The sequence below is a fragment of the Strix uralensis genome, chromosome 1, assembly GCF_047716275.1.
Source record: "Strix uralensis isolate ZFMK-TIS-50842 chromosome 1, bStrUra1, whole genome shotgun sequence".
Taxonomy (NCBI): domain Eukaryota; kingdom Metazoa; phylum Chordata; class Aves; order Strigiformes; family Strigidae; genus Strix; species Strix uralensis.
In genome coordinates this window covers 164592014-164713909 of record NC_133972.1, presented here as the reverse complement: position 1 = coordinate 164713909, position 121896 = coordinate 164592014, and the positions used below count along the sequence as shown (strand labels likewise).

The 121896-nt window shown below is 40.8% G+C and overlaps 1 protein-coding gene across 1 annotated transcript; it reads left to right on the top strand.

Annotated features, from left to right (window-relative positions):
- Positions 1 to 652: 652 nt before the first annotated feature.
- On the top strand, positions 653 to 80691 carry CYRIB (CYFIP related Rac1 interactor B). Its single transcript, XM_074887911.1, is given in 19 exon segments — positions 653 to 862; positions 38805 to 38882; positions 51101 to 51137; positions 62723 to 62805; positions 63428 to 63535; positions 63537 to 63563; positions 63565 to 63642; positions 63645 to 63701; positions 63704 to 63717; positions 63833 to 63915; positions 69741 to 69862; positions 71532 to 71637; positions 72683 to 72819; positions 73461 to 73538; positions 73637 to 73753; positions 74853 to 74932; positions 76086 to 76212; positions 76995 to 77065; positions 79817 to 80691. Coding segments are annotated over 16 exon segments (1299 nt in total). The 5' UTR covers positions 653 to 862; positions 38805 to 38882; positions 51101 to 51137; positions 62723 to 62775; the 3' UTR covers positions 79881 to 80691.
- The last annotated feature ends 41205 nt before the right edge of the window (positions 80692 to 121896 follow it).

Below are 121896 nucleotides of genomic sequence, written 5' to 3'. Positions count from 1 at the left end.
GGGAGCTGGAGAGCAATATGGTACCGGCCGTTAGAGCAATGGGACATTCTTCCAGCGCCGGGCTCTGGCAGTGCAGAGCTCACCGAAATGTAACTTCCCTCTTTTTTTTTTTTTTTTTTGCTTAGATCTTACATGATCCACCTGGGAAGACATTTATGCACGACTTTCAGTCAACAACCCTGCTTTTCGCAAAGAAGCAGCCTTATTTTCTTCCCCATCACGGCTTTGCCAACTGCAAACATTTAAACCCCTAGGTCAGGCCTTAAAAAAATATCGAAGTCACACAACTGGCTTAAGCCACGATCCATAATGTTAAGTTAGGGGTTTAATGAGTTGTTAGTGGAGGCTGGGAAGCTGTCGGGGGCGTCTCGGCCCCGCACCCCGGGAACTGCGGGAAGATGGCTGCCCCCTCCCCGGGCCGCCCCGGCCGCCGGGCTGCGTGACGGCCCCTTTAAGGAGGTTGACCGACTCGCTGCCTCTCCTGCCCGCCCGCCTCTGTTTCTCTCCCCCGCCCCTGCCCGAGACACTCGGAGTCGAAGCAGGTGCATGCGCAGTGCGCTGGCAGCCTGGCGCGCCTGCGCAGTCACCTGCTGGCCGCCCCCCCCACCCCCTCCGCCGGTACATCCGGGTCACCGCACGCCCGCCCGCACGGCCGGTCCCCCGCGGTGCTGTGCAGCTCGCTCCCCCTCCCCCTCCTCCCCCCTCCCCCCCAGCGCGGGCGGCTCCGGCGCTGTCGCTATCCGCGCCCTCCCCTGCGCGGGGCTCCGGCCACGCTGCTGCTGGCGCTGCCTCCGGCCGAGCGGGGGGAGGCGGCGGCTCCGGCTCCCGCTCCTGTCCGCATCGCCGTCCGCGGGGCGGCTCGGTGAGTGTCAGCGGCGCGGAGGGCGGGGGGCCGGGCGCGGCGCCTCGCTTCATCCCCGCCGTTCCCTCAGCCCTGGCGGCGCGACCCCCGCCCCCTTCCCGCCGGGCCCGGCCTGCCCTGAGGGGACGGGGCTCCCCCCGCCCGCCCCCCGGCTCCCATCTGTTGCGCTCACCCCCCCCATCCCCGGCCCAAACCCGCCTCCCCTCGGCTCTCCGCAACTTCTCCGCGGCTCTGCCCTCCCCGTCCCGCCGCCGCTTCGCCCCTGCCGCGCTGTGCCCGCTCTGCCCGGGGCGCCCGGCAGGGCGAGGAGGGGGCTGCCCGCCCGCCGGGGCCTCGGGGCGGGGGGGCGGAGAAGCGGCGGCCGCTGCCCCCCTCGCCTGGGGAAACCACGCTAATTGCCAGGGACCTGCCCTGCGCTAAATAACCCTCCCCTGGGTTTCCCCCGCTCCCCAGCGGGGCTCCTTTCCCTCGCCGCGGCGGGTCGGAGGAGCCGGTTTGCTCCCTGGTGCAAGTGCCGGCAACTCCCCTGGCTCGGGTGGCTGGTGGCGGTGTCTGGTGGCTAGTGGCGGTGGCTAGTGGCGGCCTGAGGAGCGCGTCCCCTGCTTGGCGTGTGCAGCCCGGCGCTCCCAGCCCCGGCCGGGGGCAGGTGGTGCTTCGGGCCGCCGAGAAACGGAGTGACAGTGTTAATGGTTAACCAGGAGGAGGAAACCTCTTGCAGGGGCATCTGCACCCTTTCAGACTGTAGCTAAAACCTGCAACGAGTTCAGCAGAATAGAGAAATCGTTGCAAATTTGTCATAGTTAGGGTGTATCCTGCTGTGGGCAGTAGGTGTGATGCTGGGACTGTAATCACAGGTAGGGTTAAGGTGAATTCAGAAGCTGTAACAGGAGGGTGTTGTTTCTAACCTACTCATTAAATAGCTGATAAAATCAAATTTTAATTGGATTTTAATTTTTTCCTGTGTGTCTCAAAAATAAGGACATGTACAACTCAGTTCTATTTTCTTACTTTTTAATCTGGTATTGTATCTTATGTGGTAATAAAATGCAAGAAGTTTCTTCACAGAAACATTTCAGGAACCAAAAGGAATCCAGAGACTGTTATGAAGGTTCTTGAAGGGTTTTGCTTTTTTCTTTTCCTGTTCCATTGCATCAGCATCCTGGATCCAAATGTCAGTGACAGTATGACAGCTGTCTTTCTGCTGTAATAGTGGAGTCTTACTAACATTTAAAATCTGTCATTCTGAATTTCTGATAATGTGGTATGGAGATACAAGTGTTGATTAGCATGTATGTTAATCCTCAAACCGGTAAAACATTTTCTAGCTATATCTAATAATGTGTTTTTTCTTATTAGCATTTCAGTTCTTAAAAACTGCAAACTCTGTTTTGCTCGAACTTCCCCCTCCTTGACACAAGACAGTTTTCTTTCTTTGTGCTCTTGACTGCTTTGTACTTAAAAAATGGTCATTAACTTAAAGGTATATTTAATAGTAGGTTGTGGCAGATTGGGACACTGGACAGGAGGCATTTAGTAATTAGCCCGAGTTTACTATTGTCAAGGTTGGAACCTGAATCCAAACTTAAAGGTTCCACCTGACAAATATCTTTGTTTAGCAAGGTGTGTTGTTTTGCAAAACATATCTTCAGTTTTGTGTGACAAGTTTAACAGCAAAATCCTAAACAATGTGAATGAGATACTGCTGTTCCATGAAGTAGGAATGTTTTTTTTGTCTGGCATACAGAGAGTATTCCATTGTTGAAACAGAAGCTTTCAGTAGAAGAGTAGATAGCTTTTTATCCAACTGTCAGATTTCTTATAGCATGTATTAGCTGTTAGAGAGTAGAGACTGTAGATAGAAGTGAACCCAGAATCTGTTTTAAAATATCCCTGTCAAGAAGTACCGTGGCTGTACGAAAGTGAGGAAAGAATTTGATTCTGTCTGTTATACAACTTCCATTTGTCGTCAGGTGCTCTAGATTTTCTTCACTGTTTGCAGTTTAGCTGGGGCCGCCTGAGGTGAGGGATTATTGAAGAGATTGTCTTCTGAAATTCTCTGCCTCTTCATATGAAACCTTTCCTGCGGGAACCTCGCTGACTGTAGAGACGTCATGTTAGCCAGATCTGTTCTTGCACACATAACTGTCCTGTCCCCTTCTCTGAGTTTTACGGGAGTCTTAATGTCTGGATAAAGATAAAAATGAAACAATTTTTTATTGTGTCTTTCAGTATCTATATATCTTAGCAGAATAATTAATTTTTAAATTAATTGAATGCAATAGCTGAAGTAGTTTAGGGACAGTTATGCAGGAAACTTAATTCAAGGTGTCTGTCACCAGGCTGCTAACGGTGCGTATTAGACAATTGGAATTAATACTGTAAAGAGACAGAAGGGTGGGGAATATTTGTACTACAAACTACTGAATTATTGAGTATACAGCAACAGAAATTGGCTCTGTCATTTGGAAAAGCATATGTAGGGGCCACTTTGGATTTCTGTAGCTGGTTAGACATGGTAAACATAAACGCAGGGTGGTTTTGCCTCGCTGTGTATCTGGGAGAGTACAGATACACGAACAGCCTGCAGTACCCTTTTTGTTTGTTGTTGTTATTGCCTGCCAGCTGGGGGCATAGATGGAACTCATGCATACCCTGTAGTAGAGACAGGCAAAATTAAAGCTTATGTACAAGAAGTCAGATTTGGTTTTTAAGCAGTCAGGTTTGTGTGTGTTTGTGAATCAAGATTATCACCTTTGCCTGTCCTTCCTAAAACCTTGCACTCTCATAATTACACCAAGAGTTTTAGTTATTGATGTAGATGGGCTTAAGTTGAGAAGAACGACTCGTGTCTGTTAAGGTGATGTTAACTATCCCGAAGTATATTATAAAGCAATTTTATGAGACTTACTCATCGTAAGAATGTTTGAAAATACATCTTCAAAGCTGAAATATTTTGAGTGTTGTCAAATTGGATCTCACGGACTGTCAGCTGTCAAGCAAATGTGCTACAGGCGAGGTATGCAGCCCTAGTGAATATATGTGCTGAATCCACACAAGGTTTGAATGTCAGTGCCACACTCCTGTGCTTAGTACCAGGATGCAGAGTGTCATCCTGGTAGTCACTTTTGTTCAACTGAATCCCTCTAAGTCTATCAACGTGGCTTCAGAGGTGATGAGAACGAGGAGATCAGGAATATGAAGGGAGCTGTGTTTGGGTTGGAAAGAGTTAAGTTTTGGGGAACATGAGGCATGGCACTGCTTACTAGCTGTGGCACCTGAAATACCCACATCAGTTAGGCAGGGTAAGACTTACTTCAAGTGATTCTCCAGCTGTAAGTTCTGACCAGTTGTATGTATCTTTTGACATCTTTTCTATTCCCACTCATTTGCATGTATCAAGCACTTTTAAATAAAGATCCTCTTGCATACCTTGTAACTCTTCTTTTAATATTAATCTATGGACCTATAAACTCATGTATTAATATTTTCTTCCTTGTGATTGTGGAAAAATTAACACCTCTACCCAATGTGGAGAAGTTTGCCTTTCTCTTCATGTGTATGAAGACAGGGGCTTATTTGATTGCCTTTAATTTCAGGATCTCTTAAAAATTCACCTCAGTTTTCCCCCTTCTGTGATTCAGAAATGTTCTCTTGAGTGCCACAAGTTGGCTGCTGCAGCTGGCAGAGTGTTTCAAACAGTCTAAAATTTACTGAGAGTAATAGGCTCTCTTATATAGGCACTGTTTTACTTTTGCAATTCCAGTGCTTACTGGAGATATGTGTACTGCTGTTATATAAACAGCAGAGCTTAACAGAAACCAACAATAAACAATGGGCAGTTTTGGAATTGACTAGGTGAAGCTGAAAGTACTTTTAGTTACAGCACTTTCTCCTGTGTTCCCAGTCTCCTGTGGTTTTAATTGCATTCTCCTTTTTAGAAATGGCATTTGGTGTTCTCTGTCATGTGAAAGCCTGATGCACAGAGAATACCTTCATGAGCGAAGAAAATAATGAAACTAGTTACAGACAGAGCATATTGAAAGGGGCAAGTAAAACCTTTCACTCATGATAATTTGAATTTCCAGGTAGTTGTAAGACAGTTGCAGATGTGAAGTAAAGGCTGACAGTGTGCTGCTCACTGTGTGTGTATGTGGCTTATGGACTCACATGTGTTGTTGCAACCCTTGTAATCTGGTTATGCTACTGTCTTCATTTACTGTTGCTACTGAATCAGGAGGTGTTGGTGAAACGTTTAGTAATTTATTTCTGGTTAACTCTGGAAATGTTAATACTGGCCGTAAAATTGATTTGTAAAAGGACTTTTGGTACCAGACTTACTATTTTTGAGTGTTCTTTAACACTACTTTCTTAGAACCTAGCAAAAGAATTTTTACATTTCTAGTACCTAGGCAAGTATTGGCTTATTTGTGTGTATCAGGAATGATTAACTAACCTAAAGTTCCAGTATTGCATTTGAGGAATGATGTATGACTGACCAAACCCAGCATTTTTTTCTACTACATGAAGTCGTTGTGGACTGTAGGAAAAGTTGGACATTAAATATCTCTGAAACAAAGAGATTGTACTTATGTACAATCTATAAGTATGTAAAACTAGTTTCCTCTAATACTGTTTGTATGGGAGGTTTTATTTTTATTCTTCTACTCCCATTCAGTGGAAATGCTCTATGGTTTGTGGTCTTGTTTACTAAGTGTTTGGCTGTTTCTCTGGTTCATATCTATGGCACTTGGGATTCCCAGGTGGTCCCTGTGCAAATAGTATAATTGGGTCTGGGACAGTTTAGCTTGTGAGTGCATTCAATTTGGTGTGGCTGTAGCTTCAAAAATAGCATGGCTTGCAGAACAGGCCTTCTGTCTGCCACCCACACCAAAACCTAGGCTTGATCCTGTAGGCAGTTAATACGTTTGTCTGGAAGGCTGATTGTCATCAGCAAATGCTTTACCTGAATTGGTGACCACCAGGCAAAAAAAAGTTTTGTATCCGTAATCACTTTGTATATAAGAAAGCACAGCAGAACACTGTCCTAGATACATTTTTAAAAGCACTTTTTACTTCAGACTGCGGGGCTTAACTGTTCCCTGGTAGCAGGAGGCTGTTCTGTGAGTGAATTCTGTTTAACTGGCATAGTTCAAAAGACTCAAATTCAGCCACGAGGCAGTTCTGGTTCTCCTTCAGTACTAGATGATTAAATTAAATGGAGTGTTAGCGTGAGTAACTTTTTTTGCTGTACTGTACAAGGTAATAGATGAGTTCCTAGGAGCCCTGGTTGTAAATTAGCTGACTGGAAAGCCCTGTTTCTGTGACTGGTGGCTCTAGAAGTTGTCTAACTTCAAAAGTTAAATCTAATTGTGTATGCTTCCAGTCAGGTGTGGCACTGGATGGTGGCTGGTTCTCCTTTTTAGTATAGCAGTCTTCAGGGTAACATCTTCACGGGGAAAGGGAATTCTTGTCTTTGTGTTGGACAACAAAGGGGTTTGTTTCGGCTTCTGATGTACAAATCAGTTTGACCTTTATACTGGAAAAAAAAAAATAATTCTGAATTCTAGCATTGCTAGTCTGGGAAAAAAAAGCTGTAAGAATTAATAAGAAATATATTCATAGCTTTTATTTTTTTAAAACCTAAGCCTTCTTGTTTAGTGTCCCTGAAAGGGCAGCTTGTCAGGCAAAGTGCATTCTGGGCATGAAAAGTCAGTTCATTTCTTTTTGTTATATTTGCACCTTTTATGTGCTGAGACATACAGTTATTTGAAACTGTTCCTTCTTAATGTGGAAGTGAAATATGTAACCACTAGACTTCATGAGGCTTCACCTCAAAATTGCTGACCTTTTGTATAAATGAAGATCATACAGACAAGGCAGAGTGTTATGTAAGGATAGCTTATGGGTAGTAGTTAATTGATTTAGAGTTTAGATTTCCTGCTTGGCTATAGAAGTCTTATGCAGGGAAATGTGGATTTGTCAGCTGAACAGGCAACTGAATTGTAATGATAGTTTTGAAATTTTTTGCTGCAGATACTTCTTGTGAAAGATTACTTGCTGCTTCTTCCCACATGCAACTAGCTAAAGTCATATTCTCCCAAACGCTGAACGAGTACTTTAAATGCTTTAACTGTTCTTACCTTTGCATCTTAGAGTTCAGAGCTGAATTAATTTCTTAGCAGCAGTAAGAGTAACAGGACCTAGTTGATATCTCCTAGCTTGAAGTTTAGAGGATGATCTTAGAAGAGCTTTCAACTAGCCTAACAAAACCCAAGTTGTTTTCTTATATTTTCTGAAGTTTCTAGTTTTAGCAATGTTCAGAGTTGTTATAGAGAAACTATCTTAATTTTCTGTAACTATGGCTTCTTAATAAACATCGAGTAGATCAGTGTCTGGTGGGGAACTTAACTGTAGGTGGGACTGGCAGTAAAGTCTAGTAAACGGCACTGTCAGAGACTATTGATTAAGACCTAATACTTTGAGCAAATAATGTTATATAATGTTGATGTTAATATTGTGTCAGGTTTTTAAAGGAATTTCGGTCAAACTACTTCAGTAGCTGCCAAAAGTGAGACTTGGAAACAGATGTTGTAACTGTAGTCTTAAAATTTTTTGACAGCTCTTCAAATACCTGTAGTGAGTCTCAGCTTTACAGCGGAGTGTTTTTGCAGGACTTAGGCCTCTCGCTTTGCTTCTCTCCCTGTCCCTAGTCCAGAATGGGCCTCAATTTGACCCCGTTACAGTCCTGTGAAAACTCATGCTCTAATAAACATGTATCCAGCCAGGCAGCATGGGAGAGGAAACAGGTTTGGATGGAGATGACATCTGAGGTGAGGAGTGCTGGCAATTAACTAGGAGGAGGAGCACCTTACTTTGAGCTGAAAGCAGGGAAGAATATTAATTGGAATCTGTGACTGAGTTGGAGACAAGTTGTTCAAAAACCAGCAAAGAGGTTGGCTTGGGAGCTTGTTGGTTGTGTGGAGAGTATCAGTCATGTACAGAGGGAGTGTGTGGGAATGATGGTGCCTGTCACCGAGCATCAAAGGAAATGGGGACTTGCTGGACAAAGAAAATACGGAAGAGAGAGCTGATGGAGAGAAGCCTGGACAGGAGAAGTAAGAGTAGAAGCTGGGATTTTGTGAAGAAGGCAGATAGCTCTGTTGGACAAGGAACTCGGGATGATAAAAGTAGAGTCAGAAGAACTACAAGGAAGGTACTACAGTGGAATAAAACATACAGAGTTTTGTCCATTGCCATTAGTAGCCATCATGTCCTCACTGCTTTAGCTTAGTATGTATCTCTAAGTGGTAGAAATTGCTGTCATGAGCAAATGGTTCTGATTCTGATGATGTGCCATGTAGCTACAAGAATGAATTGTCCAGGCTCATCTTCTGCTTAAGAGTTTATACTTGGTCTTTTCTGTTAGGCTGCAAAGCAGTGCTCAAAAATAAAGAAACTGCAGAAAGCAGGCAGCCTTGCATACATAATTGTATGCCGTTTCTTCCATTAGGACCCTTGCTTTATTCCCAGGATGAAGTGGCTGGTGCTAGTTTAGTGAACAAGTGCTCAATAGTTTGTCTCCGTTGCTTTAATACCTTACCGTGCTCTTGCTAGATTGCTTCAGGGATGCACTTAATTTCCTCTTGGATAGTCTGGTACTGCTTTCTGTACAGTTACTTATCAGAATGGTCTAGTGACATGAGGAAGTGGTTTGCTTCCTATTTTACACATGAGGAGCAAAGGCACGAAGAAGAGAAGTTCAGCTAGTTTTGCGTGGTTAGAAATGACTGGAACCTGAGTCTTTTTAGACTAGTTTACATATTGCAGCCACATCCCCATCAAACTTGCTGCTTTTCTCTGCTATGATTACTTTTTAATACTGTATTCTAACTTCACAGTTGTTTCTTGTGTTGGTTTATAGTCTCTTTGGACATGTAGCTGCCATAACCAAATGGGAGAACAAGGCAGCGCTCAAGGTCATTCTGTTTATCACAGCAGAACATGGCCATTTCATTTTGTCAAAAAGGCAAAGTTGTTTCTAGTTTCTTCTTATGTAAATATGTTGCTCGTTCAGAGAAATGAAGAGGGATTAATTCTGGAATTGTGTGACTCAAGAACTCATACTCTGGTATTAGTAACTCCCACAAACTTTTGGGATTGATGCAGATTGATGTGTTCCTTAGCTGTACTGTGTTCACACAGCTTTGGGGCCAAACTGCCACGTGTTGTAAAAAGACACCTATTCTTAGTGTTTAAATGTTATGGAAAAGTCAAAGTGGTGGTGCAGCTTTATTAACAGAATTGTGGGCAATGAATTCCTTTCTCTTGTGGTGAAGGAAGGAGGAATGAGCTGATTTTTATTTCTCAGATGGGACTCTGAATCATCCACATTGCTCTACTTAGCTGTTTAATGTAACAGATAGTTCTGTCCTACTCTAGCCACTGGAAGGAGGAACCATAAGCTCTTTCTGTTTTGTAGAGCCTTGTGGCTTCTCAAGTTTCTCTTTAGAAGAGAAACTGTATCAACCAATGTAAGAAGTAAAAAGCTGCTGTTTCTCCTCTCATTAGAAGGAAGGGTAAAAAGCCTTTGCTACCCTATCAGGTTTTTTGAGAGTTCTGTTGGTATTTTGTTTTAATCCTCTTACTAGCTCATCACTCAAAGTTTTTCTCTGGCACTTCTTTTTTTTTTTTTTTTTTTTAAGAGAAATACTAGGAATGAGGCTTATGCTGGTTAAGAAACTCTATAGTATTTTAAAAAAAAAACAAACAAACAAAACAAAAAAACAAAAAAAACCCCGTGTTTACTCCTGGGTAAAGAAAAGAACAGCAGCCTCTGTTGATGGAGCTGTGGTTTTTTGCCTTTTCTTGCCAGGCCTACTGTGTTGGCTTATGTTCAGTTAATATTTGGCTGATCAGCTTTGCAGCTAGCAGGACGAGGAATGTTTTTGCTGTAGCTTAATTTTGGTGGAAACTTGCTTTCTCTTGAAAGCTTTGCATTCATGGGTAGCAAATCTCTTTTTGGGTCTTAAGGTAGAGATTTTTCTCCCCTGTTAGGGACCGAAATGGTCACAGGAGTGCTTTTGGTCTGAAACTGTACTTTGCGTTTCTTAGAAGCACAGCTGGCTTTTGATGTGATGTTGGGTATGTGACAAACATTAGTGTTCAAACTTGAGATACTTCCATGTGAAAAAGGACACAAAGTTTTTAAACAATGAGAGCCTCAGGTGCTGTTTTCTGGCCTTATGTAGGCTTGTTGTGTGTTTAGTTATGTGATTTGTCAGCTCTGCCCACCTTTACCTCTGGGTAGATTTATGCAATTTAAGTATCTTCAGTTCAAGTAAGAATTGTAGTGACGCTTTATAAAAGAACATGAAGTGCAACATGCTGAAGCATAGCTACATGTAGGTGAGTCAGGAGGGAGCAGCACTAAAAAAGAAAAGGAAGTACAGTCATGGTAAAACTTTGTTTAAAAAAGAAAAAAAAAACCAACCCAACAAACCAGCAACCATCTGTCTCCAGAGGATAGAAACGCAATAAGGTGATACTGTTCATATCTTACAGTTAATATCTGTGTGTATAGATTTTTATATGTGTGTGTGTAAGTATCTATAAAAATACACGTACACCCACATACTTACATGGGTGTCCACACACTGTTCAGTATAGTTAGTGATGTTATAACTCAATACAACACTCAGATAGGGCAGTTTGTATCCCAAGCAAATTTGAGCTGGTGTAGAACCCACATGCATTTTTAGAAAGCTAATATTTTAATTGCTGGCCAAAATACCTAAGTGATTTTCAAGCCTCTATTTTGGTATACCAGTGATACAGGCTTTGCTTATGCTCTTGGTCCATCTGTTGAAGGCAGATCCTCTCTGCCAGGGGACAAGCATGCATGCATTCACTCATCAGGGCACACTATGCGCTGCTGACAGTTGTCAGGAAATAAAAAATACTGAGTACAATATAGTTCAATTTTCACACTGTGTTGGCTTTACAGCACTGCCAGAATGATTCAGTGCTGCTTCATTTTGTGTTGTTGATATATGCAATAGCTTCAGAAAAAGAACTAAAAATCACTTACTAACTTCAAGCAATTTGTGTTTAGCTTCCACAATTATATAGCTTTAACTTCCTCGGAGAACATGTCATCTTTGGTCTTAGTATTTTTGCATGTTAAAAAAAAAAAAGCTAAATGCTTTCTTAAAAATGAAAAGCACAGTTGTTGTGCTTAGAATTGGTCTGTTTCCTGGTTCTGAATCAGTGTTAGAAAAAAACAACTAAATGTATTTACTTTAGTCCTGGTAAAATGCTGTTCTTGGCAAAAGGATTGGGTGTTTCATTTTATCATGTGTTGCAAATGAGCACAGATTTGATTTAACAGATCAAGATATTTCTTAATGACATAATCATAAGAAAAATAAGCTATTTTATGTGGGTACTTAAGTGTACCTTTTTCAAGGACAGTGTTCAATCTTAATTTGAGCTATCATTATAAATCATCTTTGGAAGTTCAGTGAAAGAAAAAAAAATTGAAGAGGGTGAGTGAAAGCCTTGTTAGATATGTCTGAATAGTCATCTTAGTATTTTATAAATACCCTAATTCTTTAAAGTACTTGCGCTCTTGTGTAGTTCTTTTTGTTTGATTTAAAACTGGTTTAGTTAAGGTATTCTTTTTTCCCCTTGCCTTGGGAGGTCCCAGAGTACAGATTTCTACACTTCATCTGCTGCCCTTCACTGAAGGAGGGCACCTCATTAAAGTGTTTTTTTCTCTTATCAACCACTTATTGTGTGTAACATCATCTCTTCCTTACTACTGTCAGCTGTGCTCTGCTTTGTAAATTGCTGAGACTGCTATTACAGGATAGGCTTGTAACGGAAACAAGAAGGCTGTGTCCTGCCTGTGAATGCTGTAACAGAAGTAACTGGAAGGTAGGGTTCATGCTCGTGTTTTATGTCTGATCAGACAGTTTCACTCTTACTGCTCTGTCCTTTCTAATCCTCTTTTATTTGGCATTTATGTAGAAAGCTCTTTTTGCTCGTACTTCAGGAAATATCTGACATAGGTAACATTTTTTGTGTTTTCTTTTGCTTTTACCAACCATACTTTTCTCTGCTTTATTCTCCCCTGAATACTTGTGAAAACAAAATGTTTGGAGTAACTGCTACTAGTACCATCTAATTCAGTAGTACAATAGCTGTGGCTGTTGTCTTAGGGCTTCTTTCATTTAGCATCATTAATACTTGTAATCATCTCTACAAAGTTGAGGCTAGAACCGGCTGAAAAGGACATTGTTTAAATTTTGTCTCTGAACTTTCCTTTTTTCTTTTTTTTCTTCCTCACCCCTCCTTCTGGCTGAGCAGGTTCAGGGATCCTGGAAGCATGCTCGTTAGGGTCTGGTTTTCAGCTCTGAATGTGTGGCCAGTCGGGCCAGAAGTCCAATCAGGTTTCATTTGACCTGTACTTTGGAATTGGGGATGGCATGTTGAAAAGGACATGGCTTCCCCCCCCACCCCCCTTTACACTGTGGTTTTCAGGGTTTCTCAGTACTTATAACGGGGGCAGACTGTGTGCCTGTAGTAGTCTGGTTTTGTGACAAATACTTCTTTTGGGTTCAAGTAAAGTTTATGGTGCAGAAGCAAACCCTTATTCTTTGTGAAGAGGTGTGAGCACTACTCATCCTTTCCAAAACAGTGCTTCCAGAAAAAAAGGATAAAATTCTCACTTTTGCAGTGAAACTGATCTTCAAGGTCAATATTTCAAGCTCTTCTAGTATCATTTGAGCAGAGGTAGTAAATTCAGCATTCCTGGTTTTTTTTGTTAAGTAGGATGAATAGCGTTTATTGTAGGCTGCAGATAATACCTGTTGAAAGATGCAACTCTCATTTATCGGTGTCTGTTATTGCCTGAGACTTTATAAGGGCATATGTTTCTTAGTTATAGGGGAGTAATTCTGAAAATCTGGCTGGGCTTTTATAGTTTGTCTTGAACAAGTTTGAAAAAGGTGATCTTCTCTCAGAGGGGTGGAGTCATCCCCGTCCCTGTCTGGCCCCCCCTGTGTCATCCTTTCCCCCCTGCCCCCCCATTTTGTAGGTTAATTATGAAAAGAAAACCTTTTGGGGAAGCTTGCCTCTGATACAGTAGCCATGTCCTCAGCCTGAAAACTTAGTGATTAGTTCCTCCTTTGCTGTAGCACCTGTGCCAAATATTTGACTCTACCTTGGAAAATGGTACTGATGATTTAATCTTTAAATATAAATAGTGTGGTCATGGTTTTTAAATATGCTACGTTGTTGTTTTAATACCTAGCTAGACTTCAAATAAATTACTTTAGAAAATACTTCTGAAAGCTACAGCCCTAGAACTGTCCCATACTCAGTGAGACTTGCACCTTTTACAATTTACTTACATGTATTATTTTTATCTAAAGCTGTGTTTACAGAAAACTACAGTACATATCAAGATTGAAACAGTATGTCAGGACCTTTAGCCTATCCAGAGCAGGAAGATGGAAATGTGTTGTCTAGTCTATTTGCCTGGTAACAGGGAATCAGTTCTGTCTGCTTATATTTATAAGAAAATTATTACATTTGCATTTGTCTCCTTGCCCAGCTTCTGACTCATTGGAAGGCATGGATAGTAATGCATAATCTAGTGTGTAATACATATAAACATACTATTTATAATATATCAATATAAAAATATATATTTAAACAAACGATATTAAATACTATGTGATATGTGAGTAATTGTTTGTTTCACAATCTAATAAGAGTATGCAGTTGAAAGTTGCACTGACAAAAACAACTGTACCAGCAGATCTGGGATGTTGTTTCATTGTCTTTGTTGACTGAGGTGCTCTAATCCCAATTGCTTAATTGTTCTGATCATACAAGTGTGTAATATAAATGATTTGAAACAGTCCATCCATTTCACTGTGAAATGAACTGTACTAGTATGTTACATAAATAGAAGTAGCTATCTAAAGCTTGAACTTATTTGTTTTAAGCTAACTGTTTTGCTTGCCCTGGCCTGTGTGCTGGTTGGGCTGCACAAAACAGACTTGGAAAACTGGTCCAGATTTCAAACAAACAACTTGTGGAGTTATAGTAGTTTTAACCAGGAAACGTACCCACGTTAAGCCAATGGTGTTAATGTTGGTACAATAGAGGAAATAAAGCAAGAAATGTTTCTTCTGCTGGCAGTCATGGCTTAAAATGTAATGGGATAAGAGCTTTATTTTATTTGAAGTTCTAGAGAGACCAAAGGAAACAAATACAGGTCTTAATTTTATACTGAACTTGATCTTTAGAAAGGCATTGTCTTTTAAAGGTAGTTGTTGAACTTTCTACTTTCTTCCCTCCCGTACGTGAGGTTGCTTGGGGTTTTTTCATAGAGTAATTTCAAGGAATTTGTTTGCACTAATTCTCTCCTCAAAAATGTTAAAGCCTTTCATTTATCTTTGAAATCCTTTGATGAAGTTCTGTGGCTGTGAAGAGCAGCAGATTTTGCTTCTAACAGGAAAGAAGGTGTGCAGTTCTCTTGCCTGTGTCACTGAAGAAAATGAGCCAAAGAATTGAACTGTGGCCTGTGTCAATGCTGTATGTTCTCTCGAATGCGAGGCTTCTCCATTAAAGTGTTTTTTTTCTTCTAGCATGGTTTGTTAGCTTTCTAAAAGGAGACGTAAGGATGTGACTCAACCTTGCAGAAGGAAGGAAACATGAAATGTAGGCTGTTCTCCTGTTCTGAACTCACAGCAAACCTTTGCAGAGGGCTCAGTATTGTTGCTAAATAAATGTAGAACCACTGTACTGTGCATAGAGAATAGGGAAAGCATAGCTATGTGTAAGTGTTCTTGGCTTTATGAAAAAGACATTGTGGTTAATGGCATCTTGCATGTAAGTAAAACAAAAAAGCAAGCTACCCCCTAATTTAAATAATTTCAAACAAGTGTGAAGTCCCGTTCTTCCTCTTGCCTTTTCTTAGAATGTGGGAACAAAACTCTATGTATCCTTGTTGGTATGAGATGGGAGTTTGGTGGATTCAGGTTTGCTGATGCTGGTGCGCACACAAGTGAAGCATGAACAGGAGGACAATAATACTTGTATTTCTTCATTTTTATAGATACTTGAATTGTTTTGTCACTTATAAGTCTGAATATGTTGATTCCTATCATCTGTACAAATTTAGAAGTCAGAGGGGTGAGCATCAATATTAAACTTGTTTTATGGTAGACTTTTTTTGTCTAAAAATACTGTGCTAGCTAAGGAATAGAAGATGCAGCAGTCAAACTGCTGCAAATTTTTGTCTTTCCATTTATTATATAGTTAGTGCTGAATGGGCTTTCCGTAGTCGTGGAATGACACCTTCTTCATGGTAATACTGTAAGGGTGGTTTTTCTTTCCCCCAGACTGGGGTATGGACAGTGCACTGAAGTACAGTTTTATAATAAGTAAAAAAACCAACAACAACAAACCCAAACAAATACCAAAACCCAACACCCACCCCGCAGATCACAACTGGTGGTCCCTCTGAGCCAGGGGAGAGGCTTGCACAATGTTCTCCTGGCATTTATTGCAGCTGAGGAGTGTGGAAATTCCCAGTACTTTGGGAGTAGGAACAAAAGGCTGTGATGTGATTGATGTGTGATCCAGGACTTCTGCACTATATGCTTACTTTTGATCTGTTGTGCTGCTTGATAAATCTACAATTTGAGTCATAGGGCAAGTGAAGAAAGGTACACCTTCAGGAAAGCAGAGGTGGGAGGAGAACAGGTGGCAGAAGATGGACTTTGTTAAAGGTGCAGTCCTGTTGGCTTGGTATCGGATTAATGATCTGTTCAGATGCCACTCTCAAAGAGTATAGTCATCCAGGGCACTAAACGTTTAACAAGGGATTAAAGAAAAACCATGAAGCTTCTGAAGAACAGCCTTGCTCTAATAAAGGCTGAGGAGTTAAAACCAGCCAAACAAAACCTCACTATATCATCATTGCCGCCTTCTGCTTGCTTGCAGAGCTTGACTCTGCATGGATTTCAGAAATGGTTGACCTAGTTTCTTGGCTAGTAAATTAATACACATGCCTGCTTTCTGTAAAATCTGGTTATAGACCAAACTAATGTTTGAGGTGATTGAAAATCTTAGAGTATAAAGATAGGATGCTAACTTAAACATCTTAGGCCTTGATTTTAAGGAAACTGAGAGGCCATGTGATAAAGGTATATGAAATAAATGTTACAGCACAGGCTGGTGAGGAATGAGTAGCTTTTCTTCATGGCACCTGAAGTTGGCACCCAGTTACCAGGCAGTAAGTGTAAAATAAATCTCCCCCCCCTCTCCCCCCCAGTACCTAATTGGACTGTGGCATTTGCTGTCAGTATTGGTTGAAGAGGCTGAAGATGTACATAGGTATCAAATGGGCAGAGATAACTTCTAGTTCAGGCATTCTTTGCACTACCTTTGAAGTGGTCCTGAGGATATTTCCCTAAATACCTGCTGTTGGACTAGGTGAGCATTAGGTGTGAATAATTTTGATTGTTCATTCCTTGCCAAAAAACACCCATCTGCATTCAGTAAGTCTGAGTGGAAAGGGTAATAGTCTCCGTTCAGTGTCAAGATTCTGTAATTTTTAAGAAGGTTCAAGGCTTTTGTTTGTCCTTGGATTTTAGCAAGTATAAAGAAAAAAAACATTCCAGGAAAAAAAGGCTTCTGTTACAAAGAGGATGTTCTGCTTTAAGTAACGCTTGAGTTTATAACTTCTGTAAAAATAGGAAGGAACATGTGTGTACTTATTCTTGTATCAGTGCTGAAAATCAATGTATTTAAAGTTAGTCGTAGTGCTGGATGTGATACTGATGGAGATTTTTTTTGACACCAAGAAATAGAGGATGAGGGAAGCTAGTCTCTGTATCTTGATACAGGCCGCTCGATATGAAATCCTGTACCTTGAGAGCTGCTTCTCAAGTAGACCTAAACCAGGATCTAATGTCCTTCCTATGGTAGTCTTTGTTATTAAAGATGCTGAATGATTATTCATTTATCATTCTTCTGCGTGGAAGGTGACTTTGTAAAGCTGCTGATGTGTGCTCTTAATCAACCTCCTCCATCATTTGCATGCTTGCATCAGTCCACTAGTTAACATCTCTTGCTCTGCAAATCCAAATTTTACTGAGTTAAGCTTCAGTCTCTTTTGCTACTGCGTGCAGCAGGAGAAATAGGTTAACCTGCTGAATGGAGAAGCAGCAAGTTCTCCCTCCTTTTGTTTGTGTGAAGCTAACAGTGCTAAAAGAGGGGGAGAGAAGGGCAGGAAGAATGTGTTTGCCAATTAACAGCTACTGTAGTTTTCAAACAGAGCTGCACTTAATGTTATTCAATGTTAGTCTTGTTTCGTATGGAATTGTACAATTCTGCATAAAGATAATGCTATACTTACTGTGTGGTATTGTACTTACTGTGCCAGTATTGTTTTTCTTCCGTTTATGAGAATGCTGTAAAAACTGGATTGTTGATACTGGTCTGCACAAAAATGAACTTGATGGGTTTTGCTGCTTGCAAGTGGGATTTTTCTGTTATCAGGTGTGACTCAGATTGTTTTTTAGTTATAGCGATTCCTGTTTGAATTGAAATATTGTGTAAACTGACTTTTTGTAGCTATTTTGGTGGCTTTACTTTTTCCTGACGTTAATAGCCAATGTGTAGATTAGCATGCTACATGAAAAAACAAGAGCAAAGGTGTCATTAAAGCTATTGTAACACCACCACTACTTCCTACACCCCCCACCCCAGCCCCCATCTCCATCGCATCCCTGCTGTGGGTTTAATCCCACCTTCCCACCCTAATGCTGGCTGGAGAGCCTGCACTTGCTGGGTGGGTTTGGAAAGGTGTTTTTCTGCTTTTCCCCTGCTTTTTCTGGCCTGCCAGGCAGGGGCGGTGGCAGGTCCATCCCTGCATCCCACCATGGCTCCTGGGGCCCCATCCCAATGGTGCTGAATTGCTGTAGGCTCAGGACTGCATTGGAGGTCTCGGGGATGCTGTAGTTGGGGGTGGGCAGCTCTGTGGGCAGTGAGAGCAAGCCGATGTCACTGTGGGGGATGGCTCTGCTGGTGCCACCAGGGTCCCCAGGCATGGGAATGCTTCTGGGACTGTCCTGGCGGACCAAGGACCAATCCAGTAACATCTCCTTGGGCAGGGGGATGGTTGCCTGCTGGGTCCCCAATGGCTTGGATGTGGGGGGGCAGCACAGTGGCTGAGGATGTCACTGCCCGGGGGGATGTTGGTGCCCCTATGGGGGTGACAGTGTCAGAGAGGCTGAGCCATGCAAACTGCTTCTCCATTTCCTGGTACCTGGGCAAGCACTTGAAGGGTGTGAAGTGTTGCGATTGGCCCTGGAGAGTCCCAGGGGCTGCCCAGGCTGGGGAGGGGTTATCCCACGACCCTGGGGGCCCCACAGGGCAGCACCTGGCGAAGGAGCAGCATGGTGGGCAAGCGTGGTGGTGGCTGGTGGAGGCAGGTTGGTGCTTATCTGTGGGATGCAAAAGACCCAGGGCTCAAAGAAGCAGCCACATGGAGCCATCTGCAGCCCTGTGTGGGTGAGAGGGAACCGTGCTGGGCCGGGGGGGACCAGGGGCACCAGCTGAGCCAACCCCTATCACCAGTGTCCCCTGGCTCTGCGCCAGGTGATGTGAGGAGCTTGTGGCCAGAGTCCTTCCTGTGGGGTGAGCTGCTGTGCCGGTGGGACAGGTTTGCAGACTGGGGAGGAGACTTGCTTATAGAATGTGAAACAGGAGAGATGGGCTCAGGTATTTGGGAAATTCTCTGTATATTCTGTTTACTGGGTGTGCATCACCCAGGCGAGGGCAGGGACGCTCGCAGAGAATTGCTGAACTCTCATGCCAAAAATGCTTGGAGGGACAGGGGTGCTGGGGATGCTGAAGGTGCGTGGGGTGCCATACCTGCTGGGGGTGCCCACAGTGCCAACCCTGCCGGGGGTGCCCAGGCTGTAGAGAAGGGCTGCCCTGCCTGGACAGTCAGCACAGGTTTGCTGGGCCTGAAAAGAGAGACAGGAGCGATCACCAGTGGTCACCTCTGTTCTTGCCCCCAAGAGTGTCCCCAGGCTGCAGGGGTTGGGGTTGGTCCCAGCCTCGGGGTAGAAGGCTTCAGGATGGACAAAAGGCTGAACCAGCCGGGGCATTGGGGGGCCTGGGGGCTGCGCAGTGGGAGCCGTAGTGCTGGCAGCACCACAGTCCCTTATAGCTGTTGACTGCTAAGGACTCTCTGGGGTTCCTGGCTCTGGCCTTCTGTTTGGGGGTCTCCCCATGTTCCACCCTGCCCCCAACAACCACCCCAGCACCTCAAGGGAAGGGAAAGGGTTAAGGTGTGCTGGGGTGCTCCCTGTCCCTACAAGGAGCTACTGGGAACTGTGGTTTCAAATGCCTTTAGCCAGAAGCCTTGGTCAGCTCCCAGAGCTGTGACACCATTGGTGGTAGTGAGACTTGGTGGAATGAGTCCCACAACCACCGCAGTGCTCGAATGGGGAGTTGTAGGCTGTTCAGGAGGGATAGGTGGGGCAGGCAAGGTGGAGGTGCTGCACTCTATGTAAGGGAGAGGTTTGATTGTACAGCCCTTACAGTCAGCGATGATGTGGTTTAGAGCCTCTGGATTGAGGATTAAGGGGATGGAAAACAAAGGAGATGTTGTAGTGGGTGTCTGCTACCAATTGCCCAGCCAGGATGCTAGCACTGAGGAGTTATTCTGTAGGCAATTAGGAGGAATCTGTGGATCGGTAGCCCTTGTCCTTATGGGAGATTTCAACTTCCCAGACATCAACTGGGAATATCATACTGCTGTGACAAGCAGGTTGGGGAAATACTTGAAGTTCATGGAAGATAACTTCTTGTCACAAGTATTTAGTGAGCCAACGAGGAAAGATGCCCTCCTAGACTTGCTGTTTGTGAATGGAGGATGCCAAAGTCCCCCACAACATCCTTCTCTCTAAATTAGAGAGCTGTGGATTTGATTGGTGTACTACTTGGTGAATAAGGAATTGCCTGGATGGTCACATCAAGAGAGTAGTGGTCAATGACTCAATATCCAGATGGAGATCAGTAAGTGGTGTCCCTCAGGGATCTGTACTGGGACTAGTACTGTTCAGTATCTGCAGCAGCAGTGGGATTGAGTGCACCGTCAGCAGATTTGCAGACAACATCAAGCAGAGTGGTGCAGCTGACACACCTGAGAGATGAGATGCCATCCAGAAGGACCTGGACAAGCTCGAGAAGTGGGGCCATTTGAACCTCATGAGGTTCAACAAGGCCAAGTGCAAGGTACTGCACGTGGGTCGGGTCAACCCCTGGTGCCAATACAGTCTGGGGGATGAAGGGATTGAGAGCAGCCCTATGGAGAAAGACTTGGGGGTACTGGTGGATGAGAAGCTGGACGTGACCCAGCAATATGCGATCACAGCCCAGCAAGCCAACTGTATCCTGGGCTGCATCACAAGAAGTGTGGCCAGCAGGTCGAGGGAGGGGATTCTCCCTCTCTATTCTGCTCCGGTGAGACCTCACTTGCAGTGCTGTGTCCAGCTCTGGAGTCTTCAACACAGGAAAGACATGGACCTGTTGGAACGGGTTTAAAGGAGGGCCGGATCTTCATGGTCCCTGTCAGAGGGCTGGAACACCTCTGCTGTGAGGACAGGATGAGAGGGTTGGGGTTGTTCAGCCTGGAGAAGAGAAGGCTCTAGAGAGACCTTACTGTGGCCGTTCAATACTTAAAGGAGGCTTATAAGAAAGATGGAGACAGACTTTTTAGAAGGCCCTGTTGCGATAGGGCAAGGGGCAATGGTTTTAAACTAAAAGGGTAGATTTAGACTCCGTATAAGGAAAAAGAAATTACAGTGTGGATGGTGAAACACTGCAACAAGTTGCCCAGAGAGGTGGTAGATACCCCATCCCTGGAAACATCCATGGTCAGGTTGGACGGGGCTCTGAGCAACCTGGTATAGTTGAAGATGTCCCTGCTCATTGCAGGGAGTTGGACATTGGACTAGATCACCTTTGAAGGTCCTTTCCAGCCCAAACCATTCTGTGATTCTCAGCAATAAGTGATGTGCTGGCAAAACCTGTTTTGAGACGTTTCTCTGATCGGGTGATTTGTGTTGGCTTTGCGTTACGTGTTCATGGCCTGTATTGCATGTTTCCATCTTCCTCTGTTAAAGATGAGTAGTTCATCAGAATCAAAAGAACAGCTTACATCAGATTAATTTTTGGACTTATGAGTGTTTTAATCACTTAGGCACTTTTTTAGCCTCCTTTAGTGTCAGTAAAGAAGGAAAGTTTCACAAACACATAGTTGAACCCGCTCAAACAGGAAAATTGAATTGAACTCTTTTCCTGGCTAAAAATTGTGAACAGTTTGTCCTAGTCTGAAGGTCTTCAAAAGGCAGCCAGTAACATGCTGTTGAGGAAATGTAGAATTTAACTCACCCTCTGACACTAATTATGCTTGTATTTTCTTGTGACATTGCTGCTAATTGAAAGTAGCCTGGGAAACTGTAGACATACGTACTGCTGGCAGTTAGTGGAATATCCTAAAGATCCAAGATGTTTCTAGTTTACGTTTCATGTTAAACACAGGCCCTACCAAAAATTTAAACAGCACGTTTTTTCAGGTTCAGTTTGCTTCAAACTAATGTTGCACTTCTGATCCTTTCAGAAATCTGTTCCAAATGTGACTTGTGGTCATTATTTAAGACCTAGTTTACTAACCTGTTGCCTCAAAGCAAACTTGAGACAAGTACTAGCCTCCCTAGGTAGTTCTGACAAACTGTTTTGTTCAAAGATAATTGGGAGGCTTATCTCAGTTGTGGCTTCATATTCACGAAGAAAACTGACATAAATTGTGGATTTAACTGAAAAAGTACTTTGGCAAAAGAAGTATTTGTTAGTGGTTTCTTTGGGGTTTTTTTTACAACTTAAAAGAATTTTGCTTGCTGAGCAGCAGCTTTTTGTGCATGTGTGTAAAGATGAGAAGGAAATGATTGCTGTTCCAACTGTACGGTGGATTATTGTGCTAGCTACTGTTAAAATAACTGGCATAGTGCTATAAATGCTGTCTGGGGAAATGACAAAAATTTTACATATTCCAGCAGATTCTTTTTGCTTTTATCTCTGTCTACAAAGTCTTTTTTTTTTTCTTTATATCTGGGTATTCATTAAGCAACATTTGATTAGATCTGACTTTAGATGGCTACATTGAAAACTGTCTCATGAGAGTGGACAGTATGTTTCTTCCCATGATAGCTGGAAGTTATGTTAGGTAGAAGGACTAGGCTCAGTTGTATGAAGAACAGGGTGGAAAATTTAAAAAAAAAAAAAAAAAAACAAAAAAAACCCCAAAACTCACTGATAATAAATCTCTGCTCTATAAACTCAGAAAATAAGATGCTCTTGCTGCTTAAGCATAGTGTTCATGGTGACAGAACTGAGTTCTCCGGGGAACTTCCAAGTACTGCACAATCTCAGTGCTGTTGCAGTATTCAAAGAGTAAGGCAAATGTGAGAGAACTCTTCGTTTATTCTTAGGAATTGCATTGAGTAAGCATGCAAAATAGAACTGAAATCTCTTTGAGTACGTAACAGTAATGTGTTGACTGACTCATGCGTTTTGTGTTGAGGGCAGTGTATTCTTGGGATTGGTGTTACTCTGAGGCATGGTTATTTAGAATAGAAAAAGGTTGATAAAAAGTCGCGGTTTTGACTCTAGCCTGTGAACAAGAAAGTTGAGATTGTTTTTAATGGTTAGATGGAGGAAAGCTGTACCTGTATACAGATACTAAATCCTGCAGGTGCTTGACAGGCAGGACTCCTTTGTCATAATACAGAAGTTGATGAAAGTGTGACTCCAGTAAAAAGACAGGCTGCTACATAACCTGTAACTACAGTTGCTTTATTGGAACCAGTTACAATTCTCATAACTGTGTTCCTGGCATGACAACCTTCCGACCTCCCAGTTTTTATAATTTTTTTTTTGTTTCCTGCTCTTTCTTGCAGCTAACCTTTCTGTGTTGTATAGCAATAAAATATGTGTCTTCCTATCTCCCCCGGGAGATAATGGGGAGAGGTGATAAAGTGGTTAATATTACCTCCTACCACTACCTCTGTCTACTAGTTCGTTCTCAGCTTAAATAAATTTGTAGCAGTTCTTGTCAATGTTTATAGTTCATTATGTTCATTTTCAATTTCAGGTTTTTAAGTCTGTGTATCTCAAGGCTTTTCTTCTGACGGTATCAGGCTTGTAAAGAAGTGGCAATAATTCTTACTAATCCAACTTCAATAAACTGCTGTCCCTGACAAGTTACTCATGGGAGACCTGAAAGGGTTATGTTGGTAGCTGTTGTATGAAATTTCAGCATTCTTCCTGCTTTAGATGGTTTCTAAGGAAAAAAAAAAAAAAAGCTGGTAATTCAGGCCAACTGATCTGTCTTTTGTTGGGAGGAGAAATGGGCTTTTTCAGGTCTGATAACAGAACAGATCTTTAAGCTAGGAACCACTTACTGTCTTGCAGATACCTTTTAAAGGATTTCCTCCCATTGAAGTTGTGAAGGCAAATGCTTTAAATAAGTTTGGAGATAAATGTAATCCTGTGATCTCTGTCACAAGCAATCTCCATTGTCAGTGTGAATTCAGAAGTAACATGGGATTGATTGGCTTGATGCCTGCCTTAGAATTCTCTACATTTGTGCCGGTTTATTTAGCATTAGTTTTGTATGTATTTTAGGATATAATGGGAGACTCTCTTCACCTGCAAGGAGGTATTTCATTCACCGTATTTCTTTGTTGATGCTTGTTCATATATGTACAACAAAATTGCTTTTACAGTTTTGTACACTATCTCAACATTGAAAGCACCCAGGAATGGCATTCCTTGATTTTATCTCCTTTCTGACACGGAAAGTAACAAACTGCCAAGGCTTCTCTGCCAATGAAGAATACTTTTCTGCATTTCTTTGTGAGTATAGCTATATAGAGACAGTGTAAATTAAAGAATGTTTTAAAACTAGGAGTACATTATTCTAGACTGACAGAGCAGATATTAGGTCTTGCTTTAACTTCACCTTTTAGTCAGGTAGGCTTGAAAGCCTGCCTGCACTTAACCTTAATACAGCTGTATACATTAATGTTTTGAATAGTCCTGAGTTGAGACCTATAAGAACAAGGCTGACAGCTGCAGATACTTCTTCATTCTCCCTAGCACCTCAAGTAAGGTCAAAGTTGACCTCATATTTGAATAATTTGTCCATGGTCTTGCTCCCATATGCAGAGATTCTCTCAGATTTGTATCATTTTGGCCTGGTCTTTTTTTCCTCAAATAATTGCAGGACAGTTTTTTATGTCTTTACTAACTAAGCTGAGCATCTGGAACTGCTTGCTGTCTGCCTTCAGAAATAGAAAAAAAATAATTATGCATGGTAACAGGTTTTGGTTTCTCTAACTTAGAATAGTGTCTGTTTTAGTCTCTGAGTATCTGTTTTGTGAATAGGGAAAAGTAGATTTGGTTAGAGTTCTTGAAAGCAGAAATGAAGTCTTAAAGGTCAGTCACTTCAGAAGTGCTCATTTTTTCTTAAAATATCCAGTTAGACATTTTTAAAGAGTGAGCAGGCCAGAAATAAGTTTTTATTCTTCAACATAGGGCTACAGGCTAAGGAAAAGCTTGAAAGCTACAAATTTGCATGCTGGGATTGGTGTGTTAAGTAGTTACTTTGAACTGTGTTGCAACACTTCTGAGTGTTTTTCTGATTTGATATTCCTGATAACAATGCTTGCACATCACAGAAGCATGTTGAGGATGAACAGGCATGCAGCTTGATGGCAGATGAAATTTGCTGGTGACAGACTGAAATTCATGAACAGTGACACAAATAGTATAACTTACTAACATGGTTAATTCTTAAGCTTTCAAAACATTGTTAAAAAAACTTCTGGGGAGCTCTGATTTCTGGTGAAATGCAGGTATAAATTCAGATTAAAACACTAAACTATGTTGTCCTCTTGTAGAACATGTTCCTGACTGTCAGCTTGTGAAAGGTACTGAGGTGGCTGAGTGAAATTTAGAGTAATCTCTGTGTAAAGAGTGAGTTGTTCACAGTTCTTTGCTTCAGTCCTTTTTTCATTGGAAATATCCAAAATGCATATCCCTTATTTAAACATTTTATTTACTTACTAGGACACACAACCGAACTTTGATACACGTAAAATTGATAGCATGAAATATTATTTCAGTTTAAACCAGGAATTTGAGTTGTTATTTTGTGTGAGACAGCAGCTTTGTAGAAGCCCAGGGTACTCTAGAATACAGTGGCTATATTGAAAACCTTTTCATCAACAGAAGCATTCAGAAGAGTAGAATAGATCAGGTATATCCATCAGTGGGCTGGTCTCTCTTGTTTTTTCTTTCTGGTCTCTGTCTGGGTTTAAGTACACTTCTCCTTTTCACCTTGTGTATCTTTTGAGCTTCCATGTCATTCTGCGTAAACATGACTTAAATCTGCTTGGGTGCTAGGGAATGATCGCTTTTGCCATTCACCTGCTCTTACCACTAACATAGATGTCTCAAAGTGAAGTAAATATTCTGCCTTTGGCTTTATGAAGTATGGGATTATGACAAAAAGTAGAAAGTGCTGCAGTTGGAAGGAGTTTGAGAGTCACTGCCTTTAGGTAGTAGCTTTTATTGGCTAGTAGAAAAGTTATAGCTATGTTTTTTGAAATAAATCTGTTTCAGTGGCTTGGCACTGCCCCAGTGTACCTTTTGGAACAGCAATCCTTGACATAAATGAGTGCTGAAGCAACTCTTTCCTATTATGGGAAGAAACTAAATGTCTGTAAAATACTGCTTGATAATTTCTTATGATAATCAAAACTTTGATAGTGCATGTACAGGAGTTTATGGTAATGAAGAAATTACTCCCTCACAGTTTAATTTCCTACCATGCATTGCTTTTGTAGTGCTGTGTATGTGTGCAAAGGCAGTGAATGGGTTCAAGAAACTGCCTTACAAGTATGGGGTTTCTCACAATAGCGTGAATTAGTTCTCATCAATGTCCTTCATGTTTGGTGCTGTTTTCCAGTACCAGTAGGATGTGATACCATCCAGGGAAAGTCCCGTATGCCTAAAGCTACGGGTTTTGAAGCCACTTCTTGTGGGAATGGTACATTTTTATTTGTAGGTTTCAAAACTGGAAAAGAAAGTGCAGCTGCTAATGCTCTCTACTATCTGTTAAAGAATGTGACATGCAACTCAGAGTTAGAGAGATAACCACCTTTCTGAACTAGCCTTGTATAGGGTTTGTATGGCAAGGTTTTGGTAATGGGGGGGCTACAGGGGTGGCTTCTGTGAGAAGCTGCTAGAAGTTTCCCCCATGTCCAATAAAACTAACGCCAGCTGACTCCAAGACAGACCCGCGCTGGCCAAGGTCGAGACCATCAGTGATGGTGGTAGCATCTCTGTGATAACATACTTAAGAAGGGAGAAAAATGGTTACTCAACAGCAGCCGAGAAAGAGGAGTGAAAATATGTGAGAGAAACACCTTGCAGACACCAAGGTCAGTGAGGAAGGAGGGGGAGGAAGGAGGTGCTCCAGGCACTGGAGCAGAGATTCCGCTGCAGCCTGTGTTTCAGCCCATGGTGAGGCAGCTGTGCTCTGCACCCATGGAGGTCCATGGTGGAGCAGATCTCCACCTGCAGCCCGTGAAGGACCCTATGCCGGAGCAGGTGGATGCCCAAAGGAGGTTGTGACCCCATGGGAAACCTGTGCTGGAACATGCTCCTGGCAGGACCTGTGGACCCGTGGAGAGAGGAGCCCACACTGGAGCAGGTTTTCTAGCAGGACTTGTGACCCCGTGGGGGACCCATGCTGGAGCAGTCTGTGCCTGAAGGACTGCAGCCTGTGGGAGGGACCCACGCTGGAAGCTTGTGAAGAACTGTAGCCTGTGGGAAGGACTCACGCTGGAGAAGTTCGTGGAGGACTGTATCCTGTGGGAGGGAACCCAGGCTGGAGCAGGAGAAGAGTGTGAGGAGTCCTCCCCCTGAGGAGGAAGGAGTGGCAGAAACAATGGGTGATAAACTGACCACAACCCCCATTCCCTGTCCCCCTGTGCTGCTGAGGGAGAGGAGGTAGAGAAATAGGGAGTGAAGTTGATCCTGGGAAGAAGGGAGGGGTGGGGGGAAGGCGTTTTAAGATTTGTTTTTTATTTCTCATTATCCTACTCTGATTTTATTTGAAGCTAATTTCCCCAAGTCGAGTCTGGTTTGCCTGTGATGGTAATTGGTGAGTGATCTTCCTGTCCTTATCTCAACCCACGAGCCTGTCATTATATTTTTTTCTTCCCTGTCCTGTTGAGGAGGGGAGTGATAGAGTGGCTTTGGTGGGCACCTGGCATCCAGCCAGGGTCAACCCGCCACATTTCCCTACCTAGTTTCTTGAGAAAACTGTTTTTCCACATTCTCATGAATGGCTCAATAACTTCTCTGTTACTGTATGTGTTCTCTGTTGAGTCATAAGCATGGTGTTCGTGATCTTGGAGAATAGTCTGGCTGACCAACAAACCAAGAAGCTGGTTGTACTTTTCCAGGAGTGGTTTATTCTTCAGACTCTTGGTATATGAGACAGGATAGAATTTGTTAATTGTTTGAGTCTAGCTCTGCATCATCAAGACCACAAATTTATCTTTGAATCTAAGGCTTCTCCATGGGAACAGTTTTTTTTCTATATATTTTATTTAAGTACACTAGTAGAACACAAATTGTACTCTTAAACTCATTTTTCATCTTAGAAAGTTGTCCTAATGTAAGTTCAATGATGTTTTCTAACAAGTACATTCGAACTACAGGATGTCTTATGACACTTCTCTAATAATCCAACAATAACCAGTATTGCAGTTGGTTTACCTGGATGAAACTTTTTCTTCTTCAAGCATGTTGTGTTTAACATGTGCATCTTTTCTTTTTTAATTATGTTTATTTGTAATCTCTGTGAAAGGATGACTTGATCAGCAATTTGGAACACCTGCATGATTTTTTTTTTTATTCAAAGTAGTGTTAATAAAAGATTTTGTGGGCAGAACTGTTATCTACAAGTTGAAGTGAAGTTACTGTTTGTTATGTCCAAGATTAGACTGGACTATGTCAAATGATTAGTTAACTTCTTACTATCTGTAAGGCCTAAGAAGCTTAAGTTTTCAGCAGTAAAACAATAATTTCCATTATCTTTCAGGTTGACGCATGAGAGTTTAACATAAATAACTTTGCCAGATAGGAATGCAGTATCTGTATCCTCACTGACTGCCTTTGAGGGTCACTAAACAGCCTCTTCTATGCTTATCCCCTTCAAGATTCATCCAATGCTACCCTTACTAACTTGCTGAAGCAGAATTCAAAGACTACATACCTGGCTAAAGTCCTGCTATGCTTAGTGTTGTATGCTTTGCCTCATGACAGGTAAGAAACTGAGGTACAGCAGAGTTAATTAGCTGAAAGCAAATAGGAAGTCTGTAGTTAAAAACAGAGATCAAATGTGTCTTTAGTTACTGCAACATTACACTGAGTTTCTGTAGTTGAGTAACTCCTAATAAAACATGTTTATAAGATAGAAGCAGGGTTAGTAATTCCCTGTGAAACTCCTTTAGTTTCTTTGCAATGATACATTGAATGAAAGTATATCCAAGGGAAAAATTCTTATTCTTTTAGGTCTGGTAGATCTCAGTCATTGTGGGGTTATTTTGTACTATTTTTGCTGATACTTGTATTGTTAAGCAACTAACTATTTCCACAAAAATATGGGAGGTGGAGGCCCAGAAGGCCAACATCCATTTCTACATTTTGGTGATAAGATGTTAAATAAGTTAATATTTGCCATTGTTATTAAATCCTTGAAAGTCAGATTAATTTTTATTGAAAGACAAAAAAACTACTGAAAGCCTTTTGATCAGCCAAAGGGGTTTTGCACTGCTCTTTATGGAGTTGGCTTGCCTGTTTTTGTATGCTGTTATGTTCATGACAGTACCATAAGGCAAAAGTAATCTTCTAGCTTAGCCACAGTGACAAGCATATCTTTATTAATGAGATTTATCGTTATGCAAGTCTTCTCACTTCCCCTGTCTTGTTTTTGTCGTATTCCAATATTCAGAGATTGCTGGCAAAATGTCTGCTGTGTTGGAAGGTTCCTGCTATGGGAGGTTCTGCTGTAAGAATGCCCATAAATCATCCAGCTCTTTGGCAGTGTCTTTGCCACATGAGATGTCCCTGATAAATTGCATAAGTTCCTGAATGGCAATGCAGATAATTCCATAGTAGGTAATGTTTGTTATAGCCCGTGCTAGGCATGACTAGCCTTGAACTAAACCTTCTTTATCGTGCAAGCTAACTAGCCTCACTTATTCTGAGACTACTTACAACAGAGATGATACAGAAGACTTCTGCAGTTGCACTGAGTGAATCTGAGGCCAAGAAGGTTTTAATCAGTCCTGTTATAGCAGATGATTTGACTTCTCTGAGTGCTCTTAATTGTGTGTGTGTGTAGCCTTTTCCTGTCAGCAGCCAGACACGTATGTGGTGTGCAATTAATCTATGCATCTGTACTAAATCCAACACGCCCTGTAGGCACTGAATCATAGTTCTTTACAGCTCTGTAGGCACTGAATCATGGTCCTTGAACAGATGAGTACTACGGCATCACGTGATAGATCCAGTTTCTTCCTAGAAGGCGTGCATCTGCAGTGCATGTGCATGCACTTTTGTTTATACCTCTTGCCAAGCTGGCGCTTGTTTCTGGGCTTCTGTTACACAATTCATGTAACGTTTTTCCAGATACCATGTTTCTGAAGAGCTCAGGAGTCTGTCTTTCATTTTGTTGAACATAAACCTCGTATGTGGCACTGCCTGTGTTCTGGTTCCACAATGCAGGAAGGGCCCTGTGGGTTTCTCATGAAGGAGCAGCCTAAAGCACGCTCCACCTGTAGAGCAACTCTCTTGTCACATGGTTTGAAAGTACTTCACCGATGGAGAAGCCAGGCACCTTAATTTCAAGTCTGGTTACACTTAGTCGTACCATTTATCCCTGTTACTCTCTTAGTCTTGAAATTCGTGGTCCTAGGACTGTGTCTCAATGCCTGTGGGTATGTACAGTGCTTGTACCAATGATGCTCTTGTTGCATGTGCTTGCATCTGCTTGTAAACTTAATGGTAAGTGCATGAAGGGAAGCTGCTATGTACATGTCTCTTGTTGGAATTTTACCTATATACAGCAACTTTGTGTATACCTGAATTATGTTGGGCATGACTCAATACAGTGTGAATTTTGTTACGTGACTATTATATAATACAGTGCCTTTGTTTCATGTGTGTATTTAGCTTTATTTCTTCATGAAAAACCGCACTTCAGAATCTGTTAGTCTTCAGATAAGTCTTTCTAGTCTTATAGTAGCAAAAAAGCTTTGCAATACAACCAGTCTCTAAATAAGTCCTTTTTTACTTGAACTGCTGTTCCAGGGTAAAGTTTGATTTGAAAAGGATGAACTGACTCCCTTGTTGCAGTCTCTAGAACGTGTATGTGACTATTTGAATGTTGGTGTTTGTTATTTCACTTCAGCAGAAAAATGTAAGACTTGTTCTTAAATGCTTCCTTTGTTACTTGAAATACAGGGTAATATAGAAAAATTGTTGCGCTCTGATTTTGACTGAGGTTGCAACATGCACATTAAATGTAGGAAAAGTGCCTCTGGAGATGATGGCATCTGCAAGTACACTTTGAACAAAGATCTTGTGCTCTCTTAATACCAACCTAAATGGGAGGATGTGGGAGTGTAAGAATGGCTTAAAGATCATCAGATTTCCTGTGCAGAAATAGGAGTCCAGTTGCCTTTAATGTCTCTCAGTGAGAAGCGGATGTAAAAGCTGAGATAGTCTGCAGACAACCTTCTGAGGGTGAGACTTCCTACTCAAGGTCTCAGTAAGCTCTGCGGTATCTTTTTTTAAGCAACTATTGAATCCGAAAATGATCATTCAGACTGTTTAAGCTAAGAGCTTAAACTATTTACACATCAGATAGCCATGTTTACCATACTGAACTTTCTCTAAGAGCTGAAAGTAATGTCTGCCTCTCTGTGGACTAGATAACAAGCTTGGCTAAACCCAGCTGATTAGGAAACAGGAAAAAAAGGATATATTAACCAGTTATACAGATCCAGGGCTTCGTAGCATCTCTCCTCACACCCCACCCCCCTTCGGAGTTTTGAAATGGCACACTCTTCTGCATAAATAACCTGCGATGGTAACATAAGGGGAACCTACCTCTAATCTTTGGGGAGTCTTGAATTCAGCATCTACTTGTGAGTCAGGCTGGTGCCTTGCTCAGCTGATGCAGGGACACTTTGAGAAATAGGGGTTTAAGGGGTGGATCCAGGAAAGACTAAGCACAGCAGAACCTGGTGAGAAGGAGTTTTTATAGGATGGGGAGGTCCTGGGCTTTAGTCTTTGCTTACCTTAAACTGTTCTTTGAGTTAGGGGATATGCAACTTCTATCCTCTTGTTACAAGCCTTAACTTATTGAAGAGTTAGTATAGATTGCTCATACCTTTAACTGTTAAAGTAGGCTCTTTGGTAGTGATCCTGCTGCTTCTGGTCACAAACAGACCTCCTTCTGTTGTGCATCTGTAGAGAGTAGAAAAATTAGGACTGGTCCAATGTTCATTCTGTGAGTTAATTCCTGGTTTCTACAATGTAATTCAATCCCTTGGTCAGGTGTTGTGTATCCAAGGAGCAAACATTAATGGAGATCTAGATTCAAAAGATAATGTGGCATCTGTACTTCAGAATGAAGAAATCTTCCACGTTGTGCATGTTTTTCTATATGGCTAGAAGTTTATAAGTCAAAGTGTAATCAGTATCAGTAACTTGCTCCTGACATCTGCTTGCCAGAATTACCAGAGCTTTTGCAAGGATTGCGCGTTTCTGACCAACTTTTTATAAGTTGTTTACTTCATTTAAACTTAATTGTCGTCCTCCTTTATATTGTATCAAGGACATCCTCTCACCAGGAATAGGAAAAGATTACTCCCGTTTCAGTCTGCATGTGACTATATGTGTATGTCCTTTTCACCCTTCTATGGAAACCTGTTCCTTAACTAATGTAGGGAATGTCATCTGTGTCCTGCCTCCTCATCTCTGAGTTGAATCACTCTAAGGACTTGTTGCTCTCTAAGGAGCAGCTCTATTTTCAAGGAGAACTGAAGGAAATATTGGTTATGTTTTTTCAAGTCCTGTGTCAAATATATTCTTGACTGCCCATAGTTTGTCTTAGAGTATTCAAATGATTGGCATCATTGCAGTTCTACATTTGCCCTTGAAATAGAGGAATATGCTCATTGTATAGTTAAATGGAATAGGTATTCAGCAGTTTCAGTTTTTTGTTTTACACAAGAGATACATTCTTCCTACTGCTGCATTTACAGTAAACATAGGCATAGGTTCCTGAGCTCCAAGAAGCTGGGTGAATGAGGGTTTGAAGGTGAGAAATGGTCTGATGGTAGTCAGAACTTCTGAAGTGTGAGCAAATTCTCCTGGATCTGGAGCACACACTATTCCCAATTGTAATTAATCAATTAAAAGGAAAAAAAAAAAAGCTGGTAAGGGTAGGCATCTTCTAAGATTCAGTCCTTTTGTAATACTTGGTTATTTTGAAAACCTGTATTTTTAAAGGAAGTTGCTAAACCGTGTGATGCTACAGAGCTCAAAATATCAACTCCTGTGCTTGAGAGCTGAGGTATGGCACTGACAGAAGAAAGTGTTCACTGTTGGAAATCCTTCTATGACTTTGGAGTAATTAACAGAGGAAAAGCTGGTCAGTGTTCTGTTTGATAAATTACACTTAACCCATTGTGTTGGACTGATAATACTTTAAACCTGTGCCAAATGTTTGCTGTGGGGGCAAGGGAAGGTTATGTGTGAGTCTTTTCCTTCTCTGTCTTTGCAACTCTTCATCAACTGGACAATCTTCATTTACTCACAAAATTAGCTTCTAATACATGAATATGTTTTAATGTTTTCCAGCTCAAACCTGTAAGAAATACCATATTTAAGTCCTGTAATTGATATTGTTCTAGTGAATGAAGAGAAGTAGTAATTTGATGTTGAAAATGGACAGGGTATCTCTTGAGTGCTATGGTGGTACATGAAAGCAGAGCTGGGCAATCTTCTGGAAGCAAATACTTTTAACTTTCTAATGTGTCGTAGCATCATTGTTATTAACTGTACGATACACAGTTGAAGCTCAAACTATTAAGTTTTAGTATCACTATTTTGCTCTTAAACACTCAGTTCCATTACTGTCCTGAAAATAAAGGAATGAGAACTTTTTCAGCTCTGTAGAAGTAAACTACTGGGGATTTTTTAAATTGTTCTCTGACCACCAATTCCTCAAATCCCAGGAGGCTTTCCTCTTTCAACTGAAAATTAAAATTTTGGCAATATATGTTGGTAAGGGGAAAAAAAGTGGTCTGTATCATTCCAGTGAGGAATAAAATTCTCAAGCAGGTTTTCTCTGCCATGAAGCTATCTGTGAATTGTAGTGTTTGTAGGTTTTCCTGTTTTTGTAGGACATCAGGTGTGTTGCTTTCTGCCTCTTTTTTTCATAGCTGCCTTATAGTAAAGAGTAGCCTCTCAGAAGCTCTGCAGGGATTTTTTTGACTGCTCAATTTGTGTGCTGTCTTATATCTGGCAACAGAATTCTTTATAAGCTACTATAAACCTTCTGACAGTTATGTTTATGAATCTTTATGATTTTTTTTGTTTTACTTGTTTTGTATACTCTTCAGATATGTCTTAACCTGTTGATGGGTTGTTGTCACTAGCAGTCTGTTGCAATCTGTGGGGAGGATACATCATCTTAAGTTCCGGTTGCTGTCTTCTGTGCTTTCTATGTTTTGGGCTAAGTAAAGTCAAGCACAGGCAAATATAACGTGTGTAACATGATTTTTAAATGATGTTCATATCTATACAACAGTGTTGGGTGTACAGGCTAGGTGGGTACTTTTGAGTTGAAATAACCTGCATATTAAGTTGTGAAATTTACATTTCTGTGGGCTTTTGAAGATGTGGTCTAAGTTACCAATCACAGAGGAAATGAAATGACATCTCAGGCCACCCCAGATGGTCACCTCAGTGGTGTCCTTTGGAGGTGAGTGTCCGACTGGAGCAAGGCAGAGAACTGGAGTGCGAGTTTTTGGGTTGGCAGTTGAGGGTTTGTGCAGAATTTCAGGAAATACTTTGATCTCTGTTTCCCTCTCCATCTCTGCCCTGAGTCATCCCTTTCATCTGGTGGAGACTTACAGCCAGCTCTGACATGGGCTTACCTGGACAGTGAGTGACAATCTTGCTTTAAGGGTGGAAAAGGCTGGAAAATTATTTAAGATAACTTGAAGCCCCTACCTGGAAACTGTTGTACCTGTCAATAAGTAGCTGTTTTGCCATAGTATTTCAGCAAACTGTTTCATGGAGTACGCTGAATCTCTCAGTAAAACCTATTAACGTCTGCGTTACTGGCTTTACCATTCTGTCCTGAGAAAGCAGCCATTAATAAATTTCTCAGAAGTGTTCTTCCTTGTAGCTCAAATGAGTGCAAAATTTAGAGGCTTGGGAAGCAGTGGCTGTGTCTCTGCCTGTTGAAACATGTATGCCAGAGAAAAACTAACACTGTGATTCACAGAAAGCTCTTTGAATCTTTATGGTTAATAGTTTTCTTCAGCATGAATTTTTTATGGAGAACAAGATTTAATCAGGTGCTGTACTTCAGAATTTAATTCCACCTTCCCCTTAAGTGACAAAACTAATGAAGTAAGGGATGGTTGCTTAAATGAATAGGTGAAGTCTCCCTAATTTACCAGGGAACAAGTAGGTTTATTGTCTGCTTCCTTCTTTTGAACTCGTCCCACAAAGCTCTGCCAACACAGTGTGTGGAGTGCAAGCAAGGATATCGCCTGAGAATGAGCTTACTCTTTTATTGTTCACCTGCTATTCTGATTAACCTGTCAAAGAAACAGTGTAATTTACTCCACAAATGTCTACTGAAGTAAAGAAAATTAATTTTTGAACAAATATTGACTGAAAGCTAAGATGGCAGATAACTTAGTTTTTCTCAGCTGTGTTATTTATACCATGGGTTACAGTTTGGGGATCTATTATTTAAAAAGAAAAAAATAAAAGAAAAAAGAAAAAACCTCTCTTGATTCCTCTCCAGTTCCCCCTGTCACACCAGACTTTATTCTTTGCTCGGCACTGGCAGTTTACATAGTTTCTCTGCGTGTGGATGTTTCCATGATCCCTCTAATCCACTGTACCTGCTGCTGTTCTGCCAGGTTGACTTTTCCCATCCAGATGTAGCTGCTGGCACTTGCTTCCCTTTCTTTTCTTACCTGAGGGCTGGTCTGCAGGAGTGGGTTGTCAGGGAGGAGCTACAGCACTGGAGATGCTGAGCGGCCAGGAGAGGGAGCAGTGCAGAGCAGTGTGGGACTGGAAGGGCAGAAGGGTCTCCAGTAGGCTTAGATATTGCTTGCAGTAAAACAAAACCCTGCATACTACTTCAGGTAGTTATGAGGAAGTTTAAACATTCAAATTTGGCAACATGATGGTATGTGCATTGGTCCAGTGGAAGTGTAATGCAACTTTTCTGTTTAATGAAATGATCAATCATGCTTGGAAAAAAACCCCAAACAAACCATTCTCTGGTACTGAACAGGAAGCTTTTCATACTGTAGTGTAGCAGGGGAGAAGGAAGTATTTTTGTTGACTGTGTTGAAGGAAATTGCACATGTTGCAATTGCATAAATGGTCACTCAGCCAGCAGAACTTTCAAATCCTGTTACTAGGCTGTAGACAGTCACAGTGCTGCTCTGCTCAGCGATTTACCAAGCAGCCTTGGTATAAGACCTTCTGTATAAGGCCTTATGGCTTCCATTCAGTAGTTTTTAACTCATTTGTTAACTTCATACAGTTGTTTTGCAAGAGGACCATGAATGAAAAGGACTGAAATAGGATAGTGAAACAATTGTTAAAACGAAGCCTGTGCTTTAACAAAGTGCATAAGGTGTCTTGGATGTTTTTTAAATTTCCCTTTCCTCAAGAAAGTGAAGTAGTGCTTCACACAATGTTTGCAGGAAAAACCTGAAACATTGATTTGCCAGGCACCTGCTTATCTTAGATGCTGTCTTGACACAAATTGGCAAAAGTTATCAATGACTAACATTGCTCTCTTCTTGTTTCTACTTTTGAACTGTCTGTTGCAACTATGTGCTTCAGTGTAGTTGTGAATAGGATCCCTTGCTTTTATCTGTCAATTAAATTTTTCACAGTAACCCAGAGTCCTTGCCTTCTCTTCTAGCTGTGCTGTTCAGGTCACAAGTTTTTTGTTTGCAGAGAGGGGATGAGGGAATGGGTGGTATCTTTTGACGGTAGTTTTCACTGTGACTAAAACCATTACCCAGCCTCAACACTGCATAACTCTTCCCGTCCACTCCGCCCTTCCCAAGCTGGAACACATCTGTAATACTATGTCTTCTGTGATTAGAAATTTCACTGCAAAGCAGCATATTTTTTGTTAGATGCTTGTTAATCAGGATTATCTCATGTAAGAGGAGCTGCTGATAGCTGATTAAATACAAATTAATGCTGAATACAAATTAATGCTGAATACTTCATGCCTCTTCAGCTGAATCTGCAATGACATGACAGGGATTTTATATTTCTAAAACAAGTTTATGCTAAAAACAGATGCATTGCAGAATGTGCTTGACTTTGGTGTAGAAGCAGAAAGAGAATTGTAGTACAAAATGGGAAATCACTCTTTAAAAGAAATCTTGAGATGCTGCACATTGATAGGGTGGATTCTGGTTCCAGGAACAATACCTGAAGTAGGAGCAACAGTGGTTTTACTGGAGACAGGTTAAGTGACGACACTCAAGTATTTAACTTAGTCATGATCCCTGAAACAGAAGCAGCCTACAAAATCCCAAATGAAAAAGATCTACCACAAGAGAAAGGTGGCAGTTTTGGCTAGTTCATCATCCAATTACTATACTACAAAAGGTAGACCGTTTCCTGTATAAACCTACTCCAAATGAACTTAAATACCCTTTGAATGCTTGCAGTAGATCTCAGTGCTGCATTTCTGAGGAAAATACAAGGCCTTTGACACCATTTCCCACAGCATTCTCCTGGCGAAACTGACTGCTCGAGGCTTAAATGATTGCACGCTTTGCTGGGTAAAAAACTGGCTGGATGGCCGGGCCCAAAGAGTTGTGGTGAATGGAGTAAAATCCAGTTGGAGGCCGGTCACGAGTGGTGTCCCCCAGGGCTCGGTTTTGGGGCTACTCTTGTTTAACATCTTTATTGATGATCTAGATGAGGGGATCGAGTGCACCCTCAGTAAGTTTGCAGACGACACCAAGCTGGGTGGGAGTGTTGATCTGCTCGAGGGTAGGGAGGCTCTGCAGAGAGACCTGGACAGGCTGGAGCGATGGGCTAAGGCCAACTGTATGAGGTTCAATAAGGCCAAATGCCGGGTGCTGCACTTGGGCCACAACAACCCCCATCAGCGCTACAGGCTTGGGGAGGAGTGGCTGGAGAGCTGCCAGTCAGAGAGGGACCTGGGGGTGTTGATTGACAGCCGGCTGAACAGGAGCCAGCAGTGTGCCCAGGTGGCCAAGTAGGCCAATGGCAACCTGGCCTGTATCAGAAATAGTGTGGCCAGCAGGGACAAGGAAGTGATCTTACCCTTGTACTCAGCACTGGTGAGGCTGCACCTCGATGACTGTGTTCAGTTTTGGGCCCCTCACTACAAAAAGCACATTGAATTACTCGAGCGTGTCCAGAGAAGGGCAACGAAGCTGGTGAAGGGTCTGGAGCACATGTCGTACGAGGAGCGGCTGAGGGAACTGGGGTTATTTAGTCTGGAGAAGAGGAGGCTGAGGGGAGACCTCATCACCCTCTACAGCTACCTGAAGGGAGGTTGCAGAGAGCTGAGGATGAGCCTCTTTAACCAAGTAACAAGCGATAGGACAAGAAGTAATGGCCTCAAGTTGCGCCAGGGAAGGTTTAGACTAGATGTCAGGAATCATTTCTTTACAGAACGGGTTGTTAGGTGTTGGAATGGATTGCCCAGGGAGGTGGTAGAGTCCCGATCCCTGGAGGTGTTTAAGAGTAGAGTCGACATAGCGCTGAGGGATATGGTGTAGATGGGAACTGGCAGTGTTAGGTTAATGGTTGGACTAGATGATCTTCAAGGTCCTTTCCAACCTAGTTGATTCTGTGAAATGCTGTTCTGTCCGACCATACAGATACTAATTTTTGGAACCAGAAACTTAGTTTTGAAGCAGGATATCTGAGTAAGCCTAGAGTAAATTCAGAAAGATAAAAGCTACCATTGGCTGAATTTGTCTTTAACTGATGAAAACTGTAGCAATGAAGCATTTTTCCCTGTGCACATATATATGACACTAAATTAACTTGAACTGAGACCTACTTTTTTCAGCTGCAACTGTGTGTAACTTGGCTCAGTAGTGCAGAGATGTAATGCTCTATTTTTTTTTTTCTGCTGTAACTGTGTGTAACTCAGCTCAGTAATGCTGAGATGCAGTGCTCTATTTCTGATGCCTGTGATCATGGATAGCCTTACTGACTCACAGAAGAGTTTCTAAGGACACCTCTCCATTTGCTTGTAAGGTCACTTCCATAAAATCACAAGTGTTTTTTAAAATCAGCATGTTTTATTTGCATTCCTAAGGAATTATGTGGGTTCCTTGGCACTGCAGGATTAGCTTTGATTTACCCCTGGTGCTGGCTTATGTAGTTGAAATACTGTGTGTTGTTTATGCTTAATGGGATTCTTCTGTTTGTTCAGATTCTGAAGACGAGCTCTGCATCGATAATCTGAGGAAGAAAGTTCTCTGTTAAGACTGCAAGAAGATACTACCAACCGGTAAACACTTCCTTAGGTGTCTTTGCTTGTAGAATGTTTCTTTGTTTTCCTTAATATTTTAAGCCAAGGAGTACAAAGTATTTTGAACTATTGAAAGCAAGAAGTAGTTCATGCAATTATATTTTTTTTTATAATGAACTGTAACTTACCGGACAAAAGGCTCAGCAGCAGCAGATAACATGTGGGTATTTAAATTGGAATACAAAATGATTAAATTCCTACTCTCACAGCAGGAGAATAGATTAGCCTTTTTTCTGTAGTGGGGCGTTAAACATTGTCTATTTGGCTTTTCCACTGAGACTAATACAATGTGTCTGTACCTCTTACTATATAAAGACTATTTGAAGGGTGATAGTACAAACACTGAAACTTCAAATCTGATGCTTCAGAGCCTGGAGAGAGAGAAAAAAGGAACCTTTAAGAAAATTCAGTTTAGCAGTTGAACATGGCTAAAGCATGCTAATCTGAGTGTCCAGGTGCTTTGGAAAATGCCATTAATGTGCTTGTAATTATTCTATGGGTGTTTGAGGCATAATTTTAACTGAAAATAATAAATGTTAATAAAACTAAGGATGTATTGTAATTCACAGGCATTTAAAATCGTCTGTTGGTTGCCTGTAGGTTCAGAATGGTAAAAGGATCATCAGTGAAGAGCTGTGGCCACTTACTAGCAGTTTACCAGCCCATAAGTTAAGATGTTGAGCTACACTGTTACAAGGCAGTCACAAGGAAACATGAAAATTTAGGATTTCTGGATATGTCTTGACATAGCTGAATCCTATGCACATTGGTAGTAGGTACCAGATTTACAGCTCACTTCACAAATACTTAGTGTTGTAAATGCAGTAGCAGTCTTTGATACGGGGAAGGCATTCACAAAGTTGTAAACTAAATATGCATTCTGTTTTCCTCTGTGATTATACTTTACTATATATCTTCTGTAAAGCTTGAGTGCTACTCTTCTGTTTACTGCTACCGTTTGAGCTACAGGGCTAAGTAAACTCATGGCAGGAGAGGATTCTTAGCCCAAAATGGGGTAATGCAGCTGGGTCCAAGAATGAATGTGGAAAGAAGCAGCATCCTAGCCAGTAAGGAAACATAAAGCTTTTATGACCCAAATATTTACAGATGCTTTATTAATCTTCACATGCTAGTTAATTTGCCTAAATTTTAGAAGCATTTGAGGATAACTTTATGAAATTGTGTTATGTAGCTGTTGCTAATAATCAGGGTTCACAGAGAATATTAAAATACTTTGTTCTGTTTTTCTGCCTCTCTGCCAAACAGAGTAATGATAGGAAAGTTTTGAAGGTTTATAGTGGTCAATAACATGCATCTGTCTGAAATGACAGTGAGAACAATGTTTGACTTAAGTCTTTTTTTAATATAAAGATGATTTGTATAGTACAACTATTTGTGAGTGATATTTTCAAGAGCTTTGTTGCCTGGCTCTGTAAAATTAGCAGCTCATGAAACTAAAATGTGTATGAGACTCCTTCCCAAGTACCCCGTTTGAAAATGTGTGTTCCTCAGTTTACAGAAGAAAGAACCTGTGGCATGTAGTCTGTCACAATTTGAGGTACCAAAGCATTGTATTACCAACACAAGTTTTGAACCACATTGTAATTGTCTGATAGTAATTTTTAGGTTAATCCTTTTGGATTATTCTGATTGTATATGATGTGAATAAATAACGTATGTCTGTCACTAAATTTGAGCACACAGCTTGCCCCATACAACAAATTCAAAAGTTCATTAGCCTAGCAGTGAGGGGCTAATTCCCTGTCCATTTCTCTGCTTCATCGTCCCTTCCCACCCTATTATCCCCCTATCTCTCTGAGAAGTTTAACAGGATGGCCATGCTGAGTGAAACTGGGTAATTCTAGAAGGCAGCTCTTTGTCTGCAACCATGGTAAAGTATTTGTCTTAATTCAGCATTTCCTTTAGGACCAAGTAGTGCTTTTTAGCTCAGGAGTAGTGCTGCACAATCTCGATTTCACTGTTTTCAGCATTAACGGTGGTCTGGGAAGACATTAGCTGAGAGCCTGCTGAGCTCTACCACATTTTAGACCTGACCCAAGTCTCAGTGCAGGCCCCCAGCTCTGGGAATATGCTGAAAAGAGAATGTGACACACCGACATGGTATCCCTTGGGGCAGAGTGTGTCCGAGTCTTGCATGACTGGTGCCAAGATAGAAATATCAAGCCAGCTGGACCTTGGCGTGGCACAGACTAGCCCAAATGGTCGTGTAAGACATGCATGCCTATTTTATCCAAGTGATATTTCTTTTGGTTATGATGTTTCAGCTGTCCCTTATCACAGACACTGAAGAACATAAAACTTTTTAGTGTGGCTCTATTTTTCTTGTATTAGCTTTTCTTTTTCATTACGTTAACTTACTTGTATCAGGTTATTTTTCCAGAGTATCTGTCATTCAGGAAAGATCTTGATAATTATCTCCTGCTTTTGTGTATAATCTCTGATAATTATTCATTCTTTATAGCTTTATCTCTCATATGCAGCTTGAAATTGTCTGCATGCTTAAAGATTTAAAAATCTTTCCATGCAACTTAGAATTGTTCCCCTGTAATGATGATGGGGAGATGTTTCGAGCAATATGATTAGCATGTTGTGAAGTCACTGTTCCAGCACTGCTATTGCAGTGTTTGTGGATTAACAGGTTTTGCATTTTGTGCTTATTTTAATAAATATGAAAACACCTTCAGTATTATGTTTGCAAAGTGGAAGCAAATGCATACCTGTCACTTATTAATTTTGAAAACTCTTTGTTGTGGCTTATATAGCTCTTAAGAGTAGCATTTGTCTGGCTGACACATCTTTAAATGTTTTGCTTCCTTGTGGGGACAATCTTTAAAAACTCTTCAGTTATGATTTTAGGCTTTTAATGCAAATCCCTTAATATGGGTTAAAACTTAAAAAGAGCAGGAAAGTTTGTTTCTAGTTGTCCCCATACCTCTGTGCCTACAAAAGGTTAGAAGTGAAGAACCTCATTCAGAAGAGATACTGTATTGAGAAGAGATACTGTATTGAGTAAAGGCCATGTTGCATGTGTTACCGACTTCTGTATGGCTTTGACTGTCTGGGAAGTTTGTAAGATGTGCTGCAAGAAATATAAAGCAAGGTTCTGTTTTGTTTTGCTCAATGCTAGATGTTTCCTCTACTAAGCAAGGAAATAGGTGTTGAAAAATGTGCAGCTTTTAATGTGTGCTTTCAGAAGGATTTTTTTTTGTTTGGAGAAACTAGTGTAACCAATGTAGAAAGTGGTGAAGTTACAAATATTTCTGAGCAACTTGAAAAGCTTTCACCGTCGAACCTACCAGATACCAACAGCAGGGTCATGTGGGGAAAAGAATAATCCGTCACAATGATGTTATGTATTGTAAATACATGAAGAAAAATTAATGTCTTCCTGACAACTGAAACCACTTTTACTTCCCATTTGTGCCACAAGTTAAAACCAATCTCCTTTAGAGCAACACTACCAAATATATTGCTGTAGGTTTGCCTATAAATTCTATCTGCAGTTCAGCAGAGCATCTTGAATTGATTTGTTGTCCATGTGAAAATGGGCTTGAAAAGGTTCTTAGTATATGGAGGTTAAGTACTTTTTGTGGTTTTGACACTCACCATAAAATATTTTGGTAGAAATTCTGATGATGTTACTGATGTTCTACGAGCATGCATGTATTTTGTATTAATGCTGGTAGCTAAGGCAAGAGAGAGGAATAGCTGACAGGGTTTTTTTAGGTCAAACTGAGCTGTCTTCTATTTATTCGCTGTATTTTATCTTGGGGGTTGTTTAAGTGGCTGGCTGCAATAGCATGGGGATAGATTGAGGGGCTAAAAGCTTTTGTGCAGTCCTGTGTTTTTTAAAGTCTAATAGTACATATTAGCAATGAATGTAAATAATCTGCCTGTGCTGACGCAATGTAATGTGGCTTTCTCCCACAGTGGAGACTTAATTACTTAAAACCTTGAATGAAGATGTTAGTAATCTGCAAATGATTAGTGACAGGGTTTTTTACTGTAATCAAGCAAAAATCAGTGTAGAGATCTTTCAAAATATCTTTCTTTTACATGCAGTAGTCCTACTGCAACAGTAGTGTAAGTTTAAAACATGAGTTTTGAATCTGGTTTAATGGCTCATTTAGTAAACTGTGTTCTGCTTGAGACTTGAGCCATGACGATTTGTTTATGAAGGTAAAGCTGCTGTTTTTCTCCACCTGTAAATAATTGCTCAGGATAACATGAACTGTTTAATTCTGTTTGTCCAATGAGCCTTCAAATCAAAGACATTAATTTAAGGGTTGTTTTGACTTTTTGAAAAGTCACTTTTAAACAGAGCAGCAAAATATGTAAACTTTTCTCATCAGAAGGACATTTGACCTGAAAAGCTGTGCTTGTTGAGACAGGTGACTGGACTTTCATATTAGGTTTTATGTGGTCTGTTCTATTAGGTTAATGTCAGATGTTGCTTATTTCACTTCCTGACTTACAGAAGGACTCATGTTTGTTAAAGGACATTTCTAGGTTTTGTGGGTGTTTTTTCATTGGGTTTTTTAAACTCTGTAGGGATTTGGACTACTAACATGTAGTCCTTCAGATCTGGTTAATATTCAGATTACTGCTTGACCACATAACTGTAGTTTTATGATTTAGAATCACAGAATACCTCAAGTTGGAAGGGACCCATCAGGATCATTGAGTGTGACTCCCTGCTCCTTGCAGGACTACCTAAAACTAAACCATATGACTAAAAGTATCATTCAGATGCTCCTTCAACTCTGACAAGCTTGGTGCCATGACCACTTTCCTGGGGAGCCTGTTCCAGGGACCAACCACCCTCTCAGTGAAGAACCTTTTCCTAATGTCCAATCTGAACTTTCCCTAATGCAGTTTGCCTCCTTTTAGCTCATGGAAGAATTAACTTTGGAAATTATCAAGCAGAAATAGTGTGCAGCTGTTGAGACTCAGTATCATTAAATTGCAATGCAGGAATTAAGACCGTGTGTATGGCTCCTGTTTTTTGGTGTTTTTTCTTGACTGTTGGACAAAGCTGTTGAAAACACAGTGGGCCCTAGGAGCTGGGCCCAGACATTCCCATGTTATGTTTCTTACATTTGTTGCCCTGTATTCCATAATTTTTTTGCATGCTTCCATTTTAAATGCTACCCAATACACATTTGAGGTCGCAGATTAAAATAACTTGGTTAGATTCTTCCTTTCTGGACAGCTAGTGATTGATACAATTGGTTTGAGTATTTTTTTTATCATTTTTACTGGCATCTAATCACCCATGTTTTTCTTTGTATTAGAATAATCTCAAACTTCTACTACTGGAATGTTACTGTTTAGCTTATCTGAAAAGCTTCCAACTTTTTTTTCTTCACCCCTCTCTCCCTCTTCTTTTGTTAATTTTAGCTGAAACAGTTGTTACAGATCTTTCCGTGTAGGTGTGTAGGTGGAGCTCAAGGCACTCCTGGGCAAGCTGGAGGCGCTTTCAAGAGTCTCAGTTGCTATATGACAGTTACTCTGACTAGAGCAGAGCTCCCCTGTCCTTCTCAGCAGAAATTACTGCTGGTCCCAAGGCTTTGTCACGGAATCAGTCTTGCACAGTGTTGTCTCCTGGCTTGTGCATGAGTTCTGACTATGGAGGAGCTGCCTCTGCTGAGACTTGCTTAGTGGTGCAGTACTAGGGACCTTGGGGAAAAAGGAGTTAAAGCAAACGGCTTGAGTATCCCCTATAACCTGCTCAGCTCTCAAGCCTGAGAAGCATGTGGCAAAACTTACTGCTGTTGGTTTCCATAGAAAGGGCTTTTCAGGCTTTTTAAAAGCTAATCCGTGTTCTTTGAAATCTGTAATAATAAAATCCATTGCCTCTGAGCAGCAGAGATGCTGTCTGTGATACTTCTATAGCTGTAGTGTAATCAGCTTAGGTCTAAATTCATTTTACAGTTTTACCTGTCAGAATTAACTCGGGCTTCAGCTCTCCATTTCTCATACTGTTGAGTTTATGGTTAGAACTCACTAAAATCAGTAAAAAGATGGTTTAGGTGGTAAGTTACTTCTCTGGTTGGTTTCCTTTCATGATAGAAGTTCCTTTCTGTTCATATGACCTAGTATAGCCCTGAGGAAAGTGGTTTACCCTGAGTGTAGAAATCTAGATTATAAGAAATAAGGACTCCTCTGTTCAAGTGTTACTGAATAGGTCTATGGGTCTTGTGGTTGCTCAGAGCTGATAATACACTACTAATAACGTTGAATGGGAAAGCCCTTTTGACCTTTTCTTGTCTTACTGTTAATACTACGCGAGTGGATGAGTATTGCTGCAAACTTCTGGGACAGGGTATGGTCTTAAACTCTGCCATATTCCTAAGAAATTATATCATTTGTGTATCTTAGATAAAAAAGCTGTTTGATCACTTGATTGGTATTCAGGAACACTTCACAACTGGGTGTTAACAGCATAACATCAAAGGAAGCATCAACTGCAGAAAAATAGCAATGCTAAGCAGTCATAGAGGAGTTAAACATGCGATAGCAAACGGCAGTATCATTTAATGTTGTAAAGGTATTCAATATTTCTTCCTAGCTTAGGACTACTTAAGTACTTTTTTGAGGGGTGAAAGCCTGAATACTAGTGAGTTCTTCAAAATTCTGCTCATATAATATACCCAGTACTGAATCACTTCAGGATTTAGATTTATGAAGGTTCAAAAGAAATACAGGAGATAATATGCTACCAGAAATAGCAAGTTCAGTTGTCTGAATCATTAACTATTAGACACAGGACTTAATAATTCTTGTGGGCTTTTTTTTCTTTCCTTGCAGTAAAACAGGAAGTTGTGTAGCCTGGACTAAAATATCACAGTTCTACCCCCCACCCTACTGCCGAAAAAACAACCACCACAAATTAAACAACCCAAAGTAGCTCTATCTCTGTTTTCCTAAAAGTTCTTATTTGTCTTCTGGTTACCCAACATTTAATATTCTCACTTGCTTTGAGAAGTGAAAAAGATTATTTGGAAATATTTAAACTAACTTTCTGATTTGGTTAAAAAACCAACCTTGTACTTGCAGCTTTTTTTTTCCTGTGTAAAGCTTTGACAAGATGCAAAAATCAGGATTATCATAGTTCATTTTACTGTTTCCACTAAGCTAAGGTAATGGTTTATTGTGGAAAACATACCTGTAAGTGGCTGAAGTATAAATTTTCATGCTGAGTATTAATCTTGTATATGTCTGAATATCCTCTTAAACCATACAAGCTTCTGAAATATCTGTGGTTTTCCCTCTTTTTTTATTGATAAAACGGGTTTATGTATGTAACCTTGTCCCCTTTTTGTTAATCTACAGTGCAGTATCTAAACTTCCTTTAAATATTTTCTTCAAAGCAAACTTCATGGCTCTTTGCTATATTCCTTTTGAAGCCAAATCCTCAGACTAAGCTTTAGAGAAACTGAAACAGCACTTTGTGGACCTCACTTGGAGTATGACAAGTAATTAGTTGCACCCCTAATTTAGCATGTGGAACTGAGAGTGGCACTCGATGCTTGCCAACATAGCTGTGTAGAATGAGTTATATTGGCATGAATGCATCTTAATCTCTGAATAAAGACAGGAAGCATAACGTGTGCTTCTGGCAGCTGTCTAATACAGGTCAAGAACTGCCAAGAAAGCTTTTGTGTCAGATCACCCTTTCTGTCATTAAATTACAAACCTCAAACACAGGTTTGAGTGTCGCAAGTAATATGAGATAGTACAAGGACAGCATTGAGAAATTATACAGGATAGAGAATGGCTTAATAAAACTCATAGACTTTAAAGACACAATTTAGCTTCAGAAGGATAAATAAATAAAAATAAATGGAGAAGAAAGATTTGAGCTGAAGCTTTCTACAGTCAGAAGTCAAAAGGTGGTTTTATAGCAGCCAACCAGTAGATTTGCTTTCTCATAAAGAACTAAGGTCACTTTGCAGTAGTGATAGACTACCTTTGCCTAGACTTAATCTAAAGTTTTATTGTCATACAGATATAGCAGAATCTGCTTTTAGAATCACTGATGTTAACTTTATAGGTGCATCCATTTAGTATTGAACCATGGGTTCATCTGCAGATGCCCTGAAACTTCCTTTGAAACATGACCTTAGCTGTGATTTATTTTTTTATAGTTTAGCCATCTGTTACTGTTACCAAAGTAAAAATCAAGTTTTACTACTAAACGTTTCTTAGCATTCTTTTTTTATTACCCACAAGATGTGGAATGTATTTGACTTGTGGTTCTGTTTTGGACTGGGCTTGGTTTTTTGTGTTTTAATGTGTGCTTCTAAGAGTAACCAATTTTTAGAGTGGTTTCCTCAAACTTAATTTCTGGTCTGTAACTGAAGCAACAGAGCAGGAGTGTCTAAAAATTGCCAGAGCAGTGTAGTCTTAGAGCTAGGTCCTGTTCTGTTCAGCAGCATGCAAAGGACACTTGAGATTCATGGACTGAGAACATCTGTGCCATAATCCACCTCTGGCTCGCACAGAGTTCAAATTGGTGATGCTTACCAAGGGAAATCCTAGTGCAAACTTGAACTTCAAACAAGAAATTTCAGCATTTGCTCTGTGAAAATACCACAGTGGATTGTGTTTTGAAGACAACTACTAAAGCCTGGGTGCCTAATACTTCACATGGAGTACATGAATCCTCTGCAAGCTTTCTTTAATAAGTGCTGGGAGCTTTATGAAGTAATTCTTTCCAAAGTTCCCTGACAAGCTGAGGTACCAATCAAGTACACAGGAAGTAATTTAGATTCTTATTGCAAAGTTGTTGTTGTTGATTCTTTCTCAGTACTCAGTGCTTTCAGTTCTTAATAGGCAGAAAAACCTGACTGTTGGAAAGCCTGCAGAATCACCATTCTTGTAGCAAATCTTGACTGACAGTTGCTAACAAATCTATGCTTCTGTGTAGAGGCTTCTTAATTGGTTCAGTCAGGGTTGGGCAGAAGACATTGGTTTTGTACTGGAAGTTAATGGTTAGCTTTTCTCTTCTGAAATCTGTTTTCATGTATTGCCGAGTTAAGCAGCATCAGTTCAACATGAGGTGGATGCCCCAAACACAGGGCTTATTCAGTGGTTAGCCAGTTTTGTTTTGTTTTGTTTTTTAAGTTCTGTTATCCGCAATGATGCCAAGTTTACTTAATGCATCTGTTATATTTGGGTACCATTTGACTTGTGTCAACTACAGGCTATTTCTCTGACAAACTGAATGATGCTTGGTTTTCTTTTCTTCTGAAAATGAATAGCTGCAGTTTAGATGATTCACTGCCTCTCTAATGGCTGTAGACATTTTTCCACATTTGTTCTCCAACCGTTGTGGCAATTCTTTGAGTTCCTGTTGTAGTTGGCCTGAGATGTTAGCATATGCTTTGGCTTTTTTATGCTGTGGTGAAGTTAGGCTGCAAGTCAAGGGTGGGAGTGTGTGTGTGTAATAGAGATTTCTAGGATGGGATGCATTAATCTTTCTGCTGTTTGACTCCATGAAATGGTATAAAAAAAAAAAAAAGGCTAAAGAAAATCTGTGAGCTGTTAACCCATTGAATAAAAGGTAGTTTTCCTGCCTAGAGCTGCATCTTTCTGTCGTATAACATTAAATATTTGGCTGCCTCAGAATCACAAGCAATTGAAAAAATGCTTGGTTCTGTATTATTCAATTTTCACTACCTATTAAATTCTATAGTACACATGTCTAATCTTGTGCCTGTTGGTATTCTTTGTATATTAATCTGCAGATCCAAACCTTGAGAATCAATCTGAAGGAAGCTCAGATGTTTTGCAGATCATCCTCTATACTAACTGGGAGAACCCAAGTAATGCACTCTGAATCTGATAATAGGTGATTGTTCATCTAGATACTCTTGTATCTGAATTAAGGTGCATCCAGAAGCGCAAGAATTGTGTAATCCATCACACCATTAGTTTCCATCACACCATTAGTTTCACATCTGGCCATTTTTAATGGAGGTTCACTGATTATTCCTCACTGACTGCTAGAGATCTACAAGTCAATTTGTTAACCATTTAGACAGTGCTGTATTGTATTGCATAGTGCTAACATCTAAATTTAAAATACTGTGTGATGAGAAGTCACACTGTGCTAAAATCAAATATCTATCAGCTTGCCAGTGTAAACCAAGTTGATAGCATCAGATGTGCTCAGTCTTACCTGATTTGCATGAAGACATGCTCATGGGTACTAAAAGATAGGAATCTAGTTAATGGATTCCTGTGGAACATCTCTTTTCTTGTTACTGATGATGGTCCAATTGATGTATAATTCTCAGCTTTCTGGGTTGCTTTCCTTTTGCCTAATATCTCTACTAGGCCTCTTCTTTCCTCACGTCTTCATTATCACAAGGATCCTGGAAGACTTTGTTAAATTAACTTTCACTCATTCATCGAAACCTTCAGAACAAGCTCCCCAAGCATCAGCAAACTTTTCTTTCAGGTGGTGAGTGCTTGTGATTGTAAGTGCAGTATTCTGCCCAGAAAGATGTGAAGAGCTGAGCAATTCTAGGTTTTAGCTAATAATTTTGTAAGTTGGAAATTTAGACATTTCTGTTCAGTAATGAACTAATACTGTTAGGAAGCATTATTTTTTTTTTTTTTTTTTAGAAAGTCCTTAGCCTTACTGCTATAGAGGTTATTTTCCTCTGTTGCTTTCATATTTATTTTTATAGTCTGGTCATTCTAATGAACTTGGACTTCTCCTTTTTGGTTATATCTCAGTGAATTAAGTTGGGACTCTCACCCAGAATCATCTTAACCAGAGCTCTTGACTATCCCTCCCAAAAAAAATAGTGTTTTTACATAGAATTTTTTAGTGTCTGTAAATGTTTAGTCCCATTTGATTTTTTTCTTTCACTTTTTTCAGGAAATTAGGTTTTTTTAACTAATGTTGGGTCTAACTTTGGCTTCAGTTTCTCTGTTCACAGTATCAGTTCTGTTCATCCCTGACCTGCATGGAACCAGTGTTTTCCAGTCAGTATTTGATTTTTGTTGCTTTGTCTCAGACCATGAATTGAGCAGTCTGAAGTCATCAGGAGAGGGGGAAAAAACCCATTTAAAATATCTCTAGTGAGAGTGGGTGAGTTTTAGGGAATTTGCAGCAGCTCTTACAAAGATAGTGCTGTTAGCCATCTTTTTGTCCTGTGAAGTAGTTGTTGCCCTGAAGTACCAACTGTTGCTTACTGCTGAGAGAGTAATGAGAAGTTGAAGCCAACGGCAAAGGAAAAAAGCAGATGCTACTTAAACTTAAAGAAATCCTGGTTAAGGGGGAAGCCTCTTTGAGAGCGATGCATACACTGGAAAGAATGGAAAAATAAATTTCTACGGTCATAACAGTGTCTGACAGTTGTCTTTTTGCTTATGTTCAGTTCTGTGGGCTGTGAAGAGTTGTTCACACTAGGGTCTTCACTCTGCTTCTTGCCTATGGTGCTGTAGATCTTCAGAGCCTGCCCTATAGCTAATGTTACACTATTGTTTCCTATGCAGCTTTATGAGATACTGTAGTACTCCATATCTTCTCCTTTAAACTGTACTATTAACATAACTATTTCACCAGCCTTAAGATGGTGGTTAATAATGTGTATAGCAGACTGAGGCTGTCCAAGAAATCTGGTGTTCTTTGTTAAGCAAAAGGTTTTCAGTGGTAACTTGAAAATGCCTTCTCTGGAGGTCAGCATGCAAGCCATGAATTTTTTCAAGAGCTAATTAGTGTGGTTGAATTAAGAATCTTGTGTTATGCTCTTTTTTTTTTTTAAAGCAAACTGAAAATGCAAGTGGAACAATTTGCCACTGGTATTTTACTGCAGCTTTGACTCTTTAGTCTTAGATATGTTACGGGATATGTGTTCTTATGGATTATCTAACACCAGCAGCCTTTTTCCCTGGAAACATGTTTGTTGCCAAATAATTGTATTCCCTGTTTATTTATACACCTAGAGATAAAACACAGTTCTGCATTCTGTTTTTTTTAGCATACCTTTAAAAAGTTACAGCGTGGCATATAGGTCCAGAACTATGTTTATGAAGTAAATCTGGAAAAATAGACTGGAACAGTTGTGTGTTTGCTTTTACAAGGTCATGTAGCATTACATTTAAGACTTTCGGTGCAGAAGAATGAATTTTCATAATCTCTTTTTCTTTTAAAACAGCCTGGAGGACAAGAACAGAGTGCAGCACTGGCTGTAGGTAAGAACTGAAACTTAACCTGCTTGACAACTCTCCTGACATAAAAGAAGCAAAAATTAGAATAAGTTAAAGGGCAGAAAATGGGTCTGTGCTGAATATTAGCACTTTTCTCTTTAAGAACTAGTTTTCCCCCACATTTACTTCTACAGCTTTTGAAATTTGTGATGTTCACTAGGAAGTTCTGATATATAACCTAATTTATACCTCTCTGGTTAAAGACATTAAACCAGGTTGCAAGTGTTTGGTTTTTTGCTTGCATGGTACCTCACCACACAGCCTGGTAATGATTTTGAAAACTCCTTGCTGTAGTGATGTGAAGAAGTTCCATTGTTTCAACAAAGGAATTTTTAGTGTGCCCATAGTAGTTTGGCCACATTTAAGAACTTACCCTGGAAGATTGTGCTTAAAGTTCTTGGAAGATTTGAATGAAGAAATAATGTTTTGGTGGTTTTTCTTTCTCGGTCTCTTCAGTAAAGTTACTGTGTAACTTTACTTTTTTTCTGAACCAGATGCCTTATGCCAGAAACCTGTACTCTGAACCAGCTTGTAAGAATGAAGAGGTAGCATGTACTCATGTGAAGGTTTTAACTTTTAATTTTATAACCTGCTACTTGTCATCTAAGCTACTGCATAGAGTGTGCGTGTGTTACACTTCATGTTTATTGTGCTGCGCCAGCATAGCTAACTATCTTCTGTCAGAAGGGGAAGGTAATGCTACCAAATGTGAGATAGGATTTATTTTTCTTTTGTTTCTGATTAATCATCAAAAAGCTTTTTGAATTCTGGGGAGCTGATTAAATTGATTTGTCATCAGTTTTGTTGACAACAGTAGAAAACATTTCCAAGTGCTGTGTCTAAAACTATTTGAATACTCCCTTTAGGAATTAAGAATATATGGCATTATAAATGTGTTACTAAAGTAATTGTCCCTTATTTTAGTGCATGATTGATGTATTAAAATACTTGTTTTGCAGGTTCATTGGCTTTGGGATGTATATCACATTTCTGTCATTCTTAGTAGAGCTTATGGCAATGCTGGGTCAGACCAACAATCCTAGCCTACTGTCTTGACTCTCTGGGGTTTTGGAATGAGTCTAGGAACCGGGCAAGCATACAGCAGTGTTTTCCAAATCTACAACAAACCAATAGTACCTTTTTCATTTGGTAGCCTTTACTTTCTGAAGTCATGAACAAGTGTATTAGTAAAGTTGCTATTAGAATTAGTGCAAGCTTTGATTCACAGCATTGTGTGCATTTGCAAAGGATATGCTGTAAGAGCCACTAAACTGAGTCAGACCATGGGTCTGCCTAGCCAAGTACAGTCTCCAGGAATCACTATCTTCCTTCCCTCTGCATGTGTGCACTTGGTTTTGCTCATTCTTTCGCACCCTCACTTACTCCTCTGCTAGAACAGTGCTGCTCCTGCTCAGAAAGGTGAGAGTCATACAGAAAAGCTAGCAGAACTAAAGGGGCATTGCTGGGAATGGTACTGCCTGCAGAAAGAGGAAGGCTGTCCAGCAAACAGCTACATCACATGGGAAGAAACTTCTGTTTTCTTTGAAGAAACTGTGAATTTTTTTCACAGAAATTTTTTTGAGTATTGAAGCGAAAATGTTTATAAACCAAGGTGGTGGTGTCCATGTAAGCAGCCTGCAAGTGCAGGGTCTGACTGCTGATGCTTACACCTTTTCCAGTTGTGCTGAGACGATGTACCTGCGAGATGCTTAACAGCATCTTAAACCAGCTGAAATCACCAGTGTGATGGGTTTGAAGGGACTGGCAGAAGCCGTACCCAAGCAGCGCTTTTACTAGGAGAGCACCAGTAAGCTGACAATAGTAAAGATCTGGAGACTATTGGAAACTTTGGTTAAGCTTCAAAGAACGGGGCAAACTTAACTAGATGTTGCTTTCTGAATAAGGTTAAAACTTGAAAAAAGTTTAATATCCCAGAAAACCTGAACCTTCAAATGTGAGCAGATACCTAAGGAAGAGTGGAAACAGGGAGAGTGTATAATTGGTGGTTCTTCTAGTATGTGAGTCTTTTCAGGTCAAGTATTTTTCTCAGCCAGACTATTAAATTCATTCAGTATTCTTTAATGGCTTTCTGTGCTGCATATGTACCTGGTTTTCCCCAAGAACTGCTGCAAACTTCTTGTGAGATGGGATGAGGTGTGGACTTCTAGAGTTCACAAAGGGACTGGTGCAGGAAATCCTAACTGTGATATTCTGCATACTTGCTACTGAACTTAACGGATTGTGGGGTGTGTAAGTCATTGGAGAATAATAAATGCTTCTCCATATTTCCAACAGGTGGATGAAAATAAATTGGCTTATGATAGCTTACACTTATGGGACACCTTTAGTTAGATTTTAAGATTAAAAGAAAAGTTAAGGTATGATGGGAGGGATGGAAAATGAGATAAAAGATGATCATATTTAGGACAGCTAGAGGAATTTGGACCAATGTGGTCTGGTGTGGTGGTGTTTTGGTTTTTTTTGTTTGGTGGTTAGGTTTTTTTTTTACACTTGCCTTGTAACAAAAACTATCCAGAATCAATAAAAGTAGTTGATGCTATGCTTCATGAGGCTATCTGAAGTAGTAATTGGAAATAAGACAGCTGTAGAACCTTAAAACTCTAAAGAAGCAAACAACCATATAGAGACCAGTTTTAGCCCTCTGTCCCACCTAATGCCTGTCTGTTTTGTTACTGTTTCTGAAAACAGATGGCATGGGAAGGGTGTATCATTCTGCTAGTCATTTTCTGTTGTACTATTAGTAACTTGATGTGTTTTCATTAGCCGCCTATATTCAGCAAACATGCTTTGACTGGTGTCTCAGAAAAAGGAAACTCCACAAAACAATCAAAACGCTATCCAGAAACATGGAAATTTGCCCTTCCAGCTACATGATTTGGAAGGCCATAGGACTTCCCTTGTCCTTGGTAGTTCAGCGCTGGTGTGTCACTGAACTAAATTCGCAGATGGACAGTCAGTGTCAGGTTCATACACACAAGGTTTGAAGTTTAGTACTGTGACATCCCAAAAATATCCCTTGAGATAGAATATGTCAATGAATATTTATATCCATCAGCTTGATAACTAGATAATTAGTCATAATATTGTTAGTGTAGGACTTGCAAGCCAAGGCACTGAAGGGGTGCAACAGTTTGGAGTCAAACTAAAAGAAAGCATTTAATTTGAGTATTAAAAGAGCACTACAGATGATTGTACTCCTTGTCCTAGTACATTAGATGGCAGTATTACCAAGGCTGTTTGAGTCTCAGCGTAACTTCATCCAACTTGGGTACTGAAATGTATGGGAGTCTCATTCTTATAGATGGGAATTCAGTTATTTTGAAAGAAAATACATTTCCCAATTAAACTAGACTTGAAGAGGAGTGCTTTTTCACAAGTGAAATACCAAGTAAAAGCTAGCAGATCAATTGCAGTAGACGCTATAGTGAAGTTAGGGATTGGAAAGATTTATTTTTTTTTTTTCCTAACAGATATACTTGCAGGTCTTGGGGTTTTTTTGTTGTTTTGTTTTTTTTTTTTTTTTCTTTACAATGAGATGAAAAGCTGGCAGAATAATGACTTACACAAATTATTGTTACTGTTGGGTTTGGGTTTTTTGAGAGATGAGAACTTAGCTGACATCCTTGAAATATGAAACTTTCATAGTATGTGGTAGTATAACAGTTTTAATAGACATACCATCTTTTGTAGAGTAAGAAGCTTTTCTGTAAAATAATAGTCTGTAAATCTACCACATCTCTTGTTAAATGCTTTTTTGCGTCTTGATGTACCTGATAAAAATAGAATGTTCTCAGCTTGCTTTGAAAAAAGACAGACTTCAAGATCAGCCACCGTTTCCATGATAACATCACAATGTCATGGACTAAATGCAATATTTAGGCTGGAAGAAAATTCCCAGCTCTCAGAACTGTAAGGTTCTAAGATGGGATGAAACACACTTCCCTTTCTCTGGGAGATGAAATTGTAAGGTAGTGACCTCTGTTGGAGGAGTTTCAGCACTACAAAAGGCTTTTAAAATTTCAGACTTCGAAGAAGAAAGCAAAGTGTAAATGTCCCTGAACTAAAAAATATTTTTTTTCGGATAGTTGCAATGTAATTGTATTAAAAAGGGCATTATGCAGAATTAAGTTAGAAAGCATATTGAGCTTGTGTCATTTTGAAAGAGGAAAGCATATCTATTTTTTAGCCATTACTAGAATAGTGCGGTTACTTGTTGAAGGGTAAATCAGAGCAGATTTGTGCAGCATAGTCTCTCCCCTTTTCAATACAAGTTCTGTTATAAAAATAAGAATCCTCCCAGACAAATTGGGGTTTATCCCAGACTTGTGTGGGCATGCTTAGTTATTTTATTGTAGCTCCTGTCAAATAGGTTACTCAGTGTCAGCTGTGCCACTAAAATATTCCCAAATTAAAGACTGCCTTTTCTAAAGGGACTGTGGATTCTTCAGTGCCTTTCCCTTGATTTCCTCTAAGTGGAAAAATGAACTGAATGAACGCTGACCTTGACCATACTTTACAATTCTGGTTTTGAGGAATGTGAGCTTTTTTTCACTAGACTGTTTTCACTGGCAGGCCTCCACTTGCCTGATATGACAAGTTTTGAATTCAGTTTTCATTAGAAAGGAGACTTTATTGATGATGTGTGATCTCAAAAAAGAAAACAAAACAAAACAACCTTCAGTTTCAGCTAGAACAGTTTATTGTGTCAAAGTTGGTTTAGGCAAAAGAACTGGCATCAGAGACAGCTTTAAACAGCTTTTAAGTAGCTTGAATACTTACTTTCCTATACAAAAACATTTTCTATCTAGATATCTGAATAGTGGAAAAACAATTTATATAAGATATTGATGATTGAAGCCCTAGGAATTCAGTAGTGGGGTATGGGTTTTGTTTTTTGTTTTTTTTTTTTTTTGTTTCGGCTTACATATCTTTTATTCTTCTTATTATGGTTGATTTGCAATTAGTGATTTGTGGAAGAACCACTAGGTGTCAGGAGTGGAAAGCAGTGCACAGATCTTTGCCTGGGTTTAGATTGTGAAGTATGTCATAAAAGTGTGTATAAAACCTGACGAAATCTTATGTGTGCTAGAACAACTTGTCCAGCAACGAATGAAATTGCGTGGTTTATGCACAACTGGTGACTGGTGTGGCACTTCATATATGTGTTTCATTCAGCAGTTAGATACCAGTACCTGAACTGATACCTTTAATTCTAATAATGTTACTATAGCTATGACGAATGCTGAAAATGAGACCAGCTTATCCAAAAATCTAACTTGTTTTAAGCTAATAGCACCAAACAGCTTCTTCCTATATCTAAAGCTGATAATTTCCATGTGTTGGTCTCTTTTCCAGTGATAACTACTATTTTTTTGCTTTTTTTTTACTATTACCTCAATAATTATTTCTTATCTGGACAATGCATTTTATTACTTTGGGATTTTGTTTAATGACAGGTCTTTATTACTTTAAACACTACTATCACTAGTAGGAATTAGAACATGTTCAGAGGGCATCTGTGCTTCTCTAGCACTATTCAGAAGAGAAATAAATGTGCATTAGACTAGGAAAAAGGTGTTTGGATCCAAGGAAAATACTCTGACTTTCTGAATAGCATCATTCCCGCAATGCAGTTTATAAGCCTATTTCCACTTCTGCAGTGCTCTCTAGCTTTTAAGGTTGAGGGCAAATATATTCTCACTGCTTGTGAAGCTTCACTGCTTGTGAAGCTTAACTGCTTCATCGGGAGAAAAAAGGCACTTGATCCAATAGGCTGTCTGCTCTGTGATATCATTTGTTGCTAAGGCCTGCCTTGGATTCCGCTGATGTGGGCAGCCACCTATTTGCTGTTGCAGGTTTTTTTTGTTCTTTTGTTGTTTTGGGTGGTTTGTTTTTTTTTCTCCCTCCCTGTTCATGGCTAGATCCAATAGGCAGAAAACATTCAGTAAGCCCTGAAACAGTTGCCAGGCTAATAGGATTATTGTTCTAGAAAAACAGTATAGGGAGACATTCAGCTAGGTTTTTGTTTATGTAGTAACGCTGTAGTGTTATACTATAATGTTAGACTTTTAACACTGTAAGTGTTTTTCACTTACTACTATACCAAAATATCTCTGAATTGGAGGTTTATGCCACATATACATGACCAGTTGAAAATTTAAAACTCAATCCCTGGAAGATGTTTGCTCTTTCATTAGATGTGCTTTCCATATAGTGTCGTGCTTAACTTCCTCCTCCAGGCTCCAGAGCATGGCTATGAGGTTTTCATGGAGTATAGTTTTCATACTCTGGATGTTCCTGTTCAGTCTTAAGCTTCATTAAAAGTAGTCTTGGGAAAAGTGTATACTTTTCCAAAAGGTGAGCCAATGTTTTCTTGAAGCAGGCATTCTTCAATGGTCACAGACACTTTTTTTTTTTAATCCATTTATTTATCTGGTTTTTTAAACTAGTTTAAAAGCATGCTGTTCTTCTGTGAAAGCATGCTATTCTTCTGATAGAACAAAGCAAAACTTTAAAATGTCACTTACGAATGTCATTGTAGTATTTACCTTTAACAAGAGTAAGCTTTCCAGCTGCTTGCCAATTGCAGGGAAAATTCTTGTTAATGTACAGTGTTTCTTTCAAGTGTGAGAGGAGGAAATTTCTTCAGTGCTTGCTGAATTTGGTTGCATCATGTATTTCTATTAAATTTCCCCTGGGCTTAGCTTAGGAAAAAAAAAAAAAAATGAAATGTGTCAGGGATGTTTTCAGCATGAAGGGCATGCGTGCAAGACTTGTTTTGAAAATACGCCTTTGCTTTCCGCTTGTCTGATCATGACACTACACGCAACATCATACAACCCCATAAGGCTGTAATGGGCCAAATCATTGTAATCAAATGTGGCATTCCGTATGTCTTCCTCTGCAAGTAGGTCAAGTTTAAACCATGTTCTTGGCTCATGCTCTGATTTCCCATAACCTGTTCCATGTGGCTCAAGTATTGTGCTGGAGTACAGAGCATGTCAGGAGGGATTCTGGGCAGCTTCACAGGGATAGTCAGTTTTTGGACAGACACCAGTGGTTTTTTTTCTGCTCTTGATTTTATGATGTTGGAGTTGTGGCAAGAGAAAACTTCGTGGTCTAAAGTGTGCTTTTACTGAATCTTACACTGTCAGCTCACCTAATGAGTTACCTTTGGACACTGCACTATGAAATCTTAAAATCAAGAACCACCTTGGGAGAAAAAACAGTTGCAAGTTTTGAACTGTACTATATTCTGAATGAAACACCAAATAAAATTGGACAGAGGTTGACAATCTGAAGCTGTGGAAGAACAAATAGGTACTGATCTAAACTGTACTTAAGGCTGGGCGTGTGAATATTTTGAAGTTGGTGATTGCAATATGCAAAATTCTTCTCGATAAGGATTACAGCTTCAGTGTCTTTTGTTCCAGTTGTGCTGGAACAATTGTGGGTCATAAGGTGTGTTAGCACCCACAAAAGTCACCTCCAGTCAATGTTCTGAGTCAGCTGTTTGGCTCTGAGACAAATCCCAGCTGCAGGATATAAAACTCACTAATAGTGCTTGCTATTGGCTTTGGTCTTTATACAGGCGCAAATCTTTCTTGAATCGGGGCTGACTGCGGCAGTGTGTTCAAGAAGGATGCAATTAGTGCTGGAAGATGCTCTTGACTAGAGGTTAGGTCAACATCAGGGCTAGCTAACTGGAACCACATCTGACTTTCTGAAACACTAATTCTACTTACTTCAGCTGAAGTTGTAGACTTTCAAGGAAACTGGAAGAGTTCTTGGTAAATCTGTACTGATTGGGCATGCCACTATGGTAGTTAATTACCAAGATAAGTCTTCATAGAATTACCAAAATATTTCGTGCTGGTGATGCTTTTACAGGGCATCAAATAGCAGAAGAGGTCCCTGAAGATAACTGTAATGGCTAGTTTTGTAGACTTCCTTTTACTACGTGCAGATTGTCATTATCTTTAATATTAGAGCCAGTAGTGGACCTTCTTTCGTGTATTTTGGGCCCAGCAGAAATGCAAATGATGAGCTATCTTGAACGAAACAATCTCTAGAAAATCTGGATCTGTCAGGAGCCTGAGGCATCTCTGAGCTTTACTCTAGATCAATCCAGGTATTCTGCTGACATAGCAGTCTCTTAGGTCAGTTTTCATTTTCCTCTCTATAGGGTTCCACCTGAGTGCAACAGGTCAGCTATTCTTGCTGCTTAGCTATACCTTTCAAAGGAAAATAATGTACAGAAGTATAGAGCCATCTAACCTGAGCCATGGCATGTTGACCCACAGCTGCTTCCATGCGTTTGGGAGGTTCCATGCTGTGACACCACGGTCTCGTTTCTAGATGGCCATTTCAGTACTCGAAGCTAGTGCTTAGCCTTGCCAGAAGAGTAAATTTCTATCTGTTGGATCCTGCATTCATTACCTTGAATGCTAAGGAGAGGAAAAGTGTCCTCCCAAGAAATGCTAGATCAATTGTATCTCCTCAACTTTTGTCTAAACTGAGTTCTCAAGCTCTCTCTAGCTTCTTAAAGTCTTTTTGGATTACAACTTGGAGGAATGGTCACTTTCACAGTTATTAAAACACAGTAAATCTTCTAGGATCAAGGAGTACTTGAGATCCTTGAGTAACTGTTAGAATTCATCTTGATATAAGTTTCAAAAATATTTTGTCCAGCTTCTGCTAGTATCCATTCACTTCATAAAAACTGAATATATGGTGAATGTTCTACTGCTAAGAAAGCAACTGTGGTTTGTATCTCTTATGCTAAACTGTGATGTGACTTAAGTTTATCAAGACTTTTTCAGTACGCTGAATGTACGAGGGAAGAGGTCTGTTATGAACTTTATTACAAACAAGTGTTCATGCAGCTTTGTATTCATGTAAATTGAAGTGTATTCCTATATCGCACGTTGTCATCTTGTTGCTGTCGTAGTTGAATTAATCCATGCTCATCATCTTCAATTTCTCTCCCTTTCTCAGAGAGGCTGTTCACTGAACTGCTACCATTAGGTCAGTTGCAGCTTCTGCTTGAATTTGTTTCATATCTACTGTTTCACTGTACTGCCAAACCTTTTATTGTGCTTCTCTATTTGTTAAACTCACTCCCAGAAAAGAAACCATATATTCTTACTGGCAAACTTTTCTGACGGATGAAGGTCTGAATGAAAGTATTTGTATTGCAAAACTGAGTCCCTGTCCCCTTACACATTTGTGGTAGGGATTCAATTAAACAACCTGTTCTGCAGTGGCTATATGCTGTTCTGTAAACTTATCTTCAAAATATTTCGACCCTATAAGCATGCCCCTACTCTGACCTTCAGAAGTAATGTTATCCAGTATTTAAACCACATGTGTGACCCTGTAAACTCTTAGGAGACTGGTTAATGTCAAAACAAAAGGCAAAACCTGCATAGAGGCATTTACTTGAAGTATTGAAAATGTTTTGCTGGAGGAGGGGATGCTACAGCTGAAGAGCTGAAGCATGGCAGTAACTGTAGGTATAATAAGAGTTCTCTTTAGGCAGCTAACACCGGTCATTACTATGTGTTTGCTCCTTGCTTGTTAATGTTAGAATTGAAATACATAATACACTGTTTTGAGGTTTGGTTTTTAAATCTGAATCTACAGACTCAATCACTATTAGGTAGCTTGTACTTTTGCCTTTTTATTGCCCCTATTGAAAATATTTGTTTAAGAGTGCCTCTGTATTTCAACTTCTTCCAGATTATGAATGTCCTCATTGTTGGGAAGAGGGCTAAGTGGTTTATTCAGTCCTGAGTTACAGAACATGCTGATGAAATACAGAAAACTAATCTCTCTGCTTTCTGATGCTGCATGTTTACACAGCATTGGTGCACATGTAGCATTTGAAGAGTTCACTAAGCTATGGAATAGAAAGCTCTGGAAAAGCTGCCTCTTTGAAGAAACACGTTCTGATGGATTAGTTTTTAAGATAGGTGTTTAAACTGGACACCTTAATTTAAAACTTCCTTAAATAATGGGTGTTTCTCAGGCTCAGAAATCTGATCTGACTTTCCAGAGAACTATGTTCAAATGCTAGGAAGCAGGACTTTACATTTTCTTGAGTTTCGAGGAGAAATTTGAATGTGCAAAAAAGCAAGCGTACACCTGGGGATGAAGTTCTGTGTGCAGAAGCCACTGTGATCAGTTGGATTACACTCAAAGTTGCTTTTGTAAAAATCGAGATTCTTAACTGTTTGGTCATTCCATAGAAGCCGTGGAAGCAAAGACTGAATAATTTTCAATAATCTGGGATTCATTCCCCTTTCCATGTCTATCTAGCTCTTGTTGATTCTGTGAGTTACTGCTGAGTCTTGTGGATCCTGAAAAATAAATTGCCTCCTGTTCTTAGTTTGCTTTTTCCTCACACACCGGTTGCATTTATCTTATGGAACTCAAGAAATCTGTCAACACAGGTTCTGAAAATTTGTTTTGCCAGTTAATTTGTTTTGACTTCACATTGCTTCGGTTTTCTTGATTCCTAATAAATTAATGATTCTTACAGTCATGCTACCTCCCTCCAGGTAAACATCATTCTTCAGTGACAATAAAACTCGGGGGGAAAAAAAAAAAAAGGGGCATACACTGGTAGGTTGGTATAGTTACACTGATTTGAAACTTGATTTTTAGATCTTAAGCTTGCATCCAAATGTCAGACTATTGATGGTTTATTCTTAAATAATATGAAATCGGCTTTTTGCGTAGTGTCTTGTGTTTGTCTTGCAGCAGCACTCTAGTGAACTGGTAGTTGAGGGCAATGGTTCTTAAGTATATTTTCAGCTTCTGTATACATGGGAGGGTCCTTGAAAAGATTGCCTTGTTATGAAATGCAGTTTTTATAGTCCTACTGAAGGTATTGATTTCTGAAACTTATGGTAACGTTTGAAACTGTTTTGTTATCTGACCTTGAGAAATCTAATGACTACTTAATTTTTCTTCTACTTTTCATTTCTTTTAGCTGGGATGTGACAGCAAGCATAAGAAGAACTGTTGAAATTTGATTATCTCCTCGTTTTGGAAAAGTCTAACTTGCATTTAAGTCATTACTTTATGTTATTTGATGGGAAAAATTGTTCATTGGCCACAGATGACTTCTATTAAGAGGCCTTCCGAAATTTGTCTTGGATTATGGCGAGATAGTAAAAACACAGGCTTATGATGACACCAGTTCCATCTGAGGTTGCTTTTGTTGTCTGTGGGTTGCTTCAGCTATGCAAAACAATTGTGCAGTCATCATAGGTAACACTCTTTAAATGTATTAAAGCTGAAAGAGCCAGTAATTCCGATCTTTATTTTTGTCAAGGATATAGCTTGTTAATTTTTTCAACAATCGCTCCTCCCTGAGAAGGGGAGTGAAAATGCACTGTGCAGTGTATGTTTTCTATTTCCCACCAGAAGGTGATGAATCCCATGTGCAAAAACCGATGGGAGCCCTGCTTCAGTGAGCCCCAGGCGTGTACTTAAAGGAAATGGTTATTGGAACTAAATTATTTTGCCATTTTTATTTTTAGGTTTGCTGGCATGGGTAATCTCATTAAGGTGCTAACCAGGGACATAGACCACAATGCAGCACATTTTTTCTTGGATTTTGAAAGTAAGTCTCTCAGCCCTTCACAGCTGGTGCATTTAAAATGGTAACAGTAGGGTTGCTTATACCTGCTGCAGTGAAGGCTAGGGGACTCAGTTGCAAATCTGCAATTTGGAAGAGTTGCATGTGGTTTTTTTTTTTCCATTTCTCCTTTTTTTCTTTTTCTCCCTCCAGTAGTAGCCAAGCCACCGTCATGCTACTGTGTGAATTTTCTTTCCTTGTGCTTAGTCATTTTGGGTCTCTGTGGTCAGTGATGTCCATCCATCTGCCTGCAAATCAAGTAATCATAAAATGAAAAATTCTGTCAGTATGCCATAGTAATCTGTGCTGAGCAGTTGTTCACTGTAATCCTATCTTGTACAAGAGTGAGTACTAAACCATTTCTGATCCTGGTTTGGTCATTCATGGTGCAATTAATGTGCATTTCTTACATCCAAAAGTCCAAAGTGGAATTGTCTGAGCTTCCCAGATATTTTAGGCACCTTGTGTAAAAGATCTGTGGCATACCTGTGTTAGCATTTTCTGCACACTGAAATGATGTATCTTGATGCATTTTTCCATAGTGGATTTCTGACAAAATTATAAGGGCTGATAAAATTAAAGCTCTTCCCTTTTGTTGTCCCATCAGGTAAAAATCTGTAGCATGGCTACCATGTCAATGCTTGCAAATATGGTACTTGGCCCTCAACGTGGTGCTCCTGCTCAGGACACTGGTGCTAGGGTGTACCGGGACAGAATTAATCACTGGCAAGGCCTTCAGTTGGAGTTCTGCCCCTTTTGCAAAGGGGCGGCTGTGAAGATGTTGGTGATGTGGTCACTTCTTACAGGAAAGCTGCATTGCATCTCTGGGATCACCAGCTGTACGTCCTCGAGGTGGGGGTCTCCCTCCACCCATCAGGGCGGCAGCCTGAAGGACGGGTTTGTGCCTGATGGAACTCTGGTCTTCTTTCCCCCACCACTTCAATCAACTATATTTGGGCTGTTCCTTCTTACAAAAAGAAAATTTTCTTTTCTCTTATTCTTGTCTTGGCAGGTACCTTAACATGGGGAACCTTCTAAAAGTTTTGACATGCACAGACCTTGAGCAGGGGCCAAATTTTTTCCTTGATTTTGAAAGTGAGAAGATGATTTTATATATCTATTACTCTTTGCCTGCAGTAGACTGCATTTGTCATGTACTAAATGTATGTTTTTCCTTTGCCATCCTTCTAACAGCTTTGCATGCCTGAGCTATGGATAATTGTTCAGCGAACTTTTGTAGAAAGCAATAATCTGTTTTAAAATAACCTCAGTTTCTCAAATGTAAAATCAGGGAGGGCTTTCAAATTATATTTTATTGTTGGAATCTGATATGGTTCTTGTTTTAAACCAAAAGTCTGTCTGTTTTTAATGAAAACTTTAAGAAGACTTTGAATTATCTGAAGACTTACTGAAATTGCAAGGATACATGCACCTTAAAGGAAGGACTGAATATGAAACCTGATTCTCTCTTCTTCCAGTGTGCCACTGAGTAATGCTGCATATACAGATTGGCTCACAACAGCTATTCATAGCTCTCCAGCATCATCGTGTTAAAGGTGTATATGTGAACCTTATTTGATTTGGCATTGAAATTTAACAGTTAACCTCCTCCTTCCTTAAAAGGGGGGCTCAGAGTCTAGAGACGAAATTGCTTTTGAAAAGAGATGTATAGCTTGCCTGATCAATGCCAAGCGTTCTGGAAGGTTCACATATTGTTAGTATTTCTGCTTTTAGTTTTTATTGCATGATATAATATAGCCTAAGAATGGCAGGTAAGTGTTGGCTGCTGCTATGCATGTTTAATTACTTTCTTTTGGGATATGCTATTGCTTTACCCAGCTGTACATCAGCAAGCATAAAATGAGAAAACTAATGTTCAAGTGCATTTTGACCATGCAATAAAATACAATGGAATAGTGTAACAGAAAATTGATGAAGTATTGTGCTATGGATAACTTGAAATTCATTACATCTTCTTTTCTTCCCCCAAATTATTTTCAGTTGTGTTTGATGAAACAGTAGCAATTGGTTCTATTCTAATATGAAAGCGAATGCTTGGAGAAATATGTTTTTGCTTCATTTAAAGTTATAACTTCTCTACTGTTGATTTTATCAATTGTCTCTTCCGAATATACTGTTATTGAAAGATGATAGCCATACAAATTATAAAGGGAAAAAAATCAAAGGCTGTGTTCAAAAATCAGAAAGCAAAACTGTTGTTTAAAACCACTTCAAATCTTGCATATCATCAGAATAGGTACAACTTAGTGAAGTAGGGAGAGCTGATATGGGAGAATATTGGAGTTGTGAAGCTCCAGCTTAATCTGCAAATACTGATCATTTAATTGGACTGAATTGAAGTTAGCTGGATACAAGAAGCATAATTCTAAAATCAATTGCAATAAAAATTGCTATTTTGAAATACTGATTCTTTAGCTATCAGTTTTGTTTTAAAGTGCATGTTTTGAGCATGAACAAGATTTGGCATGAGAGTAAGCAGGTTGCTGACATGAAATGTTTACATACGCAGTCAAATTAAGTGACTTACATTATGGCTGAATTGTTAGACTGTTCTTTATTCATTTTGGACCCTGTCCTGCGTTTGTTTCTGCTGCTATACTGTGTATCCATGCTTCTTGCTACTCTGTTTCAGATAGCTTGCCTTGACAGGATCTTGGCTTTGACACAGTTAAGATCTTTCTTCAAGACTTGGCACTTAATCTTGCAATACTTAATGTTGTGTTTTTATGTGGAAGAGCAAGTAAGCTCTGTATTAAAAACAAATTTGCCAATTCTATGTTACGCCTGGCCCAGTAATACACAGTTTGAAGTCTTCTGTTCTTAAATCTGTATATATCTTTGGAGTGAGCAGGCTAGTTCAATGTTTCTTGCACCATACCATAAAGAGCTAAAAATCTAATGTCCCTAAAGCTTTATAGGGATACAAATTCCAAATTTAGAAAGGTTTTAGACGGGTTTCTAAGATATTTTTTTTCAGATGTTTATCTTGGTGCTAGATTCCAGTGTTTTGTGTGACTGACTATCAGAATACATATAAAAAAGGTTCTGATAAATGATATAATGGGTTATTGGCTTTTCCTTGCCTTAACACTGGTTAAGCTTATGTTATCTTTGGTCATTCACCTTACCTATTTGAAATAAATAGTTGTCTTAAGTATTCTACTAAAGTCTCTGCAGTGCTACTTTAGCATGAGCAGAAGAAAATGCATAGCTTTGTAAGGACAATATTGTTAATGTAAAACAGCCACCTACAACGTGGGAAACTTACAGCTCAATTTTTACATTGGTGTCATTACTGTCACAGTGCAAATCCTTTCCAAATTTACTGATTTGAATAGAAGCTAAAATACAGAGTACTTTTCGTTGCAGATGGTGATCTCAAGCTAGCGCTGAAAGTATTCTGCATTGCCTCCAAAGAACTTGGCTAGCTTTCAGAGGAGCTGCAAAGATAGCATTCTCCATAGTAATGATGATAGAGATGAATAAATTATTTCATCTCCAGCAGTCTGGGGTTTTGCTTGTGAGTTTTGTCCCAGCCAGTTTCAGATGACTTGATGTGTTCTTCCCTGGGAAAAATCTCAGTTTAAATAGTGTTTGCTGTGCAGTATAAACTTTTAACCTCAAACTTCTCTCCCTACTAGTTCTGTAGGGTAGGCAAATATTTTTTTTTTTAAATAGTCACTAAGTGTGTGTGTTCCCTGCATGCAATATGTTGTCGTACTTCCATAGCATTTAGTTCACGTAACAGCGTTTGTATATTGTTTCAAGTCTACTCTTTTGTCTTTAATACGTTATTGTGTGAGCTTTATGAACTCTAAATGTATACTGCACCTAAGGCAGTAAGGTTCTGATTAAATTTAAAATTAATTTGAAGGTGAACTTCCCATTTACTTAAGGGATCTCAGTCTTCCTTTTCTTACTATTGGATTAGAAATGTGAAAGTTGCCTTGAATAAGTAGAGGTCAGCTCCCTTGGCAACAATATCAAACCACAGAACGTTTCAGTGAGCTGTGCTGTGCTTACTGTTATTTGTTCTTTCTATGGAAAACATTGCTGGGTAAAGGCAAAGCCTTGCTATAAAGTTGTAGCAGGAACTTACATCCATGGAAGGGAAAGAGGGAAATCCCTGAAATCGTATGCTGCCTTCATCCTGCTGTTTGGATGCTTGGCATTGCTGGTTGCTGTTACTTAGTTGTCAAGACTAACTTCAGAAGTACAACTCCCTTTCCTGTTCTGTGCACTCCACATTGAGGAGAATGAGTTCCACAATTAGTGATTCTCAAGTGAAAGTCCCGTAGCTTGAGTCCTGAGGCACATACTGGTATGTGGGAATGCTACCTCCATCTATTCAAGATTACAACAGTACTTAGGAAGAGGAACCTCTCCCCAATTCTCCACCCTTGATGGGCTTTCAGAATGCAGTGCCCTAACCAGCACTTCGAAGCAAATAAAACAGTTGCTCTGAGCCAGCCAGCACTAGGGCTTGAAGATTTTCTACACTGTGCCTTTTAAATCCATCCTAATAACATCCTAAATGTATTGTGAAGTGAATATAAAATAACTTAGGTTTATTTTTTTAATTTGAGCACTTTTCTAGGTGCAGAAGAATTACTGATGGGAAAGGAACTTAGTTGGGACAAATCAGGTTTACAACTTTATTCTATTGGAGAGGACTGGGTGCACCAAAATGGAATACATACCAAAAGAAATAATCCAGTGCCTAGTGGATTTTAAAACTTATATATTTAGGAGTTTGTTATAACTAAAACCAACAAGCAAAAAAACCCACCAAACCAAAAACACCACCCCAACAAATTAACTATAAACCATTGTCTTAGGTTTCCTGCAATATTTTAGGAAAATGAAATACAGTAATTGGCTGATTATATCCTAAGTGAAATACATTAACAGAGGTGTTGAAGGTGTTGACTTGCATAGCCAGCTGTTCAGTGAAGACCACTTAATTTGTATCTTGAAGATGATTTTCGTTTCTGAACTTGGAAGGTTGTAGTACTACATCTGTTCTACTTGTTGGTGGGTTTTGAAGTGAGGAGTTGTTCTCATGGGCCCTTCTGCTGGTCCTGCCCCCCCACTGAAAAATGAACTCTCCTTACTAGAGAGGGTAAAGAAAAAATGGCATGAAAAATTAAATAGGCAAGAGATGTACTCAGTGTGAGACAATCCAAGTGGCAAGTCTTGATTGCATTATTTAACAACACAATCTGGAATGCTACCGAGCTTCACGTTTTAGTCTGTATTTCACTATAGCATTTCATGTTTGTGCATGAACTGCTGCCAATCAACTGGTGCTTACCTGTCTGCTCTTCTCCCTCATTTTTTTGTCTTCATTTCTTACAGCAGTCTTCAGCAGCTTTCAAAATTATAAATGTGACCTTTGTGATGATCTGAAAAGCACTGGCCACTTTTACTCGATGCCTAATCAATGTGGTGCTCTTACACTTTTTTTTTTGAAAGGAGTGACCAGCTTTTTTTTTTACCCATGATGGTTCTCAAAATATCACAGTTAAACTGTTGCAAGGTCTATATAGGCATATTTGCTAATAATGCCCACTCTCTATGTATTAAACCATAAAAAGAAGAGTATTATGCAAAAATTATAGCAAAATCCAGATAGGCAATGCATGTAAAACTTACTTTCTCCTAATACAAAGTTCATTTTCTAATGTTTTTTTTTCTAGTGTGTAAGACTAGGATGCTGTGATTTATTTTTTTTTTTCTCTTTAATGTAAGTATGTGCGTAACTTCCATCACTGTTTGTGGGAGTTATACATATGGGTCATAGAAAAACCTTTAAAAAGACATTTTCCAGATTCTTTAAACTGCACAAAATCATGAGGATATATTGTCTATAGATAGTTTTTGTTTGTCCCTATAAAAAAGAATCTACTGTTAATACCCAGACTCTAGACATTGGAAATCCTGGATTAAAATATTTTGATACTTGATTTCTAACATATTTTGCCCATGTAACAGAGAAGAGGGGTTTTTTTGTAAGAGCTTCAGTAGCAGCTTCAGTAACTAATCTTTTTAATATCAATCTAAAGGGAACTAACCTTATAGCTTCCATCACAATTTTAAAAGAAAAATTGATCTCAGATAAACAAGGTCTCAGATATTTGTACTAGGTGATTATTTTTAAAGGTTAAAGCATTTTGTTGGGTCTTCTCAAAGCATACTTCTTATTGAATCACCTTTCTTTAAACATGTATGTATATCTTTTGAAACGATGATCAAATAGACTTTTGGAAAGTCTTTAGCTAGACGGTATATACCCTTAAAGAGGGGGTAGGGGGAAAAAAAAACCCCACAAACAAGTTTACACTAGATCTTTTTGTTCTCAGCTCTGATTTTGCAATTAGTGCAATAAAGAATATGTTTTGAGAATTAAATATATTTAGAAGTAAAAGAAAGGGCTCCTTTCCCAGACAGTAAAAGGGGAGGCAGAGAAGATGGAAAATAATCTGATGCAGTGTTTCTAGATAACAGTAGACATGCACCTCCTGTAATATCTGCAGTGAGTCTATCTTTTGAGTCCTTACCTAAGTCTCTTCTATTTGAGCTTGTACTGCACCCCAAGGTGAGATTGATATGATAGTTGTAACGATGACTTGTCAGGAATTGTTCTCCTAACTTAGTTTTAAATAAGTCAGGAAGGATAGATTCCAGGTGGATTTTTGGGATGCTAAGTGAATTAAAAGACTACTAAAAATGAATACAATCACTCTCTTGGAGTTCCTCATACATTGTAGTAGCTCTTCAGAGAATGAAAATTCTTGATGAGTTGCTGCATGAAGAATCTGTCCAGTAGGTGATGGTGTGCCTATTGAATTCCATATTGTTGTTAAATATATATATATTTAATATGTTCTACTGTTTAGATGCCCAACCTACAGAATCTGAAAAGGAAATTTATAATCAGGTGAATGTAGTGTTAAAGGATGCAGAAGGAATACTGGAAGACTTGCAGTCATATAGAGGAGCTGGCCATGAAATACGAGAGGTAAGCTAGAGCGTTATGACTGTGCACAACCTGTGGTTGTTCGTTGTCTGATCCTAACCAAATACTGCTGGATTTTAACTTTGCTTGCAGGAGCTGTTTTGGCAGAGCATGTTGTCTATTAAGATTGCTGTCTTGAGCTTCTGCTCTGGAATGTTCCTTTTTAACATTAAAACAGATGTCACTTGTTTCAGTAATATTAATGCACATATGTAATAGCAAATGATGCTTCTCAAACTTTTAATGGAATTGTTGCTATTGATTTCTCTTTATTCCCACATAAGCTCTTCTTGAGTGATGAATTTAGAAAGAGCGTGGCGTGACGACAATGCAGTATTGAGTGGTGTTGACATCTTTTTGTACACTAATTGGAGAAGTCTGTGTGATAATTCTAACACAAAAGGCATCTCATTTTCAATCCCTTTTAATTGGCTTTTATTTACTAAAGTAGATGTTTGGAACAGAAGCAAAATTTCTGTACAGCATGTCACTCCATTTTTCCTTTACCTTTAAGAAAGGGTGGAATAAATACTCTCTCATCTCCCTGCCTTTCTTCATCAAATGCAACAATGGGAGCTGTTTTGTTCCTAAAGTGAGGAGTCACTCACTGTAACATACTCTTTAGATAGCACGAGTGTCTGCTCACTTCGGATGAATTAAGAGATGCTCGTAGCCATTCAGCTTTACTTAAAGTACCATGAGTGTTTTTTCTGTTGAATTCATAAAGTAGGTTTAAGAAGGGTAACTCTATCACACAGAACCCTTAGGAGGGGAGATAGCTTGTTCTTCAAGGAAGGAGCATGCTCAGGGAGAGGCTGTAGGATTGAGCAGGAATGTGTGTCAGCAAGGAAGCCTGCAGCTCCCCTGGAGAAAGAAGAGAGACACTCCTGAGGAGGTAGACATCACAGGAAGGAAACTTCCTTCGGACCAGAGAGGAATGTGCTGCAACTCAGCCCAGGGTTGCCTGAAACAGATTTTGAAATCAAGGACTTGACCAGGAAGATGTGGCAGGAGGGTTATAAGCATTTTTATTTCTGTTTTCTTAGTAACTTTCAGTTGTGAAGTAGTCTAGTTTCTGTCTTAAAAACCTAGAGAGATTGAATTTAAGGCTTTATATGTCTGGGAAGCTTACTGTGAAGATAAGGTCTATACATATATACCTCAAAGCTCTGGTATACACCATGTCTTGGTGTGGTGCTTTATGCTGTTGATTATGCTTAAATGTTCCTACTGTAATATTTAGCTTGAATTTCGCAGCAAATTTGTTGGTTTTCTTTACAAATTCAGAAACTGTTGATAGATACCAACATTAGGATGAGACTTTGATCACTAAACTTTTTCCTTGGAGGTACCCCAGTAAAGTTGTTGATTTTAATTAACTAATCTGGTTAAGTAAATTTTCTTATTTGAGTAGCTTTACTCTTAACAGTTTCTTTATACTCCCTGCAAGTTGTTTTCCTATTCAGGATACTTATTTTCAGCACAAGTATTTAGTGCTTTTTGGAACAGGACATGGGTTAGTACAGGCTTGTATCTCAACTGGAAACTTCTCAGTAGGTAGAATTTTTAATTACTAGCTCTTCAAACAATTGCCCTACACAGATTTTTGGTTTTTAGTAGTGTATCAGTTAATCTAAGCATACTTTTTCCTCTTTTTTTTTTCTAATTTAAGGCAATACAGCATCCCAATGATGAGAAGCTGCAAGAGAAGGCGTGGGGTGCAGTTGTTCCACTAGTAGGCAAACTAAAGAAATTCTATGAATTTTCTCAGAGACTAGGTAAGTGCAATGGTATTAACTTGGGTTTTTTGTCTTTAATTAGTACATCTGGTATATTCAGATGTGATCACATCTAGGTCAACCTCTTGTTAGCAGATAAAAACTCATATTGCATAAATTCCTTCCATATACTGTATTGGATCTTATTTATATCTGTGTACTACCTTCTTGTGTGTGAAAGCAAACTCGCTTCCGTGGATACCTGAGAGGAGAGAGAAAGGGAATGGGAGCATACTTGTCATCCTCTTTCTCTAAAGCACTAACCAGCTGATTATTTTGAAATTAGTAGACTAATTCATTGAGAATTAATTCTGTTAATGTGTCTGATACCAAGAGAAGTTAAAAGTGACTGTATTATTCCCACCCAAACACCAGAAATAATTTGGTGTCTGGAAATACCTGATCTTGGTTCATGCAGGTGCAGTACTTAAGATGGTGCTTCATGCCTCTTACAAAACCAACTTGACTGAAGTTGTGTCTAAGCTAATAAAACTGATTAGACTTCATTTATTTTTTCACAAACTATCCATTATTACCTCAATCTTAGACAGTTACTAGCATAGCTCATGAAAAAATTCGCTCGAAAAATGGAAGCTTTTTGCAGGCAAGTTCTGCTTTGTTAAAGAGGTGACGTATTTTTCTCAAGATGAGCAGGAAGTTGGATTATAAATTTATCTTAAACTAAAACATGATTTCTGCTGATAGGTATGTACCTCTTGAATTCTGCGTTATCTTAAAGGCTGCAGTCTGCTAACGCAGGTTATTGAAATATGTTTTACACAAATGTTGCAGACAAAGCTTGAATAAAACTTTTCAGGAAGTTTTTTCACAGCTGTCAGTGCTGATTAAACCTAGTCTTTGCAGCAGTTTGTAAGTAAATATGGTAACAGTGTCACATGAAAGCAATTTGTCAAGCCCTTTTATTATTAATTACCATGTATTTTGGCAGATGTATATTTTAAGTCTAGCATGCAGAATATCAGTCAATAGGGATACAAGAAGCAGGTGCAGTTGTATATTGCAAAATACTCTCCTCTCATTTAAGAGGCAGGATTGCGAGGTCTGTTGGGAGCCCTGACAAGCACTCCATATTCACCAACGCAACACCTGGAGCGAGAGCAGGCTCTTGCTAAGCAGTTTGCAGAAATTCTTCACTTTACACTCCGATTTGATGAGCTCAAGGTAAGAACTTGTAAATTTGAGCGCAAAGGCTAGTGAAAAGGAAACAAGTCTATGTACTGAAGCAATTTGGGGTTTCTGTTCTAGAATAGAGCATGCAGTAGATAATCAAATATCTACGATGCTCAGCTTGTTCGCATGACCTAGAGTTAGGTTAAACTGGAAAGCAGATCAAATATCATATTAGCTTTAGGCACTTGTTACATTTCAGTTCACATTAATCATGTTTCTTCATCCAAATTTGGCATATCTCTTGGAATAATGCTGCTGCTGCTTTTAGTATTTGCACACCCATAGTCCTGCTATTTTCTTGCTAATGTGCAAAGAACTAAGCTGAAATGATACTGATTTGCTGGTCTGATTCTTGGAGTCAAACTAGCAAAGCCATTTTTTTCAACCTACTAATTTCAAAATCCTGTTGAGGAGACTACTCCTTTTCTTATTCTGGTTAAATCTGGTTCTGAAAAATCTGGGAATTTAAGCAGAAAGCTTTATATTCTACATATCTATTCCCAACATGGCACAGGCCTTTTTTATTTCAGAAGGCTGAATATTTTCTTGTTCTCAGTATTATATTTTATGAAGACTTGTCCTTATACTTTTCTTGAGTTTGTCACAACTCTTTTGCTTCCGTATCTATATAGATGACAAATCCTGCTATACAGAATGACTTCAGCTACTACAGAAGAACTCTGAGCCGTATGAGGATTAACAATGTCCCAGTAGGTAACCCTTGGATGAGATGACATGTAATCTTATACTACCACCTATCTTCTTCATGTACAGAACAACTAAATTCTTTTTTCCTTCTGTTATATAGGCAGAGGGAGAAAATGAAGTAAATAATGAGTTGGCAAACAGAATGTCTTTATTTTATGCTGAAGCAACACCAATGTTGAAAACCTTAAGTGATGCTACAACAAAGTTTGTGTCAGAGGTGAGAGTATAAATTCATGGCTTGGATAGTGTAGTTCAAAGCACTGCATGGCCAGACATTGTTTTAGAATACAAAACTCTTCTACCAGGCTTAATCTGGCATCTAGAAATCAAACTTGATTTTTGGAGACTCAAGAAACATAAAGTATCTTTCTCAGATGCCATAGAGGTTAGAGGAAGTTCAGCTAAGCACCTTGTGGATGTGTTGCAAAAAGTTAATGGAGAGCATTACAACATTGGTAATGGTAGCTTTCCTCAAGGAGGGAGGTGGGAGAGGTAAGTATGTTGCCTGCATTTTGGTGGTGGTTTAGAGCAGAAACTTCAGAAAACTAAAAGGGAAACAGCTTGATTGAGTTGAAAGGTGGCTTCCTTCTGTCCTTCCCAAGACACTCTTATTTTGCTGTGTAAAGTTCAGTATACTTACATTATTGCAGAAGAGGAGAGGAACACGAACTGGAAAAGTATTCCAACATTTTAACATGTCCCTATTTATCCCTAACTACCTAAATAAATATTAGTGGTAAAATCCAGTCACTGCAAGTATTATGCTTGTCTTCTGATAACTTTGATTTTTGTCTTACATGCAAAGAATGCACACTACTTCGTAATACAAAATAATTGTACATTACATGATTAATACAAAGATACATTTGTCTTTCAATATTTTCTCCTAAGTTCTGCTTTACACTTGAAATGCCTTGAGAAAAATAGCCTCATTTCATATTTGAGGTGCTTGGCTGTAACAATTTTAAGTCTTACTATTGCAGCAGATACATGAATTTGGATATAGAAATTTCTGTCTTTAAAGAGCAGGTTAGCTGATCCCTTTAAAACTTTCCAAAAGTCAGTTGTGTCAGCGGTGTATTTCTTTAACCATAAACAAGCAAACAAAACCCATATGGTAGATTTTGTTCTGTAAGTCACTAATTTATATTGTAATATTTTTTAAAAACAGTGTAAGACTACCCAATTTACCGTAGTTGTGTTGATGTTTTTAATTCTTCCGTGTTGTCATGCCAGTAGATCCCTGATTTAATTTAGGTTTTGTAGTATAATATTTCACAACAATTGAATTGGAAACTATTTATCTTTTTCTGCAGAATAAAAATTTACCAATAGAGAATACTACAGATTGCTTAAGCACCATGGCTAGTGTGTGCAGGGTCATGCTGGAAACCCCGTGAGTATAAACAGTGCTTGTATTGTGTCTGAATCATCTCTGTATTTAAGACATGACTTGTGATGCATAAGATCAAAGAAATATAATTGGGGTAATTAGGAGCTGTGGTCTTTTCTTTTTGCTAAGTTAGTTGTTTACCTTGACTTGAAACTAACTTGTCTCATTTTGCTAGCCATGCAAATCATGTGGTCTGCTTTTCTGAACATATTAATTTTTAAAAATAGAATAGCTATGAAAGCTAGACAACCTCTTGGCACTCTTTATAAATGGTTTTCTCATGTATAATTCAAGAAAATATACTATTTGAGCATGATTGCCTAGGGCCTCCTGAAAGAGGGGTTACGGGCAGTGTGTTGGATGGTACTTCCTTGCAAGCTGACTTGGGTGATGGCTGTAACAAAATTGCAGCACCCCTGTCTGGGGAATTACGAGGTGACTTTTAGGCATGAAGGCAGTCTGTTGTCTACTGTAAATTTGAGAGGCACTGGGAATGTGAACAAAAAGGTTTTGGTTTTTTATCTGTTTCTTCTGGGTTCTAAATAGTTTCCTATTGGTAAAATTACTCAGGTATGAGTTATGTCTTATTTAAGTAAGTTCCTGTCCAGATACTGCAGTACACTTGTTTCAGAGTACATTAAGAGCTCCAAACACTTATATTCTTACCCTTCTTAGAAATGGTTTGTCCCATTCAAGAAAGTAGTTAAGCATTGTTCATTAAACTTAGCTTTAACTTTTTTTTTTAACCTGAGTCAGAAATTTGGGTTGCATGTATATTAGAGGGTGGCAGGAAAAAGGGTAGGAAGCATTGAAAGCAAAGTTGATATGTATTGTTTTAATCTCTTTCTTTTTTCTGGGGAAAAAAAAAAAACAACCCATACCTGAAATGATGTAGCAGCAGGGTGCTACTTTAGGTTTGAGCATCTTTGTTAATCTCTAGGTAACTCTTTCTAAGCAGTGGTCTGACTTGTAGGCAGGTTATTGAAAGGAAAAAGGAAAGCTCTCAAGTCTGTGGGGCTGATGGGTTTGGGGGTTTTTGTTTGCTTTTCCCTCTGAGGATTTATAGTAGGATTTTTTTTTTCTTTAATCTTATTTTGGGTGTTACTAGTATGTACTGTTGTGTTTGGTAGATAATAATCTGTGTTTTTAATTACAGTGAATATAGAAGCAGGTTTACAAATGAGGAAACAGTATCATTCTGTCTGAGGGTAATGGTGGGTGTCATCATACTCTATGACCACGTGCATCCGGTGGGCGCTTTTGCCAAAACTTCAAAAATTGATGTAAGTTTATTGTTACTAAATAATCTTTTGAGTATTTAAATTGTGTGTAGGCTCCTCTTCTGTCCTCCAGGTTCTAGTACTGGATGTACACTTTGGATTGATGCTAATGGGATAGCGGTAGCTGTTAGAAAACCATATACTTAAGTAGCAAGAAATACAAACTAGGCCTTCAGGCACATAGATGGTCATTGTTAGGTCATGAAAAATCTGTTTTGATGAAATTCAGGTAGTGTCTTGAAACACCTGTAAGCAGTGGTTGTGCTGAAAGATCCAAATCAGACTGACTGGAAATAGCTTGTTCCTCACGATCTGGTAAAAAACTTAAGTTCATCATCCACCAGTCTCCAAGTATTTAACTTCCTGCTGTTGTTTGATAGTAAGTTTATGGAATACATGCTGTTACTGTATGCTTCTTTGTGGTTGTTTCAGATGGACTGTTATCCTACTGTATTAGCCACAGATTTTGTAATTATTTCACTGGCTGAATGTAATAATTCTTAATGGGTTTATGATAAATGAAGATTTCTGTTTGCAGTTCCTTTTTTCTAAGCTCAATAAAGCAGAGTGACATTAAAGTTGCATTGTTTAAAGATACGCAGATTTTTAAGTAGCTAAGCCATTCTGTCATAGGAAAATGTAATACTGAAAGCTTAATTCCTTTCTAATATCAAGAAAATGTCGCTGCAACTTAACTTTTTTCTCTGACAAACTGAATATAAAACACTTCTGTAAACTTAAAAGGTATTAGCATAAAAAAACTGTATCATTTTTTTAACTCCTAGATGAAAGGATGCATCAAAGTTCTTAAAGACCAGCCTCCTAACAGTGTAGAAGGCCTTCTAAATGCTCTCAGGTACTCTTGTTATTTGAAATATTTTTATGTGAATTTTCATAAATTGTCCAGGGCATTTCCTTCAGCAGGAAAGTATTCAGTCAGTGTTACAGGTAAAAGGTGAATGTGGTTATTGCAAGCCTCTTTTCCAGTGTGTATTGAGACAGGGATGCATGGAGCAGCTACTGCATTTTAAAAGCTAGGTCATAAACTTGCAGTTGTTCATTCTGGGATAACTGTTTGCATACTTTAACTGTGTGCAGGTTAAGAATGAGTCTGTAGAGGTAAGCATGACAGAGTAGACATTTTACCTGCAGTTAAAACTGATGACAAAGTATCATACGTACTAAAAGCTAACTAGACATTAACTGTGGTCACATCTACTGACTGAACTACCAAACAAGCAAATGAGCAGCTGCAGCATGTGCCCTGTGACTTGTGCCAGCTTACTAAAGAGATGGCTGGACTAGTTTGCATGGGCCATATCCTCAGCTGTGTGTGTTTTGACTATAGCTTAATGATTGTATTTTTTAATAGTAGAATATAAGAGTGGTATCATGTGATTTTTGTTTTGCAGATAGCTTCAGACATGTAAGGCAGTTTTTTTGGTATGTAACTAGAAATCGTTCCTCTTTCACAAAGTATTTATAGGGAGGTGCTTAAGGCAAGAGTCTCAATGGTTTTGGTGTAGAATAGACAAGAAGTTGCCACATTAATTGAAGTAGTAAAGAAAAATTAATAATTCTGTATAGAAACCTAAAAACTGCTAATTTGGGTCATAAAGCTGTATCTGTAGTCAGTAATGTGTTCTTCGTGTCAGTGTCCAGCATCAGAGGAGTTGCAAGAAGTGCCAAAATGTGATAAGCAGATGAAGGCTTCATTCTTGTCCTTCCTTGAAAAAGTATCATACTATGTTGGTAACAGTTAACTGTAACTGGGTGGAGTTATGCATGTACTCACTTTGAAATGTGGAAGCTTTAGTTTGTCTTGCCTGAAAGTATGCAGTTGTACTTTATTTTTCTTATCTGTAGTGAAACTGCTTTAATTTCATTTGCCCTCTTTTTTTTGTGTTAAGATGTGGTTAGAAGTGAAATAATGTGGTATTATAAGTGGTTTCACTTGCAAAGTTTTTTCAGATTATTAGCTAAAGGGAAAAAAAAAAAAATCTGAGCTTAATTTCAGACTTCATGTGAGTATTTCCATGCCTAAATCATTTTGTTACTCATCTCTGAACCTCCTGTATGTGATCAGTCCTTGAAGTGGTGATCAGTAAAAACACAAGCTTCCAGAGGGAAAAATGTTATATTAGCACTTATTTTCTGACTAATTTATTGTGATTGCAGCTGTAAATAAACACCAATCTTTACTAGTACCCCATTTTTCCCCATCATGGTTGACATCATTAAAGTACATGTAAAGTGTAGTTCAGGTTCTCACTCCATTTTGTGTCATTTTGTGGTTAGTAGCATAAATTCAGTCTATGTTGTCATGCTGACCTTTCACCACACCAACCCATTTCATGTCTACATACTTTAACAGCCCTGGTTTCATCCATTTAATAACTCATTTGGGTAGGATATTTAAATCTTTTTAAAATCACATTTGGAATTGTTAGGAAGAGATGCAGATGTGCGCTGCTGTGTGTGTGTGATGAAAGAAGCTTCAAGATGTCATGAGAAATTAAGTCCAAATTTAAGTCTTTGATTCTGGAGGAGTGTTAGAAGTTCTCCTGTTTTCTCAAGAGACAGATAATGTGTCCTAAAAGCAAATGTAAGCTTGTATGGATTTGGAGGGAGATCAGCTGTTTACAATTTGAAATTCATATAAGTAATATAATCATGTTTAGTGTTTTCACATGGGCAGAATACCAAGTGCAATAACTTTTCAGGATTTTAGAAGACTTTAGGCCTCTTGTGGAAAGTATAAATTACCAAAAAGTGCTGAAATCTATATTGATATTAATTTCCAAAACAAAAGGTCATTGGATATTCTTCAAGTGAACAACTAAAATACCACTGTTGTTGTGGATAACAATGAAAGTTCTAATTTAACTTTTTAAATTTAAATTACAGAATAAGTTTTTACTTGCTTTTAGATTACAGTTAGGGAAGGGAGATCAGGGAAATTAATCATACAAAGAACCCAGTATTGAGGATATACAGTACTTCCTTTTAAAATAAGAGATGACTGAGTTTTTTGTAGTGATTTAAAAATGTGCTGATGTCCTAGAGAATTTTGAAGGGGGAAGGGCCTGGGATAAACACATGTGTATACTCTTTATTTGTAGCAGCACTATTACTTAACTAAACAGGAAATTAGGCTGAAAAGTGATTAAATCCATTCTCATTGAGCAATCTTAGAAAGGTTTGGTCACTGGAAGTTTTGAAGAAAAGTTTCTGAAGCTGTTTTATTTGAAGATGTTTCCTGTGGGCAGAGACCTCAGAGTTACTCTTATTGATAATTACCTACCACAGGTGGTAATGTGAGTTTAGTCTATGAAATGGCCTATGAGCACTAAAACCAACATCCAGCTGAGGCTTATTTTTAACTCCCCTTGGTGCAAGGCTGTTGGGTTATAGTTCTGATTGATAGTAGCATTTTCTGCTCCGAATGTCTGATTTCTGTACTTGGTAACTGTGGGCTGGGTGATGATCAGTGGCTGAGGCTTTTACTCTGGTACAGTCAGGTTGGGTCATAAGAAAAGAAATCACATACTTGTTAAGCCAAATTAAAATATGATCTTCTCAACTTGATTTTTATTTCTGTGTTTAGGTACACAACAAAGCATTTGAATGATGAGACTACCTCCAAGCAAATTAAATCCATGTTGCAATAACAATTACCTGGAATTCGCACCTGCTGTAGACAGACAGTATTCTGCAATGACTGAGATGCACAGATTTTTTTTTTTAGTGATTGCAACTACTATCTCGTTCATTCTTGCTTTTTATTTTCTCTCTTCCTGTTTACCCTTTTTTTTAATCACTTTCTTGTTCTTAAGTAAGCTCAGACTTCTTTTCTGTGCCAAATCAATGAAAATTATCAGTTCTGGAAAGTATTTCTACTTTTCAGAATAGCCATCCTAAGTGGCAGCTAATTATGCGTTGCATTTGGATTTCTCTGTACTGGGGAAAGATTTGTGACTTGAACTAAATATTTTTAAACTTGTGGTTTTTTCTTTTTTTTGAAAAACTAATATTTAATATTGCTTCTTCTGCATGGCAAGACTGCCTACTTCTGCTATTTAAAAATCCCTTGATGACTTCATTTTCTATTGCAGCTTATTTTCATGTGCAACCATGAGGAAACTAAAAGCAGATTTGTTTAAATTAACTGTGTTTGTACAAAATGGTACCCAACACAAAGGTTTTTTTAAATGAGTAAAAACTGTTTTGTTTAAAAGTTACGTTTGCATTTTGACTCATTTTTGTAAGGATGTATGTTGTATGTTTAACCTTTAATAACTAACGTTAAACTGTGGTGTGTGCGTAGCAAAATTACGTATGCATGTTCATGTCAAATGATTGGCTGTGGAGATAATAAAATCAGCTTTCATTTTTCTAAGTGTGGTTTGATTTACCAGTATTTTGAGTGAGATGTCTTCGTGCTCTTTGGATTTTTACAAAAAAATAAATTTATAAATTTTATATAGTGAAAACTCTGCTGTTTCATTATCAGTAACTAGTCTAATCCACTGATGTAAGCTTAGTGTGTTTCAGGGTTCTTGCTCTCCACTCTCTGTTGCTTCCCTGTCTCCAGAAATATTATTTGTACAGGGTTTGGGGGGGGAGAACTGTGTGCAATCCATGTAGATCCCAGTGGATGTTGCTGAAGAACCAGCATCTTGGTTGCATCTCTGTTGATGTCTCACCACAGCCATCAGAAATGACATTCCAGATTAGGCTGCCAGTTTGGCTTTTTCTGTACCAGTGGTGGGGAGATTAACTTCCCTCTCTCTATGCCAGTGTATACTCTTGTGGATCTAGATATTTTGAACTGTGTGTAAAATCTGAATAATCTTAGCGTAGCAAATAATGTTTCCTGCTTGGCTAACATCTTACTAGAACAAGCATTAAGCTTTGATAGGTTAGTGAGGAAAATCTTTTTGGGAGGGGAGGAATGGAAGGGGAAAACAAGAGTTGAGAATTACTAGAAAGAACATCTCTAGGAAATGACATGTTTTGCATTGGTGGGCAAACATAAGTGCACCTCATGTGTGTGGTTCTGTCCTAATTATGCCTGAAATGAGTTGTCAGCATTCTGGAAAGGAGATGTGAAACCTGCAGGCAAGCGTGAACACCCTCAGCTTTATTTGCTGGACAAATAATATTTTGTAAGTTTACATGGCACGCTAGCTCCAAATAAAACATACCAGTGTGACCATGCTGGATTTCTTGTGGACACCCCTTTTTGTACCATCGGGAAAGATTCTCCTTTTTATCTTTGTTTGCTTTTTGGAAATAAGAGATCTGCAAAATTTTAAATTGTGACTCTTGAGAAAGAGTTCACAGGAGGTACAAACGTGTATTGCTGGTACCTGTACATCCTTCTCTGATAGGCAGGGTAATACATTTTTTCTTTCTTGCCAAAGATGCTTAGCAGAGGTCCCTGCTACAGAGGAAGCAAACCATGTACTAAGATGGCTACAGGAATAAAATACTCTGATCCTTTCTGCAGCATCACAGTTGAATCCAGCTGAGAAAGGACAAAACTTGATTTGTTTGGTTTTTTAAAAAGAAAAAAATCTTTCTCAGAGTTGTATGAATGTTATAAACTGTATACAGCCAACCATTCTGCATGTATCTGAAAGAGTAACTGTCCTCATGAGTTCATTACCCCTTGGAAAAAAAATTCATCTCAGCCTTGTTACTGTGAATACAGTTATTGAATAATAATCACAGGAGGTGCAAATCATACTGCTGTTCTGTGTTATTTTTTGGAAGTAAAACTTTCTAGAGTCTAGAGGAAACTAATTTACAAAGAATAGATTACTTGAAACAGTAAATCTAGTCTGGGTGCCGTTAGGGAAGAACTAGCCACATAGCAGATTTCTTCTTTGTCTGCCTCAATGCCTACTGACTAAAACAACACAGAATTTCTTCAGTCGACTGTCTTGGACAGCTCTTCCCTTCTGCTGCCCTGCCAATATCTTTGCTTTTAAACATCGTTGTTCTTGTGGTCTGAGAATAATTGGAGCTTTCCTTTTTTTCCTCCGGCAGTTGTATTCTGCAGTTTCTCTGTGTACACAGCTGGGGAAGGAGATTAGAGCTGGCGTGCCTTGGAGTTGGCTGGCCCACAACTCCGCAAGCTTCTCTACTCGTGAGCTTTCCAAGAGAAGAAAACAGGCCTTCCAGTGCATCAGGCATCAGCTGTTTGCATTTTTGAACTGGAACCACTGTGTGTTCGTTGCTCAAGCTATTGGTGCTTGTTCCTTGCAAACCTACTCTTTAATCTTCTCCCTCTCTGTTTAAACTCTTCTGTTATCCGTGGTAGTGGACAGAAGAGTAGCTGGCAGGCTCAGCACTAAGTATTGGTCACTAAACAGCTTTTATATAAGTTTGGGGGGAAAATTGCTCATTTTGGATGGCACCACCTTGGCCTATGTGATATCCTAGAGTCTTGGGGTACTGGGTTGAGTGGCACTTGATGGTTTACATAAACGCTCTGCTCAAACCAGCCATCGTCTGCTGTGAGCTGGTGTATCTGCCCTGTAGCTGTTATGGGTGGAAGGCCTCCTCCTCGTGATACTGCGTGTCTGAGTGTAAATGCTGCTGCTGCTTTCTTACAGGCCTCACATTCCAGGCACAGGGGGGTCTCGGAGGAGTCTACAGTGGCCTGTGTGGTGCGTGTCACCGTTCACAGGCAGTGCCTGCACAGCTTCCCACCTGATCACAGTGCTAATAGTGCGTGCCACCCCACAAGCCTCGGATTTTTTTCTGCAGTTCTTTAGTACCAGCCTGCTTACATGATACTGATTTGGTTCTTAAAATTTCACATGAAAAGTACACAAATTATGGAAGTGTTTCTTCTAAAAAAGTATCCTTTCCTGTCTGTATCTTCTGTTTATAAACCACATCAGGATTTCACTTTGCCAGGAATGCTGCATGTTTCCCAGTAGTTTTATTAGGGCTGGAGCAGATCTGGAGAGAGAGATCCTGGAATGGCTTGTTGCAGGTGGATATGAAGCATTCCCTGGCAAACACAGTGGATGCATCGTTCTCCAGCTGCTTTCTCCTGGCTTGCAAAGCCAATGCCACTGTCTTCAGCAGCAGGGATGTGGTGACTTTTCAGGCTATTGCTTCACTAGAAGGATGCTCATCCTCCTTTTCTTCAAGTTTTCTAAACTTAGTGTTCTCTTTCTGTTCCTGAAAATACTTACACCTGTGAAATAAATGTAAATAATTAACAAGGAATAGCTTATGCAGTCATTGTGAGTTCAGAGTTTAGAAACTCACTGCGATGTTTACTGGATGTTGCAGAGACATAGTAACAAGTCCTGCTTGAGGCAGGAGGCGTCTTCGGGGATGCCCTTCCTGGCTGTGGTGATGGGGTTACTGTTTCTCAAACTTTGGATGAACACCTTTTTGTCAAGCAGCCTCTTTTACCAAAATAGAGAACTAGCTCTGAATTACCAGGCTCCTTGCTCTTGCTCGCTCTTTTGGTCTTTTTACTGGCCTAAGTGAAGTTTTTTTCACTCCTTTTTCCAAGTCTGGTGTATTGTCTGCTGGCTGATCAGTAGTAGCATTCCATCTGAGGGCAGTGAAACAAGGACTCAAAACAATCCCAGTATAAAGTTCATGCTATCAATTTGCATATGAATTTTGTAAGGAATTGCTATCACATGGGATATTTGAAAACTGGATGACTGCATCCAACTCGGTGCCCTGGATCTGGGGTAGTGCTTTGCTTCCCCCTGCTTCAGTGCTAATGATCCTTTCAAGTTGGTCTCGTCCTGTTACCACCATGATGATACAAGGGTGCCTGGACAGGCTTATTTCTTCTGTCAAAGTTACAACACGAGAAGGGCTGTACCCGGTGAGCAAATCTAGCCAGGTATAATCTGACCCTGTCTCTTGAATCTGAGCAATGTTCTGATCCCTTTTTGTCACAACTGTAGTGGTGTGAAGTGAGTGTTTGTGGAGTTGTATGGGGCAGAGGTCAAGTCATCTAGTTACTGCAGGGATGTTAGAAGTTACAAGACTTGGGAAAGTGGTAGAATAAAGCTTTCCAAGTGCTGTTATTATTTCACTAGCAAATGCTTGAGTGCATGGAAGACTGGGAGTGAGTTACATAGACCTGGTGTGTTACGAACATGCTTACTGAGGTTGCCCTTGCATGTGAGTGACGTTGGAGCTCTCAGGGCCACACTTACTTGCAGCCTTTCCTTGGCTGCCCTGCTCAGTCAGGTCTATGTGTTTCACTGTTACAGCTTCATGGGAGACCCTTCATTTTCCTTTTGAAAAGCATTCATCTAATATATATATGGAAATGTGTTGGTGCTGTCTGCTGTCTTCCATGTGCTGCTACGATTAGGAATGATAGAGGACAGATCCTAGGATGGCTCCTGGGACCTCAATTTGTGCAATAGAAGTTGGAGAAATTCAGAAGGTGTATTTGTCTTCTCCCCCATAGTGGTCTGCTGTGAAGTACATCAGTCTGCTACCCCCTGCAGGCTTCTGCCCTGGGGACCTGCGTTCTCTGCTCACACTTGAGCCTTATTCAGAAGCCAATGTTTTCTTTCGGGGGGTCAGAGGTGTCCAATAAATGAGGCAAGGAGTTACAAACACCCGGTGACTGTGATGAAGAAGTGGAACACTGGAGAGCTGTGCCCTCTCCTGGCTCCTGCTGTGGGGTTCTTCGTTAGTGACGGCAAATCCCTTTTGATCCCAAGGTCTCCAGAGGTGTCTGCGTGTTCTCCCCTTCCTTCCCCTCTAGGGCATATCACTGATGTCTCCATCTGCAGAAGCATGGAGAGCTCCTGCTGCAGGTGACATCTGTAGGTCCTTTTTGGTTTTGTTTCTTGCTGATAACCATGTACACCATGAACAAACTGAGGCAGAGAAGAGGTGGCTTCTATAGTCACGGGAGTCTAAGACAACCCCAGGTCAGAGCTGGCCTGGCAAGAGCATGTATCTGGCCTCATCTGTGGCCCATCTTTTTCTTGGATGCAGGCAAGGAAGAAACAGCTGCTTATTTTATCCTGGCTCCCTATCTTCCTGCATTGCATGATTTCACACATGCCCATTGTGTCAAAGTGATGCTCGAATGTTGGCCAAATGACGGGCCGGTGTCCAGGCTTGGGAAAGGGGGTATGTGCACACATCCAGCTCATCCCATGCAGCTGGAAACACACCCATCGTGTGAAGGGGCACAAGACATGCGTCCGATTGCAGGGTGGAGGGAGATGTTGCAGTATAAAAGTGATGTTCCCCTAACCAGCTGTGTGACCTCTGGTTGGCATTGGTGTAATAAGTAGTGTAGCAGTGCATTTGCTGAAAGACTTGAGCTTAAGTAATGTGGAAGTTTTAACTTTGCTATTTGCTAGCTTTTAAGCAATTGCCTTTATCATCTTTAGCATTCTTAGTGTTGTTTTTGAGGTGATATATTCTATATTCAGCACTGTGCATCTTTGAAATGACTTGTAGTGCCCAAGAGTGAAATGCCACTTTAAGACCCAGGCTAGAAGTGCTTTCTGTGTTTACCAGCTGATTGACTGTGTTCTGGCTAGAAGAATGATGATTTAATGCCATGGGAAGGAAAGTTGGCTGATGTCATGAGTTTCCTAACACATCTCTTACGCTAACATAAACATCTTGCAAGAGAAGTGGAAAGGGATGGCTCCTTGGAGACATTGAAGCTAGACTGAATAAAGGGTGAGAGGTGTCCGTTAGGAAACGTTGCTTCATTGAGATGGGCTGGACTGACCAACAGGTCTTTTCCATCTTAAACTGAAGTTTGCACTGGAAATTATGCTTATGAAATGTTCCTGGGTAGGCAGTTCGAGGTGTCAGAATTCAGAAGCTGGGAGGCGTTGGACCAAACCATCCTCCACAGAGCATCAGTAATAACTAAAAATATAACTTTGGCTGGAGTCACAGAAAATGCTTTCTTTTGTATTGCATAAACCAAAATATGCTCCCGGGAAAGCCGCTGCATGGCAGGAAAGAGAAACCGGCTGTCCTGAAGATGGCAGTGATGCTCTTCTCAAACGAGCAATATTTACTGGCTGAATGCCACTGTTCTTTGAGAGCGACTGTCCCACCCACAAACTCTCCCTTCTATAAATTACTGCAATATTACTTTTCCCTTCAAAGATTCAGTGATCCATTGCTCTCTATTTCTGCCCTGTTTCGACACATTAACACAACTTGCTTCATGCTCTGGCTTTGCAAATGAGGAACAACTGATACTGCGGTGTAATTGCGTGTCTGCTCTCAAGGAGGGAACTTTAAAAACGTTTAAAAAATGAACAGCCCCAGACCCCAAAGTTGTGCCTCTGCTGATCTGCAGGTCGCTAAAGAATTTTGAAATATGCTGTTAATCAAAACCTTATTAAATGTTTTAATCAGCTTTTACAGCGTGGGTTTGGTTATGGAAGGCACTGTCTAGGTCTTTGCAGCATGGGAAGCTCTGGCTCAGGGAGCAGAGCAGTCGGGTTTCAATCAGTCGCTTTCCTGAAGGACCTTCAGCCTCGCAAGGCACCATCATCTTCAGTGTCTATCCCCCTTCACCTCTAGCAGGATAGCTGTCTCATCGGCAAGGCTCTGGGGATGATGCTGTTTGCAGGGGTGGCATCGGCTGCTTTCATCCAGCCAAGTGGCTGCTCCATGCTCAGCAAACTCCTGGCCCCTTCCCACGCTTTGCACTCAAATTTACTCTTCGGGTCTGAGCTCTGGTCTCTGCAGCCCCAAGCAGCTCCCCAGCACAGAGATGGCTCATCTGAGGCTCAGATCTGGAAACCCTTAAAAGACCAAGCCCACCCCATCTGCACTGGGGATAGATTTCTTCTGAAGGCTGGGGAAGCTGGAGATCAGTCCATGGGAAATTTCTGTGGTCTGAACCTAGATCAGCATTTACAGCTATCGCTATGAAGAGTGCTCTGTGCATCTGTGTATATATATCTCTTAAACAGCCTACTGCATCACTACCGTAAATGCTGTAAGTTTACAAGAAAACCTTTGTTGCAGGTAAGGGAGGAGCTGATTATGTGCACTGCAGTGATTTCTTCAGTCTGCTACATCTCTCCCCCCACCTCTGGGCTGGGACTTTGGCTGCATTCTTTCCCAAAACTGTTTTGGTTTTGGTTCTGTTTTTTTTTAATAATATCAATAACAACAGACACAGCTTGAGACTACATCCAATGCAGAGAAATTTCCAGGGTCTGATCAGCCTGAGGCTAGGAATATCTCACACTTGATTTCTTTTCTAAAGGAAGAGTTTGACTCTCTGAATCCTCGCCACATTTTTGGGTCTGAGCAAGCGGCCGAGGGCTGCGCCGTGCTGCCCGGGGAGCGGCTCCGAGGGGCTGTGTAAGGGGATCGGAATTTGGTCAGTCTGCTCCACTTCCTCTTCAGAAAGGCACTGGAGATAGAGGAGGGCTGCCCGGAGCTGAGCTCTGGGCTGGTTTTTGGGGCCATGCTGGAGGAGTGGCAGTGGGTAGCAGGCACATTGACTGCTGCTTCAGGTGCAACCTGATGCTTTGATAAAACAAAGTGTGAGCTCTGGAGCCCAAATGATGTCCATGTGACTGAGTTGATGATGGGATTTGGGGTACCCTTTAAAAGCTGATTTTTGTGCAAGGATAACATGTATGCTGCCAAGCACGTGTTGGGCTGTAAACGGGAAAAGCAGACAAACTTGCAGAAGTTTCCAGGGACGCTAATCAAATAGCATCCGGAAGCAGAATCTTCCTTTTCTCCTTCAGGAGTGATTCAGCCACTCTTGTCACTTCTTCTAACCAACAGCCCCTTGCCAAAAATGCCCGTTCCTCAGCAGGCAAAAGCATCAGTGCCCGCTGAACCTCAGGTTTCAAACACGGGCTTCGGATTCAGGCCAGGAGGAAGGGCTGGTAACTCTTTAGTAGCATCACTGGAAGATCTGCACCTATCAGGACTCAGAGCAAATGCTTCTTCCCATCCCATCAGTGTCTATTAGCGCTGCTGACCATTAGGTGACATCTCACGGAGGAGCAGTGTTCCAGGAAAATGCACCGAAATTTGAATTTTTCTTAGAGGGGTTCACACAGTGAACAGCAATATCAGACTGCCCAGGATTGTTGTTGCTAGACTTGCCAAGTCCTGCAGGAATCGACCTCCTCCCACTTTTTTTTTCTTTTGATCTTGGTATGCAACTGCTAGTGAAACTCATCAGGCGGGCTCAGTCCTAGTGCAGGTGCTGCAGTGTTTGCAAATCGCATTGCATGGTCTGGGCCAGAGATAGACCATTGCTCCCAGCATGCTGGCTCACGAGTGGACATGCACAGCCCCAACTGGCTGACACCACTGCTTTGGAGATAGTGGCACTTTGTCAACATTGTCAGTGTTTGCTGGTGCTGCCATTGCATCCCCTCATCTGATGGTTGAGGCACTGACTGGTTTGCCTGGGAGTGCTTTCCATGCTTTGATCGACGCCCTGGGCTTGGCAGATCCCAGAGAAACCTGTCTGCTCCTGTTCTTCTCCAGTTCATCCATGGCTCAGCAGGGCCCCAAAAGGAGCCCAAACATGCACCTTGACTGGGCATCCCATCTGAGGCTCACCTGCTCCCTGTATCAGCGCTGGCTGCCCTAGTTGGCTGGGGTGTGTCTCTATCTCCTCACTGCAGAAAGAACAGGCTCGCCCTTGGTGAGACTATGGCTGTAGGGTAAATCTAGCACAGCCTGCAGCACGTAAGTGGTTCTCACTGGTATAAAATGCTACTGTGTGTCACCGGACCTGTGCCAGCTGCCCCAGCACACCTGTTCTGGCTCCTGCCCTGTGCACCACTTTCCTGTGGCATTTCTCAACTTACACCTTCTCCAAGGGATTGGTGGTCCAGAGCCCATAGCATCCAAAAAATTACTAGGTGTTAGGGATGGAAGTTTTGGGTTGACCATTAAATTCCTTTGATGACCTGCTACAGCAGAAGAAAACACATTTGAAACATCCTTGTGTTGAGGTGGTAGATCTGCAGATCATGATCAACCTTCCCAGCTGTAAGAAGCGTTTTTTGGCCCTCCTTTGTATAAGACTTGCCCAAACCCAGGCGTTTTTACAACAAACCCCTCCACACGTTCCTGCCTTGGCAGACTGAAAGCAGAAGGGATGGTAACCTGGTTACACATAGCTACATATGTCATGAGACATTTGTATTAAAGGACCCAGTCAAGGTTGGAGAGCTATTGCTTTGGCCGTTACAAAATGGGTGGTGAAAATAAGTTTCCCAAAAAAGAAAGAAACAATGAATGGATCCAACGCTATATGAAGGAGAAAGAAGTAAAGCAGGCTACACATAATAATTAATATTTCAGTTAATTGAATAGATCATATTGTATATCGATAAGTATTATGGTCTTTATTTTCTTTATACTGTTTGTCTGTAAAAGTGTGTGAGTGTGAGTCTCCTGTGGTGGGAAGCTGTTTTCTCATTCTAGATTTTTTCGTAAGCTATAAAAGCACTTCAACAAACAGTTTGCAGCATCTAATTTGTGTATATATATATATATACACATATATAAAATGTATATATTACATAAATAAAACCCAGATGTTTGTAATAGACAAACTATTAATTGCAGCTCCTGGGGGGGGGGGGGGGGGGGGGAAGTATGTAGCTATGGTAATGGTTTGCCTGTAACAAAATATCTGATTTTATATAATAATATATTTCTATAATTTGTGTGGAAAATCAAACGTTTGCAGCAAGCAAAGTATAAGTTACAATTACTTTTCTAGGAATTTAGGAGCTGCTAAGCTCGCTCAGACCTGCGAGCCTTCTAGCCCAGGATTTTGACAATGACCAGAACGGGGCTGACTGGGGGTGTTCCAAGAAACCCTGCAACAAGCAGTTAGGTTATCCCTTATCTCAGAAGTTTCCATTCCTCCCCTTCCCTCTGTAATTAGAGGTTAGCTAATGCCTCAGATCATGAGAGTTTACATCTTTCTTGAGACTTCATTTCAAAAATAACTTTAAATATTTACTGCTGTAACTCTGGTCAGGCTCGTTACTCATTGAAATGTCTAATCATGGTTGGAGTCTTGCCAAGGTTTTGTTATCTTTCAGCTTCATTCCATTTTCCTGCTGCATGATGATCTAAGGATGGTGAGAGCAGTGATCTGTAGAATGACCAAATAAAGAATGGTAAGGGTTTGAGGAAATTACTGGAAAGCAACAAAGTTTTCCTATATATAGTTTTTCCGTTTCATGTAACTTACTGTAGCAGGAGCAAAAAAGCACAACCACAGGCTTTGACACCACATTTTGGGATTATTTTCCACCCTGATAACTCTGTGCTGATGGCAATCTTGAAGCGTGCTGAACAACCTGACCCCTCCTGATGGGGAGCTGTGATGTGCTGCTGGCTCGGAGCCATCTTGGGTGCTGGGGTCCGAGACCTCGACTGGACCAGCCCCCTCCTCAGCCTTTTCATGCACTAAGGGTGGGTCTCAAGGGCAGAGCTGCAAGTATTGCCCTTCAGGGAGCAGACAAGAGGACCACTGATGACCCAGGCACAGAGAAATTTGGGGACGTGTGATTTTGGAGAGCCTGGGCGCAGTGCGCTGGGGAACTAGTGCCATCTGAGGCAGGTAAGTCATGCCAGCGTGGAGACAGATGTGGTCCTGGTGCGTGACTTAGCCACCTCGGCATAGAGGTGAAGCAGAGTCAGACACAGAGGTCGGCTTCGTGGAGATGCACAGTGGGCTGGAAACATCCAGTATGCTTGGGGGTGTGGGATTTATCTGCAAGCATGCATCCAGCAGTTCCTTTTACAGTAACTCAGTAGCCAAATGTCATGCTGATCCATGGTACCAAAAAAGCCCGTGGCCGTGTCTGTTTTCCTGTGAGCCACAGGCTGTCACCCTACATAACAGGTATCTGAGAGCAGCCTCATTAAAGGGTCAAGGTATGAAGTGATTGTCGTTCATGTACAAGACGGAAACTGTAGCTGGCAGCTCCTTAGAGCACAGAGCCTTTCCCGGACACCTTGGTCCCTCTGGGATCAGACCTGGGGGGTCCGGACTGCTCTCTGCCAGGCATGCTGTTACTTGGATGAAAGCAAGGCCCTGGGGAAAGGAAACAGGGTTCTGCTGGGATGATAACCTCGTCACAGACTCCCTGTTTGGAGTTAGTGATGGATGAGATCCTGCTGATAAACTATCTGCTGTGATATTATCAGGATGGATCGCAGTGTTAAAAGATGGTTTGATGTAGTGGAGTTTGGTTTCCTTCTCACTCCTATCACAGTGATAAGACAGTGATGTTTAGCTGGGATAAATACTCTGCTTTATTCCACAGCCTGGCTGTTTGTTTTTTTTTTTTTTTTTTTTCCTCATTTGTATTAATAGCAGGCATTATTACAAATGTATCATTGTGTTCAGGAGGGAATTGTGAAATTGGCAGTTGAGATGCTCTCTTGCAAGAGGGAGACAGCTTCTTCACAGGCTGAGTGAATATTTAATCTTGGATACATCCTTTCCCATATCTCCCTCCATGGTCAAATCTGATGAATAGAAGGGAAAACAAATTTAATCTGACTTTGAAAGTTCAGTGAATATTCAGCAAATAACCTATTCACTATGGAGGAGGCCTTGCATTTGCCCAAAAAATTCATAGGCACTTTCCAATGTTGATGGGTGGATCTTCAGAAAGCAAAACATCTTTCTAAAACTCTACTAACAATATAAGTGTATTTATTTGTATTTAAATACAATTCAGGGTACTCAGGACCTTTGATTTTAAGATCGAGCCCTCATAATGCTAGGAGCTGTAGAAAGAAATAAGAAATAGGAGAGTTGTGGCTCTGGTGGTCAGATCAACAGGATTAATGGTTACACATTGGGACGCAACATGGAATGGAAGAGACAAATGAACTGGAAGAACTCACTAGTCATAAAATGAAGTTTTTCAGAAAAGACAGTATCCTAATTCACCTTGCTGTTGTCTTCTGGACATGACTTAGGGGTCCCTGGGTGAAATAGACATTGTGGCATGATTTAAAGTAGGGCAATGTGGCAATGTAGCAAATTTGGATGGGAAGTTTGCCAAAAAGTGAGAAAAAGCTGTGTGACTCAGAACAGTCAAGACTCACAGCTCTCGGAGGTGAGGAATGATTTCCTGGATGCCTTGTGACCTCCTGGGCTGCCTCCTCAAAGACCTTGAAGGTAAATGCAGACACCTCAGGTCAGCACTGGAGAGGATGCTCAAGAGTGAAGCTGACACTATTCAGGGTGTTGTTTTTATCCCATCTCAACCACTGCTTAAGATCACACTTGTTCTTCAGGTTTCAGTTATTGCTCCAGCAGGCAATTTATCTGAATGAGCAAATAGCACCACGCTCTTTTCCTTCAGCTACAGCTGATTCAGATCCTATTAGTGTCTCCCACTACTTGAAATTGCTCTTTGTTGGATTCATTGCCTGGTGTTTTCCTCCACACAAGTGTAGGGGCTGATGCAGTTGAAGTACAAGACTTTGGCCTCCATCCCCAGCATTCCTGACAGAGAGGCTGAGGTAGCATATAAACCCATCCTCATGCATTTAGATGTCTTCATCAGCAGAGAGCACCGTTGGGAAAGAGACATTTAAAAATCTCTTTGTTGGGTTTATAGGTTCTTTAAAGCCACTTAGTCATTTGATAGCAGGTTAAAATTAGTCCATACAAGATGAGGCATCAACATAGTATTTTCCCAAAGCTCCTTATTAGCATTGATTTTTCAGTCAGGAGAAGACTTGAGTAGTGGAAGATTAAATTAATGATACTGCGGTCTGTACGGTTTGCCTGGAAATGCCTGGCATCTTGTGCAGGGCCCTTATCACAGGGTTTTCCATGATACAAAACCTGAAGATTCAGCAACAAAACCACAAAAATGTCATTCCCATTTTTAGGGTGTTATTTTGACTGGGATGAAAACCATTTCTTTTCTCTGTCTTTTGTTTCACTAATAGTCAGTGGTGACTTGACATGACTCATTATTCAGAACTTCATTTAGATAATTTCCTGGTGATTGTGGTCTTTGATTTCATGAGTGTACTTAGATATAATACATTGATTCTTTCAGAAAAATCCAGTAAGAATAATAATTTTGTTTGTTTGTTTGTTTTTGGGTTTTTTTAAAGCCATGTGTGAAGGAATGCTCTGCAAAATGGTGTGCTGGAAGGATGGGATGCATTCCTAGTCCTTGTGTCTCACTGCTTGGCTGTTGCAGACAAAAAGGCTGTTGCAACATCTGTTTAAATTAATGGGACATTTTTCCCTGGCACTGGTGGGCAGCAGGGAGGTGTGGCAGGAGGAGGCAGTCTGGCCAAGGCAGAAGCACACCCTGTGCTCATGCTCTTGGACAGGCAAGGATCCATGTGTTGGCACCCTGCAGTATATGCTGGAAGGAATTAATTGATAAAGAAATCAAGATAAAGGGTTTGAGATGGTAAGGACCTCCTCCAAGCGCCTTAGTTTCTGGCAAGTCTTTTTGGCTTGTGCTAGTCAGACCTACCTTGAATGATGCTGAAGCAACAGTCTCATCTAAGTTCTCTTGATAGAGAGTGAAGAGAGAGTTGTGTGTCCAGCTTGATTCATCCTGTCCTAGTATCATTAGATAGACAAGATTAACATCTTTTTGCAGGTATCTCTCTCTCCCTGTGACTTCAGGGAGAACCTAGGCGGCCATGTTTATTTCTTAGATAAGTCGTGTCAGATCAATCCTGGTTTTTATTGCTGCCTTTCTCTGGAGGGCCACACTTGAACCAGCACAGGCATATAGTATATACTCATGGCACGGACACTTGAATTGTAAGGTGTCTGCAAGACCAAGAAGGTCACAAAACTCTGGTCCAAATATATGCTGATATTTTCTATTTTCTTTTTTTTCTCCTTTAGAAGCAGCAGGGACTGAATAGCCTGAAGTCAGTGTATCAGTGATGATAGGTGATTGGGCCATAGATCTTTTTTGAGAAAAATCTTCAGACTGGCTTGTTTTGCACCAGTGAAATCACCAGAATCACTCTTGTGCAAATCTGTTATTACAAACTTCTTAAATGAAAAAAATTAATCATGAGCTTTGTCTGGCAATTGACCATTCACCAGCATTCTCTGTAGACACTGTCAAATACCTGTTGATAAGTGAAAAGTCCTTTTTTGGTTTGTTTGTTTTTTCCTTGAAACATTTCACAGACCTATTTCCAGTTCCTTGCAGCTCATCACATAAGGTCGATACCTTAGAGGCTGCAAACCACTAGTTTAGCAGATATTTAGGAATTGGACCTGTGCATCCCATGGGAGAAGGATTTCAGAGCCTATGGAAGAACTGATGAGGTGAATTCTTTGAAGGAGCAGGCCTGAAGGTGACCATGGAAGGGCCGCAGTAAGGAGCCAACTCTGTTTATTAACTGTGAGTGGGGCAATGGTGTGCTGAGCTCAATGGGGGTGGTGGCCTATCTGGAGGGAGGGGACAGTAGCTAAAGAGAATTAGAAGGAAGGAGGGACTGGAAATAATGACTGCATCTCCCCTTTTACTTATTTATTTTTGCTTCCAGGCTCTCCCTTAGAGGGATTATGCAAGTTACCAAACCCAAATTTTGCCTCGTGGCAAAAAAGTGTTCCAAGTGTTTTTTCTTGGGATGCTAACAGGCCAGGCTGGGGTCCTTGAGGAAGGTGTGACCCCCTGTGCCTGCAGCTTCATGAGCTCTCCTTCTGTCTCTCCCCAAAACCAAGTGTTTGAGCACTGCAGGAACATCATGTCATTGACGCTGTAGCAGCCAGTTACTTTATTCTATCTGATGCCATCTTTTCATAAATCAGATCAGAAGACGACACTGGGTCATTCTGTCCTGACTGAAGTGACTAAGTAGATCTGTGCTATTAACTGCAGTTATCTTCTGAAAATGTCAGACTGCCTGCCAAGATCTTGCAATGAGTTAAATAAGCATCTGCTGGCTGAGGATTCAGACTCTGGAGTGGAGGCGATTGTATGTAACTGCGAAATGAAAAACCCACGGATTGATCAGTCCCCTCAGACCACCAGATCCTGCATCTTGCTGCCCCTCAGTGTTGTGGTTCTGTACAGAAAACTGACGTGTCCAGCAGTTTTGTCCCAGCTTTATGGGTTTTATCCAGCTGAGATATCATGTAGCTGACAGTTGTTTCTTGGGGGATGAAAGAAGTTCTGAGGAAATGAAATATTATTTTAAAAAGACAGGACTTTTTCTGTGTATTCACTGTATTGATTCAGTGGCTCCCCCAGACATCTGGCAAGTATTGTGGCTGTGTCTGAGAGATTTTGTAGAAGATGGCTTGACATTGACATTAAATTCAGTACAAGAAAACTGAGAGGAGAAGAAATTTCTGCTTTAAGGAGGGAGAACATTTGCAGCATTAAAAAATGGCACAGTGAGCTTTTACTGCAGGCTGAGATGGGATTAACATCCTTGCAGCAGTGTTTTGAACTACCTCCTGGTTGTCTGGAGGTCGTTCAGGACCTGCCGCCCCCCCGCCACGGCCATGCCGGCCGTTAGCATTCTTCATCCACAAATGGATGCTGGCTCACATGTCGGCTCTTTAATAGTTCCCTTTAGGATCTGAGGACATAAAGCATTAGGAAACTTACAGTGTTGTAATAAAAGGCACTGGGGATGTTTGGTAAGACAAAATATTAGAGGTTTCCTTCTGCATAAGTAGTTGTGTGTGTGTATATATATACACATGTATATATATGTCTGCATATACACACACACACACACACACGTTTGCTTCAGGTTAAGTGCATAGACAGAAAGTCAGGGCTTACCACCATCTCCTAGGTTAGGGAAAGACCACTGATGTTCCTAACACATGAAAACACAATTAATGATGAATTTCGTGTATTGTTTTTTATTGCTTTCTCAGGATTGCTTTGCAGCCATATGAGGATGCTGCAGAAGTATAAACGAAGTGTTTACAAAAGAAATGCCTTTTATATTGACAGTGGGAAAGCAAGACTCCCAGGTTTTTATTTCTCTTGGACTTTTAAATATTATCTTGCCTATTGCACTAAACCTCTCCAGACCTCCAGTTAACTTTGTCTCTACAGGGAGTATTCCCCTGGTGCTGTGAGGCTTCAGGAAGCAGACCAGACTGGTGGGACAGGAGGCAAAGGGCGATTTGTGTTGTTTGGCTGGTGCCTGTGTCCTAGCCTGTCACTGTCCTAGGACGTTTGCTATATTTACTGTTAGTTTTGCTTCCAGTGGAAGGATTCAGAATTGTGGGTATTTGGAAGAGTGTGTTCACTTGCAGGTGGTTAAAGAAATGACATAAGGTCATTGTCATTCAATTCCTGAATGTGATTTTATGGCAGGGTTCATCTAGGTTTGTTGGGTTCAACTTCTTGTTTATAAGGATATCTGCCTCAGCCAAGACAGAGCATCTCAAGAGCGTCTCAGCTTTAGAAGAATGACTGACCGTGGGACCTGGGAAGGACAGGGACAGTAGATCCTCCAGCCCACGTTGTGCTAAGGGGGGTCTCCCACACGAGTCCTGCAGGAGTAACTCATCTCTCCAGGTGAGGACTTTCCATTTGTGAAGGTAACATTTCTTTCCTGCTAACTCAATGCTGTGCTGGGAGAATTGGTGCCTTATGGGCTGGTGTCAGTGGCTACAGGCATTTCCCCTCTCGGCATGCTGTAGCCATATGGACGCAAGGACACACACCGCTTTCACAGCCGGTGGTTTTGCTCCAGCTGACTTTTTTCCCTTTAAAGTTTTGATTGCCTGCAATAATACTCAAGTTCAGAAGCAGTGTGGCACTGATGATCCCCTGTTTGTTGGCCATAAGAATTTATTTGCTTGTTTATCACCCATGCTTGTAATACCTTAAGCGCAAGGTCAGGAGAAGAAAAGATTAAAAATCCCATTTTATAGTCTCATGTAAATAGCAGTGCCATCAACAGCGTTATCCCAGCAGGATGTTAGACCTCAAATTCTTCTGTGGAGTTTTAAAATAAATACCCAAAGTAGGACATCATTCAAAATCAGTTAATTTTCAAATGCATTTTATTGAATTTTTGTATAACTTTGTCGATATTCGCAGGGAGTTAAAACTGTTGTGTCACATCCTTAGCTACTGCAAACTGGCACAATGCCACTGAAGCCAAAGGGGGAACAATAATTTCCATCAATTGAGGTTTTTGGCATTGTGAAGTGGTGAGGAGGGGACACAAATGATTTCCCCACATACCCCATAGTGAGTGACCCACTGTGTCCAACTTCTACATGTCAGGTTTATCATTTTCTTTTGCTCCTTGGCAGTTTCAGTCTAACCCCTTTTCCCCACTTCTTCCTGCCAAAAGCAAAATACAAGAAATGAGTCAGGTCTCCCTCACTCTGGATGCTTCTCAAAATCCCTTGGAAATAATGTTACTGCATTCTAGTAATATTTGGCATGGATTTTTTCCATCCATGGCATGTGGCTACTAATTATGGGCCTTTTGAGGCAGTTGCAGAGGGCTGTCAGTGGGAGTCAAGAGTACTGAGAATCTTAAAGAATGTAATTCATCTCCATCACTATTTGGGGTGACAGATGTTGTTTTGTGAAACATTACAAAGAACCCCAAAATTCACTGGGAGACAGGGGCACCCTTCTTACATTAGGGATTTTAACAAAGAAGGGCATATATATATATATATCTATATATATGGTTTTAATTTTTTTAAAATTTGTTTTTTCTCTTTCTCTGGTTTATCATGTACATATAATCTCCCCTAAAGTTCCTGGAAAACTTGTTTTTTGACTATGGAATTACTTTTAACCATGTATTTATTTCCTTAAAGACATCCACCTACCAATTATTTTTTGCTGCTTCCTCCCCTCAATTTCTTTGTTTGCCACAGACTCACTCCCAACCTCTAATATTAGTGATATCCAAGGGTAAGTCTGAAGTTGGTACAAATTTGCCAGATTTTCACTGATTTCTCTGGGGAGAAGGAATGGAGAACATTATGCATGAGCTATGAGTGTCCTTTAGCCTCCTGTATGAGCAAAAGTGCTTTATGTGAGCCAAGTGGTGATGGAGGACAGCTCGGACTTGGATACATAGGTATGGAGCAGGGAGCAACAGGGGGCCAAATGCCAGGACCCTGTGCTTCACCTACAAGGCTGTATTGCACCTCACCTCTTTCATACCTAAATGTGTACTATTAAAGGGAAGAGCAAAGCAGCCTCATTTGCTTCTCGCAAGCAGTCAATGTCCCATATGTGAGACCTCCCGAGGCTGGGCAGATGATGGGGAGAGGAGATGCCCTCAGATGAGGTCAGGTAGAGGGTGAGGCCAAGGGAAATGTGCTTTACTTCATCCTCTCTCACCTGGGTGATCTGAGCCACTTCTGTTTCAACTGTTTGAGGGTTTGCGATACAGTGAAATGTTGTGTGAGAGCCAGAAGCCCTCCAGGTATCTCTGGAAAGGAAAAGCTGCAGTGGTTGCATCTCCAAGCTCAGGTTGACTTGGGGACCCACCAGAGTTACATACACACTCAGCTTGGTTTGCATGAAGTAATGGGCTATTTTGCTGCATTCAAATCATGTGTATGCTATATGCTGTGGATGAAGAGAAGGCAAATCATACTGGGTTAAAGTATAGCCTTTTCACATGCTTTCTTCCCTTCTCCTGTCCTTCCCCCAAACCAGGAGTCTTTTTCACTGTCCTGCCCTTAACTTGAGCTCTGTAGGACAGCAGCTAAGGGAACATACTTGCTTTGTATGGTGAATTAATGAGTTCAAACGGTCACCTTATACAGCAGAGATGTGTGGGAAAGAAAACCTGTGTCAATGTGAAACATGTGTGCGCCTGTCCAGAGGACGAGGCATCTAATTCATAAATCAGTAGTAAGGAGGTAAGGAGAGATGTGTGAGTTTAGCAACAACTGTCAGACTTAAATGGTGCATTTTAGTCTTTTTCATCTTAGGTCTCCCAAGAAGATCATATTTTTGACTTACATGTTTTCTCTCTAGTGCTGACCAGAGTTTAAAGCATCCAGAAGGTCAACGTGTTCCCATTTTGTGTCATCTTGTGATTCCTAGCAGTGCTTTGTGCACATAAGCACTGTCAGGATCTTAAGGGTACATGTTTGGGGGAACAAAGAAAGGCTGCAAAAGCTGTTTGAGAGCTGTGTCCCACCTGCCCCTTTGGGCTGGTCAGTTACTTGGAGTGTGTTAATGTTGCAGTGAGTAGGACATGAGGAAATTCACAAACTGATTATCTATACTGGAAGCATTTCCAGCAAAGACACGTGACTGTGTGTCTGAAGGGAGAACACAGAGAATACATTGTCCTGCTTATATCAATTTCCCCTTTAAAAAAGACTCAGACTGAACTAACAGTAGCTCTAAATGTCAAGCAGGGAGTTGTCTCATCCCAGTGAAATCTGCAGCCCATCAAGATGCTGCCTGTGTACCTAGGTGCAGGCAGCTTTTGGAGATGGGGTTAACGTGGGTCTGAGATCCAAAAATAGGTTTGTGACTGAGCCTGTAGTTCACAGAATCTCTTCTTCCCTAGTGATTTCACATTAGTTATCGCAGCTGTAGCAGGTGTGGAGGTTGAGGAAAGCCCCAAACCTGGGGTGCTGGCCTTGCCCATGGAACCAGGCTAAGGCAGGAAGAGCTGGTCTAGGTCAGAGAGAAAATATGTGGAAAGAAACCTGCCTGTTTTGCCAGAAAGAGGCAATTCCATCTGATATTTTAGAAATGCCTCCCTTTCTACCCTTGTGCTATCTGCATTAGCAGCCTCTGAGTGTTGCCTTCTGGATTGAGGGAGAGGAAGACTGCTGAAGCGAACTGCACTATGTCTTCTCCCACACCACAAAGATCAAGCAGGTCCTGCCAAGACTCAGAAGTTCCTGTTTACGCCATCCATGACGTTCCCAATCCCTTCAGCACTTGTGGTAGTTCCTGCAGCTCTTCCTCGATAACTAACTCCACCTGGCACAGCTGAGACATCAACAAGATGAACCCTTGGAGTACAGCCAGCTCTTGCTTTTATTTTGCACTTGTGTTGCTGATGTCAAGCCTTTGAACAAGGCCTCAGGCCCCCATTACAGCACAGGGCAGATGACTACAAGGAGGGGGTTCTTGTCTTGTGGGGATGACAAGTCACAAGATCTCCAACGAGATGCCAGACTGCAAGCGTTTGTTGTGGTCCAAGCCACTGCTTATTTCCTCCAGTGACGCAAACTTGTGTCAGTCCTTTTCGGCGGTTGAGCGCATGTGAAGGGAGGTGCTAACCTCCCCGGCATGTCTCTGCTTGTACATGCACATGTGTTTGTACAAACCCAGAAATCACAGGCTTGATTCAAGGATAACTGGGTGGGGTTGTTTGGTCTGTGGCCTGCCAGAGGTCTGAACCAGGCGCTGTCAGGCTGGAAATCTCTGGATGAAGATCTGGAAGGAGCATGGAGTGTGTAGCACCTCATATCTCAGACCAGTGGAGGCTGGATCTTAAACTTCGCAAGCTGTGAACAAGAGCTTCCCGTCACGAGCTAAACGTTTGCCATAGACATCTGTAAAGATGCGGGAAACAAATAGCATACTCTTAACTAGCCTATGATAATAATCATAGCCTTGGAGATAAGTACCCTTCTGCCAGTGGTTTCCAATGCACTCATTTACAATCTGGTCAAAGAAGAGATTAGGCTTCATGATTTCATGACACTGAATTTGCCTCCTGCTCTGGAAGGAGAAAAGAAAACTCTTCATATTGAATGGTGCCTACAGCTTTAGGACCTGTAAGCTATCTGCTTGTTTGTCAAGAACAATTATTTAGTCCTCAGTACCTCAGCAGCCTCTTTCCCATTTAATAACAACACTCATCTCTGATCTCTGGTTTTGCTGTATTTTGTTGTATGTTTTTGAGGGGTGAAGCCGGGGCAGGACTATATTTGAGAGAAGCGGCGCAATGGTTGTTGTTGACTTGCAGCACCTTACTGAATGTTAATATTTGAAAGTGCACCTGCATTGCACGTGCAAAAGGATTTATCATTTCCAGAATGTTCTGTAGAATTTACTAGTTTCCATGTGATGCTGACCCATCCCTTCCTGTTCCTGACGTTGTATGGCTCCTTGAAAGCATCACCCTGGTCCTGTAAATAAAAGCAACTCCTACTGATTTGACTGGTGCAGGAGTAACAACCTGTACAAAAAAACCTCCCTGTTTTGGAATGAAAATGTCCTTTTCTCTCTGGAAATTGAAAATTTAATACGTGTAAGTTCTTCCAAAACAAGTTGATTTCTTTTGTTTTGTAAGTTTCTGCTATCTTTTCATGCAATGGAAACTTGCACAATGTGTTCCTAGTCTATGATGAAGTCTTGTAGATACTACAGCAATAATGAGATTTCCTTGGTTTTGTTTTATTTTATACAGACAAGTGCATACAAACTGAAGTTCTGACTTGATGTCCTCAGCAAAATATGGGACAACTTCAAAAGCCTGTACCTAAGCTTAAATATTTGGCTGTGATACTTGGCTCTGCCACCTGCAGCTGTAGGGCTCCTGTGCAGAAGGTCTCCATGATGCTGAAGTGGATGTGGCTATGTCTCAAATGTCTTTTCCAATAGGAACCTTTGCTCTTATATTTGGGAGAGAATGTTTCTACAGAACCAAAACACCATGTGCTTTGATTTGCCCTGATGTGAGTTAGAAAATATGAGTAAAGTTACTGTAAACATTATCTTACCTGATAGATTCCCCCCCCCCCCAAGTTTAAAATTTTGTGGTTTTTATTTCTTTAAGTCTGATGCTTGAAATATTTTTTTATCTGATTCCCAGAGGGCATAAAAAAATAGATTCTCTGCTATTATAAATTAATTAAATTACATATCAGACTGGAGTGTTACTACAGGTGCAGAAAGCTTTTCTCTGCCTTCCTAACTTCGCCAATCTTATTATCTGGCATGACAAATTTCCTACAATTGACCTACCAGCTTTTCAGCAGCTAAGTACATGGCCAGTCATTCTTCTTAGTGAAAATCAGCCAATCCTTCTTTAACATGGAATTAATGAAGTGATGAAAATTTACATCAGCGAAGGATTTATCACAGTATTTTACACACAGCCTCATGACTGAATTAAAGACATTGAATGGTTCCATAAATACAAAACATTGTTGATAATCCAAGACCTGAAGTCTTAATTCTGCCACTTTATAGTTAAACTGGTAGTGGATAAGCATAAGAGAGATGTTTTTTCCACTTTGGTTCAAAGTGTGTTTATTTTGTTACTGCAGTGAAGAGAAATGTTTACTTGAGCAAAAATTGTGATCATGCTAATTGGTGATCTAGGTTTTTTTAGGCTGAAGGTTCTCACTATATGCAATGAAAAGATATTCTGGTATCCCTAAAGCTTTCCTGTTTTACATTTGCATCTGCTATATAGAGGAGTCAAGTGTCAAATGCTAATATGCATATGGCCAAATGGGCCAATGAATCCTCTTCTTGTCATCTTCACTGACCCTGAAGTCTTTATTTCACTCTAATGAGTGGAAACCTGGGGGTAATTCATATGGCCTGACACCTGGCTGATCATCTATAGCTTAAATGAGGCCTTGAAGAACATGAGTGTCCAGAATGAAAGTATCTCTGTGGTCATTGTGAACCTACTCAGGAAAACTTGACAGAGCCAGAAATAGCATTCATAAAATACATACTCAGCAATATTTTTTTTTTTTTTTTTCAGTGTGGTGTGATGTTAGTATTGCACACTATTCCAAAATATTTCCTACTGTGTTTAAAAAAACACACCTGCATTTGTACTCTTACCATTGGATGTAGGCAGTGTCTGTGTGAAGTAATCTTTGGAAGAGAGTGAGAGCACACAGGCTGGCAGTGAGGTAAAATCTGGGTGCTACCTGGTTTCAAATTAAGCCAGATCAGGAGACAGTAAGTGCTTCTGCACTAATAAGCAAAACCCAGTCCCAAATGTCATGACTAAACTCTTTCTTCTTGTCTTCTGACAAGCAAAGAGGGCATAGGCAGTCCTGAGAAAATACTGTTCCCTGAACCACACCCAAATGTCACCTGGGAGGAAGATAGTTGGCACAGGTCAAACAATGCCAGGGAGTCCACCAGCACTTCCCTGGTGAGAGCAGTCATGGTTCAGTGCTCTTCCCTGACCAGGGTTCATTTACCAGTATGGATGTAAGGTTGCTAATCATGGATACTGATTTTGGGCATTGTGATCATTCAGAAGAGGTGCATATGTTCAACAGCTTGCTTAAATATATACCTAGATTTTATGACATGCATTTCTCTTTCACTGAGAAGTCTTCAGCCAAGGTCCAGATATGGACTATTTCCTGGTTCCAGAATGATGCTAATATGATGCCCAAGCATGCTATACCAAAAAAGACCAAGTGTTTAATATTCAGAACAACTGAAGAATTTGAGTTTTTTGTTTTGGGTTAGTGGTTTAAAAGACAGAGGAACTAAGAACAGATGGCCTCTGCCTTGATGTAAAGTCAACCCATTCACTTCTGCATCAGACTCTTCATCTCTGAAACAGACACAAAAGATGCCCCTACTTCAGCAGGTAACTGAAGAGGATAGGGGGTGAAACTTTATTGCAGGCTCCTTCCCAAACCCCCATCCTCGCTCCTGAATTTGTAGACTCACTCTCTGTTGGCAAGTCACTATTCATCATGATTTCATAGGAAAATGGGACATGGGATAGGTTTTTCTTGTGTTTTTTATCTTCCCAACTACCTAGGAGCAATCAAAAGTAGGACCTACATATCTACTCAAAAGGGCTGCTGTAACTTGCCTTGGAGAAGCACTCCTGGTGCTGGGCTTTTGCCATGTGCGTGTGCAAATCCCCCACTGTAAATGATAGAAATGATAGGTCTGGGACAAGAACAAGTAGATCTCTAATAAAAGTGTGTGTCGACAGCCAACTTCAGCCCAAGGCCACATCCTTTTGGTGCTGCTCTGTTCTCTTAGCACCTAGATCTGGCTTTGATCTGAACTTAGCATAACTGACCCATGCGAAGAACTGCCTTTTGGGGCCCCCAGTTCCAGCACAAGGATATTTCTGTGGCACAGTGGTGCAGTTGCATAATCTTTCCAAGCCAACAGGGTCATCCGCCTTGTGTTATTAATGACTGTTACACTCTTAAAAACAAAAAACTGCTGCGGACAAACTCTGAATGGAACAATCCATCATATCTGCTGCTGGCCCCATGCAGACTGGCTGTTCAGTGTAAACAGGGCTTGTATGAAGAGGAACTCAAGACTCTTTGTTGATAGTAATACTCTGAAACAGTGGATTAAGGCCTTGCAAGGAGCCTTCCTGGGCACATTGTCAAGAGAAACCTGCAGTGGATTTATTGAACTCACTCATGCTGTCACAAAACAGTAGCGCTCAATGTCGATCTTTTGTGACTGGGACACAAGGAACAAGGGTTAGCTCATGAAGAACCATTTTGGGGTTTTGCAAGGGAGAGGTGTCAGCACAGACTTGGCCCCTTGTAGGACGTGAAGAGAGATCTGCACACTTACATGACTTGGTGCTGCAGGAATGTCCCTGTGTGTGCCAGGGAGGAGAGGCTGTGGCTGCCGGAGCAATGAGTTTGGAGTAAGAGGCTTTGGTGCGCTCTGGAGCTAGTAGAGCTGCTGGGGGGGCAGGCTAGAGAGTTTTTGCCTTGGCCTTATGGCAAGCCTGGCTTGTACCTCGAGATTGGTGGTGTGCTGGGTGCAGCTGCAGTTCTGTGTTCATGCTTTGCTGTTTGTTTTGTGTCTCTGAGCTTGAGGGGGGACGCACACAAGGTTTTTGATTCTGGATCTAACACTGGTGTGCAGACACCTGACTGGTAAGGTGGTATAACCAGTCATTTGACAGCAGTTGTATTACCAGGATTCTCCAGAGAAGGTTCAGACCCTTGGATTCTGGGACTCAGGGATTCACAGACCAAATCCCAGATCGCAGGTCACTCTCCACAATGAAGCAGCTATGGTTGCATGGACTCTCTTTTGAAGGCTGTCTTGTTTTCTCTAAATGCTGGTGCTCCGTATTTTTAATTCTGTGCTGCCATGAAGTAACTCAGAACTAAGTATTCTATTTGTTTTCCTTTACCTTGAATTGTCCAGCTTCCTCAGCCATGCCTCAGCCTTGTTTGGCTCACGCAGGTCTCCTCAGTCCACCTCGGTGGTGTGGCACAGTGGTTTGTGCTGGTGGTGGTCAGGCTCTGAGGTAGGCATGGTGAAGGACACTGAAGTTAATTCACACAACCAGCACTTGGAGTACGGTGTGTCCTTTGAAACACACACATTTGCAATGGCATCCACAGAAAACACCCTCTTGCCCTCTCTCCATATTGCTAAGAAACTCCTCCTTTGCAAAGGTGAGAAACTCCTGCTGGCACCTGAGAGACCAGAATGAACAAGAAGTTGTTTGTTGGATCAGGTGGAGATGAGTGCCTTCTCGACTGCCAACAAGAGAGCCTGGGAGGGCCTGGCAAGAAATTCCCCTCTTCTCTTGTTTCTCAGTGGAGGAAAGATGGACATGAGCAAGTGCCTGGATCTGGAGCCCAGCTTAGGCCAAATCAGGATAAGGGCTGAGCTCAGATCCAAATTGTTCTCACACGAGTTTGGCTGCCAATGGTGGATATCTCCCAAGATCTAATGGTTGCACAAGTGTTTTGCAATCTAGTGGAAATTGTTCAGCTTCATGCTAGTGAAACAGGCCCTTTTCTGATGTGAGAGTATGGAAAGCATTTTCTGGAAGTGTAGACACAGAGAACATTTTAATTAGGGACTAGTACGGAGTAGTAACAAGTGGTGCAAATAGTCCAAGAAAAAGCTTAGGCTGGAAATGAAAATCTTTTTCCTATCAGAAAAAGCTGTTCTAAAAGAGATTCCTTGAGGAACAATGAGCTCATGGGCAGGTTCTCCCGGAAGAGTCTGTGTCTACCCCGCTATTACTGCCTTCTACATTTTTTTAAGCAAAAGCCTTTGTAAAAGCAATATCCCAGTGTAGACAGCTGTGACAGCAGTGGATGGTTACCATGACCCAGCAGAGATGCAGTCATGCTAGGATAGAGGCAATCAGGTAGGACCATGTAAATGCGAGGTATCCTCTAGCAAAGTCATCAGCAGTAACATAAAAAGATGAGGTAGCGTTTTAAGAAGGTTCAGTGTTTGCTGTCTGTGTCCATTTGCTCTGTGCTGGGGGAGAGGCTTGTGCACAAACTCAGATGCCCCCAAGTGCGCTCCTGGGCTAAATTATGTTGGCTTTTCTGTGTACTTCAAGACCTACACACATTGCTGAGTTTTGTCCCTCAGTGTTATCCTTTTGTTATCCTCATCCTGGCTTCATTTTCCTTTGGATTTTTGGTCTTTGCCTTAACTCAGTACTGCATGATGGTACATAACTCTCACCTTATTTCTAGAAATGGGTCAGAAATAAACAAAAGCTGTTGACACTTCTGTTGATGTAGTAAAGCTCTGATGACTGTGGGGCTTTGGGACAATGAGACTGGAGCAGGTTGGGTTCATTTCATGCTGTAGGTAAAAGTGACTTGTAAACTCCTCCCTCTCTAACATATGCTCACCTGTTTAATTTTACATTTCTTCAGCATCACTCTGGGTTAGCTATGGTTGCACGTACCTGGCAGATATAGTTTCCCCAGCTGTCTGTCTTGTTTAATCTGCTTGCTAAATGCATTTCCCTGGCATCTTTGCAGAACTTTCATGTCAAGTTCTCCAAGATTCTCACATGGTGCAGACACTGAAGAGGCTGTTCATGAGGTTGGGATTTAAAGCCCCTTTGAGTGGGCAAGGACTTTCATGTGAAGAGATTTCCTGGCTCTATGATTAACTGCACTGTTTATTTCTTTTTCTTTTTTCCAGGTTGCTGCAGTCCTATGATGTGATCAAGTGGTTGAAATGTGGCAGTCTTGAGCTGTGTTAGAATGCTGTAGGGTGTGCTGGGAATCTCAGGGCATAGAGATGTAGTTTCTTTTCACCCCCATTTTTGTCTTGATACCCAAATTAAGTAGGTAATACTCATCAAGAAAGAGGGAAGGGAAGAGGAAAAGGGAAAAAAGGGGAAAGGAAAGGAGAAAGGAAAGGGGAAAGGAGAAGAGAGCAGGAAAGGAAAGAGGAGAGGAAGAATGTTTATAAAAGATGGGATGGTTTTCACTATGTGACTTCTTATTTGCTGTCTGAACATACCAGTAGCTTTGCTAATCTCATCCTGATAGTTTTACAGTGTGTACTATTAAAGTGCATGCATTTGATTAAAAAAGGAATATTACTTATTATGTAAAAATTAGTCTTACATTAAGCTTAATTTTCTAATTTTGCCATTTATGCCTGTGCATATCAAGAGAGATGGGAGCATGTATCTCCCAGTACATCAGCAGGAGGCTCACCTCTGCATGGATATTGTTACTGCAGAGCTGAAGTCCAGCCTGCAGTTTAATCCTTGGAGTCCTCTAAAGAGACTCCTGCCCTTTTGTACCCAGGTAAACTGATATTTGCTGCCACCCTGGAAGACACGGAGACCTATGGAGAAAGTGCTTTCTATAGGAGTTAATGTTTCTTGTTATTTTTATATTGGGGTGGTGCTGTGACAAGATGCTTCTGTGTACTGAGGGAAGGTAGGATGGTGTGGGAACACACTCATTTTCAGCATTAAGGAATTTGGAGTATGATGGAGGGTGCCTGTTCTTGACCGTGCAGGGTCTCGTGCAGGTTCTCACTGCATTACTTTTTCCTTGTTTCTCAAATAACCACAATCATTTCACCTATGAATGCATGAGATTAGAGGTAAATATTTAACAACATTAATTTGTGGTCTTTGTAAGAGCTCCTTCCTTCTTCGCCCCATGCCAGAGTGGTTAAATCTTCTCTCTGCCAAAATATAATAAATCGCAGGTCTGGCCCCTAACGATTCCTCGTCCGGGAAGCTAGAGATGTGGGCGATTTATCTCCCAATGATTAAACCTGCAGACAAAAAAGGGCGAATTGCCTGAACTAAATTACTGTCCATGCATTATTCAGCTGGCCATGGGGATCTCTGCAGGGGAGACAGGCAGAGGCCAGCAATTGCCATGGCTCTCGGGAGGGTTCCCGTGGGGTGTGCACCCCACATCAGTCCTCATCCCTTCCCCCCCGGGGAGTCGTGGGGCTGTAGATGGCAGCAAAGGCTGTGGGATGGGAAGGCGCAGTCGGGGCTGGTTTCATCAGCTCCCTGGGGAGGCGGCAAGTACACAGAAGATGACCCGAGCTTTGCAAAGCGGTGGGAATAGGAAGGGTGTCCACCCCACTGTTGGGGACCAGAAAAAGACATGGGAGAGGATCTGTCTTCCAGACAGGAGAGAGGTGACTGGGGAGAGGAGAGCACTCTGCATTTGTGTGTGTTTAACCCTGTGTTTGACTGAAAACCCCACTGCCCTGTGCAGACTATCCAAATTCCATCTGTGTTTTTGCTGCTGTCGGCCCCTCTGTTGGCCCCTGTGCAAGGCTGTGCTGGATGGAGCGGCCTGGAGGTCTTTGCCTTCTCTCCAGGCACACAAGAACCTGTCTGCTGCCCAGGGACAATGGAGGAGGTGCAGCAAATCATCTCTCCTGCTGCTCTGTTTTGATGGCTGCTAAGTTTTTTCCTTCAGCTTTAATTCTAGTTTGCAACAGGATATGCAGATGTTAAATTTATGGCTTTAGATGCAAGTTATGGGGTGTCCCCTGATCTGCATCTGTGGTGCCTCAGCCTCTGGCTGTTTCAGCCTTCTCTCCTCAGTCAGAGTCAGCAGGTGGGACATGGTGCTTTGGGATGAACTCCCTGATATTTGCTCCTAGAAATGATGGGAATCCTTACTGAGCTGAGGCTAATGGTCAGTGTGTAACATCTGGTACATGAGGCTGCACAAGACTTCAGGGAGCTAATGCCCACCCTGGTTTAGGGGTGAGCTCTGCTGGCCCTCCTGACTGATGGGGCAGCTTTGGTGCATTAACCCCATACTACCCTTTTCCCTGCAGGGTAACCAAGCTGGGAGTCATCTTATCCTTTAAACTCACAGGGCTGAGAGTTGCAGGTATGGGGAATACATGCAGATAAATGCTCTTCAGTGAGCTCAGATGTTGGCCTTTCATCCTGACACTGACCATGGTGTCCCCAGCGCTGTTCCTGGAGAGCAGAGGGAATTTACCCACTTGGCTGCTCCCTTCCTAACTCTTTCCTGAGCTCTCAGTGGGAATGCCCTAGAAAACTGATCAGGGGTTAGCAAGCGTGTTTGACAACATGAAAAACTGTATTTTCCTCTTGGACAATCCAATGAAAGATTCACATTCAGTCTTTGGCAAAAATGCCTTAAATCTTTTCCTTTAGGCTCCTTCTAGCTTTGCGTGATGTAAGACTAGGGCAGGGGGTGTGAACAACTGCTAAGGAGTGAGTGCTGCAGTGCTGAAATAACGTTACTTGGCAGGCTAAAAATCTGAGTGCAAGCCACCTTAAACTGTGCCAACTGGCTATTCTGAGTCTGGGAAATAGGCAATACTTCTAGGGTGCTAAAAGTTCAGGAAATTTCTTTATTTTGATTACACATACATAATAGAGAAACCAGTGCCCTTTGCTCCAGCAAGACATAAGCAAGTGTTGAAAAGTATCAGGGTCCTGGCTGATGTCTCTCCACAGTGATATCCCTCTTCTACATCCCAGTCTCAAAGTATGGGAAAGAGTTTTGGGCAGCAATCAGGATCAGGAAGAGTTTTTTTCCCAGAGAAGTGAGGAAACCTGCCTGGCTGTGGGTGAATGTGCAACGACAGTGCTGTAGGAGGTAGGTCAGCATCTCTGTGCCAGGCATGGATGGCAATCCCAAATGGCTGTTACAGTGCAATGTGTAGCCTCATCCCTTGTGAGTCAGATCTACCTCATACCCGAATGACTTCTTTCCCTGGGGCAATCCTTATGTGGCATATCATGTCACTGAGGTTCATGCAGTTATAAAACCCAGCCTAGCTGAAAATGGGCAAGAAGCACTTTGGGGTCTGTCATTACAGCTCTTCTATAACGGCTTGGGGACTTGCATGACAAGAGTCTGGTGTTGGTCTCACATCAGTATCTGTCCAGAATTACTGGAACTGGTTGAGCTGAGGGTCATGTGAGGGCTGGTGAAACTGGATGGATGCAATTGTAATGTGAGAACAAAAAGAAATGGTATTGCACCCATCAGCTCTGGTCCATGAATAATAGAGATTCCTGGTTTGCAGGATGTGGGGCAATTGTTTAATTAACTCAGTGTTTGCTGGGATTATTTCTCCTTTCTATCTCTTCTTTTAAAGCAGCATGTTTAAAAACAAGCTTGCAGGAGATGGGGTGAGTCTGTGGAGACCTCGTGTCCCCTCCTGGCATTTGGACCTCCACCAACAGTGACCCCCAAGAGTCATTCCCTGGGGAGATCACCCTTCCCATCTCCATGGCCCAAAGGTGCTGTGGGATTTGTGTGGTTCTACTCAAAGGCCCTTTGAAGGAGACATCAAGTGCTAAGGGAGAGCTAACAAACGATCCCTTCTGCTTCTCCTTACCCTCCTGGCAGCCTGGGGTCCCCGTGGTTTTAATTAATCAGTCGGCTCACGCAGTGACGCTGACACAAATGACACCTGCTGTCGTCCTCTCCCACGTAAGTGCCAGTGATAAATGGCACGGGGTATGCTGGCCAGTGATTCCAGTTGGCCAAGCGGAGATGGATGTTTGTGTCCCTCTCTGTGACGGAGGAGTTAATCATAATGAAGAGTGAACATGTAGGGAAAGCAGCTTCAGCCTGCTCTTCCAGGGAGGGTGCTGTGGGCCAGCTTGCAGAGAGCCTTTGCTAGTCATTTAGAAAGGCACAGAAGGGACCCTGTTCTCCCTTGTGTGCCAGCAGTTGGGTTTGACGCAAGTTAGTCACATTTTAGAGGATATTTTAGGTACCTGTATATGGGAGGCTGGTAGCTGCTGCTCAACCTTAGCCCTTCCCAGGTGCAATGTACTATGAGTTCCTCTTCCACAGCAGAAATGTCCTGGCTGGCGCCACCAAGAGTGCAGCTCTGCTCCAGCCTGAGGGAGGTGGAGACACTGCTTCTGCCATGCTTGTGTCTGCTGGGCAGGAATTCAAGCTGGATCTAGCTTCCCCAGAAGAAATGGGCAGTAGGTATGTCTTTAAATTCTGCTTACCCAGAGGGTTTTTCATGGTCCTTTTGGTACATCCAGAGGGAGGAGTCTGAATTTTCCAAGTACCCTGAATTGCTCCTCTCCCTGCCAGCACTGTCTCACTGTGAAATCTCAAAGCCCCATCCACCATGCATATACCTTCTAGGACAGGAAATATTATGAACAGCAGTGTGATCCACCACAGATCATGTTGTGAGGTGACGCAGCAAGGACTGTCTCCGTGCCTGGAGTATCAGAAAAAGGGACAATGCCACCAGAGGACTACGTACTCCTCCCCGTGTCTAGCCAAGGAGATGTGCAGAAGGTCTGTTTTGAGCATCTGCGTAGCTCTCAGTACAATTCTTTCACCAGCACCTGAGCTCAGCCATTGATCACAGTGGCAGTGATTAGTAACAGTAAAAGTGTTTTGAAAGGATCCAGGACAGAGGACACTTAGGCATGTGCCCAACTCCCCTTTTGCAGAAGTGTTTCATGGGTATCAAAGATACTCAGGTAATGGTGTATCTGGTGGTGGAAATGACATGGGGGCTGGAGGAAGAGTGTAGTGATGGCGCCAAGAGGGGGTCCAGTTTGTCAAGGCTGAGCTCTGTGGGATTTGTACTATCTGTGGCATCAGGGACTGAATGGGGAATGCAGAGTCTGGAGCACAAAGCCTCACTCTCTGGTGCTCAGACTGGCTGCACAGCGGCTGCAAAATCTTTGGGGTCTCTCTCAGGCCTGGTTTACCAGATCGAAAGATCATGAATGGCTTCCACTGAGGGATTCATTGGAGCCTTCTCCAGTGGCCAAGGAGAGACATTTGAGTGTCTGTAGTGTTTTGTTGGCTATGCTATGTGACTGAAAAATTGAAATTTGTATTGTTATTGATTTCTCCAGGATGATTTCAGCAACCCCTATTAAGGATCACATTCTTGAAGTAATTCTGTAGTTATTAAGAGTAATCTTTATAAATGATGCTATACTTCTACATAATCTCACCCAATTAATCTTACTGTATCAGCTCTGAATTTTTTTTTTTTTTTTTTTCATGGGGGAATTGGTATAGAGTTCCTTGTTGTTTTACTAAAAGAAGACCCCAAAAAACCCTCCAAACACCATCTTTTTTCAATCTGTGCTGAGCAGTGTGATTTAGGACTGAAATTACATGTTTCTGTCTGAAGTTTTTGACAGTGCAATTTGAATGTGAAGAAGTGTCCAGTCTTTTCTCCTCTGACAGCTCATTGTACAGGTCTGAGTGTCAGTGCACCATATGGGGACATTTCCCAGACTGGGGTCACCAGGGTGACCTTTACTCATCGCTCTGCCACTGAGCTGGACATGTGGAGAACCAGAGATGCTGTCTGCATGCCAAATGAGATCGGTGTTCCCGATCTTCCCCCTTCTCTGCTTCAGGACCCATTGATCACTGTCAGTGAGTGTCTGCTAGGTCTCCCCTGAAATAAAGACTTTTTCTGTTGCTTGCTGTCTGGATCCCATCAAGGGCTGAAAAATCCTTTTGACTTCAGTGTTATTTGGACCTTTTTCTTTGAAAAAGAGAAAATAAAATACATGGTTAACTCTGCTTTAAATCCCTTGAAGAATTAGAAATAACATCAATAAAAAAGGTGGAGTTGACTCAAGAATGACTCGTGCAGCTCTAGGCACACAGGACAGGTTTTGATTTGCGGTGCAGTTGCTGTTAGAAAGCAGAGGACCGTGCGGTCTGCAGGCAGCTAGTTAGTCCACATCCATGGACCAGCTTGGTTCTCCTGCCTTCTTCTCAGACTCCAGCTTCTGGCTGCTATCCAAGATAGGACACAAGATCTTGCACCGTATTAAATGTTCCACATTTCCCCATCCATGTGAAATAGAGAAAGCCCTTTCTTTCCTCTTACTGCTCCAGGGTAGAAGTTGTTGAAACTCAAAAGTGCTGGGTGTGGGCTGCCCAGAGTTTTACTGTTAACCTTCTTTATGCTGATGAGAGCTGAAGAAAATTTTGAGATATGTGGCGATGTACACCCCAGGGCATTCCAGAGCTTTGTTACAATGACCCCAAATGGCTCAGGTTTCTGTTCTCTCTTGCAACACAGGACTGCTGGTCCTCCTGGAGCACTGTTCCTGGTTGATGTTGGTGTCCATGAGTGCAGAGATGACCCTGCCATCTCATAGGTGACTCCTGAGCAAGCTGACACAGGGGTTAGAATTGGATAGATATCATTCATTTCCAGCCTGCACTGGGTCCTTTCAGGCAGTGGTCAAATTTTCCCTTGGAAAGTAGAAATAAAAGTGGAATGAGATGGGTGGAGTTTGCTCACTTTTCAGCCATCACACATATTTTCATCTTAGGGTACACCAGTACTGTGAAGCTACATTTAGCAACATTGCTTGTGTTTTCAGCAGAGACCTTGATGTGACTTGACTGAAAACTGAACTCCTCCTTCAACCACTGCAGTGTGTCTGGGGGCAGAAATTAAATGACCACTGATGCGGTTTTGTTCCACCAGTTTTGTGGGTAATCAACACTCTTCATAAGCTACATGGGGGAAAAGTTAAAGGCACATTTGATCCTTAAATAGCTGAGCTTTCTTAATTTTCTAGAGAGACCTCGAAACACTTAGGATTAATGTAACACGTGAGTGTAATTAGATTTTCCCAGAGTATTCCCTGTACCTTCGGTTCCCACAAAACACACTCTGGTCTTTTCCCTTTGGACTGCTTCTAAAGTGTGAGCCCACTGTAAAGACTCTTTATAAATCAACCCGTATGCCTGCAGAAAGATAATTTAGTACTATGGCACACTAAACATTTTGTTTAGGCACTGCCACCAGAGTCTGCTTAATGAGCTGATGGCAAAGTCTCCCCAGGAGAAGGAATTCTGGAGAACTGAAATAACTTGAGAAGATTCTTCCCTTGGTCAATATGGGCATGAGTCACAGTGAGAGGAGAGGCACGGCCAAGACTTCCTTTCACACAGTGCATCCTGACTGCTCAGGTGTCTCCTCTCCTTCAGGCTCCTTCTTGTTCCTTCCAGGAGTGTGATGGATGGTTTGGAGATTAGAAAAAACCCAAGAACTGACACAGTACTGCCTTTGCTATGACCTCCTGAGCTGTGCATGACATGGGAGTGGAACGTGAGTGTAGAAACATTACTGGTTTAAATTGGGAACACTTACAGAGCCCTGGATTTCACCTCTTTGTGCAAATCTTTGTGGCTATGTCAAGTCTCAAGCAACAAACTATCTGTGTTTGTCTTCGAGGAGTTTCAGTTTTTGTATTCCTCCATTTTAAGTTCCGTATTTGAGACACTTAGACTTGATTTCCCTGTAAGTGTTCAAGGTCAGGTGGGACAGCTCTTTGAGCAACCTAATCCAGTGGAAGTGTCCCTGTTCAGGCCAGGCAGGTAGGACTAAATGACCTTTAAAGGTCCCTTCCAACCCAAACCATTCTATGATTTTCCGTGGGTCTAAGCATTCACAGGTTCTGTTACTGCTTAGTCATGTACTTTTATCCAAATCTCCTTTTGCAACAAGTTCTCCCCAACTTCAAACTTTGGTAGAACTGTGATTTGGCACAGCTTATACAAAACCTACTATAAATATACAGCCAGTCCCTTGCTTTCTCCCCAGTATTTTTACTTTATTATGTTTCCCAGACGCATACATTTTAAAATCCCTTGTCATGTTACTATCAGACACGGGGAGAAGTACAGACTGCTGCGTTAAATCAAGTAGCAGCAATGGGCCCAAGAAATACTCAGTGGTGCATGGATGTGACAATTAAGAATGCATCCTACTTGCACAGTCTGGTTGCTTTTCTCCTTCAGAGGGGTCTGATTGTTTGCTTACAATTATTTGGTAAGTCTAATGAGGCTGAAAAGAGGTCAGATCACCTGTGACTGTCTTAGAAGTTTGGAAGCAGATGTGAATCTATGTCTGTAAAATTTAATGTTCCAAAGACTTTAAAGTAAAACAAAACAATGTCCCTGGAGTCCTGACTCTGCAGAATGAATATAAAAATAGTTCTCTCCTAGTCTGCATAATCTTTGAGACTCTGAAAGGAAACTGCCTGCCACAATCAAAGATTTGTTGTGTTCAGTCTGTCACTTGTCAAACCCAATGCTGTCATTTCAGAATGAATACTAATATGCTGATATTTTTGTTCATCATGCCCTGGACTGTAGACATCACTGCTGGAAAAAAACCTCACATGGCTAATAATATTTTACTTTGGCCACAGGTAGTTTCTTGCTGGCATTAGTGTAAAGTTTCCATTGATTTTCCTAGAAGGAGGACCAGGACTTTTGCATTTGTTTATCAGTCACAGTAAGCTGTACTTTATGCACAATTGATGCTACAAAGACTGTGGCTTCCTATGGCCTGTCCTGGGAAGTGTTCCTATCCCAAAGAGATAAGGGTCCATATATGAACCTTAACCCTTCTTTGAATCAGGCCTTCTTTCACCTTGCAAAAGTTGTGATGACTTGAACTGGAGAATAAGCATAGTTAAGTTGAGTTTGCCCCTTTAAAGATTAAGAAGGACTTGCCTTTTTAATATTGTCTCTTGTTACAACATTATTAGTAATTGTTTATAGCATTGTTATTCCTTTGTGAGTGTGTTTTAGGCATGGAATAAACATGTAGGTTATTGACTGTCCTTGCTCCAAAAAGCTTAGGTCCTAAACAAACAATATTAACAACTCCAGTTTACAAAGAGAAATCTTAGCACAAGCCTAGCAAAACCTCAGACTGGCATGTGTATAACATGAAGCATATGTGTAATCCCTGGGGCGAATCACCAGTGCCAGATTCAGGAGGTGCCAGAGATTTTTTTTCTCCAAATATTCCTGGAAAGATTTTACACTAACATCCCATAAAATCAATAAACTCCAGCTAGGGAACATTTGAAGATCTATTTGTAGATAAATATATATGTGTAGATAAATAAACATTTGGGTAACCAAACTTTTAAAAATAACTTTGAATTTTGGCCTAAGTAGCTTTCCTAATGTCATATTGGGTATTTCTGGTGGGACTGGCACAGAAATCCAAACTCCTGCAGTCTCATTCCAGTACCTTACAACATCTCAACCTCCCCTTACTTTATACAGATATGAAATAAGGACACTTGTACCCATTCAGTGTCCTTCTTGGAGCTTTGTAGAACTACATTGCACAATGTTTGCAGAGTGCCTGGAAGATTTCTAGTTGAAAACGGATGGTATTGGAACTAACACCTTTTTTCTTTCTTCCGCTTTCTTTCTTTTTTTTTTTTTTTTTTTTTTTTTTAAGGGTTATAAATCTACTTGCCAATGTTACATCCTTCTGCGGCTTGGTCGTTGGTCAGTTCCACATCAATGTGTTCATTATATAATATGCTGATGTGGAAATTGCCGGAAATTATTGCTTCCTATTACATAACTGTTGCTGCGTATCTGATGTGTTTTCTGATGCTCAGGGGAACAGAAAGAGTGGTGACTCTAATTGCTGTTACACTTTTTGCAGACCTTTGACTGTGGATTGTCATTAGCTTTTAACAGTTGCACGACCTGATTTTCTTGGGATGTCACAGGTTTTTCTTGAAATATCTTGATGTTTCTATGTTCTTTTACTTTCCCTATAAAATCAAAGCTGGTGTTTGTATTTTTGCATAGGTACGCTGGGAGTTGTGGAGAGCTAGATCCTCGCATTGCCCAGGGGTCTCAGGCAATGGGATCAAGCAGCTTAAATCAAACTTACATAGGACTCAAACATGTAATGTAGACAGGGCAATTGAACCCCCTGAAGCGTAGGAGCTGGGCTGCTGTAGCTCTCCACAACCCTCAGAGCACATGCTCTTGACCTGATGATGAAGTCAAGCCTCTTATCTTGAACTTTGATAAAGAACATTAAAGTTACATTATATTTCCACATATCTGGAGATAAGCAATCATATGGACAGTCTCCACAATTCAGCTGATCACTGATAACTAATGAAGGCACTGTTTCTCAGCTGTGTGCACCAATCCCTTGGTGATATTAGTACCCGATAGGGCTACTGGCTTCTGTGAAGTGGTATAACGTCAAGGTTGTCGCAGTGGTAGCCCTTGTTCTCTCTTTTAATGTGCTGCAGAACAATTATACAGCAGCATCGGACTAAACTGTGCCAGTGGAAAGTATGATAGTTTCACATTTCAGCAAACTGAAATCAGAGTTCTATGTATAGATGTTGAGTCAACTTTGAAGTTGTTCACCTACAGTGTAAGTAACGAACCCAACCAGAGTCTATGCAATAAACTCTTGTGGCACAGCTCATAGTACATCACCCAGCAAACACTTCATCAATCAAACATTCCATATGACTGGTGCATATCATTTTGGGATGATGGTCACAACTGATTTAAAGTTTTCAGAGGCAAATAATATGCTACATCTGAACAAATATAACATGTAAATTTCCAGTAACAAGCAAGGAGAAAGAATTCTGCTGATTAGGAACTGTTACCTGCTCTTGGGACTGTTGAATATTAATGAATGACCCTAGTCAAAATTCAAGATGCTTTATAATAGGTGTTTTGTAAAACTTATAGAGCTATAACCATATAGGCTGACTGCCCTAGAAGAATATATATAAGGTATCTTCTGCTATGGGTTTGTGGTCTATTGCGTTGCCCAGCCCTGACTGCTTACTGAAAAGATGCATCTGGGCCTCTACTGCCCATGTGTTTTGCAGTTCATCAAGTTTGTGCAGGAAACCCAACATATTTCATCTGACACCTGCATGCATGCCTACGTGCTTAGAGCTTTGTGATGCTTCAAGTGGCTCTGCTGGATGGTGTGAGTTGATACAGCAGGTAGACATGAAGGAGGGCACAAGATCCAGGATGGGCCAGGAAATCAGGTAACAACTCATTTATCACACTGCTATCAAATTTCCTACTGAGAATTATACACTTGAGATCAATGTTACAAAGTGATTAGCCTACCTGACTGCTGTTTTAAACACCACTACTGGTATCAATAATGCAGATGACTTTTTTGTGTTTAATATCAAATTCATGTAGACAGGAGAGTTACTTTCATTTCTGTTTCTTCTAGGGAGACATAGCTCAAGCTAAATCTTAATGCAGAATTTGGTGCATCCTTAAAATAAGAATCCACTTGCCATAGAGCTGAGAATCTGTCTCACACAGTAAGATCATGAAATCATGGGATAAATCCAGGTTGGAAGGGACCTTAAGAAGTTTCTTGCCCAACCTCCTACTCAAAGAAGAGTCAGCTATGAGATCAGAGCATGTTGCTCAGAGCTTTATGCCAGTGGGTTTTCAAAACCTCCAAGGATGGAGAGAGCACAGTCTCTCTGAGCAGCCTGTTCCAATGTTTGACTGTCCTCATTGTGATCTCTTACTGCCTTTTGAAAAGTGTATATCAAGGGTGCAATTCTGCTTGTTTTCCTCAGACCAGACAGTCCAGTCACTGCACTGTCACTAGTCATCTGAAAAAGGTGGACAGATCCCTCAGATTTTAAGTAAGGGACAGAAGTGTTTGGAGTAACACAAGCAAATCGGAATATTTGGTGAGCACCTAAAGAGCCCGGAGTCAAAGGAAATCAGGGATCTTAGGAGCAGGAATTAAGAAAGTATCTGAGAATATGCTTAAGTGGGTTTTAAAACTAAGTGGCAGCTTCTCCTAATATTTTTTTGCAATTGTTCATAATTTAAAAAAAAAAGCAAATTTTTTTAAGTGCTCTGGAATGTACTTTCGTTTGTTTACCTTCCATTTTTACAGGCATTAAAGGTCTGAGCAAGAGAGTGAGCTGTAGTCAGGGAGTGTTAACATGAGGTTAATGTCTTAGGTTAGATGATTACTGTATCAGTAGTCATCTACTCATGACTGTGACAAAGGAGCTGGGATCACATCAGTGCCTTGCTAGTGATTTTTTCAATGTCTTTGGGCATGTTTTTTAATTTCTCTTCAGTTTCTCATGCAGAAAATTATGCTGCTTGCTTTCTCCCCATATTTGTCATGTCTATTTAGAAAGGCCTTTTGACAGGTAGTATCTCTTACAATGCTTGTGTGAGAAACCTAACAGAAAGGACCTTGTTCTTGGAGACCTCTCTGTCCTACTGTTGTAGAAATAATAAATAGAACAAAGTGCCTAACTAGTGCTTAGCTCATGCTGAAAGGATTGTTTTAAAACAAAGGAGGTTTTATGTTAGATTTTTTTCCTCCTTTCACACCTGAACTCTGTGTGCTCCAGAGACTCCTTCTACTCCTATCTGTTTTTTTTCCCCCTGTCAGGAGGGCCATTGTATAGGAAAACTTTCAGTCACTTTCTCTCTCACTAATTTTTCTTCTGCAAGTTCCTTCCAAAAGGGAGGGAAACTGCACGTCTGATCAGTTTGGATTTGTAGACATGCTCCACTAAGTCATGGTTACTCTCAGCTATTTTTTCTGGGCTTTTCCTGGCATACTCTGATTGCATTTTATGTCAAAGTCAAGAAGCAGAATATTTTTGCTGACTTCTCAAAATGTTGCCAAAATCTCTGTGTAGGAGAAGGTCATAGGTGAGCTGAAAGAGATGGCATTTAGCTGTGAATGTGCCCACCAAGGCTGACCAGAGGTCCACAGGACTCGAGGGCTTAATCCTCTGTGATATGATTTGTGAGCTGCTTTGTGAGGGATGAAAGGAGGAGGACTCCTCACTTCTTGCATTTCTTCCTGGAATATTACAAAATCTTTTCCCAGACTGGCTTCCAATGTTGCAGTAAAAGTAAAAACAACAATCCAACAACAAAACCTGTCATCAAAGAAGTCTGTATGAGGAGTATTGGAGTAATCTAGCTTCCCCAAACCCCTTGTGAGTGTAAGGAAGATCATCCTCTTAGGAGACTATAGTTAGGGAATCTTATCAAAGTATTGAAAGTTCTTCTTCATCATTCTTCCCAGAGTTCCCTGGATTTCCACCAGTGTATTGCTTAAGTCACTGATTTTGCACAACAGGGTTAGAGGGTTATACATGTACCCCTATATATACCTGTCTGTTGAAACCCTGAGGACCAGAGATGGTGCTAATCATTCAGGTGCAGTTACTTATAGAAATCTTGCCTTGAATAATAGTACTTTGCATCTATTACTTCTTAATTTAAATTGTATTATTTATTCTTGAAGTGATAATTAGTTAGATAAAGACTGGTTATTTACAGTTCTGAAATAAAAATACCTCTAAAGGTAGGCTGCAGTTCATCTGGAAGTAATAGCACTCCATATAGGAATTATCAAGTCTGATGGCTACAGTGCTCAAGACTTCATTTAGAACTACTTTAAATTTATGCCCATATAAACCTCAGGATGGTGATGTGATAGTTTATGGGTCAGTACCTGATACTTGATTGAATATCGAGTAATACCTTATTCCAGGGGATGCATTATTTCCTTCAGTCAGGCATGAATGATAGCTGCAATGTCATGTAAAGTCATGTCTTAAGAGCTGCTTGTCATTTTGAGTAAGATCCTTATAATCTTGATCTTGTTTTTCCTCTATTTATAAAATTCAATTGAAAAGGGAGATGTTCTGCTTTGGGTTAACAAAAAAAGAGCGTTGCTTCTTAATCTTTCTCAGTATTGTCTACTGCTTGATGGAGGGAGGGAAGCATTATGAGCAGTAGAACTTCAGAAATCTAGTTTCTAATGTGTTTGTCCATTGGAAGGCATGAGAGGTACCATTTCTGTGGATTCCTGGTATCTAAAATAAATTGCTGCACATTGATCTTGCTGTCATTAGTAAGTCTTGCTCCCCTACTCGGCTACCTATACCCTGAAAAATTGTAGGAATGCAGCATCCCTGAAGTTGCTGTTCCTTTGCCACATTCAATTGATGCAGATTGACATGTTCAAGCTATGGGTGAAGGACTGTTTGACAGAAAATATTGTTATCCTAAATCTTACTTATTTAAGGATCCAAGCTGTTAGAAATAAATATAAACTTGGGATTAGATTTTTCAAACCAAGTGTCTTAGAACCTTTCAGCTATAGTGTTTGATGTATGGGTGACATAACATTTTCTACATGGTGCTCCTGATTTAAACCAAGGGGAATATTAATTGGTTTTAAAGTAATCCAAGCCTTTCCAAAATGTTCTACCAACAAAAGACTTGGAAGCGGTATTGGATTAGTGACACTGAACTACAGACTGGAAAAGGCCTTTGAAATGACTCTTCCACACTAACTTGTATGTTCCCTTCTGCTGAAGCCCCAGCAGCAGTGCTAACAAGAATGCAGGTGTCATGCTTTGGTAAGAGCCATTCTGGCCACATATATTGAGACTGTGTTTAGCATCTCCTTCCCACTAAATGCACACGATTACCCTGTGAGCAAAGTTCAGTCTAACTTTTGTGGGCAAAGTTACTACAGAGTTAAGTGTAGTTTTTCAAGCTGGATGTTGATGAAACTTTTCTATGTCAACCTATCAAGTCCTGAACGATAAAGGAAAGAGTTTTCAAGGGAAAATATGCTCATAATCAGTAATTGCCAGGATATTATAATGCTC